Source organism: Salmo salar, chromosome 17, assembly GCF_965601325.2.
Source record: "Salmo salar chromosome 17, fSalSal1, whole genome shotgun sequence".
NCBI lineage: Eukaryota > Metazoa > Chordata > Actinopteri > Salmoniformes > Salmonidae > Salmo > Salmo salar.
Window position 1 is genome coordinate 80,434,503 of NC_138307.1, and position 144,179 is coordinate 80,578,681.

The 144,179-nt window shown below is 44.1% G+C and overlaps 6 protein-coding genes and 6 non-coding genes across 14 annotated transcripts in view; all 12 read left to right on the forward strand.

Annotated features, from left to right (window-relative positions):
- The first annotated feature begins 1,116 nt into the window (after nt 1–1,116).
- LOC123728337 (U7 small nuclear RNA) lies at nt 1,117–1,169 on the forward strand. Its single transcript, XR_006760223.1, has one exon. It is a non-coding gene; the product is annotated as a U7 small nuclear RNA (small nuclear RNA).
- Nucleotides 1,170–27,246: 26,077 nt separating this feature from the next.
- On the forward strand, nt 27,247–45,139 carry LOC106597190 (transmembrane protein 19). Its single transcript, XM_082964244.1, has 8 exons — nt 27,247–27,619; nt 27,997–28,147; nt 28,969–29,082; nt 36,267–36,404; nt 36,694–36,770; nt 36,894–37,071; nt 42,325–42,534; nt 44,251–45,139. The coding sequence occupies exons 2-8, from the start codon at nt 28,018–28,020 to the stop codon at nt 44,409–44,411; spliced, it is 1,008 nt and encodes a 335-aa protein (XP_082820370.1). The 5' UTR covers nt 27,247–27,619; nt 27,997–28,017; the 3' UTR covers nt 44,412–45,139.
- Nucleotides 29,090–34,331, forward strand: LOC106597364 (12-(S)-hydroxy-5,8,10,14-eicosatetraenoic acid receptor). Its single transcript, XM_045722414.2, has one exon. It carries the CDS (start codon nt 29,903–29,905, stop codon nt 30,860–30,862), a length of 960 nt encoding a protein of 319 aa, XP_045578370.1. The 5' UTR covers nt 29,090–29,902; the 3' UTR covers nt 30,863–34,331.
- On the forward strand, nt 39,185–39,257 carry trnak-cuu (transfer RNA lysine (anticodon CUU)). Its single transcript has one exon. It is a non-coding gene; the product is annotated as a tRNA-Lys (tRNA).
- On the forward strand, nt 40,120–40,192 carry trnak-cuu (transfer RNA lysine (anticodon CUU)). Its single transcript has one exon. It is a non-coding gene; the product is annotated as a tRNA-Lys (tRNA).
- Nucleotides 41,490–41,562, forward strand: trnak-cuu (transfer RNA lysine (anticodon CUU)). The gene has a single exon. It is a non-coding gene; the product is annotated as a tRNA-Lys (tRNA).
- On the forward strand, nt 42,067–42,139 carry trnak-cuu (transfer RNA lysine (anticodon CUU)). Its single transcript has one exon. It is a non-coding gene; the product is annotated as a tRNA-Lys (tRNA).
- Nucleotides 45,140–45,532: 393 nt separating the features above from the next.
- trnak-cuu (transfer RNA lysine (anticodon CUU)) lies at nt 45,533–45,605 on the forward strand. The gene has a single exon. It is a non-coding gene; the product is annotated as a tRNA-Lys (tRNA).
- Nucleotides 45,606–46,207: 602 nt separating this feature from the next.
- Nucleotides 46,208–51,537, forward strand: LOC123728281 (uncharacterized). Of its 3 annotated transcripts, none has more exons than XR_014381242.1 (5): nt 46,208–46,325; nt 46,535–46,634; nt 48,186–48,344; nt 51,229–51,306; nt 51,471–51,537. XR_014381242.1 is itself a non-coding variant. In XM_082964245.1 (5 exons), the coding sequence occupies exons 1-5, from the start codon at nt 46,437–46,439 to the stop codon at nt 51,519–51,521; spliced, it is 405 nt and encodes a 134-aa protein (XP_082820371.1). In that variant the 5' UTR covers nt 46,332–46,436; the 3' UTR covers nt 51,522–51,537. The 3 variants fall into 3 exon arrangements, 1 of the variants encoding a protein (XP_082820371.1); XM_082964245.1 differs by lacking the exon at nt 46,208–46,325 and adding an exon at nt 46,332–46,453; XR_006760197.2 differs by lacking the exon at nt 48,186–48,344 and having other exon boundaries at nt 46,209–46,325.
- Nucleotides 51,538–53,636: 2,099 nt separating this feature from the next.
- LOC106609839 (ras-related protein Rab-21) lies at nt 53,637–81,725 on the forward strand. Its single transcript, XM_082964246.1, has 7 exons — nt 53,637–54,018; nt 75,161–75,220; nt 76,083–76,190; nt 76,504–76,567; nt 78,768–78,822; nt 79,133–79,221; nt 79,487–81,725. Exons 1-7 carry the CDS (start codon nt 53,878–53,880, stop codon nt 79,627–79,629), a joined length of 660 nt encoding a protein of 219 aa, XP_082820372.1. The 5' UTR covers nt 53,637–53,877; the 3' UTR covers nt 79,630–81,725.
- Nucleotides 81,726–87,913: 6,188 nt separating this feature from the next.
- Nucleotides 87,914–89,189, forward strand: LOC106597902 (uncharacterized). The gene has a single exon (XM_082964247.1). It carries the CDS (start codon nt 87,984–87,986, stop codon nt 88,788–88,790), a length of 807 nt encoding a protein of 268 aa, XP_082820373.1. The 5' UTR covers nt 87,914–87,983; the 3' UTR covers nt 88,791–89,189.
- Nucleotides 89,190–99,264: 10,075 nt separating this feature from the next.
- Nucleotides 99,265–144,179, forward strand: part of LOC106594572 (TBC1 domain family member 15) — a 68,787-nt gene continuing 23,872 nt past the window's right edge. Inside the window, exons 1-10 of the mRNA XM_082964248.1 lie at nt 99,265–99,795; nt 100,435–100,533; nt 100,625–100,696; nt 104,580–104,742; nt 106,320–106,545; nt 121,359–121,461; nt 125,370–125,570; nt 134,557–134,685; nt 138,679–138,782; nt 141,243–141,337. Coding sequence (XP_082820374.1) covers nt 99,772–99,795; nt 100,435–100,533; nt 100,625–100,696; nt 104,580–104,742; nt 106,320–106,545; nt 121,359–121,461; nt 125,370–125,570; nt 134,557–134,685; nt 138,679–138,782; nt 141,243–141,337 — 1,216 coding nt within the window. The 5' untranslated portion in view covers nt 99,265–99,771. The remainder of the gene's footprint in view (nt 99,796–100,434; nt 100,534–100,624; nt 100,697–104,579; nt 104,743–106,319; nt 106,546–121,358; nt 121,462–125,369; nt 125,571–134,556; nt 134,686–138,678; nt 138,783–141,242; nt 141,338–144,179) is intronic.

Below are 144,179 nucleotides of genomic sequence, written 5' to 3' on the forward strand. Positions count from 1 at the left end.
CCTCCTCAGACATTATCACTCAGTGTGACCTCCCTTCATCTCCTCCCTCCTCAGACATTATCACTCAGTGTGACCTCCCCTCATCTCCTCCCTCCTCAGACATTATGACTCGGTGTGACCTCCCCTCATCTCCTCCCTCCTCAGACATTATGACTCAGTGTGACCTCCCCTCATCTCCTCCCTCCTCAGACATTATGACTCAGTGTGACCTCCCCTCATCTCCTCCCTCCTCAGACATTATGACTCAGTGTGACCTCCCCTCATCTCCTCCCTCCTCAGACGTTATCACTCGGCATCTCCTCTTGCCTCAGGTCGCCATCTGTCAGACTGTTCAGCCATCATTTATCTTCCTTCAGAGAGCTTACACCGCCTCACCGCTCCGCTGCTCACCGCTGTGTGTATGCGTGCGTGTGTGCGTGCGTGAGTGTGGTGTCAATGCCCCACTGCTGAGGCCTCTCTGATAAACATCCATACTGTATCATCTGAACCAGACAGGCCCTACCCACATGAAAATATACTACAGTTTACTATAGAATACTACAGTATTACAATAGAATTCTTTAGTAAACTATAGTATACTTTAGAATAATATACTACACACTGTAGAATCCCTCGATCATGTGGGCGGCAGGTAGCCTAGTGGTTAGAGCGTTGGGCCAGAAACCGAAAGGTTGCTAGATTGAATCTCTCAGCTGACAAGGTAAAAATCAATCGTTCTGCCCCTGAACAAGGCAGTTAACCCACTGTTCCTAGGCTGTTTGTTCTTAATTGACTTGCCTAGTTAAATAAAGGTTCAATTAAAAATTATAATGTGTAGAATACTACAGTAAATAGTACAATATTATCCCCCCAAAAACACTGTAGTAAATACTACAGTAATGTCAGCAAAAACACCACAGTCCACACCACAGTTTTTTAACTATAGTAAATACTACCGTATTTAATTTGCATATATCCTCTCTATTCCCCTCTCCATATCTCAATTTGTGCCACCCTTAAATGAGAAACCTATATGCCAAGTATAGTGCATATTGTGTTACCTACAGTTTATAGAAAAGAGCAGAAGCTCTGAATTATTTGTTCAGACTGCAGTCCTATCTACCTACAGGTTATGGAAAATGTGCTCTTTTAGTATTTCTCCAGTAGGTTTCCTGAAGTAGAAAGCCTCCACTTCTATGTTCAAGATAGGAAATACTACAGTCTGCAAAACACTACAGTAAATACTACAGTATGCTACAGTCTGCAAAAACACTACAGTAAATACTACAGTATACTACAGTCTGCAAAACAATACAGTAAATACTACAGTATACTACAGTCCGCAAAAACACTACAGTAAATACTACCGTATTCCTTCAGTTTGCAAAAACACTACAGTAAATACTGCAGTATTCTACAGTCTGCAAAAACACTACAGTAAATACTACAGTATACTACAGTCCGCAAAAACACTACAGTAAATACTACAGTATACTACAATCTGCAAAACAATACAGTAAATACTACAGTATACTACAGTCCGCAAAAACACCGCAGTAAATACTACCGTATTCCTTCAGTATGCAAAAACACTACAGTAAATACTGCAGTATTCTACAGTCTGCAAAAACACTACAGTAAATACTACAATATACTACAGTGCGCAAAAACACTACATTAAATACTACGTATACTACAATCTGCAAAAACACTACATTAATTACTATAGTATATACTACAGTTTTATTTTACTACAGTATTTATGCTATAGTTAACTGTAAATACTACAGTATAATATAGTAAATACTACAGTAAATACTACAGTATAATACAGTAAATACTACAATAAATACTATAGTATTCACTGTAGTGTTTTTACAGACCTTAGTCATTAAAGTCTGCATAAACACTAAAGTGAATACTATACTATTTATACCATAGTACACAATAGTATGTTTTCATGTGGGTATTCAGCCCCACTCACACAAATCCCCTGTGGACGCCTCATGAAGGACCTTAGACAGATTATCATTAGTCTGTTTACCATGACAACTGTTGGAGCTGCCTTCAAGTGGCCCGTCTGATCCATCACTAGAAAAGTCAGCTCAGTTGATAAATGCTCTTTGTTTCCAAAGCTAGATGGTTTTGTATCTACGTCTCTGCGTTTCTGCGTGATTTAAATATCTAATTGATTCCAAGGATTCCTTCCTGGCGAACAACAGCTCACAGGAGAAAAGAGTTTATTTAAGGAGGTGGACGTTAACGTGGTTCACTCTGTAAGTGTCATCTAATGGTTGGAATAACGTTTTAACAAGCCTGTTTTCCCGAAGCATTCATTCCTCCATGTTTTCCCCTCAACTGATTCAGCCTGACTTCACCTGACGAGTCAACGCTATGACTAATGCTATAATGATCCATACATACAGCCATGACTAATGGGTTTCTTTCATCTTTCATTCCTCTAATCTAGGTAATGTTCCATTGCCAGAGAACGGGCTGTCTCCTCGGCAACCATCACTGATGGAACTCTCAACCATCTCTCAACACTCCATGAGGAGGGCGAGCGTAAAGTTAGGAATTAGAAAACAGTAATTTAATAGGACCTCTATGAGAGAAGAGAACATTCTACAATACAATAATGCCATTCTTCTTCATTATTGCTCAACTGCTTTTTACATTACATGATGCTTTGATTGAGCGAGAAGAAAAAAAAACAATTTCCAGAAAAGCCAAGTAACAAACATCCTGGTCCTGTAGCCTTGATGTCTAATGTGCGTGTGTGTGTGTGTGTGTGTGTGTGTGTGAATGGAGTCATAGATTAGATACTAGGTTCAAGTGGTCAGAGGGCATCTGGGGTTTGAGTTGGTCACTACTCTGACGTAATGGCTCAGTTTCATGCCGGGAAGTATAAACCTGACCACAGTTACACACACAACAGAAACAGTTTTATCCCTCCCATGAAATCAACAGTCAATATCATGGATGTGATTTATGCACTCAATACCTTCTTTGTTTGAATCCAAAAAAATCTAATGACCTAATATAGGTCAATAAAATATATTTATAGGTGGATATGTTATAATACCTTTGGGTGGTCATAAAAGAGGGGGATGGTTAGGGGATGACCTGGGGTTTGTCTCTCTGAACTCCTCGAGTCTAGACATTCTACGGTGACTGCTGAGGATTGAAGAGCATCAGAAACATACGGTACCTATAGAATCCAGGACATCTGTTGAGATGAGGTGATCCTCATGTTCATAACCAGCTGTTATAGCGTAACCACTGACTGAACACTGCACAGTGGAAACCAAGCAGGTATGATGCCTTGAGGGTGTGTTCACCATACTGTGGCAGAGGGAAAGTCTTAACACCATGTCACATCATTAATAACTCACCCACAGATCTGAGTTATGAAATAACATTAGGGGAGAGTGGGGTAAGTTGAGCCAAAGGGATAAATTGAGCCAAAGGGGTAAATTGAGCCAAAGGGGTAAATTGAGCCACACTTGTTTCTAGGAAACCAGACACAAAATGTATAATTTGACCAAATATTTAAGAAAAGGTGATAGTTTCATGGAGTCTGGGAAGGAAGAAACCACATGGTAAAAAGTGGTTAGTAAGATAGGTCCAGAAAACTGATTTATCCCAAGTCAAATAAATGTATTGTGATAGAGGTTTCATGATGCTTGTTTCCAAACCAAAGTAGACCATTTTAAGATTGTTCTATACATCAGTTGAGGTCTCCAAAAGCTTCAATATGAGGACGTAAACCTGGCATGAAAGGTCATCCCTGTGGGCTAATATAGTCAAAATGTTTGCCTTGGGGTAAGTTGAGCCAATGGCCATGGGGTAAGTTGAGCCAATGGCATTTTGAGCAAATTGAAGGGTTTTCTTCCCAAGCGTAATGCAAGGTATTATCACCGTTTTATGAGGTAACAACAGGGCTTGGCCTGTGTTAAAATTACAAAGTGTTTGTTAGATGTTAAACCTGTGTTAAAAGATGCTTAAAATGAAAAAAAGTGATTGTGATGAATTGTGTTTAAGAAATAAAGATAGACATGATTTTAAAGTCGTAGCGGTAATATTTCATTCACTACAGACATTTGTAGGTGGCTTAACTTACCCTGTCCTGCAGACAAGCTACGTTTTCAAAGCTGTTATGTTTACATGAATTCAGATTATTTCCAGGGATACAGAACATCCTGGAATACATGTAGAGATCTTTGTTAGATAGAATATTATATTTCTCTTGACAGCGTGATGCTGATTGTAAAAAAGGGCTCAACTTACCCCACTCTCCCCTACCTCAACAAGGGGGGAGATTCTAAAGATAGCCCAGTGACTGAATATATCCATGATCATTTCTTTGTCCCCATGGTAGGTCATAAAGACAGACATTGTTGTTTCTGCTTTGAGGTTGAATGGGCATATAATATATCCCTATCCTCCCTATCCGCTATCCTATTGGCCTACATTCACTCATTCATTCTGCAGAAGAAAAACAAACTGTGGTAACCGCATCCTCGGAAGGCCATGTTAACCTGATGACCTCATCCTGTGACCTCATAGCTTAGCTCAGAGTTCTAAGGTCCTCTGAAGTCCTTGAATCCCAGGCATCACATCCCAAATGGCACCCTATTCCCTATATAGTGCACTACTTTTGAACAGAGCCCTATGGGATTCTGTATGGGCCATGGTCAAAAGTAGTGCACTATGTAGGGAATAGGGTGCCTTTTGGGATGCAACCTGGATTTCCTTTCCTTTCTGAAAGTAATGTGGCTCATTGCTACGTTTGATAAATCCCCCAGAGATCAGAGGACAGCTAATTGGGAGGTTTTCTGTGCCTGAGGTGGTGATTCTATTAGGCCAGTTTTGAAGGAACGATCCTTAGTTCTTCCATGTTGATATATTGCTCATCTGTGTGTGTGTGTGTGTGTGTGTGTGTGTGTGTGTGTGTGTGTGTGTGTGTGTGTGTGTGTGTGTGTGTGTATGTGTGTGTGTGTGTGTGTGTGTGTGTGTGTGTGTGTGTGTGTGTGTGTGTGTGTGTGTGTGTGTGTGTGTGTGTGTGTGTGTGTGTGTGATCTCCGAGAGAGAGCAACGCACCACCCTTCACCTCCACCCTTTGAACCTCTTCCCTGGCCTGGGTTGGGTTGCCTCTAAGTCAGGGCTCTGCTTCCGGGCCCCAGGGTGAAACTGAGGGATAAAGGGATAGATTGGGTTAACAAGGCCAGGGAATGTTTGTGTTTCTGTGTTCTATTCACCATTGTGATTTCTGACTGAATGGACCAGACGACCTGGACTTAAGTGGTGTGGTTGGGTAGTCTATCTCTTTCTCCTGGAGGGGTAGAGTTACCTTGCTGAAATTGGAGGCCATTCAGAGTGTGAGACAGGAAGTGGTAGTGATATGCTTGTGTCATTCCTGCCCTGACAAACCTGTTCAAATGCCCCGGTGACCTTCTATCCTTCCAGTTGTGGAGAAGAGAGCTGGGAACTGGGACAGCTAGAAGCTGTAGAAATGTCTACAGCTAGCCTTCAGTCCTCCTACTGGACACATTAAGTACTGTAGCCTTCAGTCCTCCTACTGGACACATGAAGTACTGTAGCCTTCAGTCCTCCTACTGGACACATGAAGAACTGTAGCCTTCAGTCCTCCTACTGGACACAGGAAGTACTGTAGCCTTCAGTCCTCCCACTGGAATACTTGAAGTACTGTAGCTTTCAGTCCTCCTACTGGACACATTAAGTACTGTAGCCTTCAGTCTTCCTACTGGACACATGAAGTACTGTAGCCTTCAGTCCTCCTACTGGACACATGAAGTACTGTAGCCTTCAGTCCTCCTACTGGACACATGAAGTACTGTAGCCTTCAGTCCTCCTACTGGACACATGAAGTACTGTAGCCTTCAGTCCTCCTACTGGACACATGAAGTACTGTAGCCTTCAGTCCTCCTACTGGACACACGAAGTACTGTAGCCTTCAGTCCTCCTACTGGACACATGAAGTACTGTAGCCTTCAGTCCTCCTACTGGACACACGAAGTACTGTAGCCTTCAGTCCTCCTACTGGACACATGAAGTACTGTAGCCTTCAGTCCTCCTACTGGACACATGAAGTACTGTAGCCTTCAGTCCTCCTACTGGACACATGAAGTACTGTAGCCTTCAGTCCTCCTACTGGACACATGAAGTACTGTAGCCTTCAGTCCTCCTACTGGACACACGAAGTACTGTAGCCTTCAGTCCTCCTACTGGGCACATGAAGTACTGTAGCCTTCAGTCCTCCTACTGGACACACGAAGTACTGTAGCCTTCAGTCCTCCTACTGGACACATGAAGTACTGTAGCCTTCAGTCCTCCTACTGGACACATGAAGTACTGTAGCCTTCAGTCCTCCTACTGGACACATGAAGTACTGTAGCCTTAAGTCCTCCTACTGGACACATGAAGTACTGTAGCCTTCAGTCCTCCTACTGGACACACGAAGTACTGTAGCCTTCAGTCCTCCTACTGGACACATGAAGTACTGTAGCCTTCAGTCCTCCTACTGGACACATGAAGTACTGTAGCCTTCAGTCCTCCTACTGGACACATGAAGTACTGTAGCCTTCAGTCCTCCTACTGGACATATGAAGTACTGTAGCCTTCAGTCCTCCTACTGGACACAGGAAGTACTGTCTGGATTCTCAGGGTTTCTTCTTCCTCCAACTCAATCCCTTTACTCTACCTTTATCTCCTGCTCCCTATTTCTATCACACACGCACACGCACACGCACACGCACACACACACGCAAACACACACGCACACGCACACGCAAACACACACGCAAACACACACGCAAACACACACGTAAACACACACGTAAACACACACGTAAACACACAAACTGAAAGGTTACGATTTGGTTACAAACTGAAAGCCTCTCGCTCATAAATCAGAGAGAGGCTCTTTAAACCAAGCTGACAGAGAAGAGCTAAAGTTCTTGGGAAATCAAAAGGCCAATACAATCACTGAGTCCCAAATGGTACTGTGTTCCCTATATAGTCCATAAGGTTCTGGTCAAAAGTAGTGCACTATATAGGGAATAGGGTGTCATTTGGGGCATAGACAGTCACTCCATACATCACACAGATACCTGCTGTTTTGGCACAGTGAACACACAACCATTGTCTTTAACTATCTGGCACAGAGACAACAGATCGCTTCGGCAAAATATAAATCAATAAAAGAAAGAGAGAGAAACCTTTAAGTTAATCCATTCATCCTGGATTCAGATATAGAGTTGTCTCTCTCTATTTGGTGGAAGAAACCGTGGACAAGCTAAAACATGTAGCATCTGAATGATCTTAACTATCCTCCTCCTGGAAGAACAGGAGTCACTGATCTGATCTGTCCTCCTCCTGGAAGAACAGGAGTTACTGATCTGATCTGTCCTCCTCCTGGAAGAACAGGACTCACTGATCTGATCTGTCCTCCTCCTGGAAGAGCAGGGGTCACTGATCTGATCTGTCCTCCTCCTGGAAGAGCAGGGGTCACTGATCTGATCTGTCCTCCTCCTGGAAGAACAGAAGTCACTGATCTGATCTGTCCTCCTCCTGGAAGAACAGAAGTCACTGATCTGATCTGATCTGTCCTCCTCCTGGAAGAACAGGAGTTACTGATCTGATCTGTCCTCCTCCTGGAAGAACAGGACTCACTGATCTGGTCTGTCCTCCTCCTGGAAGAACAGAAGTCACTGATCTGATCTGTCCTCCTCCTGGAAGAACAGGAGTTACTGATCTGATCTGATCTGTCCCCCTCCTGGAAGAACAGGAGTCACTGATCTGATCTGTCCTCCTCCTGGAAGAACAGAAGTCACTGATCTGATCTGTCCTCCTCCTGGAAGAACAGAAGTCACTGATCTGATCTGTCCTCCTCCTGGAAGAACAGAAGTCACTGATCTGATCTGTCCTCCTCCTGGAAGAACAGGACTCACTGATCTGATCTGTCCTCCTCCTGAAAGAACAGGAGTTACTGATCTGATCTGATCTGTCCCCCTCCTGGAAGAACAGGAGTTACTGATCTGATCTGTCCTCCTCCTGGAAGAGCAGGGGTCACTGATCTGATCTGTCCTCCTCCAGGAAGAACAGGAGTCACTGATCTGATCTGATCTGTTCTCCTCCTGGAAGAACAGGAGTCACTGATCTGATCTTTCCTCCTCCTGGAAGAACAGGAGTCACTGATCTGATCTGTCCTCCTCCAGGAAGAACAGGAGTCACTGATCTGATCTGATCTGTCCTCCTCCTGGAAGAACAGGAGTCACTGATCTGATCTGTCCTCCTCCTGGAAGAACAGGAGTCACTGAGCAGACACACACACACACACACACACACACACACACACACACACACACACACACACACACACACACACACACACACACACACACACACACACACCACTGGAGAAGAGCCTTTAGATGATCCAATCACAGTCTCACAGGGGAACTGTTCAAGAAATATGTCTTTCTCTGGAGTTACAGTAAGCCGTAAGGCATGCTACAGTATATGAATTGTCAGTAAGCATCCACACACACACACCTCCCTGGACCATCTCCCCTCACTCAAGTCTCTCAGCACAATGTCAGGTAAGGGTTTTGATAGAAGAATGTCAAGGGGCTAGGCCATAACATATATCAGGTCAAAGTGGACTGTTTACTGTATACTATAATTCTATATAAAGTAGGGCTGTCAGACTTAACCAGTTAACTCAAGTTAACTTTTTGTAATTTCAGTGCACAATAAAAAAAATTAGTTTCATGTAGGAGTGATTGTGGGCCAGGCAGTGTCAACAGCACGACAGACAGACAGACAGACAGACAGACAGACAGACAGACAGACAGACAGACAGACAGACAGACAGACAGACAGACAGACAGACAGACAGACAGACAGACAGACAGACAGACAGACAGACAGACAGACAGACAGACAGACAGACAGACAGACAGACAGACAGACAGACAGACAGGATTCATGTAGAAGTGTTTATGGGCCAGGCAGTGTCAACAGCAGACAGATAGACAGGGAAACATTGTGGGCTGTACACCACAAGAGCTTCTGCCACATTTGGTTTTGCATTCTGAAATGTACAGTGTTAGAAATGACAGCCTTTGCTGGTGAAGAGCTGACAGACAGCTGAGCCACGTGTCAGACCACAGGGAGACCAGTCTTTTTCTCTCTCTTTCTCTCTCTGACTCTCTCTCTTTTCCTTTCTGTCTCTCCCTCTCACAGACTTGCTCTTTTCTCTCACTCTCTCTCCTTATCTTCTACCTCCCTCTCTGAAAACAGGAACAGGAGAGTGGGAGTTTCCATGCTTCCAATGTCTTTCCATGACTAACGTTCCAAATGGCACCCTATTCCCTATATAGAGCCCTATGGGACCCTGGTCAAAAGTAGTGCACTGTATAGTGAATAGGGTGCAATTTGGGACGTATGCCCATGTTTTCATGGAATTACTACAGTATCAGTCAACTGGCACGGTTCTTATGCAATTTCTATCAAGGGCATAGCGCCTCCCTTTACCCTTGTGTGTTGTGTACACTGGGGCTGCGTCCAAACTGAACTCTATTCCCTTTACCCCGGTGTGTTGTGTACACTGGGGCTGCGTCCAAACTGAACTCTATTCCCTTTACCCTGGTGTGTTGTGTACACTGGGGCTGCATCCAAACTGAACTCTATTCCCTTGACCCTGGTGTGTTGTGTACACTGGGGCTGCGTCCAAATGGAACTCTATTCCCTTGACCCCGGTGTGTTGTGTACACTGGGGCTGCGTCCAAATGGAACTCTATTCCCTTGGCCCTGGTGTGTTGTGTACACTGGGGCTGCGTCCAAATGGAACTCTATTCCCTTGGCCCTGGTGTGTTGTGTACACTGGGGCTGCGTCCAAACCGAACTCTATTGCCTTTACCCCGGTGTGTTGTGTACACTGGGGCTGCGTCCAAACTGAACTCTATTCCCTTGGCCCTGGTGTGTTGTGTACACTGGGGCTGCGTCCAAATGGAACTCTATTCCCTTGGCCCTGGTGTGTTGTGTACACTGGGGCTGCGTCCAAACTGACTCTATTCCCTTGGCCCTGGTGTGTTGTGTACACTGGGGCTGCGCCAAACTGAACTCTATTCCCTTGGCCCTGGTGTGTTGTGTACACTGGGGCTGCGTCCAAACTGAACTCTATTCCCTGGCCCTGGTGTGTTGTGTACACTGGGGCTGCGTCCAAATGGAACTCTATTCCCTTGGCCCTGGTGTGTTGTGTACACTGGGGCTGCGTCCAAACTGAACTCTATTCCCTTTACCCTGGTGTGTTGTGTACACTGGGGCTGCGTCCAATGGAACTCTATTCCCTGGCCCTGGTGTGTTGTGTACACTGGGGCTGCGTCCAAACTGAACTCTATTCCCTTGGCCCTGGTGTGTTGTGTACACGGGGCTGCGTCCAAATGGAACTCTATTCCCTTGGCCCTGGTGTGTTGTGTACACTGGGGCTGCGTCCAAACTGAACTCTATTCCCTTTACCCTGGTGTGTTGTGTACACTGGGGCTGCGTCCAAACTGAACTCTGTTCCCTTTACCCCGGTGTGTTGTGTACACTGGGGCTGCGTCCAAATGGAACTCTATCCCTTGGCCCTGGTGTGTTGTGTACACTGGGGCTGCGTCCAAACTGAACTCTATTCCCTTGGCCCTGGTGTGTTGTGTACACTGGGGCTGCGTCCAAATGGAACTCTATTCCCTTTACCCCGGTGTGTTGTGTACACTGGGGCTGCGTCCAAACTGAACTCTATTCCCTTGACCCCGGTGTGTTGTGTACACTGGGGCTGCGTCCAAACGGAACTCTATTCCCTATGTGGTGCACTACATTTGACCAGGGCCCACATGACTCTGGTCAAAAGCAGTTCACTAAATAGGGAAAAGGGTGTCATTTGGGATGCAGTCAGGCTCTTTCTTTTTTTGTTGATGTGCCTCTTCTACTCAAGTCAAAACGGCGCGCTTCAGCTCAACTTGACTACTGGGTGAGCAGCATGCCACAACTTTCAGACAGACCACATCCAAGGAGTGTTTGGAAATAACATCTCACTTTCCCTTGCCCTTCACAGTGCTGAGAGTAGCATCCTTAGTTTATATAAGGCAGCCATTGGTGAAATAACTCTCTATGGAAGTGTTCCAAATGGCACCCTATTCCCTATATAGTGTAGCACATTAGTCTGGATTAAGCCTTGGTCAAATGTAGTCAGCAACATAGAGAATAGGGCGCCTTTATTTCACCAACCCCTCTCTGTCTGTGGTCATCAATAGGGTGCCTTTATTTCACCAACCCCTCTCTGTCTGTGGTCATCAGTAGGGTGCCTTTATTTCACCAACCCCTCTCTGTCTGTGGTCATCAGTAGGGCGCCTTTATTTCACCAACCCCTCTCTGTCTGTGGTCATCAGTAGGGCGCCTTTATTTCACCAACCCGTCTCTGTCTGTGGTCATCAGTAGGGCGCCTTTATTTCACCAACCCCTCTCTGTCTGTGGTCATCAATAGGGCGCCTTTATTTCACCAACCCCTCTCTGTCTGTGGTCATCAGTAGGGCGCCTTTATTTCACCAACCCCTCTCTGTCTGTGGTCATCAGTAGGGCGCCTTTATTTCACCAACCCCTCTCTGTCTGTGGTCATCAGTAGGGTGCCTTTATTTCACCAACCCCTCTCTGTCTGTGGTCATCAATAGGGCGCCTTTATTTCACCAACCCCTCTCTGTCTGTGGTCATCAGTAGGGCGCCTTTATTTCACCAACCCCTCTCTGTCTGTGGTCATCAGTAGGGTGCCTTTATTTCACTAACCATCTCTGCCTGTGGTAATGGAGACACTAACCATCTCTGTCTGTGGTAATGGAGACACTAACCATCTCTGTCTGTGGTAATGGAGACACTAACCATCTCTGTCTGTGGTAATGGAGACATTAACCATCTCTGTCTGTGGTAATGGAGACACTAACCATCTCTGTCTGTGGTAATCAATATATTGAATATGGAGATACTAACCATCTCTGTCTGTTGTCATGACGTTGGCCTCTTTTGGTACAGGGAGGACAGTTGATCCCTCCCTTTTGCACACAATCCACCCTGTGTGTAAAGGGTCGTAAAAACTCTAAAATTCCAGGAGAGTCTCTGGTCACATGGCCCATAGAGAGACACAGGAAATTCTTCCAACTCATAGAATTGGAGAGCCAAGCGACATTTTGTGTTGTGGAGAAGGTATGGAAGATTGGTGAAGAATCCAGCTACGAACTGATCCGCTTGGTACAATTTGGTGATACTCAGAAGAGACAATATAGCCATATTACCATAAAACTGTTTATATAATAGACTCAGTTTAAGACTTGCATCATATGGGTGTATGGAATGTATTAATAAGGATAAAGCTTTTGTAAGACATTGAGATGCTATGTACTGATGTAATGTGATAGAATTGTATTTCTGTAACCAAATCTAACTCAGTCATAGGCACGCCCCCAGGGACCCATACAGGACCAGGCGTCATTTGACAAGCTGTTCTATGGGCACTATAAAACACCCCCTGATTTACATTTCTTCAGACCAGGCCTACACTCTATGGCCAGAGGTTTGACCATCCAAGTACTCTACTGAAAGTAAACCATACCACGTGGTTAACTTTTAGACTATCGAGACCGACAGAATAAGAACAAGTCTTTGATATTAATTATTAGTCTGCAGCTAAGTAAATTATATCATCGAACGCGAAGACCAACGAAACAACCATTCTATGACGACATTAATGAATGTCGCTCTGAAAGATCCATTCTAACCGAGAGAGAGAGAGAGAGAACGCGGACAAAACTCCCCAACAGAACTACTCTCCAACAAGAATCAGAACGACACACTGAGCGTAAATATATATTGATTGCAATTGTTCCCGAATGAGTGAGCCTTCAATTGTCAATTGTTAATATTAATGAACTCTGTGTAACTGCCACAGCTGACCTTTTATGATCCATTGTTCAACAGGCCGACCTGCCTGTTTAGCCCACAAGGGCACATTCCGATACCAATCATTTGTGACGATAATTACTGTTTGTATGTTTTTCTGTTAATTACTTAGTGTAGTAAATAAATGATTTTAAGACAATTGATGTATGGATGATTTTAGTAAAGACTGGGTTCGTGCAGATACAACAATTTACGACGTTTGGGATGAGACTGGACTAGAGGTAAATACACCATTGAAACTAGAAGATAATCGGCCTATACTATAATAGAATATAATATTATAGTACAGGAAAGTTATATTAGGAAAATTATAGCTTTGTAATCTGAATATTCTCCTTGGTGCCCCGATCTCCTAGTTAATTACAATTAAACGATTAATCAGTTTAATCGCGTGATAATAATTACAGGGAGCTAATTGATAAACATATCTTCCGTTTAATGGTACCCCCAAAGACACGACACTGTGGTAATCAATATGTTGACATGGACACACTAACCATCTCTGGATGGATGCTTCTGTAAAAGTAACTAAACTCAGCAAAAAAAGAAACATCCTCTCACTGTCAACTGCATTTATTTTCAGCAAACTTAATGTGTAAATATTTGTATGTACATAACAAGATTCAACAACTGAGACATAAACTGAACAAGTTCCACAGACATGTGACTAATAGGGGAGGCAAGTAGCCTAGTGGTTAGAGTGTTGGACTAGTAACTGAAAGGTTGCAAGATCGAATCCCTGAGCTGACAAGGTAAAAATCTGTTGTTCTGCCCCTGAACAAGGCAGTTAACCCACTGTTCCTAGGCCATCATTGAAAATAAGAATTTGTTCTTAACTGACTTGCCTATAGAAATAGAAATTGAATAATGTGTCCCTGACCAAAGGGGGGGGGTAATCTGGTAACAGTCAGTATCTGGTGTGGCCACCAGCTGCATTAAGTACTGCAGTGCATCTCCTCCTCATGGACTGTACCAGATTTGCCAGTTCTTCCACCAAGGCTCCTGCACATTTCTGGGGGGGAATGGCCCTAGCCCTCTGATCCAACAGTTCCCAGATGTGCTCAATGGGATTGAGATCTGGGCTGTTTGCTGGCCATGACAGAACACTGACATTCCTGTCTTGCAGGAAATCACTCACCAAATGAGCAGTATGGCTGGTGGCATTGTCATGCTGGAGGGTCATGTCAGGATGTGCCTGCAGGAAGGGTACCACATGAGGGAGGAGGATGTCTTCCCTCTAACGCACAGCTCAGTCTGATGATGCTGTGACACACTGCCCCAGACCATGATGGACCCTCCACCTCCAAATTGATCCCGCTCCAGAGTACAGGCCTCGGTGTAATGCTTCCTTCGACGATAAACGTGACTCTGACCATCACCCCTGGTGAGACAAAACCAGTGAAGAGCACTTTTTGCCAGTCCTGTCTGGTCCAGTGACGGCGGGTTTGTGCCCATAGGCAACGGTGATGTCTGGTGAGGACCTGCCATACAACAGGCCTACAAGCCCTCAGTCCAGCCTCTCTCAGCCTATTGCAGTCTGAGCACTGATGGAGGGATTGTGCGTTCCTGGTGTAACTCGGGCAGTTGTTGTTGCTATCCTGTACCTGTCCCGCAGGTGTGATGTTCGGACGTACCGATCCTGTGCAGGTGTTGTTACACGTGGTCTGCCACTGCGAGGATAATCAGCTGTCCATCCTGTCTCCCTGTAGCGTTGTCTTAGGCATCTCACAGTACGGGCATTGCAATTCATTGCCGTGGCCACATCTGCTGTCCTCATGCCTCCTTGCAGCATGCCTAAGGCACATTCATGCAGATGAACAGGGACCCTGGGCATCTTTCTTTTGGTGTTTTTCAGAGTCAGTGGAAAGGCCTCTTTAGTGTCCTAAGTTTTCATAACTGTGACCTTAATTGCCTACCGTCTGTAAGCTGTTAGTGTCTTAACGACCGTTCCACAGGTGCATGTTCATTAATTGTTTATGTTTCATTGAACAAGCATGGGAAACAGTGGTTAAACTCTTCACATATCTGTGAAGTTATTTGGATTTTTACGAATTATCTTTAAAAGACAGGGTCCTGAAAAGGGACGTTTCTATTTTGCTGAGTTGATGTGGCTCTTCTGAGTGGTTCTGTTCTCTTCTGGGTATTGGAAACACACCAATACCCATTGGGTTGATTGGTTGACTGGTTGATTCTGTTATTGTTCCAAGAACTGCCATAGGCTAAGCACAGGACCAAATCTTTACTGACCATAAATCCAAAAGATCCATCTCATGGTTGGTAAATGATGTCCTAGTTTTTCTGTGTATTTCATCTCTCTCTCCTTCTCTCTGTCTCTCTTTTAAGTATGCATGCACACGCGCACATGCACACACAAACACAAACACACACACACATACACTACACATACACACACCAACACACACACATACACTACACATACACACACATAAACAAGCACTGCCGCCCCACCGTCCACACACAACCACTAGGAAGCAACAAAGAAAACTTCCTCCCTAAGGGAGTGCATTCTGAGCATGATGGCCTGGGACAGTAAAGGGAATACAGGCCATTCTTTCCCCAACCAGACTGAACATCATGACAGTCTGGGGACAGAGGTCTATGTGTCCACCCATAGAGATACAACTGTGTTCTATGTTCTAGAATCTAACTAGTGTTCTATGTGTCCCCCCATAGAGATACAACTGTGTTCTATGTTCTAGAATCTAACTAGTGTTCTGTGTCCACCCATAGAGATACAACTGTGTTCTATGTTCTAGAATCTAACTAGTGTTCTGTGTCCACCCATAGACATACAACTGTGTTCTATGTTCTAGAATCTAACTAGTGTTCTGTGTCCACCCATAGAGATACAACTGTGTTCTATGTTCTAGAATCTAACTAGTGTTCTGTGTCCACCCATAGAGATACAACTGTGTTGTATGTTCTAGAATCTAACTAGTGTTCTGTGTCCCCCCATAGAGATACAACTGTGTTCTATGTTCTAGAATCTAACTAGTGTTCTGTGTCCACCCATAGAGATACAACTGTGTTCTATGTTCTAGAATCTAACTAGTGTTCTGTGTCCACCCTTAGAGATACAACTGTGTTCTATGTTCTAGAATCTAACTAGTGTTCTGTGTCCACCCTTAGAGATACAACTGTGTTCTATGTTCTCTAACTAGTGTTCTATGTTCTAACTAGTGTTCTATGTTCTAACTAGCGTTCTATGTGTCCACCCGTAGAGATACAACTGTGTTCTATGTTCTCTAACTAGTGTTCCATGTTCTATCTCTGTGTGTCCACCAGAGTAGATTGAGAGGTTTTCAGATTCTTCTTGCTTTGATAGCCCACCACTATATTATGTAATTTGTACATACTTGGGTAACTTAACAAATTGTCAAGTTTTACATTTTATTAGTCGTATGTATGGGATACGCGTGGTATACATCTTCCAATGAAATGCTTACTGGTAGGTTCCTTCTAGAACAATGCAACAACAATAAGAAATAATACAAGATAAGAATTTGAACATAAAATAAATGGCTCAGTAGAATAGAATAAACCCTTTAGCATCAATATAATACAGAAGACACAATTTATAGAACAATATTCACTTGTATTGAGGAAGGGGGATGGGGGCAGTGTATAAACTGAGCAGTATTTAGTCATCATAATAAGGGAGTCTTATTGATGTACTGGGCCGTCTTCACCACCCGCTGGAGGGTCTCGTTCTAGTGATGTACTGGGCCGTCTTCACCACCCGCTGGAGGGCCTTGTTCTAGTGATGTACTGGGCCGTCTTCACCACCCGCTGGAGGGCCTTGTTCTAGTGATGTACTGGGCCGTCTTCACCACCCGCTGGAGGGCCTTGTTCTAGTGATGTACTGGGCCGTCTACACAACCCGCTGGAGGGCCTTGTTCTAGTGATGTACTGGGCCGTCTTCACCACCCGCTGGAGGGCCTTGTTCTAGTGATGTACTGGGCCGTCTTCACCACCCGCTGGAGGGCCTTGTTCTAGTGATGTACTGGGCCGTCTTCACCACCCGCTGGAGGGCCTTGTTCTAGTGATGTACTGGGCCGTCTTCACCACCCGCTGGAGGGCCTTGTTCTAGTGATGTACTGGGCCGTCTTCACCACCCGCTGGAGGGCCATGTTCGAGTGATGTACTGGGCCGTCTACACAACCCGCTGGAGGGCCTTGTTCTAGTGATGTACTGGGCCGTCTTCACCACCCGCTGGAGGGCCTTGTTCGAGTGATGTACTGGGCCGTCTTCACCACCCGCTGGAGGGTCTCGTTCTAGTGATGTACTGGGCCGTCTTCACCACCCGCTGGAGGGCCTTGTTCTAGTGATGTACTGGGCCGTCTTCACCACCCGCTGGAGGGCCATGTTCGAGTGATGTACTGGGCCGTCTACACAACCCGCTGGAGGGCCTTGTTCTAGTGATGTACTGGGCCGTCTTCACCACCCGCTGGAGGGCCTTGTTCGAGTGATGTACTGGGCCGTCTTCACCACCCGCTGGAGGGTCTCGTTCTAGTGATGTACTGGGCCGTCTTCACCACCCGCTGGAGGGCCTTGTTCTAGTGATGTACTGGGCCGTCTTCACCACCCGCTGGAGGGCCTTGTTCTAGTGATGTACTGGGCCGTCTTCACCACCCGCTGGAGGGCCTTGTTCGAGTGATGTACTGGGCCGTCTACACAACCCGCTGGAGGGCCTTGTTCTAGTGATGTACTGGGCCGTCTTCACCAACCGCTGGAGGGCTTTGTGGCCGTGGACAGAGCAATTTCCATAACAAGCCGTGATGCATCCGGTCAGGACGCTCTCGAAGGTGCAGCAGTAGTTTTATGGAGGAGGACTCTTGACAAGAGTGGTGGTGTTATTGGTTCATGTCAAGTCCTTGGTGATGTGGACGACAAGGAACTTAAAACGTCTGACTCTCTCTACTGGCTAAATCCATTTTGAATTCAATCACTTCTTGACAGCATCCCTTTTGATTTAAACCGATCTTTCCATACAGGTTTTCCCATTAAAGAAGTGGTCAGAAAATGACTCAGGAGATCAAGGTGCTCAGAGTTGACCCATTTAGCATACCCCACTATACCATGAGAGACATGTCTTCATCCCTTCATACCCCACTATACCATGAGAGACATGTCTTCATCCCAACATACCCCACTATACCATGAGAGACATGTCTTTATCCCTTCATACCCCACTATACCATGGAGACATGTCTTCATCCCTTCATACCCCACTATACCATGAGAGACATGTCTTTATCCCTTCATACCCCACTATACCATGAGAGACATGTCTTCATCCCTTCATACCCCACTATACCATGAGAGACATGTCTTTATCCCTTCATACCCCACTATACCATGGAGACATGTCTTCATCCCTTCATACCCCACTATACCATGAGAGACATGTCTTCATCCCTTCATACCCCACTATACCATGGAGACATGTCTTCATCCCATCAAACCCCACTATAACATGAGAGACATGTCTTCATCCCTTCATACCCCACTATACCATGAGAGACATGTCTTCATCCCTTCATACCCCACTATACCATGAGAGACATGTCTTCATCCCTTCATACCCCACTATACCATGAGAGACATGTCTTCATCCCTTCATACCCCACTATACCATGAGAGACATGTCTTCATCCCTTCATACCCCACTATACCATGAGAGACATGTCTTCATCCCTTCATACCCCACTATACCATGAGAGACATGTCTTTATCCCTTCATACCCCACTATACCATGAGACATACATGTCTTCATCCCTTCATACCCCACTATACCATGAGACATACATGTCTTTATCATTTCATACCCCACTATACCATGAGACATACATGTCTTCATCACTGGAAAAGAGAAACGGTTGAGTTTGATATCATTTAAAATCTTACAAACAGGGTTGTCAAACGTTTTTTAAATCATTTGTTGAGATACATTTTTTTTTATACATTAAACATGAATTATCTAAAACGTGTAAACTCCGATTTTTTTTCATATTCACATATGTTGTAACTTAGTCACTATTTTACATCATCTTAGGTTTTGTGTTGGGCCCACCATCAGTTGAGACACAAAATGCTCTTGAATACAGGGTGGGTGTCATGTTTTGGAGGATAAATGTACTGACATAGGGATAAAATTGAAATGTAAACTTTCAAATGGTACCACGAAGATGGTTGGAGGTCCACACATAAGAGAATGTTTTCTCAGTGTCCACATCACTAACGAATTATCATGGTCCACACACACCAACACAGTCGTGAAGAAGGCACAACAATATCTCTTCTCCCTCAGGAGGCTGCTAAGATTCGGCATGGGGCCCTCAGATCCTCAAAAAGTTATACTTCTGTACCATTGAGAGCATACCTCTTGGTATGGCAACTGCTTGGCGTCCGACTGCAAGACGTTACAGAGGGTAGTGTGTATGGCCCAGTACATCACTGGGGCCGAGCTCCCTGCCATCCAGGACTTCTATACCAGACAAGGTGTCAGAGGAAGACCCTAAAAATTGTCAGACTCCAGCCACCCAAGTCATAGACTGTTCTCTCTGCTACCTCACAGCAAGTGGTACCGATGCACCAAGTCTGGCACCAACAGGACTCTGAACAGCTTCTACCCCCAAACCACAAGACTGATAAATATCTAGTTAAATAGTTAACCAAATAGCTACCTGGACTATCTGCATTGACCTCTTTTCACATATGCTGCTGTAATCATTTATTATCTATCCTGTTGCCTAGTCACTTTACCCCTACCTATATGTACATATCTACCTCAATTACCTTGTACCCCTGCACATTGACTTGGTACTGGTACCCTGTGTATACAGCGAAGTTATCATTACTCACTGTGTATTTATTCCTTGTGTTATAATGTTGCAATTATTTTTCCTCTCTGCATTGGACCCCATACAGGTCCCGTGTGGCTCAGTTGGTAGAGCATGGTGTTTGCAACGCCAGGGTTGTGGGTTCGATTCCCATGGGGGACCAGTATGGGGGGGGGGAAATTATGGAATGTGTGCATTCACTACTGTAAGTCGCTCTGGATAAGAGCGTTTGCTAAATGACTAAAATGTCAAATGTAAATGCTTTGTTGAGAATGGGCCTGTTAGTAAGCATTTCACTGTTTACACCTGTTGTTTACAAAGCATGTGACAAATAACATTTGATTTGACTTGGTAATGGACAAATGTATTCAAATGGATTTACCTTACTGCAGTCCCTTTGATGTGGATCGGGCATGTTCCCTCCTATGCTTCCTGAAGTCAACAACCAAGAACTTTGTTTTGCTGACATTGAGGGAGAGGTTGTTGTCCTGGCAACACAATGCCAGTTCACTTATCTCCTCCCTATAGGCTGACTCGTCATTGTTGGTTATCAGGCCTACAACCGCGGTGTCGTCAGAACTTAATGATGGAGTTGGTGTTGTGCAAAGCCACACAGTCGGTGGGTGAACAGGAAGTACAGCAGAGGACTGATGACACACCCCTGGGGGGCCTTGTGTTGAGTCAGTGTGGAGAAGGTGTTGTTGCCAATCCTCACAGCCTGTGGTCTGCCCGTCAGGAAGTCCAGGATCCAGTTGCAGAGGGTATTGTCCTGACCCAGGGCTCTGAGCTTGGTGTCGAGCTTGGAGGAACAATAGTGTTGAATGCTGATTGGTTAAAACCGCATTCCAGACGGTGTCTGTTCCACAAGTTACCACCGGCTAAATCTATGGCGTTAAAATGACTATTTACTCTGTTCCATCTGACTGCGCAATCCAGTGTCTCATCAGACCAGCCAGGCAATTTATCAACTTAATCTCCACTATAAAAAGCATCTACACATTATCTCACATTTCTTTTAGACTAGCATTTAGTTTTCAACAGCGTAGATTTGAATAAATCTCTCTGACATTTGCAAAAAAATGTCAATATTCAAATTCGATCTCCACCAGTCCCATTGTAATGAACGTGTCGGGGACGAGAGACAGGCAGCGTTTCTTAGCCAGTCAAAATCATGAATCAGCTGGCATCATTTTGATGGATATATGCAAAAAAATGTAAATTGAAAAAAGGTCAAACAAAACGAAGTGCAGCTAGTTTGCAGACTTTCCAGCTTCAGTTTGAAGTGATTGTGTTAGCTGTGTTGTTGGCTAGCTCCTCTGAACAACAGTGTCCTGACAAGAGAGCACATTTTCTATGCCAGGCGAAATCGCACCTCATTAGCTCATTGTTATTGATGTATCCAAATAAATGTCACTAGAAAACAGCTTAAACAAATGCAAATGCAGCTACTGTTGTTATTCTGGCTGCACTGTTTGACGTGACTGTAAGTTAGCCATAGTTGGCTAGCTAGCTAGCAGGTACGGGATAAGAACGTTGCCAGCCAGTATGGAATGGAACATTTAGAACGAACGACTGGGTAACGTCCATAGATACAGACATAAAGACTTAACGACTGGGTAACGTCCATAGATACAGACATAAAGACTTAACGACTGGGTCGCGTCCATAGATACAGACATAAAGACTTAACGACTGGGTAACGTCCATAGATACAGACATAAAGACTTAACGACTGGGTAAAGTCCATAGATACAGACATAAAGGCTTAACGACTGAGTAACGTCCATAGATACAGACATAAAGACTTAACGACTGGGTAAAGTCCATAGATACAGACATAAAGGCTTAACGACTGGGTAACGTCCATAGATACAGACATAAAGACTTAACGACTGGGTAACGTCCATAGATACAGACATAAAGACTTAACGACTGGGTAACGTCCATAGATACAGACATAAAGACTTAACGACTGGGTAACGTCCATAGATACAGACATAAAGACTTAACGACTGGGTCGCGTCCATAGATACAGACATAAAGACTTAACGACTGGGTAACGTCCATAGATACAGACATAAAGACTTAACGACTGGGTAACGTCCATAGATACAGACATAAAGCCTTAACGACTGGGTAACGTCCATAGATACAGACATAAAGACTTAACGACTGGGTAACGTCCATAGATACAGACATAAAGACTTAACGACTGGGTAACGTCCATAGATACAGACATAAAGGCTTAACGACTGGGTAACGTCCATAGATACAGACATAAAGACCTAACGACTGGGTAACGTCCATAGATACAGACATAAAGGCTTAACGACTGGGTAACGTCCATAGATACAGACATAAAGACTTAACGACTGGGTAACGTCCATAGATACAGACATAAAGGCTTAACGACTGGGTAACGTCCATAGATACAGACATAAAGACTTAACGACTGGGTAACGTCCATAGATACAGACATAAAGACTTAACGACTGGGTAACGTCCATAGATACAGACATAAAGACTTAACGACTGGGTAACGTCCATAGATACAGACATAAAGGCTTAACGACTGGGTAACGTCCATAGATACAGACATAAAGGCTTAACGACTGGGTAACGTCCATAGATACAGACAGAAAGGCTTAACGACTGGGTAACGTCCATAGATACAGACATAAAGACTTAACGACTGGGTAACGTCCATAGATACAGACATAAAGACTTAACGACTGGGTAACGTCCATAGATACAGACATAAAGACTTAACGACTGGGTCGCGTCCATAGATACAGACATAAAGACTTAACGACTGGGTAACGTCCATAGATACAGACATAAAGACTTAACAACTGGGTAACGTCCATAGATACAGACATAAAGGCTTAACGACTGGGTAACGTCCATAGATACAGACATAAAGACTTAACGACTGGGTAACGTCCATAGATACAGACATGAAGGCTTAACGACTGGGTAACGTCCATAGATACAGACATAAAGACTTAACGACTGGGTAACGTCCATAGATACAGACATAAAGACTTAACGACTGGGTAACGTCCATAGATACAGACATAAAGACTTAACGACTGGGTAACGTCCATAGATACAGACATAAAGGCTTAACGACTGGGTAACGTCCATAGATACAGACATAAAGACTTAACAACTGGGTAACGTCCATAGATACAGACATAAAGACTTAACGACTGGGTAACGTCCATAGATACAGACATAAAGACTTAAAGACTGGGTAACGTCCATAGATACAGACATAAAGACTTAACGACTGGGTAACGTCCATAGATACAGACATAAAGGCTTAACGACTGGGTAACGTCCATAGATACAGACATAAAGGCTTAACGACTGGGTAACGTCCATAGATACAGACATAAAGACTTAACGACTGGGTAACGTCCATAGATACAGACATAAAGACTTAACGACTGGGTAACGTCCATAGATACAGACATAAAGACTTAACGACTGGGTAACGTCCATAGATACAGACATAAAGACTTAACGACTGGGTAACGTCCATAGATACAGACATAAAGACTTAACGACTGGGTAACGTCCATAGATACAGACATAAAGCCTTAACGACTGGGTAACGTCCATAGATACAGACATAAAGGCTTAACGACTGGGTAACGTCCATAGATACAGACATAAAGGCTTAACGACTGGGTAACGTCCATAGATACAGACATAAAGGCTTAACGACTGGGTAACGTCCATAGATACAGACATAAAGACTTAACGACTGGGTAACGTCCATAGATACAGACATAAAGACTTAACGACTGGGTAACGTCCATAGATACAGACATAAAGACCTAACGACTGGGTAACGTCCATAGATACAGACATAAAGGCTTAACGACTGGGTAACGTCCATAGATACAGACATAAAAACTTAACGACTGGGTAACGTCCATAGATACAGACCTAAAGACTTAACGACTGGGTAACGTCCATAGATACAGACATAAAGACTTAACGACTGGGTAACGTCCATAGATACAGACATAAAGACTTAACGACTGGGTAACGTCCATAGATACAGACATAAAGACTTAACGACTGGGTAACGTCCATAGATACAGACATAAAGACTTAACGACGGGGTAACGTCCATAGATACAGACATGAAGGCTTAACGACTGGGTAACGTCCATAGATACAGACATAAAGACTTAACGACTGGGTAACGTCCATAGATACAGACATAAAGACTTAACGACTGGGTAACGTCCATAGATACAGACATAAAGGCTTAACGACTGGGTAACGTCCATAGATACAGACATAAAGACTTAACGACTGGGTAACGTCCATAGATACAGACATAAAGACTTAACGACTGGGTAACGTCCATAGATACAGACATAAAGACTTAACGATTGGGTAACGTCCATAGATACAGACATAAAGACTTAACGACTGGGTAACGTCCATAGATACAGACATAAAGACTTAACGACTGGGTAAAGTCCATAGATACAGACATAAAGACTTAACGACTGGGTAACGTCCATAGATACAGACATAAAGACTTAACGACTGGGTAACGTCCATAGATACAGACATAAAGACTTAACGACTGGGTAACGTCCATAGATACAGACATAAAGACTTAACGACTGGGTAACGTCCATAGATACAGACATAAAGACTTAACGACTGGGTCGCGTCTCTAGATACAGACATAAAGACTTAACGACTGGGTCATGTCTCTAGCAACCCTAGATTTGTGTCGGAACTATATCTTGTGGAAGGATGAAATAGTATGAATAAATTAATAAAAATACTGTTTTTAATGAAAATATGTCAATCATTATTTGAATATGTTGCTAACCCATTGTATAAAAGTGATAATGCCGTCGAAGCCGGTGTTTGGAGGATATATTGGCGCAGTTTGCCGGCCCTCAACGAACAACACCCGTGTCAATATATCCTCCAAACACCAGCTTCTCGGGCATTATCACTTAAATGCCAACTGCTTGAGAGTGCTTATTCATTATGAGTATAATGTGTGTCTGTCATATCCTTTATATTGATGTTCTAGACCGAGCAGAATACATGGGTTGAAATCTGGATGGAAATCTGGATTGAGTGGATTCATTGATCATGGATTTGATGTGATTTAAAGTGGGCTGAGGTCCCCCTCTACTGGGCGGATATTGTAACTACAGGTATCCTGTTCTACTCCTGAAATAGTCCACCACTGTCTAGGCCCAGCCTGGGGTTTTATTGGGTGTTTTGTAACTCTGATAGGCCTATTCATTAATTAGTCTCGGTCCAGCCTTGGGGTTTATCGAGGGTTTTGAAACTTTGATAGGCCTATAACTTAATTAATATGTCCAGCCTGGGGCTTTATCAGGGGGATTTGCAAACCTGATAGGCCTATTCATTAATTCATGCTGGGGGATTCTGCAAGAATTTCCCCCACAGATGTCCCACAGAACAGACGTGGTTATTACTCTGACGTCGATACGGTCTAAACCCTCTATGAATGTATAAAAATATAATGTATGTCTTTCAGTTCGTCTTTCCAACACACCACTGTGAAGCCGTTTTCCTGGTATTACAGGAAAACAGCTATGGAGTTTCCTGGTATTACAGGGCTCAATCAAAGAGTCCTCAGTCAGTGGCGGGGGCTTCTTGATATCACGTCATACTACAAATTATTTGACATGCTTTTTGATTCATGGTGAATCCAAGTCCGCTCTAAAAAGTCATCATGACTGTTTGATTTCAGAAGGTAGTGATAGAGGATTTTCGACCAGCAGACAATTTCGTTACAATTGGGTAGGTAACAAGGGCTTTTAACCATAATGCTTTATAGTGTACACACTAGTGTACTTTGATGGTAAACTATTGGTGGTGAGTTTGTTTGTAAAGAAAGAGTGTTATGTTTAGCTTTTATTTTAACAGAAGACCACTCTACTCCCTGGAACTGAAAGTTGATAGCTTTATGAGATTGCAGTAATAGCCAATGCCTGCTTATGACTACTTTTATATTGACACACGGGTTAATTCATTGTATGTAAGTATATTAAACATTTAAATAGGCTAGTGTAAAACGTGTTAGCTAGTACCCCTTCCTCCCGATTCGGTCCATGCCTGCCGCGAACTCGGCACGTCAGCCCTTATAGCACACACATGACTGTCTTCCATTAAACGTGTTGAGGTAAAGCTAGCTAATGACGCGATGCAAGCGAGACACCTAGGCTAAGGAGTAAGTTCCACACATCTGCGTGTGCTACGCTAGCCACAATATTAAAACATGCCTGGCTTACACTCTATAAAATGTCAGGGGCCTCATTTATCAATATTGCTAGAAACTATTCTAAAATACTACTTATGAACCGAATGTAGAATGTTCCTACGCATAGAAAAAGTGTGATTTGTTTATATATATAAGTTAACCTTTATTTAATTAGGCAAGTCAGTTAAGAACAAATTCTTTGGGGAACGATATCTGATAAACCAATTTGTACTTTCTGGAAAACAGTACCATCGGTCTCTAAAAACGCGCTCTGCGAAATGAAGCGTGTGCCAGATCTTCTAACAGCGCATGATCAGCCATCTCTCATTTGATTTCCATTATCTCAGTCTTTTATAGTATTTCTACAATGGTTTAACTTTAACACTTGCCTCTATTTTAACAAATTACTGTACAGTATATGGATTATTATCATAACAAATGCACTGATGTGGTCAAATTATTGTAACGACCCTGGGTTTATAAGAGCGGAAATCGACTCTGCCGCTTGAGCATGCTTCTGCGGCACAGTCGATAGCGCGCCGGTCGAGGGTTCGAGACCTGCTCCCTGCCTGCTGTTTCATTACAATATATGTAGCCTGTCAATATGTGTTGCATGAATATACAATTCAATCGAAAATTCATGGAAGTATTACTCGGAATAATTTCACACATTATCAACATATATTTTCCACAGGCTTGACAAGCAGTTCCCTTATTCCACCACTTGGCACTGTGCCTACGCATGTTTATGGCTGTGCGTAAATTTACTGTCACACTCAAGCAAACGTTCATATTCATAAATCTCACACTTTGCGTGGAAATGATCCCACGCATGGTTTATGCACAGATTTGTGCCTGCACATGGTTGATACATGAGGCCCCTGAAATTCATGATGTTTAAATATATGTAAGTAATACATGGATATCCTAATAGTGAAAAAAATCACATAAACGCTGAATAATATATTTGATTTTGTATTTATTACTCAAACGTATTGATAGATTTGTGTTTGGTGAATAATACTTTTTTTGTGAAATATGAGCACTGAAGCTTTAATCTGACAGATTAGCGGAAATACGCATGTATTTCTTTAAATCCACATCCGGTTCTCAGTCAACAATGACAGTGAACTGCTGGGGAAATCATAAGGGAATGTGGTATTTCATTATGCATTCCGTTTTCTTAAGGAGTTGAGAAAATTGGGTAGGATTTAGACGTTCCCTGTCTCTGGTCCACACTCCAGTCCAGTTAGAGGCGGTAATGCACCTTAAAGTTGGTTCCCAACCGCCATAAAACATCCACAGAAGATGAACAACGAATCCTGTGTTTTGAAATCTGACGACGCTTCAGTACTGTGACAGCTGTGAATCGTCTCATCTCGCTAAGTTATCTTATAGGGACAAGTTACATTAGCTAGTTGTTTTGGCACTTCCCCACAATGAAGAAGCAGGATACACAAGCCATGGCTTCGGCTACTTCAGGTGCAACCTTTACCCTATTTTCTTTAGCCCACTTTCCGACTTATTAGCTTGCTAGCTAGCTGCTAGTTCCACACCAGTAGACATCTAACGTTAGCTAGCGACATATGGCGCTGTCCGGTCAGCCTTACGTTTTTAGGAGTAATGGCCTGGTCCTACCTAGCCTGGGAAGCTGTTAGTGGGTTTATGATGGAGATCCATAAAGCCCACCAGCGTCTGCCCAGACTAGCCTGGTCCCAGACCTGCCTGGTGTTTCAATGTGCCCACAGGAGTTGGCAAGACAGTACAAACAGACCTTGGACCAGGCTACTAACTGTCCCCTGTAAGCCATGTCATATAACTAAACAAGTGCCTGAGGTAATGTTCGATGACTTCCACAGGTTCTATTCCCTTCTTCCACAATGCGTTTTGAGGATGAGATGCCAATGAAAGAATATCTCAAGATGATGACTGATATGATCGTGTTGTGTGCCACCCTGGCCATCTCCCTCTTCTTCTGGATCATTTCCATCACAGCCAGCACATATTATGGTAAGACACACTTGCGTTTGTGTGTGCACATGCTCACACACACCTTGTCAGTTATGTCCAGTGTTTTCCCTACCATTGTTGGTTTATAAAAAGTTTGTTAACCCTTTAAAATATTATTTTTTCTGCATAAATGTTACCTAAACTGTCATCAGATCATCTAAATCCTACTCCTAATAATAGATCAAGTTAATCTGATTAAACAAATAACACAAAAACAATTGTACTTTTGAATTTCTTTATTGAGAAAATTGATCCAACATTACATTTCTTTGTGGGACAAAGTATGTGAATCTCTAGATTAATGAGCTCAAAGTGGATTAAAGTAGTGAAAAGTTTAGTATTTGGTCCCATATATAAGTAAGAATAGATGTTTCAGAACACTTCTAAATGAATCCTGATAGTTCCATGATTAAGAAAAAAAACATGAATGAGTCATGAATACGGATGAGTGAGAAGTTTAGAGGCTGCAGAACATGCTCACATGCTCTCACCGTTACCCATAAGAGGGGAGAACATGTTTTGTTGCAGAAATAAAGACAATGCTAAAGGGTGCAAACTTTCTCTCAACACTATATAAGCAAGATGGGCCCCCCTTCCTAGCTCTGTTGCTCCCCCCCGCCTAGTTCTGTTGCCCCCCTGCCTAAAAGAGAGAGGCTTCTATTCACCTCATTCCAGAATATAGACAAGGAGAGATGGTTTCAGTAGTAGATGTTTGTTAGAGGATGAAGCACTGCTTGATGAAACACTGAATATTATCTAGAGCTATAACCTAATTCAATGCGTGTGTGTATTACTGAGTCCTGGACCTTCTGTCATTCCAGGCACTCTCCAGCCGGTGTCTCCATGGCGATGGTTTTTCTCCATCCTGGTTCCTCTGACTCTCACCACACGGGCCCTGAAGAAGAGGAGTCTGGACCACAGCGGAGCCCTGGGAGGTAAACAAACATTAGAACATAAATCAATGAATCAAAATAAAAGATTCCTGCTCATGATGTATTCTATGACTTCCAGCTAAGAACTGCCTGTGTCTTCACCTTGTAGTTTTGTGTGTTTAATCAATCAAAACGTGTTATGACAGCCTCAACTACATTTGAATTCCCACGGATGTGTTGTGCAACCAGAAGCACGCCCCTGCACTTACTTCGGCCTACTTCATATAGGAATTCAGCAGGGAGTTACAAGGAAATATGTCGCAAAGGAAAAAGGTCACTGAGTCAGTTAAGAACAAATTCTAATTTACAATGACGGCCTAGGAACAGTGGGTTAACACATTTTACGCCTCTTGTTCAGGGGTAGAACGACAGATTTTGTACTTTGTCAGCTTGGGGATTCGATCCAGCAACCTTTCGGTTACTGGCCCAACGCTCTAACCACTAGGCTACCTGCCGCCCCAATATGATAAATATGGGGGAAAATTGTTGTTGTGTGTTGATGCAATGTCTTCCACTATATCCTCAATCCCTCATGGGACCAGCTGCTTATTTATTGGTCCTGTGGTGACTCGCCTACTCAGGAATGGAAGGTGCTCAACCAACAAGACTGAACAATTTACAACTGCTGCCTGGGGGGAATTACTTCCAGACTGAAGTACAGTCCTTCAGTTTCACCAAGTCTGCACACGGAATAGGAGCTTGCTTCCCTTCCCTTAAACAGACTCACTTGGCTTTGAGGACTCTAGAGGACTGCTTTTCCTTCTTAAGGATTCGGACAGGATCAGACTGACTGTAAAAGGGACAGGTTTTGACAGTTCATATTATGGAAGAGGATCTTCTGAATGATAACTGCACAGCAGATAATCTGCCCTTGTACACATTTTACGCCTCTGTGATGATTGTGGAGTTCACCCTGGCTGTGCCTCTTAACCTCTCAGTGCTTTACCTCTTCATCTTCAAGCTGGAGTTCTGGAAACGGAACTCCAACAACCTTTTCCTGTTCAATCTCGTGTTGGCTGACCTTCTTCTGCTGGGCTGTTTGCCAGTGAACGCGTACAATTTTCTTCACGGAGAGCGGCAGAGTATGGACGGAAGGATCTGCAAAGTCATGCTCTTCATGCTGTTTCTGAACCGAGGTGCCAGTATCGGCTTCCTGGCTGTGATTTCACTTGATCGCTACTTCAACGTGGTTCATCCTGGGAACAAGGACTTTGTCCTCAAAAAGTCTCCTCATATATCTGTCATCATCTGGCTAGTACTGCTCCCTTTGACGATCCCCACCATGCTGAAGACTGGTTGCTGTGGCAGTCATGGGGACATCACTGACACTCTGAGAGAGGTTGTGTTTTTCACCCAGATTCTCATCCCTTTCTTTGTGTTGGTGTACTGCACGGTCCGCATTGTCAACAGACTCAAAAAGAAGACAGTAGGTGACAGGACCAAGCTGCGTCGAGCAGTGTTTCTGGTCACCTCTGTCATGCTGGTCTTTTCTTTCTGTTTCCTGCCTTGCACCATAGCTAGAATTGTTCTGTTGATTGTCAGAGCCATGGATTTACAGAATGCTGAGAATATAGCTATTCAGGTCTATGATGGTTTCATAGTTTTTTCCCACATGGATTGTCTAGTGGACCCAATTGTGTACTGCTTAAGCAGCACTAAGTTCAAAACCCTGTACCTGACAACTTATTGCCCCTGTCTACTGAGAAACAACGCAGAAACGGCTAAAAGAACAAACCCAATACGAATTAACTTAAATCTAAAACGCAACAACAATACACTGTAGCTAGTAGGTAATAATACTTCTGGGTGTGGTAGTGGGCGTGGCCACAGTTTTAAAGAGTTTCTTGCAATTATACACTTTCATGGGGCTGAGAATGTTTTGTATTTTTTTTTAAAGATAATTTTCTGCAATTCTACACATTTTGCCATGGCTTATGCCGTATAACTAAAACGTTCTTAAAACAAATCTATTGGGGCCCCATGCCATGCCATTTTTTACATTTTAGATTCTCTGACTGTCTAGTTTTTATTTTGGTGATGGTTAGTTCTCAAAGATTATCTTTTTTTAAAAGATATAGCTCCATTATCTTTTCTACATACTTTATATATGGTTTTAGTCGTTTTTAAGTTCACACTGAAAACGTTTTTGCCATATTAATATTTTTTGGTGTGGCGGCCCGCCGCTGCTAAATGAATATAGGGGAAGCACTGGCATGTTCAGCTTTTGTTTGCCAAATCAGACTGTGATTCAATACTGGTTTCTGTTATGATCAGTCATCGGTTTCTTTCACCTGTGATGTCATCATGTTAAACAGATCATCATGATGCTGTTACTAATTGTCTGGGTCAAATAAATATTCTCCTCAAATGATGCTCCCATAAAAATGATTGTTACTACTACTACCACCACGACAACAACAGCTGATAGGAGCTACCCCCTCCTCCCTTGGAGAGGTAAGACCACATTATATACTATTACTACTAGTACTACAACAGCTGATAGGAGCTACCCCCTCCTCCATTGGAGAGGTAAGACCACATTATATACTATTACTACTAGTACTACAACAGCTGATAGGAGCTACCCTCTCCTCCATTGGAGAGGTAAGACCACATTATATACTATTACTACTAGTACTACAACAGCTGATAGGAGCTACCCTCTCCTCCATTGGAGAGGTAAGACCACATGATCTACTACTACTGCTACTCTTGATTAGGTCAATTAATAAATACTTTTTATATAGTGTGAGAGTATTTGTATATAATTCCAATTATACATACTGTACCTCTCATTTTATGATATCTATATCCACTGTATAATACTATTCAGTATCTATATGTACTGTATGATAATATTCAATATCTATATCTACTGTATAATACTATTCAGTATCTACAGTGCATTCAGAAAGTATTCAGACCCCTTGATTTTCCACATTTTGTTACTTTAAAAAACATTAATAAACATATCATATTTACATAGTTATTCAGACCTTTTATTGAGTACTTTGTTAAAGCTTTGGCAGCGATTACAGCCTAAAGTCTTCTTGGGTATGACACTCCAAGCTTGGCCCACCTGTATTTGGGGAGTTTATCCCATTCTTCTCTGCAGATCCTCTCAAGCTCTTTCAAGTTGGATGGGGAGTGTCGCTGCACAGCTATTTTCAGGCCTCTCCAGAGATGTTCGATCAGGTTAAAGTCCGGACTTTGGATGGGCCACTCAAGGACATTCAGAGACTTGTCCCAAAGCCACTCCTGCGTTGTCCTGTTGGAAGGTGAACCTTCACCTCAGTCTGAGGTTGTAAGCACTCCAGAGCGGTTTTCTTCAAGGATCTCTCTGTACTTTGCGCCATTCATCTTTCCCTCAATCCTGACTAGTCTCCCAGTCCCTGATGCTAAAAAACATCCCCACAGCATGATGCTGCCACCACTGTGCTTCACTGTAGGGATGGTGCCAGGTTTCCTCCAGACGTGACGCTTGACATTCAGGCCAAAGGGTTCAATCATGGTTCCATCAGACCAGAGAATCTTGTTTTTCATGGTCTGAGAGTCTTTAGGTGCCTTTTGGCAAACTCATGTACTTTTTACTGTGGTCTGAATATGTAAATAAGGTATTATTCAAAATAAATACCTAAATTATTAATTTGCAAAAATTCTAAACCTGTTTTCGATTTGTGATTATGGGGTAATGTGTGTAGATTTAAAATGTTTAATCCATTTTAGGATAATGTGGAAGAAGTCAAGGGGTCTGAATACTTTCCGAATGCACTATATAATACTATTAAGTATACAGTACTAGTCAAAAGTTTGGACACCTCATTCCAGGGTTTTTCTTTATTTTGACTATTTTCTACATCGTAGAATAATAGTGAATACATCAAAACTATAAAATAACACATATGGAATCATGTAGTAACCAAAAAAGTGTTAAACAAATTTAAATATATTTTAGATTCTTCAAAGTAGCCACCCTGTGTCTTGATGACAGCTTTGCACACTCTTGGCATTCTCTCAACCAGCTTCACCTAGAATGCTTTTCCAGCAGTCTTGAAAGAGTTCCCACATACGCTGAGCACTTGTTGGCTGCTTTTCCTTCACTCTGCGGTTCAACTCATCCCAAACCATCTCAATTGGATTGAGTTCGGGTGATTGTGGAGGCCAGGTCATCTGATGCAATACTCCATCACTCCTTGGTCAAATAGCCCTTACACAGCCTGGAAGTGTGTTGGGTCATTGTCCTGTTGAAAAACAAATGATAGTCCCACTAAGCCCAAACCAGATGGGATGGCGTATCGCTGTATAATGCTGTGGTAGCCATGCTGGTTAAGTGTGCCTTGAATTCTAAATAAATCACCAACAGTGTCACCAGCAAAGCACCATCACACCTCCTCCTCCATGCATCACGTGGGAACCACACATGCGGAGATCATCTGTTCACCTACTCTGCGTCTCATAAAGACACGGAGGTTGGAACCAAAAATCTCAAATTTGGACTGATCAGACGAAAGGACAGATTTCCACCGGTCTAATGTCCATTGCTCGTGTTTCTTGGCCCAAGCTAGTCTCTTCTTCTTATTGGTGTCCTTTAGTACTGGTTTCTTTGCAGCAATTAGACCAAGAAGGCCTGAATCAACATCAACTGTGTGAAGTCTCTTTTTACTTAAACTCTGAAGCATTTATTTGGGAAGCCATTTCTGAGGCTGGTAACTCTCTAATGAACTTATCCTCTGCAGCAGAGGTAACTCTGGGTCTTCCTTTCCTGTGGCGGTCCTCATGAGAGCCAGTTTCATCATAGCGCTTAATGGTTTTTCGACTGCGCTTGAAGAAACTTTCAAAGTTCTTGACATTTTCCAGATTGACTGACCTTCATGTCTTAAAGTAATGATGGACTGTCATTTGATTGGCTCAAAGGCATTAAGAAGAAAATTAATTCCAAATATTAACTTTTAACAAGGTACACCTGTTAATTGAAATGGATTCCAGTGACTACCTCATGAAGCTGGTTGAGAGAATCCCAAGAATGTGCAAAGCTGTCATCAAGGCAAAGGGTGGCTACTTTGAAGAATCTCAAATAAAATACATTTTGATTTAACACTTGTTTGGTTACTACATGATTCCATATGTATTATTTCATAGTCAAAAACTTTTGACTGGTACTGTATATAAGTACTGCATAATACTATTTTGTACATGCTTTGTTGATGAAACAAACAGGGGATGAACATGATTAAAGATAGGACAATGTTCAAGGTTTCCACATTATTTTGAATATGAAATGCCAACCAGATAAAGATTGGCATTTCAAAAGCAAAGACTGATTTGATAAAGTGAATGATTTGCAGCAGGCAGCATGGAAACAAAGAAACATCAAGCAGAAATTGAGCATAATTTTTTTTTAAACAGCCTTAAAAATATCATTAATGTTTTCTTCCAAAAAAATATATTTATATTAATTAATATTGATCCATCAAGTCTCAAACTCACCCAACAAATTATTAGGGGGAAAAACTATTAAAGAGGTACTTTGGGATTTTGGCAATGAGGCTCTTTGATCTACTTCCCCAGAGTCAGATGAACCATTTTTATGTCTCCGTGTCCAGTATAAAGGAAGTTACATGTAGTTTCGTGAGCCAACGCTAACTAGCATCACCCATATACTTCCAGGCAATGTACTGTCTACATCTAACTTCCTTTATACTGGACACAGAGACATAATAATGTTATCCAGGAGTTCATCGGACTCTGGGGAGGTAGATAAAGGGCCTCATTGCCAAAATCCCAAGTATCACTTTAACCTTAGGAGTCTCTGTTGGGTGTTTAATGCTATTATTCATTCTAAGATGCATTCCACACAGTTCCAGCAGCCCCAGGCGTACGTGTGTGAGAAGAGTGGTTGCCCCTGACGTCAGTCACATATTAGCCAGGCCATCAGCAGTCCTCGTGATGTAGTGATCTGGATCTGAGAGAAATTATTTAGTCACCATTCTTTTAATCGGGGTCTGTGCTGAGTCACATTATTCAACTGACTAAAGCAGTTTATTCATGTGCTAATTGGTACATTCCACAGCAGAATAGCCCAGAAATATCTTTGGTTTAGCGGATTGTTCTGGCAATTCTCACATAGAAACTGTGAGGAAGGTTCTTTTGACATTTGTATCACAAACTATTTTTGAGAAAATCATGAGGGAAGTGGTCATTTTAGGCTCTTTTTAAACCTATACATGCCTTCTGTAAGACCCCATGATCCTTGAACCGTACATGATACAGACCATCTTGGAGTCAATATACTCATTATAGTGTGCTCTCAAATATGGAGTACAGCTAGATTCAGAAATAAATGTTATCACATTTACTTTACCCAACATAAAAAAATATGAATATTAATTCAACAATATAATCTTCAAAGATGTCAAATTTCAAAGTGGGTTCTCTGGTACTTTAAGATATAACACATTTTATACATAGAAATGTACATTATAGGTCATTAACCAATCACATGATTGCACATTCAGCAAATCAGCAGCAGAGGGAGTTCTTTTTGAATCCATTTTCCCATTCACTGTGTTAGTGGTGTTCATAAAATGTATCATAACTTAAATTAGCAGAGAGCCCACTCTGGTAATGTGATGTATTTGTAGAGTATATTGTTCCAAACAATATGTCTTAAAATGAACGAAATCAAAAAAGTTACTATTCAGATATTCATATGAATATTTAATGTTGAATAAATTAATGTAAAAAAAAGAATGTATTTCATAATCAAGACATACTCCATATGGCACACTATAAGGAGTATATTGACAACAAGATGTCTGTATCGTGTACAGTTCACAGATCATAGGGTCATATATATATATATATATATATATATATATATATATATATATATATATATATATATATATATAGTAGGTCTAAAAAGGGCCTAAAATGGCCACTTCCATCATGATTTTCTCAAACATCATACGGAGAGAGTAGATGTTCTGATAAGGTAGTTAGACCTAGTTTGTAACCTGGTCCCAGATCTGTTAGAGCCAGCTCCTGTGGCTGTTGTTATGTTAAACAAACACGTGGTCATAACAATGGCCAAAAGAGTTGGCAATAAACAAGTACAAACAGATCTGGGATCAGGCAAGTGTGTTTGAGTTGCATTGTTTTCATGCTTTTGTTCCCTGTCCCTACAGCCCTGCTGGTCGGCTTCATCCTCACCATGGCCAACATGAGTTTCTTCTCTGCCCTGCTGGCTTTCTTCATCACTTCCTCCAAGCTGACACGCTGGAAAGAAGAAGTCAAGAAGAAGCTAGACTCTGACTATAAAGAAGGTAACGAGCTACAGCAGCTAAGCTAGCAGCTAGGCCAAATGACTCTCTAGAGACAGTCAGTCCACACCCCAGTCAGGCCACTCTCCAGTAAGCAACAGCCTGCTACTGGATTGCTTAGTCTGCCTTTTTTTAAAACAAACCTGCGTAAGTCATTTGACCTTAAAGGGATAGTTCACCTTTTTGAAGTGTAGCTTATTTAACAAGGAAACCCACCCCCAGTGAAGTCAAAAGGAAGTGAAACATTTGGAGGTGAACTATCATTTTAATGTGTGTCCTCTTTGCCCTCCAGGTGGTCAGAGGAACTGGGTGCAGGTGTTCTGTAACGGTGGTGTCCCCACAGAGCTGGCCCTGCTATATATGATCGAGGTCAATCAGTCAATTTAATTATATATTTGAATACATATAACAGCTGCCTCAGCCAAGTGAGCCAACCATACATCTGTCACTCATCTGAGGTTATTTCCATTGTGTGGTCCTGGTTATAATCAGGTGGGTCCAGGGGAGATGCCGGTGGACTTTGGGAAGCAGTACTCGGCCTCCTGGATGTGTCTGTCTCTGCTGGGGGCCTTGGCCTGCTCTACGGGGGACACCTGGGCATCAGAGGTGGGGCCCGTCTTCAGTCAGACCAAACCCAGGCTCATCACCTCCTGGAGAGAGGTCCCTACAGGTACACACACACCTGGGCATCAGAGGTGGGGCCCGTCCTCAGTCAGACCAAACCCAGGCTCATCACCTACGTAAGGGGCCGTTGTGTGTGTGTTGTGGTGGATGAATCAGAATTAGTTGGGTAACATAGATAATTAAGTTGTCTTATCTGCATAATATGCTTATGTGATATACTTGTTATTAGAATGTATCCCTTTGGACTCTGGTGTTGGCAGTTGCACTTCTTCCCTCAGCTGGGGCTCTGTCACCTGGGGCCCAGAGAGGGGAGAGGTCAGGCTTGTCTTTCACATGTCCCTGGTGCTATGCAGAATATCAGAAAGGGAAGAGGACAGGAGGGAACATTGTCTTCATATGTGAATGTATCTGCTAAACCATGTGAAGGGATGGTGTGATTAATGGGGAACCAATTACTGGTTTCCATAATGTCTGTGTGCCAGTCACTCTCATTTGGCCTTGGGGAGGTGTGTGGTAGTGTCTAGAGTTTACAATTGATTTATGCCATTGGTTGAGTTGGTGTTTTTGTGCTAGGAGTAATAGGAACAAGATAGCAACCTCGTCTTAGGGGCAAAACTGAATGATAATTTGTAGTGAATGCTCTCTGGCTACGGGATACTCCTTTCTCATTTATAAAGTCTCACTTTGTGAACTGTTCCTAAGATCTGTGGTTTGTTATGTGGTGGATCTTTGCTATAAAAGATCTCAGTAGCCATTGTGTTGCCACTCAACGGATCATTAGAAAATGGTGAATCGTTAAGTCATTGCTATTGCAAAGCTCTTATTATTAAAGATGTAGTTTAAGTATAACTCTGACTGGTGTGATAAGTTTGTCTCTCCTAATTTGATAATACAGAAATAAACCGTGTGTGTGTACACTACCGTTCAAAAGTTTGGGGTCACTTAGAATGTTCTTGTTTTTTTAAATAATTTTTTTGATCCATTTAAAATAACATCAAATTGATCCGAAATACAGTGTAGACATTGTTAATGTTGTAAATTACTATTGTAGCTGGAAACAGCTGTTTTTTAAATTTTTATTATGGAATATCTACATAGGCGTACAGAGGCCATTATCAGCAACAATCTCTCCTGTGTTCCAATGGCACGTTGTGTTAGCGAATCCAAGTTTATAATTTTAAAAGGCTAATTGATTATTAGAAAATTACAAAATAGTTATGTTAGCACAGCTGAAAACTGTTGTGCTGATTTAAAGAAGCAAAAGAACTGGCCTTCTTTAGACTAGGCTCAAAATGGCCAGAAACAAAGACCTTTCTTCTGAAACTCTTCAGTCTATTCTTGTTCTGAGAAATGAAGGCTATTGCATGCAAGAAATTTCCAAGAAACTGAAGATCTCGTACAACGCTGTGTACTCCTCCCTTCACAGAACAGAGCAAACTGGCTCTAACCAGAATAGAAAGAGGAGTGGGAGGCCCCGGTGCACAACTGAGCAAGAGGACAAGTACATTAGTGTGTCTAGTTTGAGAAACAGATGCCTCACAAGTCCTCAACTGGCAGCGTCATGAAATAGTACCCGCAAAACACTGGCCAAAGAAGTAAAAGATTAAGCTTGGCAAAAGAACACAATCTTAATCTTTTATTTCTTTAGCCAGTCTGAGATATGGCTTTTTCTTTGCAACTCTGCCTAGAAGGCCAGCATCCTGGAGTCGCCTCTTCACTGGCCTCCACAATCATCTGACCTCAACCCAAATGAGATGGTTTGGGATGAGTTGGACCGCAGAGTGAAGGAAAAGCAGCCAACAAGTGCTCAGCATATGTGGGAACTCCTTCAAAACTGTTGTAAAATCATTCCTCATGAAGCTGGTTGAGAGAATGCCAAGAGTGTGTAAAGCTGTCATCAAGGGAAATGGTGGCTACTTTGAAGAATATAAAATATATACTACATGATTCCATATGTGTTATATCATAGTTGGTCTTTACTATTGTTTTACAATGTAGAAAATAGTAAAACTTAAGAAAAACCCTGGAATGAGTAGGTGTCAACTTTCGACTGGTACTGATATAGAGAGATAGTTCAGACCCTGTAAGGTCTGTCAATGGGCAGGGTTGGTTCAGACCCTGTGAGGTCTGTATGTGGGTGGTGTTATATAGTGATGCAAGCCCGGCTAGCTCAGTCGGTAGAGCATGAGACTCTTAATCTCAGGGTCGTGGGTTCGAGCCCCACGTTGGGCGCTACCTTTTGATTTGAAAGCCTTTCTTCTGACAAATGTGTGAGCATTACATTTACATTACATTTAAGTCATTTAGCAGACGCTCTTATCCAGAGCGACTTACAAATTGGTGCATTCACCTTATGATATCCAGTGGAACAACCACTTTACAAATCAAATTTTATTTGTCTATATATATATATATATGATACACAGTACCAGTCAAAAGTTATGGGGTATTATGTGTAGATTGCTGAGGATTTTTTATTTAATTCATATTAGAATAATGCTGTAATGTAACAAAATGTATAAAAAAACCAAGGGGTCTGAATACTTTTTGAAGGCACTTGTATATAAGTAACGAGTAATGACTAAACTAATGTTTATAATGGTGTTATTATGCTCTAATGGTGCTTTATCCTATCACAAGTGGAGGATTAGGGTATAGGACAGGATCAAAGGTCATGTCATGCTGCCATGAGGCTTGTTAACAGGAAGTTAAAGGATTTATGCATATTCGGGCTACGTCTGGCAGACTCTGTTTCTCTACAGGGGGGATCATGAGACCTTTTGGACCATGGTTTTCAGCCCCACACTATGTCTAAGTCCAAATGGCACAAATACCCTGGTCAAAAGTAGTGCACTATATAGGGAATAGGGTGCCATTTGAGTTGCAGACTGTATGTAGAAAGAGGGTAATTATGTTTGAGAGTTGTTACTGTCTCTAGACTAGTCATTTCCCAACCTGGTCAAACAGTTGTTACATGCTGGGCTGGTGTGTTATTTACCAACCTGGTCAAACAGTTGTTACATGCTGGGCTGGTGTGTTATTTACCAACCTGGTCAAACAGTTGTGTTATTTTGGGATGTTGTGGATTGTGCAAGCCCGGCTAGCTCAGTCGGTAGAGCATGAGACTCTTAATCTCAGGGTCGTGGGTTCGAGCCCCACGTTGGGCGCTGACCTTTTGATTTGGATACCATTGAGCTTCAGAGGCTTGGGGCTAGTTTCCTGGACACAGATTATAGTCCTCCACTGAAAAGCACTACCTATGAACAATATCAAATGGGCATGCTTTTTAGACTAGGACTTAATGGGTGCCTGGGAAAGCAGCCTTAGAGGTATAGTGGTTAATACACATGCAACATAAATGACCAGTATTTGTTGACTGTGTAGCTTCATCACCCTAGGGATAAGTACTAGGGTGATGAAATAGAGGACTGGTGAAATTGAAGAGGCAGGGTTGATTCACACCCTGAGGTCTGTCAATAGGCAGGGTTGGTTCACGCCCTGTGAGGTCTGTCAATGGGCAGGGTTGGTTCAGACCCTGTGAGGTCTGTCAGTGGGCAGGGTTGGTTCAGACCCTGTGAGGTCTGTCAGTGGGCAGGGTTGGGTCACGCCCTGTGAGGTCTGTCAGTGGGCGGGGTTGGTTCACGCCCTGTGAGGTCTGTCAGTGGGCGGGGTTGGTTCACGCCCTGTGAGGTCTGTCAGTGGGCAGGGTTGGTTCACGCCCTGTGAGGTCTGTCAGTGGGCGGGGTTGGTTCAGACCCTGTGAGGTCTGTCAGTGGGCAGGGTTGGTTCAGACCCTGTGAGGTCTGTCAGTGGGCAGGGTTGGTTCAGACCCTGTGAGGTCTGTCAGTGGGCAGGGTTGGTTCAGACCCTGTGAGGTCTGTCAGTGGGCAGGGTTGGTTCACGCCCTGTGAGGTCTGTCAGTGGGCAGGGTTGGTTCAGACCCTGTGAGGTCTGTCAGTGGGCAGGGTTGGTTCAGACCCTGTGAGGTCTGTCAGTGGGCGGGGTTGGTTCAGACCCTGTGAGGTCTGTCAGTGGGCAGGGTTGGTTCACGCCCTGTGAGGTCTGTCAGTGGGCAGGGTTGGTTCAGACCCTGTGAGGTCTGTCAGTGGGCAGGGTTGGTTCAGACCCTGTGAGGTCTGTCAGTGGGCAGGGTTGGTTCAGACCCTGTGAGGTCTGTCAGTGGGCAGGGTTGGTTCAGACCCTGTGAGGTCTGTCAGTGGGCAGGGTTGGTTCAGACCCTGTGAGGTCTGTCAGTGGGCAGGGTTGGTTCAGACCCTGTGAGGTCTGTCAGTGGGCAGGGTTGGTTCAGACCCTGTGAGGTCTGTCAGTGGGCAGGGTTGGTTCAGACCCTGTGAGGTCTGTCAGTGGGCAGGGTTGGTTCAGACCCTGTGAGGTCTGTCAGTGGGCAGGGTTGGTTCAGACCCTGTGAGGTCTGTATGTGGGTGGTGTTGTGTAGTGATGCAAGCCCTGCTAGCTCAGTCGGTAGAGCATGAGACTCTTAATCTCAGGGTTGTGGGTTTGAGCCCCACGTTGGGCTTTTGATTTTGAAAGCCTTTCTTCTGATGAATGTGTGATCAAATCAAATTTTATTCGTCACATGCTCCGAGTACAACAGGTACATTGAAATGCTAAATGACAAGGTCTTAACCAACAATGTAGTTCAAGAAATAGAGTTAAGAAAATATGAAGTAAATAAAACTAAAGTAAAAACTAAAGTAAAAAGTAACCTTAAAGAACAATAAGGAGGCTATATACAGGGGCACCGGTTAGTCAGACACGAGAGGCTTGGTTGGAAAGAAAGTCAATAATCTGTTGACTGACTGTTCAGTCAACAACTTTTCACATTGAGTAAGAGGATAAAAGACTGGGTTGGAGGCAGTTCATTGAAATGTAATGTAAATAATGTCTATCTATTGACAGTGTTGTGTAAGAAGAGCCTAACAGTAACTGACTGTGGCAGGTGATGTGAAACTAGGAGGGGGGCGGGGTTCCTGACTCATTTTCACATTCCTATATGCGGGGGAATTCCAGTTACCCTCAGGCCCGGCTAGCTCAGTCGGTAGAGCATGAGACTCTTAATCTCAGGGTCGTGGGTTCGAGCCCCACGTTGGGCGGCAGTGTTTTGTGTTGAGTGCTAACCTCTGAGACAGACTTTGACACAGTTTCAAAGTAGATACGTTGACAATAATCACTTACTGTAAATAGTGTAGTCTTGCTGCATCCTGTTCCTAACAATGCTCCTCCCCAGGAGACTAGTAAAACAACATGTTGTAAAGGGTGTTAACTGTTCTTTTCACAGGGACCAATGGAGGAGTGACCCCAGTGGGTCTACTGGCTAGCTTCCTGGGGGGCCTGGCAGTGGGCGTGGCTTACTATATATCTCAGATCCTATTGGTCCGTGACCTGCACCTGGCTGATCCCCAGTGGCCAATCATAGTCTATGGAGCCATGGCTGGCCTATTGGGGTCCATGTTGGACTCTGTCCTGGGAGCACACTGGCAGTACTCAGGTGGGTCTGACAACAATGAGTTATTAATGTGTTATTATCAGGGATTAGTTGTGTTATTATCAGGGATTAGTTGTGTTATTATCAGGGATTAGTTGTGTTATTATCAGGGACTAGTTGTGTTATTATCAGGGATTAGTTGTGTTATTATCAGGGATTAGATATTCACGTTATCATCAGGGATTAGATATTCACGTTATCATCAGGGAAAAGTATACATAACTAACTACAGATATAGAATATATACAGTGCATTCAGACCCCTTGTCTTTTTTCACATTTTGTTATGTTACAGCCTTATTCTAAAATTGTTTTTTTTTAAGTCAATCTACACACAATGCCCCATAATGACAAAGCAAAAACTGTTTTGTAGAAATTTGAGCAAATATATATAAAAAATATATATATCTAATTTACATAAGTATTCAGACCCTTTACTCAGTACTTTGTTGAAGCATCTTTGGCAGCGATTACAGCCTTGAGTCTTCTGGGGTATGATGCTACAAGCTTGGCACACCTGTATTTGGGGAGTTTCTCCCATTCTTCTCTGCAGATCCTCTCAAGCTCTGCCAGGTTGGATGGGGAGTGTTGCTGCACAGCTATTTTTTAGGTCTCCAGAGATGTTCGATCAGGTTCAAGTCCGGGCTCTGGCTGGGCCACTAAAGGACATTCAGAGACTTTTCCCGAAGCCACTCCTGCGTTGTCTTGGCTGTGTGCTTAGGGTTGTTCTCCTGTTGGAAGGTGAACGTTCGCCCCAGTCTGAGGTCCTGAGCGCTCTAGAGCAGGTTTTCATCAAGGATCTCTCTGTACTTTGCTCTGTTCATCTTTCCCTCGATCCGGACTAGTCTCCCAGTCCCTGCCACTGAAACATATCCCAACATCATCATGATGCTGCCGCCACCATGCTTCACTGTAGGGATGGTGCCAGGTTTCCTCCAGATGTGACGCTTTGCATTCAGGCCAAAGAGTTCAATCTTGGTTTCATCAGACCAGAGAATCTGGTTTCTCATGGTCTGAGAGTCCTTTAGGTGCCTTTTGGCAAACTCCAAACTCTTGGGGACCTTCAATGCTGCAGACATTTTTTGGTACCCTTCCCCAGATCTGTGCCTTGACACAATCCTGTCTCTGAGCTCTACGGACAATTCCTATGACCTTGTGGCTTGGTTTTTGCTCTGACATGCATTGTTAACTGTGGAACCTTTTATATAGACAGGTGTGTTCCTTTCCAAATCATGTCCAATCAATTGAATTTACCAGATGTGGACTCCAATCAAGTTGTAGAAACATGTCAAGGATGATTCATGGAAACAGGATTAATCTGAGCTCAATTTCAAGTTTCATAGCAAATAAGGTATCTGTTTATTTTTTTATACATTTTGCAAAAATGTCTAAACCTGTTTTCACTGTCGTTTTGGGGTATTGTGTGTAGATAGATTATATTTTTTCTTCTTCATTTAATACATTTTAGAATAAGGCTGTAACAAAATGTGGAAAAAGTCAAGGGGTCTGAATAATTTCTGTAAGGACTTTGTTATTCGTTTATTTTGATTTTTTCATGTTGAATTGACCCATTAAAAAAATATATATATATATTTATAGATGTTTGATATCCATGTATTAGCAGGTTCTTGAAGTGTCTTTCTTGAATTTAAAACATTGCAGGCATTAAAAAAAATGTCTGCTCCACTCTTACACATGTATGATGTCCCTTCTTCCCCAGGTTATGACGAAAGCCTTGGAAAGGTGGTTAACTATGCGTCTGTGACAACTAAGCGGATATGTGGGAAGCCTATCCTGGACAACAATGGCGTTAACCTCTTCTCTTCCATCATAGTAGCTCTGGTTCTTCCTGGTGTTGCATGGAGCTTCTGGCCTCACTAGGGAAGGAACTCTTTACGCTTCCCTGATTTGTGTTTTGTCCAAAAAAAATTGCAAACATGTTTTGCTTGTTGTATTGAAGTCGTGCCACTAATGTTTTATACTTTACCTAGTATGGTGTAGCTTGCTGTCTAAGGAAATAGAGTTACCATGCTACAACTCACAACTCTGGGTTTGTCTTTATGGTAATACATTTGTTGGTCTTAGTTTAATCATATAGATTTCAGTTGTTTACTAAAATGCATTAAGTGCATGGACTATAGGAGAGTAATTTTTTTTTGTTTGATTGAATGAATCTTTTGCTAAACTTTTTGTAATACTCTTGAGGAGGCCTACACCCTACACTAGAGAAGGGGTGAGAGAAGCCTACACTCTACACTAGAGAAGGGAAGGGGTGAGAGAAGCCTACACTAGAGAAGGGATGGGGTAGGGTTGAGAGAAGGGAAGGGGTGAGAGAAGCCTACACTAGAGAAGGGATGGGGTAGGGTTGAGAGAAGGGAAGGGGTGAGAGAAGCCTACACTAGAGAAGGGATGGGGTAGGGGTGAGAGAAAGAAGGGAAAGTGTTATGTCACCAGCCCCCCAAACATAACACTGTCCTATAATATCACTAGATGAACTCCTTTATGAATGTGCTTTGTAATGGTTGCTTTGATAAAGTGTCGGCAATCCTGTGGTAAGTGATTCACTGATGCTGTAAAGCAATTAGCATTGGAATAAATACTTGATGGATTTTTTGCCTTATTGCATCATATGAATGTTGAGAGGGTAACATTACCAGTGATGATTACCCTTTCTAGGACCATGACCTGAGTACATATTACACCAGCAGCTGATCTAGAATCAGGGCCTGCATTCACAAAACCACTTAGAGTAACAGTGCTGATCTATGATCAGTTTTACGTTTAGATTTATATTGAATAAGATGACATGGACAGGAGGAACCTCATTCGAGATCACCTCTCCTACTCTCAGAAGCTTTGTGAATGCAGTGGTGAACACGCCGTGTAATTACATCAGTCTCGGATCGAGCTCCCTCTGTGTGAATTCTAAGAAAAGAGAGCAGGAAGGAGGCAGCGTTCGCGCCTCATGGTTTGTAAAGGGCGAGTTTCCTGATGTTATGCAAGCCCGGCTAGCTCAGTCGGTAGAGCATGAGACTCTTAATCTCAGGGTCGTGGGTTCGAGCCCCACGTTGGGCGAATATCTTTTGAAAGATCGCTTTAAACCTTCTCAATAAATAATATACGAAGTTCTTAGTTTGAGAATAAAATGTAGATATTCTCTGTACGCATGAAGTCTGGTGCTCTGGGTTTGAAATATAGAAAAAGTGCGTGTTCCTCCTGCACATAAAATGTATGAATGTAAATTAATTTAAATAAACGTCCTACACATTCTTGTGAACTCAATGCACTCACAAGCAGACTAGGGATTGTGGGTGGGGGGGTGTATTGTTTTTACCAGTCATCACCAATCCTTCCACCATCACAATCACCAACAAATACCCTTTTCAAAGTCACAAATGTAGTTTATTCATCAGTAACTGAATCCAAAAAGTGAATGTCCCACAGTCACAATGCTGAAGAATAGGGCTACCTACTTTTGAAAAGGGCTTTTATGTGTTTGACAATAATTAAAAGTATTCGACTTGGAGTTTATTTCCCCCCCAAAAAAATCAGAACGTACACTGAGAAAATAAGTTATGAGGTATGTCAACAACAAAACTATTCTGAGAGGGTGGGGTTTGTTATGCTTGTGCCGTGGCAACTACCAATGAGAGGAGCGTATTTGAAATACGTCATGGAGCGCCACCTTCGAAATGTCCTATTTGACTTGAACTCAGCTGATCGTTACTGAACTACCTGGATCTCAAGCCTTGCCTACTTTTTACACGACTGTGGCTAATAAGATTTAAAGAAAAGGTGGGTTCTTAACTGCTACAATGAAGATGTACTTGGTATAATCAATTACATGATTTCAACAATTAACAGTTCGTATTAGTAACAATATTACATGCAGCAACGCTAGAGCGTATGTTATTGTATGCAAGGTACAACGTTTACATTATTAGCTATGGATACAATGTATCAAAACACTAAACTATCGCTAATGTCATGGTGGCTTTCTGCAGAGAAAATGAGCTCTGGAAAAGCACTGCAGTCGGTGTCTCCTCACTACAACCAACAGCCACCGACACCAAGCCTGGCGAAAAGAAAGACAATTCAAGAGAAGTAAGTTGTGAAAGTATGATTGTTAGATTAATGCACGTTAAACCTACAGTTGTTTTTATACAGTATAATTTATGCAATGTGTATTACAATAGTGGCTTGTCACCTTCCTTCCCGCCTGAGCCCTCAGTGGAGGATTCATAATGCCCATAAAACCTAGCGGTCAAGCAGGGAAATGGTTCCAATCGTTTTTCCCATAAGGGATTTGAGAAACACTTAAAATAAGGGCTGCAAGCTCCTGGACATTATCTCCAGCTGGAACCTTTGCAAACAGGTACATTTAAAGAAATTTTGCCAATACATTAGATGGTTAATCCAGAGATTCTTACCTTTGCATCGATTCGGCAGTCTCGTCCAGAACATGGCATTTGTAGTTCTTTATGATAGCCACATTAGCAGCTATCTAGCATTTCATTTGTTGGGGGTAAATACAGGCAAATGTATTGATAAAAGTCACCATGTCCCGAGAGACTTGTTATCTAAACGTCAAGCCAGGGTAAGCCCACATGAAACACAGCCCTTATTGTAAGTGTTTCTAAAATCCCCTATAAGGAGAAATGAATGGAGAAAAACCATTTAGAACCATTTCCCTGTTTGACCGCTAGGTATTATGACTCATACTGTGGTACTCTATTTTTGGGGTGGAGACATGAGCATCTCATTGTATACAGATTTGTCTCCTCTCCTCAATTCAATTTCGAGAGGAAGAGAGGCCCAACTCAGTGGAAAATCTGTCTTCCTCCAGTAGGTGGTGTTTTTTTTCACCCACCAAGTAAGGAGTTTGTATGGAGTGTTGAATTTGTTCAACCAAAAAATATATCCACCAATCCAAAGAAAGTATAGGCGGGAGCTAGACAGTCCGCCGTGCCGCTTTGTGGACAACAACTCCCGTTTAGAGCGGCGAGACGTATCTTGCCAGTATATCCATTATCTTTGATTCAATTCACTCACTGAGGTATAATAAGCTGTCACCTTTGCAAATAGTTCTAGTTACCATGTGAGAGATGACTTATAACCCACGGGAGAGTGCACCTAGTCAGAGCCAGAGGGTCGTTTTTTTTTTTTAAATCTTCACATTTTCAAACAGTCCATTTATATTTGGGTGAGGTTTTTTTCCTCGACTGAGTAGCCTCGTTTCACTTCCAAAAATAAAATTAAACCTAATGTTTAGCGAAATAACAACACAATGTCATACATGTAGCCTAGTCAAATAATTAACATCCAATCACATTAACCGTTACTCTCTGGCGGGAATTCCACTAACGGTCTGTATCTAGCCAAACGTAGTTGCTGCTCATTCGATTTGCTCGAAAAATGGTTAGAGCAAAGGGTTATAAATTTTTTTTAAAAGTAAGGCCCTATGGAACTCCCAATTACAGCCGGTTGTGATACAGCCCGGGATCGAACCAGGGTCTGTAGTGACACCTCTAGCACTGAGATGCAGTGCCTCAGACCGCTGCGCCACTCGGGAGGCCATTTATATACACACACAGCCTAAGTTCAAATACACCCAAGCTGCGTTAATTGTATGGTAATGTATATATTCTCTCATAGGTAATACACTATACCTATGCGAGAATGCTGATCATCGACTACAACTCAGCGTTCAACACCATAGTGCCCACGAATCTCATCACTAAGCAAATTACTCTGGGACTAAACACCTCCCTCTGCAACTGGATCCTGGACTCCCTGACAGGCCGCCCCCAGCTGGTAAGAGTAGGCAACAACACGTCTGCCACGCTGATCCTTAACACTGGATCCTCTGAGGCTGTGGAGGGATCCAAATTGTGGATTTAAAAGAACATGAATCAGCGTACAATGAAACCTTTGTTTTTAAGCCCTTGTCACAAACCGGTCATAACAAAAAGGGAGACAACATGGAGATCAAGGAATAACAAAAATATATTTAACCAAAGTAAACTATATACATGTATGTGTGGTTGTGTACATAGATGTGATAATGAGGGGTGTTGAAAGGCTCCAAAACCCAACAGTTTGCCTATGTAGAGAGTCTCCTCAATGAATGGGGGGAAAGGTGTATTTATCTCCGGGACGCACCCGAGCCCAGGTGTGTCCCTTTTCGCTGACGACCCTCCCGACTCCGCCCACCGACATCCTATTAAGGAAAACATGAGCAGAGATAATTCAGCAGACCGAGTGAGAGGGTGGTCACACCCTGGATTTCTAAACCATTAATGTTATTGTTGGATCTGATTTTTAACAACTAACATTTCAATAGCAATAATAAATAGATATGCTGATAGCGGACAACCTTGTTTTACTTCTCTTGACAGTTAAAACTTTCTGAGAAATAGCCATTATTTACTATTTTACACCTAGGGTTACTATACATAACTTTAACCCATTTTATAAAAGATTCTCAAATTTAAATATTCCAGGCATTTGTATATAAACTTCAGTCGTACTTTATTAAAGGCCTTTTCAAAGTCGGCTATGAAAACTAGGCCTGGTTTCCCAGATTTGTCATAGTGTTCTATTGTTTCCAGTACTTGTCTTATATTATATTATCTCTAATGTATCGTCCATGTAAAAAAAAAAAAAGTCTGATTAGGCTGAATAATATCCGACAATACCTTTTTTAATTCTATGCGCTAAGCATTTTGCTTGAGTTTTTGCATCACAACACTGAAGTGTAAGAGGCCTCCAATTATTTTTAAATGGAATGGATCTTTATACACTGCTCAAAAAAATAAAGGGAACACTAAAATAACACATCCTAGATCTGAATGAAATAATCTTATTAAATACTTTTTTCTTTACATAGTTGAATGTGCTGACAACAAAATCACACAAATAATCAATGGAAATCCAATTTATCAACCCATGGAGGTCTGGATTTGGAGTCACTTAAAATTAAAGTGGAAAACCACACTACAGGCTGATTCAACTTTGATGTAATGTCCTTAAAACAAGTCAAAATGAGGCTCGGTAGTGTGTGTGGCCTCCACGTGCCTGTATGACCTCCCTACAAGGCCTGGGCATGCTCCTGATGAGGTGGCGGATGGTCTCCTGAGGGATCTCCTCCCAGACCTGGACTAAAGCATCTGCCAACTCCTGGACAGTCTGTGGTGCAACGTGGCGTTGGTGGATGGAGCGAGACATGATGTCCCAGATGTGCTCAATTGGATTCAGGTCTGGGGAACGGGCGGGCCAGTCCATAGCATCAATGCCTTCCTCTTGCAGGAACTGCTGACACACTCCAGCCACATGAGGTCTAGCATTGTCTTGCATTAGGAGGAACCCAGGGCCAACTGCAGCAGCATATGGTCTCACAAGGGGTCTGAGGATCTCATCTCGGTACCTAATGGCAGTCAGGCTACCTCTGGCGAGCACATGGAGGGCTGTGCGGCACCCCCAAAGAAATGCCACCCCACACCATGACTGACCCACCGCCAAACCGGTCATGCTGGAGGATGTTGCAGGCAGCAGAACATTCTCCACGGCGTCTCCAGACTGTCACGTCTGTCACATGTGCTCAGTGTGAACCTGCTTTCATCTGTGAAGAGCACAGGGCGCCAGTGGCGAATTTGCCAATCTTGGTGTTCTCTGACAAATGCCAAACGTCCTGCACGGTGTTGGGCTGTAAGCACAACCCCCACCTGTGGACGTTGGGCCCTCATACCACCATCATGGAGTCTGTTTCTGACCGTTTGAGCAGACACATGCACATTTGTGGCCTGCTGGAGGTCATTTTGCAGGGCTCTGGCAGTGCTCCTCCTTGCACAAAGGCGGAGGTAGCGGTCCTGCTGCTGGGTTGTTGCCCTCCTACGGCCTCCCCACGTCTCCTGATGTACTGGCATGGCTCCTGGTAGCGCCTCCATACTCTGGACACTACGCTGACAGACACAGCAAACCTTCTTGCCACAGCTTGCATTGATGTGCCATCCTGGATGAGCTGCACTACCTGAGCCACTTGTGTGGGTTGTAGACTCCGTCTCATGCTACCACTAGAGTGAAAACACCGCCAGCATTCAAAAGTGACCAAAACATCAGCCAGGAAGCATAGGAACTGAGAAGTGGTCTGTGGTTACCACCTGCAGAACCACTCCTTTATTGGGGGTGTCTTGCTAATTGCCTATAATTTCCACCTGTTGTCTATTCCATTTGCACAACAGCATGTGAAATGTATTGTCAATCAGTGTTGCTTCCTAAGTGGACAGTTTGATTTCACAACAGGTGTGATTGACTTGGAGTTACATTGTGTTGTTTAAGTGTTCCCTTTATTTTTTTTAGCAGTATATTTACCACATGGCTCCTGTTTCAGTAATAATGAAATCAGACGTAGTTGAGTATCTGATACCGTGTGTGTGTGTATAGAAGTGGTTAAAACATGCTAATAATGGTCCTCTGAGTATATCAAAAAAGGTTTGGTTTACCTCCACTGGTATGCCATCCCGCCCTTGAGTTTTCCCGTACTTAAAGGCTTTAATTGCATCAAGAAGTACCTCCTCTGTAATTTGTCATTCACTAGTTGGATGATTGCTTGGTATATTCTCTTGCTCCACTTTCACTTTCTCTCTTTCTCACTCTACTCTCTCTCTCTTTCTCTCTACTGCCTTGTGTGGCGATGTAGGTCTGCAATAAGGAGTCCAACAGACAATGTGATGTCCCCATGTACAAGACAGCTCATGAAGAAAGCTATCAAGGACATGTAAGTATAATTAAAATCTCTGTCAGACAAATGTTATTTGTTTTTGTCATTTGACTGACATTTGGAGTGTGGATTTGACTAAATTAAGTTTACCCCCTTTCTGTAACTGGAGCAGGCTGTGTAGTCTAAATGCCATTTTTACATTTGTTTATTCTTGATTCCAGACCGTCATCTCCCAGACCCAGACGGGAAGCAAAAGAGAACACTGCAAATAAATGAATTACCTTTTTATGTACAGTGTGATGTCTTTACGGTATTCCTCTCTCTGCTAAGATGGGCAGATAAATTAATCATTGACATTTTCCTGACATTCTACCGTCTTTTTAATATGTTCTTACTAACCAAGCTGCTCACACTTTATTGATCCATTATGCAATGTGGTGTATATGGGGGGGGGGGGGGGTTATATTCTTCATTTATATGGGGGGGTTATATTCTTCATTAATATGGGGCTGTTATATTCTTCATTAATATGGTGTATACGGGGGGGGGTTATTCGTCATTAATATGGTGTATACGGGGGGGGTTATTCTTCATTAATATGGTGTATACGGGGGGTTGTTCTTCATTAATATGGGGGGGGGGTTATATTCTTCATTTATATGGGGGGGTTATATTCTTCATTAATATGGTGTATACGGGGGGTTATATTCTTCATTAATATGGTGTATACGGGGGGTTATATTCTTCATTAATATGGTGTATACGGGGGGTTATATTCTTCATTAATATGGTGTATACGGGGGGTTATATTCTTCATTAATATGGTGTATACGGGGGGGGTTGTTATATTCTTCATTAATATGGTGTATGCGGGGGGGGGGTGTTATATTCTTCATCTAAATCGCACTGTTTGTGTTAATCATTGGTTTTCTTGTGAATGTATAATGCTATTTGCACTTTAGAGGACATGTGCTGTTCATTGTACACTGCTTTAAGTGGTGGGGGTGTTATAATCTCAAACAAGTGTTCTGTATATATGCCCTTTGCACAGGTAGACTTCCATGGTTTAAAAAAAGTAGACTACTTTATATTCTGTTTGTACATTGGCTTTATGTTGCTCAGTTTTCAATATGTAACTAGCAAAAAAGGACTTGGCTCACTGCTTTCAATAAACATATTTGAAATGGAAGAGATCACTTGTGTGACTGAGTCATCAGGAATGTATGAAAATTCCTGTCTTAACGTTTGTTTGTTTTTTCAATTTGAAGGTGATATTCAAGAGGTTTGTTGTGACCGTAACTAGTGTTGGATAAGGCTAGTGACGCTCTGTGTTTGGTTTGATATGTCCAAGAGATCATTTCAATACCAATTTTACCAGAAGTCCCACCAGTGCGTTGCGACTCACAGGCCACCCTGAAGAAGGCCAGTGAGCCGCTCGTCGTTGGAGCACTTACATTTTTTTGCTATGGGATAGCCGCTAAAATAAAGGCTTTAACTTTTTCACAATAGTGCCTTGGATTTTTTGGAAGTATGATCGTTATCTAGTTAAGATTAGGGTAGACATTCAGAAAATTACCCCTTACGTCTCTAGTAGAAACAGAAATGGGTCAAGTTTGAACAAAACAAGCATACTTCTTTCTGAAACGAAGATTCAAGGCAATCACTTAGTCTTCGCTCACTGTGTGTATGTACAGCATGGGGGATTTCCGCCTCTTGTTCTGGGAGCCTTAAAAGAATTATGATATTTTGATGTGAATATAAGCAGATTTGTCAGAAATGCATAAATAAAATAGCACTGCCATATGGCTGAGGCACTAGCGGTTCTGGGTGGGGGGGGGGGGGGCAGTGCCCCTGTGACAACAATTTTGGACCCCCTTGTGGCCCCCCTAAATGTGGAGTATGAATTAATTTTTACATAACCAATTTTTGCTATCTTTTTTAAAATATCTGTTATTAATGTAACTGGCCCCTCTAACAGTACAACTGGCCCCAGCTTGGCCCCCCCAGTTGAAATGGTCTAGAACCGCCACTGCTCAGAGGAGAAATAGATTCCTCATGATTTATGTGTGACAAATTATTCTCACTTGGGAGGGTCTTGCAGTGATAATGATCCTGGTAAACCAACCAACCACAATAATGATAACCTATCATAACACAGTCAAAACAATATTCTGTTTTTAGGAGTTATTATACTGACTACTGGGCTTCTTACTTTTCGTCTTTCAAACTGTCTTATTTTGTTTACAGTTTTTATAAATGTCCTAATTTCTGTATTCTTTGCTCTAACATATATTATGATTGATGATCCATTGGGAAAATAGACTGAGCCTCTGTTCAGCACCAGCACTTTGGATTGTTGCTGTCCAGTTCATCATATGATCCCGGTGCATGACGTAGAAAGAGACGCCATTAGTAGGGGTTGAGAGGGGAGAGCAGAGCGAACCAGCGAGCTGAGGGTGGGGGAAATCACTTTGGTCTACAACAGCTGGGCGAGTGACATTTCTGCCTATTCTGATTCGCAGGGGATTCGTGTCCTCGACTTCTTGATTTCGATTTGAGACATCTAATGTGATTAGAGGGAGATACTTCAACTGAGCTACTTATATACCTAATCATATTTATTTCACCATGGCGGCTGGCGGCGGAGCAGGCAACAAAACCTACTCTTTCAAGGTGGTTTTGTTGGGAGAGGGCTGTGTCGGCAAGACCTCGCTCGTGTTGCGGTATTGTGAAAATAAATTCAACGACAAACACATCACCACACTTCAGGTACGTTGATTACGTGGCTAACTGGATGTGTGATTCAATCTTGTCCAGACTACAAAGGGTTAAATATGCGATGTAGAAAACAGAAAAGGCGAGCTAGCTAACGTTAGCCTAGCTGCTAGTGATAGACTGTCACTAACTCACACCAACAGCCATTCATCTGTGTCGCAGCTAGCTAGCTAGTTTTCGGCAGTCCACTACAAGTCACTGTAACCTGTTCAACATGGTTATTTAGGGTGTTTACCAAGATGGCTAGCTAGCTAACAATTCTGGTAACGATAATGTATTATAATAACGATAAGCTAGCCAACTAAATTAACTAACGCCTGCTAGCGATTGTAGTTAGCTAGCTTTCCTAGTAGCCACCTGTCACAGCTTTAAAAATAAACGATCTAAAAGCTTTATCTCAACTATACATTGGTGCTATTCGACATGAAACAAGTGTTCTTCAACGTGAATGTGGTAGAGGTGAATTTGCCCCAATGAACAGGAAGTAGCCCACTCAGAGTAACCACAACAACAACCACCACCCAGGTTTAACTTCCTGTCCAGTGGTCAGAAAGCTTCGCCAGCTGCCCCAAACGTCGCCCTGCAGGACACTTGACTGAACTGAACAAGAAATTAACTACTATGACATAGCATTTATGTAGAGAAAGGTCACGTTTACTCCACACCAGAAATCGCATTGAGTTGGACAACACAGACTAGATCTGTCAGTAAGCTCAGGGCTTCTCATAGCAGTAGGTTGCACAATATGTGGTTTTGAATTGCCGGACGTCATAAGGGTTCTAGGTGTTTGTAGTAGGCCTTTACAGTGCTGTTACCAAGCGTATCTTCTATGAATCAATAGGATTGTGCTGCCACATAATCACACATTACCAGGGTATCAAATTCAATCCTCTACTATCACAGTTGCTGTCAAGCAGTCTAACTAGTGTACTAAGCAATGTCTTTGTACTTTGCATTACTGCAAACAGTTAAACCTGTTGCTGACTCTCTGGAAAGTGTTCAGCTGTAGTGAAGTTGGCTTACCAGTAGGTTAGTTATGAACTTAGAATGGCCTGTGTTTATTGCTCTCCTGAAAGAAGAGGCAGCATAAGTCCTTGTCATTTCCTACCAGGACATCACAAGAGGGTGTTTATTACTCAAGGCAATGATGAGAGGAGCTGAATGGGAAGGTGGTTCACTGCTGCACTGCCAGTGGGCCTCGAGTCTTAGAGACTAGAGAAGCGGTCTTCTCGGATGCTGAAAATGAGCTCCAAACTGAATTGGATCTGTGAGATTCCCATCCGAGAAAGACAGGACTGTCTTCTTCTTCTTCAAAATCAATATTGGATCTGAGATGGACCAGGGTCTGTATCAGAGCCAAAAGATAAAAAATGCAGCTTTATTTACACAAAAGCAAGCAAAATATACTGAAAAATTTAAATGCAACAATTTCAAAGATTTTAACGAGTTAAAGTTAATATAAATAATTTATTAGGACCTTATCTATGGATTTCACATGACTGGGAATGAAATAATGCAACATCTCTGGTGGACATTCCTCCATGCCAGTTGCACATAACCTCAACTTGAAACATCTGTGGCATTGTGTGACATAACTACATATTTTAGTGGCCTTTTATTGTCCACAGCACAAGGTGAACTTGTGTAATGATCATGTTTAATCAGCTTCTTGATATGCCACACCTGTTAGGTGGATTGATTATTTTGGCAAAGAAGAAATGCTCACTAACAGGGATGGAAACAAATTTGAGACGCTTTTTGTGTCTGTGGACATTTTCAGGGATCTTTTATTTCAACACTTTACATATTTTAGTTGTGTAGTTTTGACTTGTCTGGCAGTGAATGTTAATGTTGCACATGTGTTTTTAGATGTATTTAAAATAGTTGAATTGTTGTTTAGTATTTTCATAAATGACATCCAGAATGTAAAATGTTGAGAAGGGATAGGGTGTGTGGTGGAGATGCATCAGCATGTCTCTACAGAATGCTCTCTGTCTCCTGCTAATTCGTGCACATTCATTATTTAATTGTTTGAGTTTACACTTTTTAATGTTTTTTTGTTTTAATATATTTTGCTTGAGCATGCATAAAGTAGCTGGCCTGCGTGCAGTTGTAGGCCTATAGGTCTAAAAGTTTCCATTTGGTGATGTCTGATAGTATTTCTCATTAACTCACCATAACTTGAGCTGCGCAGCTTCTGAGCATTTTTTGCGTCACATTACGTCAATGCATCCATTGCAAATAGTTCCTTACTGTATTCAAAAAATCTTTTCAACACTCCTTCTTGATAGGCCTAACCATCGTGCCTCGGTGTGAATTAGCATCATATTTCTGAAACCCATATCTCCACTGGAAACTGGTCATAAAATCGGCTACCTTAACACTTATCCTTTGCGCAAATACAACAGTCTGTCATCATTGGCATGGGAGACAGTGAGGGCCCAAGCGGCCCAGTTGAAACAATGTCTCAAGTTCCCTGTAGGGAGAGCTCAAGCCAGACAGAGACAGGTGGAGGATAGAGATTAACATATTGAAAGAACCTGAACCAACTCTGCCATGCGCAGCAAAAGTGACTTTAATCTGGATATTTTCTTCAAATATAATTTCAGATTTAGTCGGCATTTCACATATTTTCACACAGATCCGAGTTCCTTCTCGGGGTAATAGGTTTCGGGTGTATTTGTGAAGACCTCTAGACTAGAGTTTGCGATCTACTGCACTGTCAGTGAGCTTTGAGTCTTCAAGCTCAGACACCCCGGTAGGATTGTCAAATGTTTCCTGGAGACCGTACTTGACACCTCTGACTGTCGACACTCAATCTCTTTTGTGTTCACACAGCAAAGACCTTGGAAGTCATCAGCCACTCAGCCTTGTTAAAATACTCCAAACCAGAAGGTGGCAGTAGCATTGTTTGGCAATGCATATCCGTGCGTATTGCTTGTGGTCTAGATTCCAAGTTGTCTGCGCTAATGTTGCCATTTTTTGTAGAAAGCCCATGTTTATGCTAGCCAGATGGACACAGCTAGATAACTACCTAGCAAGATGACAAATAAACATTTTAATTCACTCTCCATAGCATACTCCATAGCATATTCGCTAGCTGGCACAACATTGCTAGCAAGCTAAGGACACTGCACTAACTCGGCAGCTGTTTCATAGAAACCAGCTAGTCCATTGTGATTTAATTATGTCAACTAGCTACAGTGGTTAGCTGGCTTGGAGGAAGTATTTAGTGTTGTGTGCACTTAAGCTGTGTGATGGTAGCTAGCTATGTAGCATATGAAGTGTGATTGGCTCATCCGTGGATGTACGGAGAAAATGGCCTCTTTTTAGTTAACTTTTACATTTTACATGCTCTCTGATTGGCTCAAAGTCAACTTGTTGGCCGCTGACGAGCATTGCGATAGGTTGGTCGCCACCGGGTCGGCACGCCGCAGGTACCGCTTTTGTTCTAGCAGGAGAAGGAACAGCCTCCCACTGTGATAAGTACGGCAGTTCCGGTGTATCAAGCAGTTGTTTCAAGTCCTATTGCAATAGGCCTAGTTGTCATGTGACCATTTTCTCTTGTCAGTAGTACTGTTATTGTTTTGTTTACAGTAGTAGGCCTACATTATTATTGTGTGATGCCTAAGTAAGCCAGCTCATACACTGGATAGTAGTTAGTGAATACTGACTAGGGCCTACATTGACAGCAGTAAGGTAGGCTACAGTCAGTCTCCTCATGATGATGGTGCTCTAATCTCACGCCCACTAAGCAAGGTAATTGTGGTTAAAAGGGCAGCTGTGATACCAACAAGCTGGTATCACAGCCGTATTACTAATACCAATATAATCTCTCCGGGAGCTTGCCCTTGCTTGTGGACTCTCTCTCAGGTGACTGGTAGGTCTCTCTCGTCAGTGAATATTAGGCTTTCTTTGCTGTCAGTCCTTTGGGGTCAAAGTAAAAATGTGGTAAACCTGTCTTGAATGGCCAACTTGAAACTGCTATTTCCCAGCAAACATCGTTTTGAATATTTGGAAAGCCCCCCCCCTTTGAAACTACACGCTCAGGCAGAAAACAGTTGTGAAACTGCTTGTGTGTGAACCAACTACAATTTCCACCTTGGTCCTACTTTATTTCCTGTTCACTGTGTGGTCATTGCACAGTTTCCTGAGATACAATAGGCAGCAAGAGACTGTTATTCATTTATTAGACATTTTGCAGGATTAAAATCTCTTCATTTTCAAGAGTCCACATTCTCATTTACAGGGCAATAGTTACAGGGCAGAGGAGGGGATGAATGAGCCAATTGGGAGTTGGGGATGAGTAGGTGCCCGTGATGGTATGAGGGTCAGATTATGAATTTAGCCAGGACACTGGGGGTTAACACCCCTAATCTTACGATAAGTGCCATGGGATCTTTAGTGACCACATAGTCAGGACACCCGTTTAACGTCCCATCTGAAAGACGATGCCCTTCACGGGGCAATGTCCCCAATCACTGCCCTGGGGCATTGGGATATCTTTTGTTTTTTTACACCAGAGGAATAGTGCCTCCTACTGGCCCTCCAACACTACTTCCAGCAGCATCTGGTCTCCCATCCATGGACCGACCAGGACCAACCCTGCTTAGCTCCAGAGGTGGGATGCAGGGTGGGGTGCTGCTGGCTTTTTATACACAAAAAACCCCTCAAACAATACTTACAAACAAGAATAATATGGCAACTACTGTCTAATTACAAACAACTTACTATAGCTCCCGCCTAGGGCCAATCAGTGTCATTTAATGAATGCTGGATCTCTATGGCAAGACTCATCATTTCACCCAAGTTTTGTCAAAATCGTGCCAGTGCTGTCTGAGATTGCGTGTGACTAATGTACTAACGGAAGGAGACAGATCCACAGTTCCCTCCCCGATTTCAGCGTGGGAGACAATGACTTGTTGCACAACTACTGAACAGGTTATTAGGTAATGGTTTGTTTGAGAAATACAATGTGTGATCAGTGTAAAACAAACAGTTTAATGGATAGATAGTGATGGGCTATTATGACCGGTGTTGTGGATAACGGGTTACAGTCAAACAACGGTGAGATTTTTATTTTCATGAAAGTAACAGTAATATAACACATTACTTTCCACACAAAGTAATGCGTTTAAATTTAAATGTAATATTACTTTTTCAAGTAACTAATCCCAACACTGATTATGACGATGTCATAAACTGTTGCTTACAATCTATTTACCTAGTTTAGTGGGCCACTTCAGTGTCCAAATAATACGGTAGCCTAAACAGGCCGGTAAACACCCAGGTCTTTTACTAATGATCATGATCTGTCTGGATGTTGACCTACCCCAGGCTAGCCTAAATGTCAACATCCATTGATGCCATGGAAACATCAGCCGAAATGACAGCACAAGATTTGCCTGTACGCCTGTACAGCCCCTAGCAGATGTTATGCCATGTTTGCTCTTCCCTCTGAAATGAGCCATGAAATGAGCCACTTAGAGACCACTACAGGCAGTCAGACTAGACTATGAGTGAACTTTGGCACAGGCCCATAATTCGACTGTCTTGTAAGCTAGTTGTAGTGTAGTAGTCTTGCCAACCACAAGCTGCCCTGTCTTCAGGTCATCCTAGGCCTCACACCCTTTTCACACTACTGAGCCAAGCTGTTCTGAATCCTGTCTTCAGGTCATCCTAGGCCTCACACCCTTTTCACACTACTGAGCCAAGCTGTTCTGAATCCTGTCTTCAGGTCATCCTAGGCCTCACACCCTTTTCACACTACTGAGCCAAGCTGTTCTGAATCCTGTCTTCAGGTCATCCTAGGCCTCAGAACCTTTTCACACTACTGAGCCAAGCTGTTCTGAATCCTGTCTTCAAGTCATCCTAGGCCTCAGACCCTTTTCACACTACTGAGCCAAGCTGTTCTGAATCCTGTCTTCAGGTCATCCTAGGCCTCACACCCTTTTCACACTACTGAGCCAAGCTGTTCTGAATCCTGTCTTCAGGTCATCCTAGGCCTCAGACCCTTTTCACACTACTGAGCCAAGCTGTTCTGAATCCTGTCTTCAGGTCATCCTAGGCCTCAGACCCTTTTCACACTACTGAGCCAAGCTGTTCTGAATCCTGTCTTCAGGTCATCCTAGGCCTCAGACCCTTTTCACACTACTGAGCCAAGCTGTTCTGAATCCTGTCTTCAGGTCATCCTAGGCCTCACACCCTTTTCACACTACTGAGCCAAGCTGTTCTGAATCCTGTCTTCAGGTCATCCTAGGCCTCACACCCTTTTCACACTACTGAGCCAAGCTGTTCTGAATCCTGTCTTCAGGTCATCCTAGGCCTCAGACCCTTTTCACACTACTGAGCCAAGCTGTTCTGAATCCTGTCTTCAGGTCATCCTAGGCCTCACACCCTTTTCACACTACTGAGCCAAGCTGTTCTGAATCCTGTCTTCAGGTCATCCTAGGCCTCAGACCCTTTTCACACTACTGAGCCAAGCTGTTCTGAATCCTGTCTTCAGGTCATCCTAGGCCTCACACCCTTTTCACACTACTGAGCCAAGCTGTTCTGAATCCTGTCTTCAGGTCATCCTAGGCCTCACACCCTTTTCACACTACTGAGCCAAGCTGTTCTGAATCCTGTCTTCAGGTCATCCTAGGCCTCAGACCCTTTTCACACTACTGAGCCAAGCTGTTCTGAATCCTGTCTTCAGGTCATCCTAGGCCTCACACCCTTTTCACACTACTGAGCCAAGCTGTTCTGAATCCTGTCTTCAGGTCATCCTAGGCCTCACACCCTTTTCACACTACTGAGCCAAGCTGTTCTGAATCCTGTCTTCAGGTCATCCTAGGCCTCAGACCCTTTTCACACTACTGAGCCAAGCTGTTCTGTTCAGGCCTGGTTAGGCATCCACCATAGTTGCTGGAACAGTTCTGGAAAGGACGATATGAAAATAAATGATCTGAGCCAGCACAGTCCGGTTAGGGTTGGCTTTATGCTGTCTGTCAGTTATTACAGGCTTCTCAAACCACTACCAGAGTACAGGCTACAATTTCATGTTCATTCCATTTATTTAGTATTTTGCTCTTTGGCTACTGTCTGTCATTCTTGCCTCTACTTCATGACGTGTAGCCTAACAGGTATGCAATTATGTGCCAAATCGTGATTTATAGGGTAAGCATTAGAATAAGCCGCTTCAATATTTGCAGCCACAGGTGGCAATATTTCTCTAGGAGCTGATCCATTGTCAGTATTGTGGAATGGTTATCATGTTCAGGTCAAATTTAAATGGAGGAAGCTGATCCGAGAGCAGCACTGCCTTTTCTTCCCATCCTATCAGTATCGACAACGCCTCAATAACGCACTTAATGACCGTTCTCTCTGCGTGCTGTTTTGGGAAACATGTTACATCTTCGGCCATTTTAGGAAAGATGCATTGATAAAACACTCAGAAGCCTAAATTCCATCGCTATCTGGAAACTGGGCTCAGGTTGTTAGCTTAGCCTCGACGCGCTCAGGTTGTTAGCTTAGCCTCGACGCGCTCAGGTTGTTAGCTTAGCCTCGACGCGCTCAGGTTGGTAGCGTGGCCAACACGCGCTCAGGTTGGTGGCGTAGCCTAGACGCGCTCAGGTTGTTAGCTTAGCCTCGACACGCTCAGGTTGTTAGCTTAGCCTCGACGAGCTCAGGTTGTTAGCTTAGCCTCGACGCGCTCAGGTTGTTAGCTTAGCCTCGACGCGCTCAGGTTGTTGGCGGGGCCTCGACGCGCTCAGGTTGGTGGCGGGGCCTAGACGCGCTCTGGTTGGTGGCGGGGCCTAGACGCGCTCTGGTAGGTGGCGGGGCCTAGACGCGCTCTGGTTGGTGGCGGGGCCCAGACGCGCTCTGGTTGGTGGCGGGGCCCAGACGCGCTCTGGTTGGTGGCGGGGCCCAGACGCGCTCTGGTTGGTGGCGGGGCCCAGACGCGCTCTGGTTGGTGGCGGGGCCCAGACGCGCTCTGGTTGGTGGCGGGGCCCAGACGCGCTCTGGTTGGTGGCGGGGCCCAGACGCGCTCTGGTTGGTGGCGGGGCCCAGACGCGCTCTGGTTGGTGGCGGGGCCCAGACGCGCTGCCGTTGTCCAGAGGTCAGCACGGGTCAGGTTAAGAGAAAGTGTCCTGAACTGACTTAGTCTACTATATTGTTTTCTTCTTGCATGTAAACAGTTAGGCCTAGATATCACACATGTTTACGTATGGTTAACCTAATCAACCGTCCATTTTTAAAAGGCACCAAAGGTTTGGTCTACTAACTCTGAATTGTAATCAATAGCTCTTCACTGGCTTTGTGCTGTCAGTGTTCTAAACGCTTTAACCAATCCTCCCACACAGGCTAGCTCCTTGTTTCTACATGTCAGAAAAGAAAAGGAAAGTGGCTGTTTTCTAGCACAGCTACCTCAGAGCCAAGTTGCTTTTGTTTCTAGTGAAAACGCTGCCTTGGCTGTAACCTGACCCTCCCACAAGCAGAGAGGAAGGAAGGAAGGAGTACGAACTGGGGTCGTATTCATTAGGACACACAAATGTGAGTGTTTCTTATTGGACTCCATGTAGTAGTCCGTCCCCTCGTTTCCATCCTGTTTCTTCCGTTTGTTGCCTAATGAACACAACCCAGGCCTATTGTTTTGGGTAACTGTCTTTTAGGTTCACACACTCCTCAGCTGAACAGTAAAGGAGAAACGGGGGGATGAGAATAACTTGCAGTTCGTTAGCTGGAGAGAATTCAGGTTTAGTTAATCATGACTGACTCTTAACTCTCATTTAAATACTCGTCCAAACTGTCAGCTCGATTAGGCAATGTTTGGACATAGTCCCATGATGACTAAGAAGTATCCCAAATGGCACCCTATTCGCTATTTAGTGCACTACTTTTGACCAGGGCCCTATGGTCGACGGTAGTACACTATATAGGGAATAGTGTGCCATTTGGGACGTAGATCTGTAATCCAGATTTGTTTCATCACACTCAAATATGAATATAAGTTTTAGCCTATTAATCTTTTAAGCTACAGAAGCCGGTAATATAATTCAATCATCGTTGGTGCTTTGTGTGGATACCAGTCTGTCCCTCTGGTCTAGTAGGCTACAGGCTGGGCTGGAGCTTCTGAAGTGTTACAAACCCAAACACGCATAACAATCATCCTTTTGTTGGGTGTCCAGTTAACAATGAATCTATAATGATCTCATGGGCATTGTTTTGAGGGAATATTCTTATTAGGTCACTTTTATATAATACACATTTTTCTACTTTGAATTGAGCCGTTTTAGAATATTGTTCCTTTCAAGAGATTCAATCATTCACATGCAAATGAGGCCTAACTGCCATGTGTAATGACATCACCATGTAAGATTTGATACAGAAGCAGGTGTTTTGCTCCGCTTGAGTGATAAGCCCTCATTGAAAGCCAACACCCCCACCCCACAGTGCCTGAGAGCCATAACCAACACTTCCACCCCACAGTGCCTGAGAGCCATAACCAACACTTCCACCCCACAGTGCCTGAGAGCCATAACCAACACCCCCACCCCACAGTGCCTGAGAGCCATAACCAACACTTCCACCCCACAGTGCCTGAGAGCCATAACCAACACCCCCACCCCACAGTGCCTGAGAGCCATAACCAACACCCCCACCCCACAGTGCCTGAGAGCCATAACCAACACTTCCACCCCACAGTGCCTGAGAGCCATAACCAACACTTCCACCCCACAGTGCCTGAGAGCCATAACCAACACTTCCACCCCACAGTGCCTGAGAGCCATAACCAACACCCCCACCCCACAGTGCCTGAGAGCCATAACCAACACTTCCACCCCACAGTGCCTGAGAGCCATAACCAACACTTCCACCCCACAGTGCCTGAGAGCCATAACCAACACCCCCACCCCACAGTGCCTGAGAGCCATAACCAACACTTCCACCCCACAGTGCCTGAGAGCCATAACCAACACTTCCACCCCACAGTGCCTGAGAGCCATAACCAACACTTCCACCCCACAGTGCCTGAGAGCCATAACCAACACCCCCACCCCACAGTGCCTGAGAGCCATAACCAACACCCCCACCCCACAGTGCCTGAGAGCCATAACCAACACTTCCACCCCACAGTGCCTGAGAGCCATAACCAACACCCCCACCCCACAGTGCCTGAGAGCCATAACCAACACTTCCACCCCACAGTGCCTGAGAGCCATAACCAACACCCCCACCCCACAGTGCCTGAGAGCCATAACCAACACTTCCACCCCACAGTGCCTGAGAGCCATAACCAACACCCCCACCCCACAGTGCCTGAGAGCCATAACCTCTCCAGCGCCCAGCATTTTCCCTGGGCTGTCCCGGGGGGGGGGGAGGGAGGGAGCCACGCCCTGGGCTGTCCTCCTCTCCTGGGTCATATTCATTAGGCACCAAACTGGAGAAAATTGATAGAAATTGGGAAGGACTCCGTAAGTTTGTCCAATAAGAAATGCATCTTTTTCTGTTGCGAAACGTGTGTCCTAATGAATTCAAAAAAAATATTTTACCTTTATTTAACTAGGCAAGTCAGTTAAGAACAAATTCTCAATGACAGCCTAGGAACAGTGGATTAACTGCCTTGTTCAGGGGCAGAACAACAGATTTTTACCTTGTCAGCTCGGGGTTTCGAACTTGCAACCTTTCGGTTACTAGTCCAAAGCTCGCCCCAATAGGAAACAGCTCCCAGCGATCCAGTTTCACTGACATCCTACTGCTGCTACCATCACCCACCTTTGTCTGCCCACTAAACTGGAAGGTCTGGTAGGAAGCCCACTGTAGACTTGGTAAGTGGATTGATCAGTTGAACGATGGGTAGGTCATGGTGAAATATAACAGATCAAACTGCTTTCCCTCTTCTTTACACAAAGGCCTAGTTCTCACACACACACACATTACACACAACCACGTGACGTATTGCAGATCAGGCATGGTCAGTGGAAAGGCCTTAGCAGCCAGCCAGAGATTTGTAATGATGTAAGTCTGGGTCAAAGGATCGTCATCTAGCCCAGCTCACGTGAGAGGGGTACGTTTCTGTGCTGCTGATAATCTGCCTGTTTCACATCCCTCAATGTTAAGCGTTATGGATCAGGATTAGAGGTGGATGCTGTAGGCCTATTTTAGTTTATTTTTCCATGCAGGTTGCAGTTAACCTTGTTCCTGGATCTGTTTGTGCTGTTTTGCCAACTCTTATGGTTGAAATTAACAAAGGGTTGGCCTGGCAAGACGGCACAAACAGATCCAGGGTCAGGCTGACCAGGACCAGTAAATCTGAATAGTGGGTTATTTTGGCTGGCAATTAGAGGTTCTGGGCCCAGCCCCTGGTCTTCTGCTGTACTGTAGTATCTGGGCCCAGCCCCAAGCAGAGGGACCTAGCCTAATTATAGTGTCATGTTTATTGGACAACCTGTTGATATGACAACTTAACAGAACCATACCAAGACAGTGTTGATGACCAACATAGATAGTATCCTGATACTCTATGTGTTGATGGTAAGCAGAAAGTGTCAGTTGAGGCAGCTGTAGGGTATAATAGGCTAGCACTGCAGAGATAAGGCTTTGCACCAAATGGCACCCTCTTCCAGGTGTCTAGGTCCAAAAGGTTTCTGAACAGCTTCTACCCCCCAAGCCATAAGACTTCTGAACAGCTAATTAAATGGCTACCCAGACCCCTCTTTTACGCTGCTGCTACTCCCTGTTTATTATCTATGCATAGTCTCTTTACCTCTACCTACATGTACATATTACCTCAATTACCTCAACTAACCAGTGCCCCCACACGTTGACTCTGTACCGGTACCCCCTGTATATAGCCTCACTATTGTTATTTCACTGCTGCTGTTGAATTATTTGTTACTTTTATTTTCTATTTTTTACTTAACACTTAAACTACAAGACCATGGTGCTTGCCTACGGAGCTGTGAGGGGAACGGCACCTCCGTACCTTCAGGCTCTGATCAGGTCCTACACCCAAACAAGGGCACTGCGTTCATCCACCTCTGGCCTGCTGGCCCCCCTACCTCTGAGGAAGCACAGTTCCCGCTCAGCCCAGTCAAAACTGTTCGCTGCTCTGGCACCCCAATGGTGGAACAAGCTCCCTCACGACGCCAGGACAGCGGAGTCAATCACCACCTTCCGGAGACACCTGAAACCCCACCTCTTCAAGGAATACCTGGGATAGGATAAAGTAATCCTTCTAACCCCCCCTAAAAGATTTAGATGCACTATTGTAAAGTGGTTGTTCCACTGGATATCATAAGGTGAATGCACCAATTTGTAAGTCGCTCTGGATAAGAGCGTCTGCTAAATGACTTAAATGTAAATGTAAACTCAGGCCCTCATGATGTAATGGGAGGTAGTAATGTCAGGTTGACAGGCCCTCATGATGTAATGGGAGGTATTAATGTCAGGTTGACAGGCCCTCGTGATGTAATGGGAGGTAGTAATGTCAGGTTGACAGGCCCTCGTGATGTAATGGGAGGTAGTAATGTCAGGTTGACAGGCCCTCATGATGTAATGGGAGGTATTAATGTCAGGTTGACAGGCCCTCGTGATGTAATGGGAGGTAGTAATGTCAGGTTGACAGGCCCTCATGATGTAATGGGAGGTATTAATGTCAGGTTGACAGGCCCTCATGATGTAATGGGAGGTAGTAATGTCAGGTTGACAGGCCCTCGTGATGTAATGGGAGGTAGTAATGTCAGGTTGACAGGCCCTCGTGATGTAATGGGAGGTATTAATGTCAGGTTGACAGGCCCTCATGATGTAATGGGAGGTATTAAATGTCAGGTTGACAGGCCCTCGTGATGTAATGGGAGGTAGTAATGTCAGGTTGACAGGTCCTCGTGATGTAATGGGAGGTAGTAATGTCAGGTTGACAGGCCCTCATGATGTAATGGGAGGTATTAAATGTCAGGTTGACAGGCCCTCATGATGTAATGGGAGGTATTAATGTCAGGTTGACAGGCCCTCGTGATGTAATGGGAGGTATTAATGTCAGGTTGACAGGCCCTCATGATGTAATGGGAGGTATTAATGTCAGGTTGACAGGCCCTCGTGATGTAATGGGAGGTAGTAATGTCAGGTTGACAGGTCCTCGTGATGTAATGGGAGGTAGTAATGTCAGGTTGACAGGTCCTCGTGATGTAATGGGAGGTAGTAATGTCAGGTTGACAGGATGTAATGGGAGGTTTAGGTGTCTGTTTACAGGCCTTCTACTTGGTGACTTCAAGGTGCAGTCAGTCAATAATGACCTCCATAGAGAATGGATGCTAAGTGTGTTTTATTGATCAGATCTAATAATAACATATGACAGAGAGGCTGTGCCTTGGTACTGTACAGCGTATAGGTCTAATGGGCAGGGAAATGAAGATCAGTCCTGACTGGAAAGGAAGCTTTCATGTCCTGCTTTTCCATAAGCTTCTATGTTTTCCATTCCATCACTTGTTACATGAGGAACAAAGCCATAAGCAATATCCATCTGATGAGGAAGAGATATGGTAAGGAAACAGTTCAAGGGGATTGGAGCAGATTGTTGTAGGGGGCTAAACATCGCTGTAGGAAGCTTGGACGTTGAGCTGACCCTGGGGATTGGATCAGATTGTTGTAGGGGGCTAAACATCGCTGTAGGAAGCTTGGACGTTGAGCTGACCCTGGGGATTGGATCAGATTGTTGTAGGGGGCTAAACATCGCTGTAGGAAGCTTGGACGTTGAGCTGACCCTGGGGATTGGAGCAGATTGTTGTAGGGGGCTAAACATCGCTGTAGGAAGCTTGGACGTTGAGCTGACCCTGGGGATTGGATCAGATTGTTGTAGGGGGCTAAACATCGCTGTAGGAAGCTTGGACGTTGAGCTGACCCTGGGGATTGGATCAGATTGTTGTAGGGGGCTAAACATCGCTGTAGGAAGCTTGGACGTTGAGCTGACCCTGGGGATTGGAGCAGATTGTTGTAGGGGGCTAAACATCGCTGTAGGAAGCTTGGACGTTGAGCTGACCCTGGGGATTGGATCAGATTGTTGTAAGGGGCTAAACATCGCTGTAGGAAGCTTGGACGTTGAGCTGACCCTGGGGATTGGATCAGATTGTTGTAGGGGGCTAAACATCGCTGTAGGAAGCTTGGACGTTGAGCTGACCCTGGGGATTGGATCAGATTGTTGTAGGGGGCTAAACATCGCTGTAGGAAGCTTGGACGTTGAGCTGACCCTGGGGATTGGAGCAGATTGTTGTAGGGGGCTAAACATCGCTGTAGGAAGCTTGGACGTTGAGCTGACCCTGGGGATTGGAGCAGATTGTTGTAGGGGGCTAAACATCGCTGTAGGAAGCTTGGACGTTGAGCTGACCCTGGGGATTGGATCAGATTGTTGTAGGGGGCTAAACATCGCTGTAGGAAGCTTGGACGTTGAGCTGACCCTGGGGATTGGATCAGATTGTTGTAAGGGGCTAAACATCGCTGTAGGAAGCTTGGACGTTGAGCTGACCCTGGGGATTGGAGCAGATTGTTGTAGGGGGCTAAACATCGCTGTAGGAAGCTTGGACGTTGAGCTGACCCTGGGGATTGGAGCAGATTGTTGTAGGGGGCTAAACATCGCTGTAGGAAGCTTGGACGTTGAGCTGACCCTGGGGATTGGAGCAGATTGTTGTAGGGGGCTAAACATCGCTGTAGGGAGCTTGGACGTTGAGCTGACCCTGGGGATTGGAGCAGATTGTTGTAGGGGGCTAAACATCGCTGTAGGAAGCTTGGACGTTGAGCTGACCCTGGGGATTGGATCAGATTGTTGTAGGGGGCTAAACATCGCTGTAGGGAGCTTGGACGTTGAGCTGACCCTGGGGATTGGAGCAGATTGTTGTAGGGGGCTAAACATCGCTGTAGGGAGCTTGGACGTTGAGCTGACCCTGGGGATTGGATCAGATTGTTGTAGGGGGCTAAACATCGCTGTAGGGAGCTTGGACGTTGAGCTGACCCTGGGGATTGGATCAGATTGTTGTAGGGGGCTAAACATCGCTGTAGGAAGCTTGGACGTTGAGCTGACCCTGGGGATTGGAGCAGATTGTTGTAGGGGGCTAAACATCGCTGTAGGAAGCTTGGACGTTGAGCTGACCCTGGGGATTGGAGCAGATTGTTGTAGGGGGCTAAACATCGCTGTAGGAAGCTTGGACGTTGAGCTGACCCTGGGGATTGGAGCAGATTGTTGTAGGGGGCTAAACATCGCTGTAGGAAGCTTGGACGTTGAGCTGACCCTGGGGATTGGAGCAGATTGTTGTAGGGGGCTAAACATCGCTGTAGGAAGCTTGGACGTTGAGCTGACCCTGGGGATTGGAGCAGATTGTTGTAGGGGGCTAAACATCGCTGTAGGAAGCTTGGACGTTGACCTGAGCTGACCCTGTAGACTCCAGCTGCTGCATGTCCAGTAAAATAAGCAGACAGAGTTGGAGGCCCACAGCCTGGCCATCTGCCAACAGATCCACAGATTCATCATAATGTTAAACCATCCATTTGGCAGCGAGTTGAGCTGTGGTTTTCTTCCTTGGAGACAAACTGTTTCTTTGGGTTGCTGTAGTCATTATATCTGCTGTCTGAAAGGTCTCTGACTCACTTCTTCACCTTCCCCCTCTCCTTGCCTAGTTGGCTACAGGACACCAATGCAAATTAAAGTCTGCCTGGAAGTTTATTTATTTTATATATAGTTTTTATTTATTTAACTAGGTAAATCAGTTAAGAACAAATTCTTATTTCCAATGACTGCCTACAACGGCTGTAATCGCTGCCAAAGGTGCTTCAACAAAGTACTGAGTAAAGGGTCTGAATACTTATGGAAATGTCATATTTCCAGGTTTTTTTTTTAATATAAATTAGCAAAACGTTTTTGCTTTGTCATTATGGGGTATTGTGTGTAGATTGATGAGGGGAAAAAACAATTTCATCAATTTTAGAATAAGGCTGTAACCTAAATGTGGGAAAAGTCAAGAGGACTGAATACTTTCTGAAAGCGCTGTATGTGATACGTCTACCGTTTGTAAAACACAACAAAAAGACTGTGGTCCCGGACAGCACAAAAAAAAGACCTGTGCTTACTGGGGTGTTGCCTACCATGTCGATGTAACCGATGTGAAATGGCTAGCTAGTTAGTGGGGTGTAGCCTACCATGTCGATGTAATCGATGTGAAATGGCTAGCTAGTTAGTGGGGTGTAGCCTACCATGTCGGTGTAACCAATGTGAAATGGCTAGCTAGTTAGTGGGGTGTTGCCTACCATGTCGGTGTAACCGATGTGAAATGGCTAGCTAGTTAGTGGGGTGTAGCCTACCATGTCGATGTAACCGATGTGAAATGGCTAGCTAGTTAGTGGGGTGTAGCCTACAATGTCGATGTAACCGATGTGAAATGGCTAGCTAGTTAGTGGGGTGTAGCCTACCATGTCGGTGTAACCGATGTGAAATGGCTAGCTAGTTAGTGGGGTGTAGCCTACCATGTCGATGTAACCGATGTGAAATGGCTAGCTAGTTAGCGGGGTGTAGCCTACCATGTCGATGTAACCGATGTGAAATGGCTAGCTAGTTAGTGGGGTGTAGCCTACCATGTCGATGTAACCGATGTGAAATGGCTAGATAGTTTGTGGGATGTTGTCTACCATGTCGATGTAACCGATGTGAAATGGCTAGCTAGTTAGTGGGGTGTAGGCTACCATGTCGATGTGAAATGGCTAGCTAGTTAGCGGGTTGTAGCCTACCATGTCGATGTAACCGATGTGAAATGGCTAGCTAGTTAGTGGGGTGTAGCCTACCATGTCGGTGTAACCGATGTGAAATGGCTAGCTAGTTAGTGGGGTGTAGCCTACCATGTCGGTGTAACCGATGTGAAATGGCTAGCTAGTTAGTGGGGTGTAGCCTACCATGTCGGTGTAACCGATGTGAAATGGCTAGCTAGTTAGTGGGGTGTAGCCTACCATGTCGGTGTAACCGATGTGAAATGGCTAGCTAGTTAGTGGGGTGTAGCCTACCATGTCGGTGTAACCGATGTGAAATGGCTAGCTAGTTAGTGGGGTGTAGCCTACCATGTCGGTGTAACCGATGTGAAATGGCTAGCTAGTTAGTGGGGTGTAGCCTACCATGTCGGTGTAACCGATGTGAAATGGCTAGCTAGTTAGTGGGGTGTAGGCTACCATGTCGGTGTAACCGATGTGAAATGGCTAGCTAGTTAGTGGGGTGTAGCCTACCATGTCGATGTAACCGATGTGAAATGGCTAGCTAGTTAGTGGGGTGTAGCCTACCATGTCGGTGTAACCGATGTGAAATGGCTAGCTAGTTAGTGGGGTGTAGCCTACCATGTCGATGTAACCGATGTGAAATGGCTAGCTAGTTAGCGGGGTGTAGGCTACCATGTCGATGTGAAATGGCTAGCTAGTTAGCGGGGTGTAGCCTACCATGTCGATGTAACCGATGTGAAATGGCTGGCTAGTTAGTGGGGTGTAGCCTACCATGTCGATGTAATCGATGTGAAATGGCTAGCTAGTTAGTGGGGTGTAGCCTACCATGTCGGTGTAACCGATGTGAAATGGCTAGCTAGTTAGTGGGGTGTAGCCTACCATGTCGGTGTAACCGATGTGAAATGGCTGGCTAGTTAGTGGGGTGTAGCCTACCATGTCGGTGTAACCGATGTGAAATGGCTAGCTAGTTAGTGGGGTGTAGCCTACCATGTCGGTGTAACCGATGTGAAATGGCTAGCTAGTTAGTGGGGTGTAGCCTACCATGTCGGTGTAACCGATGTGAAATGGCTAGCTAGTTAGCGGGGTGCGCGTTAATAGCTTTTCAATCGGTGACGTCACTCGCTCTGAGACCTTGAAGTAGTTGTTCCCCTTGCTCTGCAAGGGCCGCGGCTTTTGTGGACGATGCTTCGAAGGTGGCTGTTGTCTGTGTTTAGAGGGTCCCTGGTTCGAGCCCAGGTAGGGGCGAGGAGTGGGACAGAAGCTATACTGCTACATCGGCCCTCAATGGAATGTTATGAATTCCCATTCGTGTGTTACGCCCACCGTCTGTAAAACAGGTCGTTGCATTGGCTTTATTAGTCCTGATTCCTGTGACTAATCAATCTGGCTATTTAAACTCTGAATATCAGCTACCTGACTTTATCAGGAGGAGATATCCTGAGCCTATTTGCCATGTTGTTTACACAGCGGGAAATGCAGAAGTATTTTCTTTTTCGTTATGATCAGCTCGTAAAAAAATTTAAGGATACAAACTTGAAACCACTGATTATAAAAGTTTGTCTCATTACTTTGTCATCCATTTTATCTCCAGCCTGAAGGCTACAGAAAATGCCACATACTCTTTCTACCTTATCCTATATCTGCTACATGATTTATGTTAGATTAGTTTTTGTCGTAATGTTGGTGGAGCGCTGCAGCGACCAATCTCTCCAACAGCACCCTGGAGAGGAGCGCTGGTAATGGACTAGATAAATATTTTGTGTCCCTGCCTTTGACAAAGTGGGCACTTCTTATCACAGGGCGGCATCGGCACTCACCTAAAAAGCCAATATGCCACTGGTTGAGAGAAATTGTCATTGTTTTTGGGCAGAATTATGTGAGGTTTTATGTGTTGTTGGTGGTGCGTCTTGGTCAGTTGAGCTCAGAAAATGTCGCCCTTGTCAATCTGCCTAATCTTGCCTAATGAGAGGTCTAGTCTCACCTCATCCCCATCTCTCTCTCTCTGTCAGAGCTCTTTGTCTCTCTCCCTCAGACCCCAATTCTCCTCAGGGCACTTTATTTATTCCTCTGTTAGTCTCCACCTCTTCAGAGCAGCCAAAAGCTTTTTATTGGTCAGTCAGTCATCACTGGGCTGGTCCTGGCTGAGAGACAGAGGCTCCAGGCAGACAGCCAGGCCATTAGCTCTGCCCAGAGCCGACTACAGATACTGGCCAGCTCTAGAAGCTAAAGAGAGGATGCTGGGTAAAAATATCCTCCTGCTGGAGAAAGGTTGTCTGTGATTGTGATGCGGTATGTTGTCTGAGTTCACCCCTTTTTACTTTCATTGTTAGCTTCTGTCTTGGAGAAAACGAGATGCTTTGGAGGTAACTGGTTTAGTTGTGGGGCAGAGAGTCAGGAACCAATATGCAGTCTTTATGCCATCCTCCACCAAGGCACATGTTGAACATGTCTCTACCCTAACTGGGCATCTGGATGCCTGGGTGAAACGTGTGGAAATGGCCTGGCCTGTGTTGTCTTGTCTTATAGCTGCAGAAAGAAAGACCATAACGACAGGACAACATTTGAGAGGTGTTGCATCATGTATGAACTGAACACTGATTGTCAATACTTTACCCTAGCTATAATACCTCACACAGTAGGCTTTGTCTTCAGATTACTTTCCCTGACATTCATTAGTTCTGAATCTGTATCCAAATAAAAACTACATCTAAATGCTGCCCAATGTATTTTTATTTATTTTCTACCCCTTTTTCTCCCCAATTTCGGGGTATCCAATTGGTAGTTACAGTCTTGTCCCATTGCTGCAACTCCTGTACGGACTCTGGAGAGGTGAAGGTCGAGAGCCATGCGTCCTCCGAAACACGACCCCGCCAAGCCACACTGCTTCTTGACACACAGCTCGCTTAACCCCGAAGCCAGCCGCACCAATGTGTCAGAGGAAACACTGTACACCTGGCGACCGTGCATGCGCTCGGCCCGCCACAAGGAGCATGATGGGACGAGGACATCCCAGGTGGCCAAACTATCCCCTAATCCAGATGACGCTGGGCCAATTGTGCGCCGCCTCATGGGGCTCCCGGTCGTGGTCGGCTGCGACACAGCCTGGAATCGAACCAGGATCTGTAGTGACGCAGCTAGCACTGCTGCTCCCCAGTGTTTTAACGAGGCCTAGTAATCCCATCAGTATCCTCAGGTTTTCCTGGATTAGCCTACGTGACTGAGCTATTCCACTGTACTATCTGGATGGCGTGTTACCGTGGATACAGGGGACTGACTGGAGTTCTAGAACCCTGCTGAGCAACACGTGATTGTGATCATATGCTGGTGGACTGAGAGCTGAGCTGCGTTGTCCTCAGCTAGCCTAGTAAATCTGTCTGGGCCTTAATGACATTAACAGATGTTGTTGTATCTTCATGCTGTTTTGAGCTATTTTAAAACTCATCTGTTTCTCACTGTTTCTCTCACTCTCTCAAACTGTCAGTTCCTTTAAAAATCTAAAGCTCAGAGGCAGGCAGATGCTGAAATGTCAGTCTGAGAAAGAAATGAAGATCTTCTTTCTGGTAATCTTTCCTCTGACAGTCAGGTGAATTAGAAAGTTACTGACACCCTTTCCTGAGTAGAATACCCATTCAACTAAATGTCTTCCTATTCCACTTTCATTTCTCAACAGAGCTCTTTTCATTATGGAATCCCTTTGTGTCTTAATGAGGAAGAGAATGTAGAGATGATGATGATACCTCAACAGAGATACTTAGAACCAGGTCATTACTGTGGATGGGAAAAGAATGACTTAACTTACTAAAGTTGTCAAAGTATATAGTGTAGTTCTTCCATACTAAGAAGGAACGTGTTCCATGAATGGTGAATGGTGTTGCAGGTAGATGACTGGGCTAAAAGGGGATAGTTTTCCAAATGACACACATCCACTGCCAGGCAAGACTTGGCAAGGGGAGACTGTCCCTGTTCACCAGGGCCCGTGTCACAGCTGATGTCTGTCCCTGTTCACCAGGGCCCGTGTCACAGCTGATGTCTGTCCCTGTTCACCAGGGCCCGTGTCACAGCTGATGTCTGTCCCTGTTCACCAGGGCCCGTGTCACAGCTGATGTCTGTCCCTGTTCACCAGGGCCCGTGTCACAGCTGATGTCTGTCCCTGTTCACCAGGGCCCGTGTCACAGCTGATGTCTGTCCCTGTTCACCAGGGCCCGTGTCACAGCTGATGTCTGTCCCTGTTCACCAGGGCCCGTGTCACAGCTGATGTCTGTCCCTGTTCCTCCCTGTGTATCTTACGTGTTTCTTCACAGCAGCTTGTTGATAGGAGCTGAATGTAGTTAATACTGTCAGTTAAACCAGGGCCTGTTACTGTGTGTGTTTCTCCAGACACATGACTAATGTGTTTTGTCTCTTCCAGGCCTCCTTCCTCACCAAGAAGCTCAACATCACAGGGAAGAGGGTGAACCTGGCCATATGGGTAAGGCCTGCTCTCTCTCAGCGTGTTGGACACTCCTCTGGGTCCCATATGGCATCCTGTTCCCTACATGGTGCACTGCTTTTGACCAGGGCTCATATGGGGAACAGGATGTAGATCCCTTCATCTGCTTTGACTTCCTGTTCCTCCTCGAAGAAATGATATGGTCCTGCAGTGATCTCTCTCTTTCCTGTAACATATGGTCCTGCAGTGATCTCTCTCTGTCCTGTAACATATGGTTCTGCAGTGATCTCTCTCTGTCCTGTAACATATGGTCCTGCAGTGATCTCTCTCTGTCCTGTAACATACGGTCCTGCAGTGATCTCTCTCTGTCCTGTAACATACGGTCCTGCAGTGATCTCTCTCTGTCCTGTAACATATGGTTCTGCAGTGATCTCTCTCTGTCCTGTAACATATGGTCCTGCAGTGATCTCTCTCTGTCCTGTAACATATGGTTCTGCAGTGATCTCTCTCTGTCCTGTAACATATGGTTCTGCAGTGATCTCTCTCTGTCCTGTAACATATGGTTCTGCAGTGATCTCTCTCTGTCCTGTAACACATGGTTCTGCAGTGATCTCTCTCTGCCCTGTAACATATGGTTCTGCAGTGATCTCTCTCTGCCCTGTAACATATGGTCCTGCCTCATTTGATGCAATAGGAACAGGAATTTGGCGTCCATTTTGATTTGAGTCAGTCTGTTGCAGGCAGGGAGAGATGCATAGTTTACATTATTTGGCTGAGTCAGTCTGGCTTGCAGGTGTTTCTTCCTTATTGTGTGTAATGTTGTTCTTGTAGCCAGTCAGTGTCCATGTCAAACAGTGTTTTTCCAGAGGCTTGAACAGTGGACTCTCTCTCTCCACCCCAGGATACAGCAGGTCAGGAGCGGTTCCACGCGTTAGGTCCCATCTACTACAGAGACTCCAATGGAGCGATATTGGTCTATGACATCACAGATGAGGACTCTTTCCAGAAGGTAGCTATGATCTCCTCAGGGAGAACAGCAGGGCTGTGTCCCAAAGGGCACCCTATTCCCTATACAGTGCACTACATTTGACCAGGGCCCATAGGGAAACAGGGTGCTATTAGGAACACAGCCTATGAAGAGAAGAACATCATTTAAAAAATGAGCTACATAGAAATGTCCAGATAAATTACTGAAAATGTTTTCTTTTGATTTACATATTAATATTTAATTTGCATCAGTGTCTCGTGTTCTAATGTTGAAGTTTGTTTTCTTGAACTGTAAATCGATATGAAATGTGAAATGTAATGTTTTTGCTTTGTAGGTGAAAAACTGGGTCAAAGAATTGAGGAAAATGTTGGGGAATGAGATTTGTTTATGTATAGTAGGTAAGTTATTGCAGACCATAGCTAACTTTTCAACACTTCTTTTATTGTTTGTCACATTTCACCCTGTAACTGGATCGATCTTGAAGTGGTGCGGAGAATTTAGCTTAGTTATGGGCCCTGCAATTAAATAGAAATCCGAATAATTTCATTACAATGTTGCCAGGATGGAGGGTGTCTAGAATATATTTTGTTTGTCTCGGATATTCTGTTGCCTCCAAATTTCAGTCACATAAGACAGCTGTCAGACAGCTAAATTTGCTTCAAACACATGCCATTGCTCTCTCCCTCTGAAATGCTACAACTAAAGCCTAGAACTTTCAACCCTGACTTTCACAAAGTTCTCTCCAACCAGCAGCTAGGGAACCTTTCAAATGCAGGACGAGTTGCACGGAGGAAATAATTGTTGACATTGTTGTGGTTACATCCTCCTCAATATTTATGTGATGTCTTAACTAGAGCCCTTTATGTGATGTCTTAACGAGAGCCCTTTATGTGATGTCTTAACGAGAGCCCTTTATGTGATGTCTTAACTAGAGCCCTTTATGTGATGTCTTAACTAGAGCCCTTTATGTGATGTCTTAACTAGAGCCCTTTATGTGATGTCTTAACTAGAGCCCTTTAGGTGATGTCTTAACTAGAGCCCTTTAGGTGATGTCTTAACTAGAGCCCTTTAGGTGATGTCTTAACTAGAGCCCTTTAGGTGATGTCTTAACTAGAGCCCTTTAGGTGATGTCTTAACGAGAGCCCTTTAGGTGATGTCTTAACTAGAGCCCTTTATGTGATGTCTTAACTAGAGCCCTTTAGGTGATGTCTTAACTAGAGCCCTTTATGTGATGTCTTAACTAGAGCCCTTTATGTGATGTCTTAACTAGAGCCCTTTAGGTGATGTCTTAACTAGAGCCCTTTAGGTGATGTCTTAACTAGAGCCCTTTAGGTGATGTCTTAACTAGAGCCCTTTAGGTGATGTCTTAACTAGAGCCCTTTAGGTGATGTCTTAACGAGAGCCCTTTAGGTGATGTCTTAACTAGAGCCCTTTAGGTGATGTCTTAACTAGAGCCCTTTAGGTGATGTCTTAACTAGAGCCCTTTATGTGATGTCTTAACGAGAGCCCTTTAGGTGATGTCTTAACGAGAGCCCTTTAGGTGATGTCTTAACTAGAGCCCTTTATGTGATGTCTTAACTAGAGCCCTTTATGTGATGTCTTAACTAGAGCCCTTTAGGTGATGTCTTAACTAGAGCCCTTTAGGTGATGTCTTAACTAGAGCCCTTTATGTGATGTCTTAACTAGAGCCCTTTATGTGATGTCTTAACTAGAGCCCTTTATGTGATGTCTTAACTAGAGCCCTTTAGGTGATGTCTTAACGAGAGCCCAACCCATATGGGATTTCTGGGTCCAATACCGATTTTAGGGAGGCAAAAGTCACCGATTTCGATATATTGTTTTTTAGAGGTGGCATGAAAAACACACTTTTTCTCACAAATTGTGTTCTAAAGGTTTAACAGATACTCCAAATGATGAATTCTTAACTAAATATTAAAAATAACGCATAATTTAAGAACATTTTATTTGTTGTTTACAAGATAACCACCAAAAAGCTACTATATCCTAAATAAATATGAAAGTAAATACAAAACCGTTGTTCAGTTTACCTTCTTAGACAAATATTTAAGTTGTACCCATCTATGGCAGTGTATACGAATACAGAGGTTTCCGCTGAAACACCACAAGCACACTAATGAACAACAAGGTCTCAAAGTCAATCTGAAACGGCACTGTTCACAACCGAGGCAGTGAGATGCAGTTCGTAATATCACCACTAGATGTCAGGTCATGTAAAACGCTTCATGGTAACCTCCCAATGAGAGCTTGTTATGACAAGCACACGCTAGCTGTTAATTATGAAAAATGTTTTCTTACTGAAACCATCATGTAATTTACACACTTATTCAATACAACATTTATTATTTCAACTGTGTGGTGGTCAATGACTTCTGCATTGTAAATCATGAGTTAAACTAACGCTGTCAAGATAAACATAACTGTTGCAGTCACTCCCCCATCACATGAGAGGGTTCTAACCTCAATGGTCTCTTCCTGGTTAAATAGTGTGCCTTCAGTCTACTAGACGTACAGTTGGTGGCGCTAATGTTAAATATACAGTATGTGATCTCTAAACTAATACATCCTCTTTGTTCTTAGGTAATAAAGTAGATCTGGAGAAGGAGAGACATGTATCAGTTGAAGAGGCAGAAGGGTTTGTTTTATCACTCTTCTCCTGTAACTTTACCATAGAGACCTTGTACAGCAGGGGTGTTCAGTCTTATCAGCTTATGGTGCTGTACTGCTTTTGGAGTACCCTTTCATAACGTTGTCTAAACGTCAAGTCGACAGCCTTCTTTTGTTTGTGAATGTTGATGTAATTAAATGGTCATTGGTCTGAATGTTAACTAAACGTGATTGGTCGGAATATTGATAACTAAACGCACATTTGTCTGAGTTGACAACTGAATGGTGATTGGCCTACCTGATTGTTCTGTTTTCTCTGTCCATTCCTCTCCTCACAGGTATGCAGAGTCAGTGGGGGCGAAACACTATCACACATCAGCCAAATTAAACAAGGGAATAGAAGAACTGTTCCTTGACCTGTGTAAAAGTAAACAGCCATTCTCACATGTTATGGAATAGTGATGATGAATGTAATGGCTCAGGTTGAGGCAAAAAGAAAATACTTGAAACGATTATATTATGATGGACCAACTGGTAGGACTTTGATTTCTGTTGGTAGTACTTCTGAATTTTGTAGATTGGACTTAAAGCTTTTGTTTGTAGAATGTTTGGCTTTTCTTGGTTGTAGGACTTTCAGCTTTTGTTGGTAGGACTTTGTCTCCCACAGTACTGACTCTCCCTTTTGTTGACAGGAATGATGGAGACGGCCCAAGCAGAGGAGAGGGCGAAGGGTAACGGAGCCAGCCAGTCAACGACATCACGAAGGGGGGTACAGATCGTGGACGATGACCCTCAAGCCGCCACGGCCGCAGGGGGCTGCTGCTCATCCGCTTAACCCCCAACCCCCACGTCCCAACTTACCCCCCACGTCCCAACTTACCCCATCCTCCCCCTTTCCCCCCCTTAAGCAACCAGGACTGTTGCCTCTGCCCTCAGCCTCCCCTCTCATCTCCCTCCTTATGACATGAAGACTGCTGTTCTCCCTCTGAGTCATCATACACTTTACTCACTACACTTCTCCCTCTATGGAACAATGTGCTGGCTTATATACTATTCTTTATACTGTAATATTCATTCATTGGCACCCCCTCCTGACCCATCCATATGAGACTGACGACACCCCCTCCTGACCCATCCATATGAGACTGACGACACCCCCTCCTGACCCATCCATATGAGACTGACGACACCCCCTCCTGACCCATCCGTATGAGACTGACGACACCCCCTCCTGACCCATCCATATGAGACTGACGACACCCCCTCCTGACCCATCCGTATGAGACTGACGACACCCCCTCCTGACCCATCCGTATGAGACTGACGACACCCCCTCCTGACCCATCCGTATGAGACTGACGACACCCCCTCCTGACCCATCCGTATGAGACTGACGACACCCCCTCCTGACCCATCCGTATGAGACTGACGACACCCCCCTCCTGACCCATCCATATGAGACTGACGACACCCCCTCCTGACCCATCCATATGAGACTGACGACACCCCCTCCTGACCCATCCATATGAGACTGACGACACCCCCTCCTGACCCATCCATATGAGACTGACGACACCCCCTCCTGACCCATCCATATGAGACTGACGACACCCCCTCCTGACCCATCCGTATGAGACTGACGACACCCCCTCCTGACCCATCCGTATGAGACTGACGACACCCCCTCCTGACCCATCCGTATGAGACTGACGACACCCCCTCCTGACCCATCCGTATGAGACTGACGACACCCCCTCCTGACCCATCCGTATGAGACTGACGACACCCCCTCCTGACCCATCCGTATGAGACTGACGACACCCCCTCCTGACCCATCCGTATGAGACTGACGACACCCCCTCCTGACCCATCCGTATGAGACTGACGACACCCCCTCCTGACCCATCCGTATGAGACTGACGACACCCCCTCCTGACCCATCCATATGAGACCTCTGAGTGATGAAGAGGTGAAGAGAACATGATAGGAAGGAATCTGCCTCTGTCTTTCTACAACCTAGCAGATGGACTTCTAACACACTAGTGTGAAATACACACTCACACACTGTTGTGAAATACACACACACACACTGTCCCCACCTCTCTCAAATGAACACAAACCAACAGACCGTACTAAATTAGAAATCATAAAGACTCATACCCCAGATTTGTAGGCCTTTTTTGGGGGGCGAGGATAATGTGCATGATGGAGTCATCCGTCTCTGAAGGCTTCATTTTGTTTCACTTTAGAGAAAGAAGAAAAAACCCTGATCTTTATTGTTGATAAACTGAAGTACATGTTGTATGGAAATGTGTCCAAGCCCTTGGTACTGCTTCTTCTTCTGTGGTGGTGAAGTGGTGAAAGCCCTCTGATTCTGTCATCCAGCTCTTTTCTTGGCCTGTGTTCATAAAGCTTCTCGGTAGGAGTCCCACCCGTCTCTGTAACCTTATTGATTTAAGTTCTAAAAGACTGAACTGATCCTAGATCAGCGTTTCTGCTCTGAGACCCTTTATGAATACAGGCATTGTGCTTTTTCAATAACAACAAAAAAAATGGCAGATCTCGATCTTTCTCTCTGATTTAAAATGCAGATTTTTTGCACTGACCCGTCACTATCAATGCTTTTGTTATACTACGTTTTCTTCCTGTTTGCCGAGTTGCTCTGTGAAAAATGTAAATGACAAAAAAAATACATTGTTAAAAAAACAACCCAAAAAACGTATGAAGAGTATGAATAACGTTGGATGTTTTATCTGCTTTTTACAAGCTTTGGGGAAACGATACGCAGGTGTAGAAAAGTGTACAATAGTCTTGTTAATGATTGTAAAATGAAATAACAATTGTGGATGAAAGCACACTTTCTGGAATTGTAATTTTTTAACTGCTAGTGTCGTGTTTTGTAATAGAACAATTATAACTATTTACAACGCATAGGTGTCAAATACATTGTCATTCTTTTTAATGAAACAATTGAAGCTTCACTACACATCCTCCAACCGTTTTGAACTTAGACTCAAACATATTCAGCATACATAGTGTTAGGTAGTCACGTACTGCTTCTGATTGGAGGAGAACATGTTCTACTGCTTCTGATTGGAGGAGGACATGTTCTAAAAGTGTAACTTCCTGAGACGATACCAACGGACTGTGATCACCAACACCATGTATAGAAGTTCTTCTGGCGCCGGCTAAACCAAGAGGAGACCTACAGGGAGGGAGACTTCATTCCAGATCTCATGTTATTTAATGACATGTCTGGTGGATTTCTGCAGGGAAACAGGGAGAGATTCATGATTGGTCTCTACTCTACAGACCTGGGTTCAAAGACTATTCAACAATGTTTGTTTGAGCCAGATAGGCAGGGTTTTCACTTTTAGTTCAACGCTCAGTCACAGCTAAAGTATTGGTAATGTTATGGAACAGTGTTGGTAATGATATGGAATAGTGTTTGAACCCAGATGTGCTACTCTGCCCTGGTTTATTCTGCACCAGGATGAAAAGCATTTCATTTGCTGACTGGTTAAACCCAGTCACTACAGCCTCCGGCCTACATAAGACGTAACCATATGGTGACCAGGTAGACCCCTACACCAGGGCTCTCCAACCCTGTTCCTGGAGATCTACTATCCTGTAGGTTTTCTCTCCAACCCTGTTCCTGGAGATCTACTGTCCTGTAGGTTTTCTCTCCAACCCTGTTCCTGGAGATCTACTGTCCTGTAGGTTTTCACTCCAACCCTGTTCCTGGAGATCTACTGTCCTGTACGTTTTCTCTCCAACCCTGTTCCTGGAGATCTACTGTCCTGTAGGTTTTCACTCCAACCCTGTTCCTGGAGATCTACTATCCTGTAGGTTCTCTCTCCAACCCTGTTCCTGGAGATCTACCATCCTGTAGGTTCTCTCTCCAACCCTGTTCCTGGAGATCTACCGTCCTGTAGGTTTTCTCTCCAACCCTGTTCCTGGAGATCTACCGTCCTGTAGGTTTTCTATCCAACCCTGTTCCTGGAGATCTACTGTCCTGTAGGTTTTCTCTCCAACCCTGTTCCTGGAGATCTACCGTCCTGTAGGTTTTCTCTCCAACCCTGTTCCTGGAGATCTACTGTCCTGTAGGTTTTCACTCCAACCCTGTTCCTGGAGAGTTATGGTCCTGCAGGTTTTCGCTCCAACCCTAATCTAGCGCACCTGATTCTAATAATTAGCTGGTTGATGAACTGAATCGGGTTAGTTACAACTGGGGTTGAAAGGAAAACCTACAGGAGGGTAGTACTCCAGGAACATGGTTGGGCAGCCCTGCCCTACACATTTGAAGCAGTCTTCATGGTTTGGGTTGTTATAGAGGCTGGCAGCATGTAAATGATGTGAGGGTATTTGGTGTCTTTGGTCTTTCACTACTGTTGATGTGGCTCTAAACACCAGTTCCATGAAAATATGTTCTTGGACTGGTGTAAGAGAGATGGTGGAAACTCCCTCTAGCCCATGCACAGTCCTACACCAATTCAATGTTTTTAAATGTGTGGGTTGGAGAGCATGAGTATTGGTATTCATGTACATTGCAAACCCTGTCTGTCCCTGTGGTTAGCTCCTCTCACTCCGGTGACTACAACCAACCATGTCTGAAGCCTGGCTGGTTGGTTCCACATGAGGCAGGCAGCCATCAGAGCTGCGTCATTCTCTGGGGCTGGAGCTTCCTGCTTCAGATCAGCTGATTTAAACATTCAGTGAGGTGAAATGTTCAGATTGTAGCATATAGAAATGTAATGTATAGCTGACGCGTTCAATTCACTGTTCTACATGACGGAAGATATCTGTCCTACACAACAGACGATGTCTGTTCTACACACAATCTATGTATATTCTGTATATAATGCACCCTCCTGAACAGACCCTTACTTACTCTACCAATCTGATCAGTCTTATCACCATGTGGAGGTCTACCTGGTCAGTCTATCGCCGTGTGGAGGTCTACCTGGTCAGTCTATCGCCATGTGGAGGTCTACCTGGTCAGTCTATCGCCATGTGGAGGTCTACCTGGTCAGTTTATAGCCGTGTGGAGGTCTACCTGGTCAGTCTATCGCCGTGTGGAGGTCTACCTGGTCAGTCTATCGCCATGTGGAGGTCTACCTGGTCAGTCTATCGCCATGTGGAGGTCTATTGCCGTGTGGAGGTCTACCTGGTCAGTTTATAGCCGTGTGGAGGTCTACCTGGTCAGTCTATCGCCATGTGGGGTCCCGAGGGGCTCCCGAGTAGCACAGCGGTCTAAAGCACTGCATCTCCGTGCAAGAGGCGTCACTACAGTCCCTGGTTCGTATCCAGGCTGTATCACATCCGGCCATGATTGGGACTCCCATAGGGCGGCGCACAATTGGCCCAGCGTCGTCCGGGTTTGGCCGGGGTAGGCCGTCATTGTAAATAAGAATTTGTTCTTAACTGAATAGCCTAGTTAAATAAAGGTTAAATTAAAAAAATATATAAATAAATGTGTAAGTCTACCTATATATCCATTTACACTACTCAGATATTACCCATCTCATTTCAACCATACGAATGGGTGATTCTGCTGACTGATACTTTTGTGTGCAGTCGTGCCCAAAAGTTTTGAGAATGACACAAATATTAATTTTTACAAAGTCTGTTGCCTCAGTTTGTATGATGGCAATTTGCATGTAATCCAGAATGTTATGAAGAGTGATCAGATGAATTGCAATGAATTGCAAAGTCCCTCTTTGCCATGCAAATGAACTGAATCCCCCCAAAACATTTCCACTGCATTTCAGCCCTGCCGCAAACGGACCAGCTGACATCATGTCAGTGATTCTCTCGTTAACACAGGTGTGAGTGTTGAAGAGGACAAGGCTGGAGATCACTCTGTCATGCTGATTGAGTTCGAATAACAGACTGGAAGCTTCAAAAGGAGGGTGGTACTTGGAATCATTGTTCTTCCTCTGTCAACCATGGTTACCTGCAAGGAAACACGTGCCATCATCATTGCTTTGCACAAAAAGGGCTTCACGGGCAAGGATATTGCTGCCAGTAAGATTGCACCTAAATCAACCATTTATCGGATCATCAAGAACTTCAAGGAGAGTGGTTCAGTTGTTGTCAAGAAGGCTTTAGGGCACCCAAGAAAGTCCAGCAAGCGCCAGGACCGTCTCCTAAAGTTGATTCAGCTGCGGGATCGGGGCACCACCAGTACAGAGCTTGCTGAGGAATGGCAGCAGGCAGGTGTGAGTGCATCTGCACGCACAGTGAGGCAAAGACTTTTGGACGATGGCCTGGTGCCAAGAAGGGCAGCAAAGAAGCCACTTCTCTCCAGGAAAAACATCAGGGACAGACTGATATTCTGCAAAAGGTACAGGGATTGGACTGCTGAGGACTGGGGTAAAGTCATTTTCTCTGATGGATCCCCTTTCCAATTGTTTGAGGCATCCGGAAAAAAGCTTGTCCGGAGAAGACCAGGTGAGCGCTACCATCAGTCCTGTTTCATGCCAACAGTAAAGCATCCTGAGACCATTCATGTGTGGGGTTGCTTCTCAGCCAAGGGAGTGGGCTCACTCACAATTCTGCCTAAGAACACAGCCATGAATAAAGAATGGTACCAACACATCCTCCGAGAGCAACTTCTCCCAAACATCCAGGAACAGTTTGGTGACGAACAATGCCCTTTCTAGCATGATGGAGCACCTTGTGATAACTAAGTGGCTCGGAACAAAACATCGATATTTTGGGTCCATGGCCAGGAAACTCCCCAGGCCTTAATCCCATTGAGAACTTGTGGTCAATCCTCAAGAGGCGGGTGGACAAACAAAACCCCACATATTCTGACAAACTCCAAGCACTGATTATGCAAGAATGGGCTGCCATCAGTCAGGATGTGGCCCAGAAGTTAATTGACAGCATGCCAGGGCGGATTGCAGAGGTCTTGAAAAAGAAGGGTCAACACTGCAAATATTGACTCTTTGCATCAACTTCATGTAATTGTCGATAAAAGCCTTTGGTACTTATGAAATGCTTGTAGTTATATTTCAGTATTCCATAGTAACATCTGACAAAAATATCTAAAGACACTGAAGCGGCAAACTTTGTGGAAATAAATATTTGTGTCATTCTCAAAACTTTTGGCCACGACTGTATATAGTGAATCCCCTTAAAATTAGTGGATTCGGCTATTTCAGCCCCACCCGTTGCTGACAGGTGTATAACACCGAGCACACAGCCATGCAATCTCATTGGCAGTAGAATGGACTTACTGAAGAGCTCAGTGACTTTCAACGTGGCACCGTCATAGGATGTCACTTTTCCAACAAGTCAGTTCGTCAAATGTATGCCCTGCTAGAGCTGCCCCGGTCAAATGTAAGTGCTGTTATTGTGAAGTGGAAATGTCTAGGAGCAACAACGGCTCAGCCGTGAAGTGGTAGGCCACACAAGCTCACAGAATGGGACCGCTGAGTGCTGAAGCGCGTAATGCGTAAACATTGTCAGTCCTCAGTTGCAACACTCACTACCGAGTTCCAAACTGCTTCTGGAAGCAATGTCAGGACAATAACTGTTCGTCGGGAGCTTCATGAAATGGGTTTCCATGGCCAAGTAGCCGGACACAAGCCTAAGATCACCATGCTCAATGCCAAGCGTTGGCCTGAGTGGTGTAAAGCTTGCCGCCATTGGACTCTGGAGCAGTTGAAATATGTTCTCTGGAGCGATGAATCACGCTTCACCATCTGGCAGTCCAATGGACGAATCTGTGTTTGGTGGATGCCAGGAGGACGCTACTTGCCTCTATGAATAGTGCCAACTGTAAAATTTGGTGGTCTGGTGCAGTTTTTGATGGTTCGGGCTAGGCCCCTTAGTTCCAGTATAGGGAAATCTTTATTCTACAGCATACAATAACATTCTAGATTATTCTGTGCTTCCAACTTTGTGGCAACCTGTTTCAGCATAACAATGCCCCCATGCACAAAGCGAGGTCCATACAGAAATGGCTTGTTGAGATCGGTGTGTAAGAACTTGACTGGCCTGCACAAAGCCCTGACCTCAACCCCATTGAACACCTTTGGGATGAATTGGAACGCCGACTGCGAGCCAGGTCTAGTCACCCAACATCAGTGCCCGACCTCACTAATGATCTTGTGGCTAAATGGAAGCAAGTCCCCGCAGCAATGTTCCAACATCTAGTTGAAAGCCTTCCCAGAAGAGTGGAGGCTGTTGTAGCAGCAATGGGGGGACCAACTCCATATTAATGCTCATGATTTTGGAATGAGATGTTGGACGAGCAGGTGTCCACATACTTTTGGTCATGTAGTGTATTTGACCCTGAATGTCTGTTCTCAATGATGAGTGCAATTGCTGTAATGATGTGGTCCCACATCCACAGACTTAGATCAGATAAAAATGGACTGTATCATTACAATACACTAGTATGAAGTCAGGACATCATGTCTATGATGACATTAATCACCACCTTAAAGAGATACTCCGGTACTTTTCTATACTTTTTAGCCAGTTGTTCTGAAAGTAGCACTCACAAGCCCACTCACAAGCCCACTCACAAGCCCGGAAATGGCATACTACGTCGCATATGTGCATTACGTCATTGATCTCTCTCTCTGCTGTGTCCACTGACTGGATAACGCTGGGCAGGCCTCTTGCTAGCTGTCACTCAAATGCAAGAGGCTGACGCTCATTGGCTAGAACTTGAATTGCTAGGGGGCTGGCCCACGTTGGGGGAAATGTAGAGAAAATGTCTTTAAAAAAACAGTTGCTTTTAAACTAGGGATTTGATGGTTAATTGAGGTAAAATAATTCTGCTCATAGATTAAGCATGTATGACCTATACACCCTATACATATCCAGCCCAAAGCGGGAGGTTTAAAAAAGTACTTTGTTAGTTGCCAAAGTCCCGGAGCATATCTGTAACTGACTTTCTGCACTCTACATCGTACATCTTTTTATATGACATATGTTCCTTTTCATTCTATTAATATAAAGAATTCTGTTAACACAGCAGAGAGTGTTTACTGTCTGCCATTGGATAAATAAAAACTTTGAACTTAAACAGCAGAAGACGCAACATCGGCACCTATCCAAGGACAGTTAAGTATTAACAATAAATGGCTGAGTAAATGTTAACTATTCATCTGTGTAGAATTCTTGACTTTAGGTGTTTGATACCAAAGGATCCCAGAGTTGATCTGAAAGATGAGGACCTTCGTTGTTCTGCTGTTTGTTCTCTGCAGCTGTCTCTCTGAGCTGCAGGTTTTTCAAAGTAGAGACAATGACAAGAAGCCAATCTTTATGGAAACCACACAGAGGGTCAGCGAGAGCCAGGTGGAGGAACAGAGAGACCTACTCCAGGAGCTGAGAGCCATTGTGGCTCAACAGAGCACCAAACTGAATGAGATGGGAGCCACCGTGGAGGAACAGAGAGTCCTACTCCAGGAGCTGAGAGCCATTGTGGCTCAACAGAGCACCAAACTGAATGAGATGGGAGCCACCGTGGAGGAACAGAGAGACCTACTCCAGGAGCTGAGAGCCATTGTGGCTCAACAGAGCACCAAACTGAATGAGATGGGAGCCACCGTGGAGGAACTGAAGAGAGAGAACAGAGAGAGACCGAAGGTGGCCTTCTCAGCCTCGCTGTCTGAATCCAAAGGACCAAATAGTGATGATGGCATCCTGGTCTACAAACATGTCTTCAACAATATTGGTGAGGCTTACAGTCCAGTGACAGGTATCTTCAGAGCAGCGGTTAATGGAGTCTACTACTTCACATACACTGCCTTTACAACCTCCAGCAAGAAGAGAAGAGTGTCGCTGTATAAAAATGGACTTCTAATGGTGACTGTGACCGATGATGTTTCAGACTCAGAGGACGGTGGATCCAATGGTGTCACACTGAAGTTGGATGCAGGAGATGAAGTCTACACTCGTCTGATGGCAGGCTATTACATCTTTGATGACAATAATCACCACAGCACCTTTACTGGCTTTCTGCTCTTCACTTAGAAAACACTTAATTCTATACCTGAATCGTACTGCTTTTTAATGATTTTATGACATATGACCAGTGTGAACTAAGCGTTGATAACAAGGTGAAAAACAAACAATCTTGTGTCTTCATCATTTAACCCAACACATCTGGATCAGAACCAACCAGTCCAGGGGGATATATTAAGCTTGAGGTATTTTTCAGTTATTTCTGTACGGACTGGTCGGGTGATGCAATCTTTGTGCTGCTTTGTGTAAGAATGAAAGTGTAGACCTGATTCTCTTTTCAATAACTGACTACTGAATCATTTTATAAATAATTTGTTTGATCTATGAGACAGAATGGGAAGTTGGGTAGTGTCCTCCATGTTTTGTCTAATGAATAAAGAAATGTTCTTCTCCAATTAACAAAGACAACGACTAAATAATATTTCAGTTAAATGATTTATTTTTTGGGAGGTAAAGTAGTACATAAATAACTGGTAATCATTTACAGCGTATTGGTTTCACTTCCAGAACTCTCTTAGAAGCCAGATGGTACATTGAGAAACAACTGATCTAATATTAAATAAATTCAACTAAACAATAAGTAAAGAACATCTATCGGTAAGTAATAATATAATGATGTCCTCTTCTTCTTTTCAAATATCATAAACCAAACATGACACATTTTTTAAAATAAAATTACAAACAGAAAAAAAGGCAATTTACATAATTTGAGAAATAAATCTGACTTCAACATCCATTATGTAGTAAGAAACATAACATGTTACAGGCATGATCCTTAAATGTTTTTATATATATATATATATATACTGAACAAAAGTAGAAATGCAACATGCAACAATTTCAACTATTTTACTGAGCTACTGCTCATTTAAGGAAATCAGTCAATTGAAATAAATTCATTAGGCCTTAATCTATGGATTTCACATGACTGGGCAGGGGCACAGATGGGGAGCCAGGCCCAGCCAATCAGAATGAGTTTTTCCCCACAAAAGGGCTTTCTTACAGACATAAATACTCCTCAGTTTCATCAGCTGTCCAGGTGGCTGGTCTCAGATGATCCCAGAGGTGAAGATGGCGGATGTGGAGGTCCTGGGTTAGGCAGAAAGCACTGAGCCAGGCTGAAACACCTACATTTTGGAGCTGCCTTACTCAACAAAACAAAAAGAGACCATGTTTGTATGCGGCTTCATTACCTCAATTATGTTTTTTTTGCAAACTGATATGTGACACGTATTAATGATAAAATAACATTTTTATTTTATTTATTTCACCTTTATTTAAACAGGTAGGCTAGTTGAGAACAAGTTCTCATTTACGACTGCGACCTGGCCAAGATAAAGCATAGCATTTCGACACATACAACAACACAGAGTTACACATGGAATAAACAAAACATACAGTCAATAATACAGTAGAACAAAAGAAAACAAAATGTCTATATAGAGTGAGTGCAAATGAGGTAAGATAAGGCAATAAATAGGCCATGGTGGCCTATTTATAGCAATTAAACACTGGAATGGTAGATGTGCAGAAGATGAATGTGCAAGTAGAGATACTGGGGTGCAAAGGAGCACGATAAATAAATACAGTATGGGGATGAGGTAGGTAGATATATGGGCTGTTTACAGATGGGCTATGTACAGGTGCAGTGATCTGTGAGCTGCTCTGACAGCTGGTGCTTAAAGCTAGTGAGGGAGATATGAGTCTCCAGCTTCAGAGATTTTTTCAGTTCATTCCAGTCATTGGCAGCAGAGAACTGGAAGGAAAGACGACCAAAGGAGGAATTGTCTTTGGGGGTGACCAGTGAGATATACCAGCTGGAGCGCGTGCTACAAGTGGGTGCTGCTATGATGACCAGTGAGCTGAGATAAGGCGGGGCTTTCCCTAGCAGAGACTTGTAGATAACCTGTAGCCAGTGGGTTTGGCGACGAGTATGAAGCGAGGGCCAACCAACGAGAGCGTACAGGTCGCAATGGTGGGTTGTGTATGGGGCTTTGGTGACAAAACGGATGGCACTCTGATAGACTGCATCCAGTTTGTTGAGTAGAGTGTTGGAGGCTATTTTATAGATGACATCACTGAAATCGAGGATCGGTAGGATGGTCAGTTTTACGAGGGTATGTTTGGCAGCATTAGTGAAGGGTGCTTTGTTGCGATATAGGAAGCCGATTCTAGATTTAATTTTGGATTGGAGATGCTTAATGTGAGTCTGGAAGGAGAGTTTACAGTCTAACCAGACACGTAGGCATTTGTAGTTGTCCACGTATTCTAAGTCAGAGCCGTCCAGAGTAGTGATGCTGGACGGGTTAGTAGGTGCGGGCAGTGATCGATTGAATAGCATGCATTTAGTTTTTCTTGCGTTTAAGAGCAGTTGGAGGCCATGGAAGGAGAGTTGTATGGCATTGAAGCTCGTCTGGAGGTTAGTTAACACAGTGTCCAAAGAAGGGCCAGAAGTATACAGAATGGTGTCCTCTGCGTAGAGGTGGATCAGAGAATCACCAGCAGCAAGAGCAACATCATTGATGTATACAGAGAAGAGTCGGCCCAAGAATTGAACCCTGTGGCACCCCCATAGAGACTGCCAGAGGTCCAGACAACAGGCCCTCCGATTTGACACACTGAACTCTATCAGAGAAGTAATTGGTAAACCAGGCGAGGCAATCATTTGAGAAACCAAGGCTGTCGAGTCTGCCAATAAGAATGTGGTGATTGACAGAGTCGAAAGCCTTGGCCAGGTCGATGAATACGGCTGCACAGTAATGTCTCTTATTGATGGCAGTTATGATGTCGTTTAGGACCTTGAGTGTGGCTGAGGTGCACCCATGACCAGCTCTGAAACCAGATTGCATAGCAGAGAAGGTACGGTGGGATTCGAAATGGTCGGTAATCTGTTTGTTAACTTGGCTTTCGAAGACCTTAGAAAGGCAGGGTAGGATGGATATAGGTCTGTAACAGTTTGGGTCTAGAGTGTCACCCCCTTTGAAGAGGGGGATGACCACAGCAGCTTTCCAATCTTTGGCAATCTCAGATGATATGGAAGAGAGGTTGAACAAGCTAGTAATAGGGGTTGCAACAATTTCGGCAGATCATTTTAGAAAGAGAGGGTCCAGATTGTCTAGCCCGGCTGATTTGTATGGGTCCAAATTTTGCAGCTCTTTCAGAACATCAGCTATCTGGATTTGGGTGAAGGAGAAATGGTGGGGACTTTGGCGGGTTGCTGTGGAGGGTGCCGGGCAGTTGACCGGGGTAGGGGTAGCCAGGTGGAAAGCATGGCCAGCCGTAGAGAAATGCTTATTGAAATTCTCAATTATAGTGGATTTAGCAGTGGTAACAGTGTTTCCTAGCCTCAGAGCAGTGGGCAGCTGGGAGGAGGTGCTCTTATTCTCCATGGACTTTACAGTGTCCCAGAACATTTTTGAGTTAGTACTACAGGATGCAAATTTCTGTTTGAAAAAGCTAGCCTTGGCTCTTCTAACTGCCTGTGTATATTTGTTCCTAACTTCCCTGAAAAGTTGCATATCACGGGGGCTATTCTATGCTAATGCAGTACGCCACAGGATGTTTTTGTGCTGGTCAAGGGCAGACAGGTCTGGAGTGAACCAAGGACTATATCTATTCCAAGTTCTACATTTTTTGAGTGGGGCATGCTTATTTAAGATGCTGAGGAGGGCACAACATGCAAAGCAGGTGGGGCTATTTTTTTTTGTATACAGAGATTGGGTTAGAGGCAGCCCTATATATACAGAGATTGGGTTAGAGGCAGCCCTATATATACAGAGATTGGGTTAGAGGCAGCCCTATATATACAGAGATTGGGTTAGAGGCAGCCCTATATATACAGAGATTGGGTTAGAGGCAGCCCTATATATACAGAGATTGGGTTAGAGGCAGCCCTATATATACAGAGATTGGGTTAGAGGCAGCCCTATATATACAGAGATTGGGTTACAAATCAAATTCCATCCATAAATCCCTTTCTATATCATCAGTCACAAAGTGCTTTTACCGTAAGCCGGCCTAGATCCCTATGCAAGCAGCAGTATAGTGACAAGTAAACATCTCCTTAGAAGGAAGAAACCTTGAGAGGAACAAGTGTCAGGGAGAAACTTAATTTCTCCTCGGCGCCTTCTCAAAACCCATTGGAGGAGAAGATCAGAGGGGAAGGACCTCTAGCTTTTTCGCAATGTGTTTTGAGAAGGAGAGGAGGAGAGAGAGGACGTTTGAGATTCTCCCTCAGACGGGAGGAGGCCCATTCTCCTCGCAGGTTGACGTTTATTGTCATTAATCTTGCCCTGGAGGCAGAACTGCGTGATTTTCATTCGATGGGCCAGCTGCAAAGTAAAAATAGGCTATATTGTAAAAATTCATGAAAACAAACATTTGCTTTTTGGTCTTCTTTTAAGTTTGGGATTAGTCATTAGGGTTAGCAGTGTGGTTAAGGTTAGGTTAAAATTGATATTTTATGACTTTGTGGTTGTGCCAGCTAGCGACCACTCTGCAGGCTGCCTCTAGGGCAAGATTCATGACAATAAAATACATCCTCCTCTTGCTGTACATGTTAGAAGCCAATAATACATAAGACCACTAGGTGGTGACATCACACCAGGAAAACTAATGGTAACCGTGAACAGACCAAGGTTGTGACATCCCACCAGGAAAACTAATGGTAACCGTGAACACAGACCAAGGTGGTGACATCACACCAGGAAAACTAATGGTAACCGTGAACACAGACCAAGGTGGTGACATCACACCAGGAAAACTAATGGTAACCGTGAACACAGACAAAGGTTGTGACATCCCACCAGGAAAACTAATGGTAACCGTGAACACAGACCAAGGTGGTGACATCACACCAGGAAAACTAATGGTAACCGTGAACAGACAAAGGTTGTGACATCCCACCAGGAAAACTAATGGTAACCGTGAACAGACCAAGGTGGTGACATCACACCAGGAAAACTAATGGTAACCGTGACACAGACAAAGGTGGTGACATCACACCAGGAAAACTAATGGTAACCGTGAACACAGACCAAGGTGGTGACATCACACCAGGAAAACTAATGGGAACCGTGAACACAGACCAAGGTGGTGACATCACACCAGGAAAACTAATGGGAACCGTGAACACAGACCAAGGTGGTGACATCACACCAGGAAAACTAATGGGAACCGTGAACACAGACCAAGGTGGTGACATCACACCAGGAAAACTAATGGGAACCGTGAACACAGACCAAGGTGGTGACATCACACCAGGAAAACTAATGGGAACCGTGAACACAGACCAAGGTGGTGACATCCCACCAGGAAAACTAATGGGAACCGTGAACACAGACCAAGGTGGTGACATCACACCAGGAAAACTAATGGGAACCGTGAACACAGACCAAGGTGGTGACATCACACCAGGAAAACTAATGGGAACCGTGAACACAGACCAAGGTGGTGACATCACACCAGGAAAACTAATGGGAACCGTGAACACAGACCAAGGTGGTGACATCACACCAGGAAAACTAATGGGAACCGTGAACACAGACCAAGGTGGTGACATCAAACCAGGAAAACTACTTGCCAGGTTTCCTGGAGAAGTTCACTGACACTTTTTACAGAATGACATCAATAACCTCATGAAAACAGTGACCTGTGTTTTTAAAGACGTTAGTCGGTGTGTGTGTATATATTTGTGCTCGTGCGTGTCCGTGCGTGAGTAGGAGGGCACCATGGAGAGAGTATTCATTTTTAGTCATATACCAAACTGCACTCATACTCTGTCTAACTGTGGGAGTCATCATCATGTTTGTGGTTGAGTGAACCAGAGACCAAGCAGTTCTTCACGGAGTGTGTGTACTTGAACTTTGAGCATTATTACTGACTGCTATAGCCTCCAGTGGGAACAGACTGAGTGGTGAGTTTGAACAGTTTATGAGAAAGTGATACACACTTCCCTTCAGACTCATCCAGGGGCCATCCCAGAGACTCCTTCTCCTTCTGTCTCTCCTGAAATATTAGCCTCATCCATCCCAGAGACTCCTTCTCCTTCTGTCTCTCCTGAAATATTAGCCTCATCCATCCCAGAGACTCCTTCTCCTTCTGTCTCTCCTGAAATATTAGCCTCATCCATCCCAGAGACTCCTTCTCCTTCTGTCTCTCCTGAAATATTAGCCTCATCCATCCCAGAGACTCCTTCTCCTTCCGTCTGTCCTGAAATATTAGCCTCATCCATCCCAGAGATTCCTTCTCCTTCCGTCTGTCCTGAAATATTAGCCTCATCCATCCCAGAGACTCCTTCTCCTTCCGTCTCTCCTGAAATATTAGCCTCATCCATCCCAGAGACTCCTTCTCTCTCTCTCTCTCTCTCTCTCTCTCTCTCTCTCTCTCTCTCTCTCTTCTGTGAAGACAAAGAGGTCTTACAGGAGCCAGAAGAGGTAAATGTGTGAGCTGGTCTGTAAATGGAGCAATTCCAGCTTTAATTTGCTATTAAGTGAGAACAAGATGCACTAAATTCTACATTAGAAAGGGAGAGGAGAGAGAACCCACTGACACCCCTATCAGATCACAGCAAAATCACATTCTACTTTAACAGAGCAATATTTAATCATGAGGCATCCAAGCTGAACAAACGGCATACTATTAAGAAATGCTATAGATGGAAGGAAAGTAGTGTAGAAACCTACCAGAAAGCAATTAATCAACAACAAATTCAATTCCTTTTAGACAACTTCCTGGACAAAACGTTTCACTGCAATAGCGAAGGTGTAAACTTGGCAGTAGAAAGCCTAAATAGCTTCACTATCAAATCTAAACATTTCAACCAGACAACCTAAGAAAATGAACAACAATGACAAATGGTTTGATGAAAAGTGCAAAATCCCAAGAAAGGAATTGAGGAACATATCTAACCAAAAACACAGAGACCCAGAAAACCTGAGACTACGCCTTCACTATGGTGAATCACTAAAACAATACAGAAATACACTACGGAAAAACAAGGAACAGCACGTCAGAAATCAGCTTAATGTAATTGAAGAATCCATAGACTCTAAACACTTCTGGGAAAATTGGAAAACACAAATAGTTATCTATCCAAAATGGAGATGTATGGGTAAACCACTTCGAAAAATACTTTTTTTATAACAAAGAACAAACAGCAAAAACACATACATGAACAATAGAACATTTTAATCAGCTATTAAAGACTACCAGAACCCACTGAATTCTCCAATGACATTGAATGAACTACAGGACAAAATACAAACCCTCTAACCCAAAAAGGCCTGTGGTGTTGATGGTATCCTAAATGAAATGATAAATTATACAGACCACAAATTTCACTTGGCTATACTTAAACTCTTTAACATCATCCTCAGCTCTGGCATCTTTCCTAAAACTTGGAACCGAGGACTGATCACCCCAATCCACAAAAGTGGAGACAAATCCGACCCCAATAACTACAGTGAGATATGTGTCAACAGCAACTTTGGGAAAATTCTCTGCATTATCACTAACAGCAGACTCCTACATTTCCTCAGTGAAAACAATGTATTGAGCAAATGTCAAATTGGCTTTTTACCAAATTACCGTACGACAGGCCACATATTCACCATGCACCCCCTTATTGACAAACAAAACACAACAAAAGCAAAGTCTTCTCATGCTTTGTTGATTTCAAAAAAGCTTTTGACTCAATTTGGCTTGATGGTCAGCTATGGACATTTATGGAAAGTGGTGTTGGGGAAAAACATAACATTATAAAATCCATGTACATAAACAACAAGTGTGCGGTTAAAATTGGCAGAAAACACACCCATTTCTTTCCACAGGGCCGTGGAGTGAGACAGGGATGCAGCTTGAGCCCCACCCTCTACAACATATATATCAATGAACTGGCGAGGGCACTAGAACATTCTGCAGCACCCTCTACAACATATATATCAATGAACTGGTGAGGGCACTAGAACATTCTGCAGCACCCGGCCTCACCCTCTTCAACATATATATCAATGAACTGGTGAGGGCACTAGAACATTCTGCAGCACCCGGCCTCACCCTCTTCAACATATATATCAATGAACTGGTGAGGGCACTAGAACAGTCTGCAGCACCCGGGCCTCACCCTCTTCAACATATATATCAATGAACTGGTGAGGGCACTAGAACAGTCTGCAGCACCCGGCCTCGCCCTACTAGAATCTGAAGTCAAATGTCTACTGTTTGCTGATGATCTGGTGCTTCTGTCCCCAACCAAGGAGGGCCTACAGCAGCACCTAGATATTCTGCACAGATTCTGTCAGACCTGGGCCCTGACAGTAAATCAATCAATCAAATGTATTTATTAAGCTCTTCTTACATCAGCTGATGTCACAAAGTGCTGTACAGAAACCCAGCCTAAAACCCCAAACAGGAAGCAATGCAGGTGTAGAAGCACGGTGGCAAGGAAAAACTCCCTAGAAAGGCCAGAACCTAGGAAGAAACCTAGAGAGGAACCAGGCTATGAGGGGTGGCCAGTCCTCTTCTGGCTGCCGGGTGGAGATTATAACAGAACACGGCCAAGATGTTCAAATGTTCATAGATGACCAGCAGGGTCAAATAATAATAATCACAGTGGTTGTCGAGGGTGCAACAGGTCAGCACCTCAGGAGTAAATGTCAGTTGGCTTTTCATAGCTGATCATTCAGAGTATCTCTACCACTCCTGCTGTCTCTAGAGAGTTGAAAACAGCAGGTCTGGGACAGGTAGCACGTCCGGTGAACAGGTCAGGGTTCCATAGCTGCAGGCAGAACAGTTGAAACTGGAGCAGCAGCACGACCAGGTGGACTGGGGACAGCAAGGAGTCATCAGGCCAGGTAGTCCTGAGGCATGGTCCTAGGGCTCAGGTCCTCCGAGAAAGAAAGAAAGAAAGAAAGAAAGAAAGAAAGAAAGAAAGAAAGAAAGAAAGAAAGAAAGAAAGAAGAGAAAGATAGAGAGAATTAGAGAGAGCATGCTTAAATTCACACAGGACAGGAGAAATACTCCAGAAAAAACAGACCGACCCTAGCCCCGACACATAAACTATTGCAGCATAAATAATACAAAAATAATGGTGTTCTAAAAAAGGTCCAGTCGCCAGGACCACAAATACAAATTCCATCTACAAACCTTGGCATAAACATCAGCACCACAGGTAACTTCCTCAAAACTGTGAACGATCTGAGAGACAAGGCAAGAAGGACCTTCTATGCCATCAAAAGGAACATAAAATTCGACATACCAATTACGATCTGGATAAAAATACTGGAATCAGTTATAGAACACATTGCCCTTTATGGTTGTGAGGTCTGGGGTCCGCTCATCAACCAAGAAAAAACGGAGAAAACTATAACGCTATTTGGCCCTAAACAGAGAGTACACAGTGGCAGAATACCTGACCACTGTGACTGACCCAAGATGAAGGAAGGCTTTGACTATGCACAGACTCAGTGAGCATAGCCTTGCTATTGAGAGAGGCCGCCATCAGCAGACCAGCCTCTCAAGAGAAGACAGGCTATGTGCACACTGCCCACAAAATGAGGTGGAAACCGAACTGCACTTCCTAACCTCCTGCCAAATGTATGACCATATTAGACACACATATTTCCCTCAGATTCACAGACCCACAAAGAATTTGAAAACAATCCAATCTTGAAAAACTCCCATATTTATTGGTTGAAATACAGTACCACAGTTGTGCCATCACAGCAACAAGATTTGTGACCTGTTGCCACAAGAAAAAGGCAACCGGTGAAGAACAAACACCATTGTAAATACAACCCATATTTATGCTTATTTATTTTCCTTTTTTACTTTAACTATTTGCACATTGTTACAACACTGCACATAGCCATAATATGACATTTGAAATGTCTCTATTCCTTTTAAACTTTTGTTGTTTATTATTGTCTATTTCACTTTTGATTATTATCTATTTCACTTGCTTCTGCAATGTAAACATGTTTCCCATGCCAATAAAGCCCTTTGAATTGAAGAGAGAGAGTTGATTTAAACACCTGCTCACTTACGGTATAACACCAGTCTTTGACCGGTACCCCCTGTGTATAGCCTCGCTACAGTTATTTTATTGTTGCTCTTTAATTATTTGTTATTTTTCTATTTTCTTCTTTTTTTATTTTTAATTTTTTACTACAGTTTATTTTAGTAAGTAATTCTTAACACTTATTTTTTCATAAAACTGCATTGTTTGTTAAGGGCTTGTAAGTAAGCATTTCACTGTAAGGTGAACCTGTTATATTCGATACATGTGACAATACAATTTGATTTGATGATTTGTCTGAATATGTACAGGGTTTTTCACCCTTTGTCTGGAATAATAGCCCCAAATTAAACGTTAAACAACATCCTATGACAAAGTCCAAAGGTGCCACCACTTCTTACGGCTGGGTGTAATCATTAGTCCAAACAGTTTGAAAAAAGCAAGAGATTCTATGTGACAGATTAACGTAGGTCCCTCCCCGTTTCGTTCTGTTTACGAAACGTTTTGCAACAAAATCGGGATAATGACTACACCCCTGTTAAGGCTAATGTTCCCTGGCGGATGTTTACGGAAGTGGAAGCTTGAACAATAAACAGTTCAATTAATAATCTCTGTTGTATGCGAGATATACTCAACTATGTCAATGATCTCGTAAATTGAGTCGTTGGTTTACAATGAATGTGTATAATATCATATATACTTTTTTCCCCTACTGTATTATTGACTGTATGTTTGTTTTACTCCATGTGTAACTCTGTGTTGTTGTATGTTGTCGAACTGCTTTGCTTTATCTTGACCAGGTCGCAGTTGTAAATGAGAACTTGTTCTCAACTAGCCTACCTGGTTAAATAAAGGTGAAATAAAACAGAATGTAAAAAGGGATTCAGCAACACCCATTGGTGAGTATTTAGTTACGTATTCTAGTGGAAACACGTGACCTGTCCTACTACGTCGTCGTCAGCTGAGACAGGCGACATGGCGACTTCAGCGGGATTTAAGGTGCTGAGAAAACACATTTGTGGCATTTAAAAAAAATGTTTTATATACTTTGTTTTGTTCGCATTGTAAACGGATCATGTTGTCTGTGAGGTTTTGTAAATAGTTTAGTTGGCTAGAAGTTGAAAAAGCCCTGGGCGACACTTGACAACCAACGTTAGCCAGTAGAAGTTGCCTGTCCACTTAACAGATACAGGTCGAAGTGGTTGGCGGTCATAAGAAGTTACTTGTGAAACTGTCGACTTCCAGAATACCAACAGGCTCGTGTTGTTAACTTTCATAGTGACAAGTTGAGCTAACTTGTAACGTTACTAGCAACCACCAAAACAAACATGCAAAACAGTTTAAAAGTTGTCAGGAAGTTGGTTGAGCCAGCTACCTAGCTAGCCACAACATCACATTCCTGAAAAGGTAGAACGGTGACAGAATGTTAAATTGGTCAATGTTCAAAGAGCCGCCAGCAAAATTGTAAACCATACAGCAAATGTATCCCATTACATTGTCACATGCAAACGGCACTTGATTTGGATGAAGTTAGCCAGCTAGCTAGGTACATTAGGCCTATTTGTTTACCAAGTCTCCAACAACAACATAACATGAGTTGTATTCATCTCTGAATGCGTTTCCCTCTTTCTCTCTCAGGTTCTATATGAGCATGATGGAGTTTTTATACACACCAACCCAGAAAGGAGTGAGGAGCAGGATTCTCTCACTTCAGGATTCCTGCGTGTCCTGGACCAGGTATGGCAATATGCAACACAATGAGATGTATCCTTTCCTCTTATAATGTCCACAGATCAGACTGAACATTCATTCTCGTCATTTCTACCAGGATGGAGACATAGTGCTGGAATATAAACCCATGGAAGATGTTGACCACTCTGCCATGCTGTGTGCTGCCAAGGTTAGACTTCATTTGCATATCTTTAGATTTAATATTCCATGTTTCAGGTCATCATAAACAAAGTGTACATATATTAAAATACTAACAAGATTAGACTCTTATCAATCTTACTGGTACGTTCATATAGAAACACTGCTAATTGGCTCGGCCACAACTGTTGGCTGGTGCTGATAATACAGACAGTGCAATTTGTTTAACATGGAAATAGCTGTTCTGTCATTCAGCCTACAGTAGCAGCCAATGTGTGGTGTTCAATGAGGCCTACATTCCATGAGACTTTTGAAAAAAATACACGCAGGTCTTGACATGAACCTGTTTTATCCACTTGTCCTTTAGACAAGGTGGTGACTGGAAATGGTGTTTGATGCAAGAAACCACTTTATTATTCTGACATTATTACAGAGAATCAGACAAATTATACTCCCCTCTGCCTATTGGATACTTAGCTTATTCAAGCCTGTCTCAAAATAAAAAAAACTGCCCCTTTAAGACAAAAAAAAGCTCTTTACCTGACTCATGTTTCAAAGATGTATAGAAATGTACATGGTTTGTGGTCTTGTAGGAAGCAATCACTCCCCTATTGCTGACTACAGATTATCTATAACTGGGCTAATACCAACGTAATTAGAACAGTAAAACTAAATGTTTTGTCATACCCGTGGTATACGGCCTGATATACCACGGCTGTCAGCCAATCAGCATTCACCCAGTTTATAATTGTGTGTTTATATAGGCCTACTGCAGCTCTGATTGGTTATGCCACCGGTTTGTGTAGAGTACGGGCTGAGTGGTGCCTGTCAACACAATAATCATACACCGATGTGTTCTGCCTACAAAAGAAAATCTCTTGCATAGTTTTGCCTACTAAGTCTTGCACAATTCGTTTTGTTTCGGTATGTTGTGTTGAAAGTGGCTAATAACGCATTGATTCGATCACAATTCCCACAGTAAAGGGACACGTTGATAGTGTTAACTAAAGGGGGGAAAACTCTATGAAGTTCAATCTCGTGCTTCTCTGCGCGGGCTGATATTTCTTCTGCGCGGTGTCCGCACAGCTTAATGGGAACATTAGTCAGAATTATGATGACAACACTCCACATTTTATATATTGGCTTGGCTGTATCCATGGTGACACATCAGTTGTCTTGAGAGCTCGATGATGACTGTCAAACCACAGTCTGGCTCCAATCACCTTGGTCATGTGACAGCAGCATCGCTTCATGTTTCCTATCTGTTTCTCTGCTGCACTAGAATAAAGATGTTCTAGTGATCTCTGACTGAAATAAAAACCCTGAGAGTAGAGATGCAACAGGAAACCAAAGCCCAGAAGTATATCCTGATTCCTGAATCTAATATGGTTCATCCCGGTCGTGATGAAAACACATAGCTAGCTCATCTCTTCATAGAAACTAACTCTCGTCTCTCTATCAGCCACTCAGGACAGATGTCTGTCAGTTAGGTTCTCTGTGGAGAAAAAAAATACATCCCATATTCTCTTTCTATGTCAAAACCGGTTTAATTTGAATAGCCTCTCTCATAGTATTTCCAGCCTTTGCTGTAATTATCTGTACCACTACCTACCCAGCCAGCCAGCCAGAACTATGTACTGTATATAGATAGTACTGTATATAGGGGGTGGTGTGTGTGTGTGTGTGTGTGTGTGGACTGTATATAGATAGTACAACATTTTGGGGTCACTTAGACATTTTAAAAAACTGCTGATTTTTTAAAATGGAATATCTACATGGCCGTACAGAGGCCCATTATCAGCAACCATCACTCCTGGGTTCCAATGGCACGTTGTGTTAGCTAATCCAAGTTTATCGTTTTAAAAGGCTAATTGATCATTAGAAAACCCTTTTCACAGAACAGCACATACTGGTTCTAACCAGAATAGAAAGAGGAGTGGGAGGCCCCGGTGCACACAACTGAGCTAAAGGGCAAGTACATTTGTGTCTAGTTTGTTTCTCAAACGCCTCACATGTCCTCAACTGGCAGCTTCATTAAATAGTACGTGCAAAACACCAGTCTCAGCGTCATCAGTGAAGAGGCGACTCCAGGATGCTGGCCTTCTAGGCAGAGTTGCAAAGAAAAAGCCATATCTCAGACTGGCCAATTCAAAAGGAAAGTTTGAGATGGGCAAAAGAACAGACACTGGCCAGAGGAAGATTTAGAAAAAAAGGGTTATGGATAGACGAATCTGAGTTTGAGGTGTTCAGTTCACAAAGAAGAACATTCATGAGACGCAGAAAACATGGAGGAGGAGTGCTTGACGCCATCTGTCAAGCATGGTGGAGGCAATCAAATCAAATTTTATTTGTCACATACACATGGTTAGCAGATGTTAATGCGAGTGTAGCTAAATGCTTCTAGTTCCAACCATGCAGTAATATCTAACAAGTAATATAACAATTTCACAACAACTACCTTATACACACACGTGTAAAGGAATGAATAAGAATATGTACATATAAATATATATGGATGAGCGATGGCCGAACGGCATAGGCAAGATGCAGTAGATGGTATAGAGTACAGTATATACATATGAGATGAGTAGTGTAGGGTATGTAAACATTATATAAAGTGACTAGTGATACATTTATTACATCCAATTTTTTTATTATTAAAGTGGCTAAAGATTGAGTCAGTATGTTGGCAGCAGCCAGTCAATGTTAGTGATGGCTGTTTAACAGTCTGATGGCCTTGAGATAGAAGCTGTTTTTCAGTCTCTCGGTCCCAGCTTTGATGCACCTGTACTGACCTCGCCTTCTGGATGGTAGCGAGAGGTGAACAGGCAGCGGCTCGGGTGGTTGTTGTCCTTGATGATCTTTTTGTTCTTCCTGTGACATCGGGTGGTGTAGGTGTCCTGGAGGGCAGGTAGTTTGCCCCCGGTGATGCGTTGTGCAGACCTCACTACCCTCTGGAGAGCCTTACGGTTGTGGGCGAAGCAGATGCCGTACCAGGCGGTGATACAGACCAACAGGATGCTCTTGATTGTGCATCTGTAAAAGTTTGAGTGTTTTTGGGGACAAGCCGAATTTCTTCAGCCTTCTGAGGTTGAAGAGGCGCTGTTGCGCCTTCTTCTCCATGCTGTCTGTGTGTGGACCATTTCAGTTTGTGATGGTCTGGGGGTGCTTTGGTGGTGGTAAAGTGGGAGATTTGTACAGGGTAAAAGGGATCTTGAAGAAGGAAGGATATCACTCCATTTTGCAAAGCCATGCCATACCCTGTGGACGACGCTTAATTGGAGCCAATTTCCTCCTACAACAGGACAATGACCCAAAGCACAGCTCCAAACTATGCAATAACTATTTAGGGAAGAAGCAGTCAGCTGGTGTTCTGTCTATAATGGAGTGGCCAGCACAGCCACCGGATCTCAACCCTATTGAGCTGTTGTGGGAGCAGCTTGACCAGTATGGTACGTAAGAAGTGCCCATCAAGCCAATCCAACTTGTGGGAGGTGCTTCAGGAAGCATGGGGTGAAATCTCTTCAGATTACCTCAACAAATTGACAACTAAAATGCCAAAGGTCTGCAAGGCTGTAATTGCTGCAAGTGGAGGATTCTATGACAAAAGCAAAGTTTGAAGGACACAATTATTATTTCAATTAAAAATCATTATTTATAACCTTGTCAATGTCTTGACTATATTTCCTATTCATTTTGCAACTAATTTCATGTATGTTTTCATGGAAAACAAGGACATTTCTAAGTGACCCCAAACTTTTGAACAGTAGTGTATATGGGTAGGTGTGTGTACTGTATATGGGTAGGTGTGTGTACTGTATATAGATAGTACTGTATATGGGTTGGTGTGTGTACTGTATATAGATGCTACCGTATTTGGGTGAGTCTGAGTATACCTGTATTCTCTCTCCCAGGAGTCTAGCTCCGTGTTTGAATGGGGCCAGCGGCACCAGGGTACAAACCAAAACCCAGGAGACAAGCCTCCCAGGCAGGTGGAGCACCAGCTGAGCTGTGAGACAGAGTGGGACATGGTTCACACTGTTCAGTTCAGGAAGAAACCCAGCAACAATGGAGAAGGTGAGTGGAAGAGAACACACTAGAACACAGCAGAACACACTAGAACAGAGCAGGACGCACTAGAACAGAGCAGGACGCACTAGAACAGAGCAGGACGCACTAGAACAGAGCAGGACACCCTAGAACAGAGCAGGACACCCTAGAACAGAGCAGGACACCCTAGAACAGAGCAGGACACCCTAGAACAGAGCAGGACACCCTAGAACAGAGCAGGACACCCTAGAACAGAGCAGGACACACTAGAACAGAGCAGGACACCCTAGAACAGAGCAGGACACCCTAGAACAGAGCAGGACACCCTAGAACAGAGCAGGACACACTAGAACAGAGCAGGACACACTAGAACAGAGCAGGACACCCTAGAACAGAGCAGGACGCACTAGAACAGAGCAGGACGCACTAGAACAGAGCAGGACGCACTAGAACAGAGCAGGACGCACTAGAACAGAGCAGGACGCACTAGAACAGAGCAGAACGCACTAGAACAGAGCAGAACACACTAGAACAGAGCAGGACGCACTAGAACAGAGCAGAACACCCTAGAACAGAGCAGGACACCCTAGAACAGAGCAGGACACCCTAGAACAGAGCAGGACACACTAGAACAGAGCAGGACACCCTAGAACAGAGCAGAACACACTAGAACAGAGCAGAACACACTAGAACAGAGCAGGACACCCTAGAACAGAGCAGGACACCCTAGAACAGAGCAGGACACAGTAGGCCCTGTTAGGCCCCGGTAAGTCCCGGTAGGCCACAGTAGAATGGCCATTTTATTTGACCTTTTATTTAGTCAGGGAAAGTAATGGAGAACATATCAATGATTTAGCATCATCATGCTTCCTCTATGGAGAGCCAAAATATCACTATTCATTACCTGTCCAGCTGATATATTGTCATTACCTGTAGCCTACTGCAATGAAAAATGTCTGGTTTCTTTCAACTGTCAAGTCTAGTACTGGAACCACAATGCAACATAATTGTTGTTCTTGGCCTTGCCGTTCTGTGGTTCTTCATGGCAAGACTAAACAAGGTTAAGCGTGCAGCGCTCTCTCATGTGTATATATATTTGTGTGTATGTATGTATGTATTTATTTATTTATTTATTTTCTCTCCCTCCTCTCTGGCTGGAATTCCAAATCACCTCTCCTCTTAACGTCCAGAAGCTGCTTTAGTGGAGCGACCCTGATTAAGTTGGTTGGAGGAGAGGAGACTAATTGCTTCTGTTTTCCCACAGTACGATCAATCTTCTCCAGCAGGCCGCTGGGGGATTAATCAGGCCTCCTGCTACTTCCTGCGCTGCAGACATTTAAATGTCAAGCGAGTCAAATTAAAAAGCATTACACATGGATCTATACAACTATAGATGAAGTGTGGCATGAACGTTGTGCTGCTTGTCTCTCTGCATTAGGAAATACCCTAGAGAGAGTACACACATACTCTAATTTGTGTGTGTGTCTCTTCTGTGTGGGAGTACATGCGTAGTGTTGTGTATCTAAACCCCCCCCCCCCATCTCTCTCTCCTCTCTCCTCATTGTGTTTCTATGTCTGTGTATATCCTGTATCTCTCTCTCCAGGTGCTCCTCCTAAACCCGCTCCCATCCCAGAGAAGAGTAAGGGTTCCCGGCTGTTCTTCCGTCTCAGTGACCTGGCCTCAGTCAGGGTGAAGGAGGAGGGCTGGTCCTACCTGGTGTTCACCCTAAGAGACCGCAACATGGGGGTTGAGCTGCCTGCCCTACACTTTCACCAGGGAGGTAGTGAAGGCTTCCTGGACTGTCTCAGGAAGTACATGCTGCTGACAGAGTACGTAGACCAGACAGTAAATATACATGCTGCTGACACAGTACGTAGACCAGACAGTAAATATACATGCTGCTGACACAGTACGTAGACCAGACAGTAAATATACATGCTGCTGACACAGTACGTAGACCAGACAGTAAATATACATGCTGCTGACACAGTACGTAGACCAGACAGTAAATATACATGCTGCTGACACAGTACGTAGACCAGACAGTAAATATACATGCTGCTGACACAGTACGTAGACCAGACAGTAAATATACATGCTGCTGACACAGTACGTAGACCAGACAGTAAATATACATGCTGCTGACACAGTACGTAGACCAGACAGTAAATATACATGCTGCTGACACAGTACGTAGACCAGACAGTAAATATACATGCTGCTGACACAGTACGTAGACCAGACAGTAAATATACATGCTGCTGACACAGTACGTAGACCAGACAGTAAATATACATGCTGCTGACACAGTACGTAGACCAGACAGTAAATATACATGCTGCTGACACAGTACGTAGACCAGACAGTAAATATACATGCTGCTGACACAGTACGTAGACCAGACAGTAAATATACATGCTGCTGACACAGTACGTAGACCAGACAGTAAATATACATGCTGCTGACACAGTACGTAGACCAGACAGTAAATATACATGCTGCTGACACAGTACGTAGACCAGACAGTAAATATACATGCTGCTGACACAGTACGTAGACCAGACAGTAAATATACATGCTGCTGACACAGTACGTAGACCAGACAGTAAATATACATGCTGCTGACACAGTACGTAGACCAGACAGTAAATATACATGCTGCTGACACAGTACGTAGACCAGACAGTAAATATACATGCTGCTGACACAGTACGTAGACCAGACAGTAAATATACATGCTGCTGACACAGTACGTAGACCAGACAGTAAATATACATGCTGCTGACACAGTACGTAGACCAGACAGTAAATATACATGCTGCTGACACAGTACGTAGACCAGACAGTAAATATACATGCTGCTGACACAGTACGTAGACCAGACAGTAAATATACATGCTGCTGACACAGTACGTAGACCAGACAGTAAATATACATGTTGAGATACATGCTGCTGACAGAAGACATAAACACACTCAACTTAGTCTCTCAAAGACAGAACTGAGGGAGTGGGGCTAGGCGAGGGAGTGGGGCTAGGCGAGGGAGTGGGGCTAGGCGAGGGAGTGGGGCTAGGCGAGGGAGTGGGGCTAGGCGAGGGAGTGGGGCTAGGCGAGGGAGTGGGGCTAGGCGAGGGAGTCTAATACAACTTATTCCATGCATTCCACTTCATTCAAATTTTCAATTATATATTTTTTTACTTTAGCAATGAAAAAGCCAGGGAATAGTGTTGTATGTATTGCCACTGGTAACACTGGGTATGTGGTGATCTTTGTGTTCCTCAAAGGGCCACTATCCTATGTCAGCCAAGGCCCAAGCCCAGTCCCACGGTGAACACAATTACAGGTTATACAGACAGTCACTAGTGGACAGAGCAGAGCTATCACGCCCTGGACAGACGCACTCCAGAACACACACCGCTCTAGAATTGAAAGTCAAGTCTTTCCCAGTGCTGGAGATGATTGCTTGTATGAAAGTATGACCCCCCCCCCCCCAGCCAGATGTAGCCTGTTCTGCTGTAAAAATACAGTGACCTGGCGCCCACACACCAGGTGGTCTGGTTAGTTCTGTGGCCGCATGTGAAGAGGCCTTGAAACTGATGTTGTGTCCCAAATGGTATATAGTGCACTACTTTTGACCAGAGTCCTATGAGCCTTGGTAGAAAGTAGTGCACTACATAGGGAATAGGGTGCCATTTGGTACACATCCTGAAAGTGGTTTCTGTTCCGCTTCCACTCTGCCAGGTTCAGTTAAAAACAGAAAAATTGAATGCATTTTTATTTGTCACATGCTTTCATAAACAACAGGCAGCTTTAGACTAGCATTGAAATGTTTACTTTAGGGCTTACCTTTTCCAGCAATGTAGAGAGAAAGATAAAGCTAAAAACACGCATGCTGTGTCCGGGGGAGAGGGGGAGAGGCTAGAGGGGGATCTCAAGTCTCATGTTTATCACGGACAGCCACACCAGGTACATGGTTAACTCTGAAGAAGGCAGAATACATTCATTGGAGAAGTAGCTGCTATCCCCCCTGTAGGTTCTTCTCTGCTGCTATCTCCCTGTAGGTTTATCTCTGCTGCTATCCCCCTGTAGGTTTCTCTCTGCTGCTATCCCCCCTGTAGGTTCTTCTCTGCTGCTATCCCCCTGTAGGTTCCTCTCTGCTGCTATCCCCCTGTAGGTTCCTCTCTGCTGCTATCCCCCCTGTAGGTTCCTCTCTGCTGCTATCCCCCCTGTAGGTTCCTCTCTGCTGCTATCCCCCCTGTAGGTTCCTCTCTGCTGCTATCCCCCCTGTAGGTTCCTCTCTGCTGCTATCTCCCTGTAGGTTCCTCTCTGCTGCTATCCCCCCTGTAGGTTCCTCTCTGCTGCTATCCCCCCTGTAGGTTCCTCTCTGCTGCTATCCCCCCTGTAGGTTCCTCTCTGCTGCTATCCCCCCTGTAGGTTCCTCTCTGCTGTTATCCCCCCTGTAGGTTCCTCTCTGCTGTTATCCCCTGTAGGTTCCTCTCTGCTGCTATCCCCCTGTAGGTTCCTCTCTGCTGCTATCCCCCCTGTAGGTTCCTCTCTGCTGCTATCCCCCTGTAGGTTCTTCTCTGCTGTTATCCCCCCGTAGGTTCCTCTCTGCTGTTATCCCCCTGTAGGTTCCTCTCTGCTGCTATCCCCCCTGTAGGTTCTTCTCTGCTGTTATCCCCCCTGTAGGTTCCTCTCTGCTGCTATCCCCCCTGTAGGTTCCTCTCTGCTGCTATCCCCCTGTAGGTTCCTCTCTGCTGCTATCCCCCTGTAGGTTCCTCTCTGCTGTTATCCCCCCTGTAGGTTCCTCTCTGCTGCTACCCCCCCTGTAGGTTCCTCTCTGCTGTTATCCCCCCTGTAGGTTCCCCTCTGCTGCTATCCCCCCTGTAGGTTCCTCTCTGCTGCTATCCCCCTGTAGGTTCCTCTCTGCTGTTATCCCCCCTGTAGGTTCCTCTCTGCTGTTATCCCCCCTGTAGGTTCCTCTCTGCTGCTACCCCCCCTGTAGGTTCCTCTCTGCACCTTTTGTTAGCAGATATAATGGCCAGAAAGAGAGGTTAAACTGTTTCCTTGCGTATGATGGTAAATTAAGTGTGTCAGTGTAATTCCTATAGTCACCGCTAGAGGGCTTCAGGGTCTATGGAAGTCAGTCCATTCAGTTGCAGTCAAATATATTAATATCATTACACAATTCACTATTACTTCTAACATATGTCAAAATTCACAAATCTAATGGTGTTCACACGTTTATTTGTTTGATTTACAACTGGCACAGGACCCCAAAAAATGTGAACTAAACTGAAATTCGGGGCTCCCGAACGGCGCAGTGGTTTAAGGTACTGCATCTCAGTGCAAGAGGCGTCACTACATTCCCTGGTTCGAAATCCAGGTTGTATAACATCCAGCTGTGATTTGGAGTCCCATAGGGTGGCACACAATTGGCCCAGTGTCGTCCGTGTTTGGCCGGGGTAGGCCGTCATTGTAAAAAAAAAAACTTGTTCTTAACTGACTTGCCTAGTTAAATAAAAAAATATCTGTATTTTATTTTAATTAAGATTTTTCACTTCCAACTAAAAAATGGGCCGGACCAAATTATTCAAAATTCAAATTCATTTGGTTGGAGGCAAGTAATTGTCGGCAAGTGTAATTTATCCTACTTGTTGCAGGTGCCTACAGGGTAAAAATGTCCGTTCAACCAGTTTTTTGAAAAGCATCTGTAGTACTTCATCACATCAAATGTTATTTGTCACATGCTTCGTAAACAACAGGTGTTGACTAACAGTGAAATGCTTCCTGACGGGCCCTTTACCAACAACACGGAGTTAAACATAAAACATTTAGAACGTGACACGAGGCATAAATACACAGTGAGTAAAAATAACATGGCTATATACAGGGAGTACCAGTACTGAGTCAATGTGCTGGGGTATGAGGTAATAACATGGCTATATACAGGGAGTACCAGTACTGAGTCAATGTGCTGGGGTATGAGGTAATAACATGACTATATACTGGAAGTACCAGTACTGAGTCAATGTGCTGGGGTATGAGGTAATAACATGGCTATATACAGGGAGTACCAGTACTGAGTCAATGTGCTGGGGTATGAGGTAATAACATGGCTATATACAGGAAGTACCAGTACTGAGTCAATGTGCTGGGGTATGAGGTAATAACATGGCTATATACAGGAAGTACCAGTACTGAGTTGATGTGCAGAGGTACGAGGTAATTGAGGTAGATATGTACATTTAGGTAGGGGTAAAGTGACTAGGCAACAGGATAGATAATAGACGGTAGCAGCATATGTGGTGAGGTGTGAGTGTGTGTGTGTGTGTGTGTCCATTGTGTGTGTGAGTCTTGTTTAGCAGTCTTATGGTTTGGGGATAGAAGCTGTTCAGTCCTGTTGCTTCCAGACATTGGTACCGTTTGCCGTGTGGTAGCAGAGAGAACAGTCTACGACTTGGGTGTTCTTCCTCTGACACCGCCTGGTATACAGGTCCTGGATGGCAGGAAGCGCCCTTGTTCTTCGTTGTCTGTAGGCTACTAGAAGATGTAGTATTGTTGTGTTTCACGTCATCAGCTCGGCACCCTGTATAAATAACTCATCAACTGTGACTGTATCCAGTTAGTATTGTGATAATATACGTACAGTGCATTCGGGAAAGTATTCAGACCCCTTGACTTTTTCCACATTTTGTTACATTACAGCCTTATTCTAATATGGATTAACTTTTTTTTCTCTCCCTCATCAATCTACACACAATACCCCATAATGACATCACAATACCCCATAATGACAAAGCAAAAACTCTTTTTAGACTTTTTTTTTCTTCAAATGTATTAAAAATTAAAAATATAATTTACATAAGTATTTAGACCCTTTGTTGAAGCACCTTTGGCAGCGATTACAGCCTTGAGTCTTCTGGGGTATGATGCTACAAGCTTGGCACACCTGTATTTGGGGAGTTCCTCCCATTCTTCTCTGCAGATCCTCTCAAGCTCTGTCAGGTTGGATGGGAAGCGTTGCTGCACAGCTATTTTCAGGTCTCTCCAGAGATGTTCGATCGGGTTCAAGTCCGGGCTCTGGCTGGGCCATTCAAGGACATTCAGAGACTTGTCCCAAAGCCCCTCCTGCGTTGTCTTGACTGTGTGCTTAGGGTCATTGTCCTGTTGGAAGGTGAACCTTCACCCCATTCTGAGGTCCTGAGTGCTCTGGAGCAGGTTTTCATGAAGGATCGCTCTGTACTTTGCCTCGATCCTGACTAGTCTCCCAGTCCCTGCCACTGAAAAACATCCCCACAGCATGATGCTGCCTCAACCATGCTTCACCGTAGGGATGGTGCCAGGTTTCCTCCAGACGTGACACTTGGCTTTCAGGCCAAAGAGTTCAATCTCGGTTTCATCAGACCAGAGAATCTTGTTTCTCATGGTCTGAGAGTTTTTAGGTGCCTTTTTGGCAAACTCCAAGCAGGCTGTCATGAGCCTTTTACTGAGGAGTGGCTTCTGTCTGGCCACTACCATAAAGGCCTGATTGGTGGAGTGCTGCAGAGTTGGTTGTCCTTCTGGAAGGTTCTCCCATCTCCACAGAGGAGCTCTGTCAGAGTGACCATTGGGTTCTTGGTCACCTCCCTGACCAAGGCCCTTCTCCCCTGATTGCTCAGTTTGGCTGGGCGGCCAGCTCTAGGAAGAGTCTTGGTGGTTAAAAAATGATTGGGAACCTTCAATACTGCAGAAATGTTTTGGTTTCCTTCCCCAGATCTGTGCCTCGACACAATCCTGTCTCGGAGCTCTACGGACAATTCCTTCGACCTCATGGCTTGGTTTTTGCTTAGACATGCACTGTGCCTTTCCAGATCATGTCCAATCAATAGAATTTACCACAGGTGGACTCCAAGTTGTAGAAACATCTCAAGGATGATCAATGGAAACAGGATTATTCTGAGCTCAATTTCGAGTCTCATAGCAAAGGGTCTGGTCTGTATACTTATGTAAATAAGTTATTTCTGTTTATTTATTTTTTAAGACATTTGCAAACATTTCTAAAAACCTGTTTTCCCTTTGTCATTATGGGGTATTGTGTGTAGATTGGTGAGTATTTTTGTTTCTTTAATCAATTTTAGAATAAGGCTGTAACATAACAGAATGTGGGGGGAAAAAATCAAGGAGTCTGAATACTTTCGGAATGCACTGTATGTCCCTTATGAGTACCGGTAGCCTAATTTAATTCATATGATTTATTATTGGCAATCTCATCAACTGGTGTTACTGCTGATATTGTTTACAAGGTATTATAATGTTTTATGAAGGCATGACTGTATCCATCACAATATTGATGTGAACGTGTCCTGTTGGCCAGCGTTCAGTGTACACTGTTTGGTACAGTAACCAGGACTGTGTTGACTCAGGAGTAGAGGTTTTAACACTGACTACAATACCTGACATCTATGAAAGGACACTACAGGACAACCATGGGTCTGTCTGTTTGGTTTTGTGTTTGTTTCATTATTTCCGTACACATTGATTACCTCTCCATGAGGAGTAGAAAGTAGTGTGGTCCCGTTTGTTTTACCATATACTGTGACATCAGCACGGTGCTGTGGGAACAGAGTCCCCCCCCGGCGGCGGTGCTGTGGGAACAGAGTCCCCCCCCGGCGGCGGTGCTGTGGGAACAGAGTCCCCCCCCGGCGGCGGTGCTGTGGGAACAGAGTCCCCCCCCCGGCGGCGGTGCTGTGGGAACAGAGTCCCCCCCCCGGCGGCGGTGCTGTGGGAACAGAGTCCCCCCCCCGGCGGCGGTGCTGTGGGAACAGAGTCCCCCCCCCGGCGGCGGTGCTGTGGGAACAGAGTCCCCCCCCCGGCGGCGGTGCTGTGGGAACAGAGTCCCCCCCCCGGCGGCGGTGCTGTGGGAACAGAGTCCCCCCCCCGGCGGCGGTGCTGTGGGAACAGAGTCCCCCCCCCGGCGGCGGTGCTGTGGGAACAGAGTCCCCCCCCCGGCGGCGGTGCTGTGGGAACAGAGTCCCCCCCCCCGGCGGCGGTGCTGTGGGAACAGAGTCCCCCCCCCGGCGGCGGTGCTGTGGGAACAGAGTCCCCCCCCCGGCGGCGGTGCTGTGGGAACAGAGTCCCCCCCCGGCTAAGCGGACCGGTGTTTGTACGGTCGTTGTTACTTAACATGAATGTCATTTACAGGAGGCTTCATTGCTCATCCAGAAGAGATTTATGGTGGTTCTGCTGCGCTGCTACAGAACCTGGGAGGAGAGACACTCACTCACTCACATGGGCTCTGGTCTAACGTAGTGCATTGAATAGGGCTCTGGTCTAACGTAGTGCAGTAAACAGGGCTCTGGTCTAATATAGTGTAGTAAACAGGGAATAGGGCTCTGGTCTAATGTAGTACAGTAAACAGGGAATAGGGCTCTGGTCTAATGTAGTACAGTAAACAGGGAATAGGGCTCTGGGCTAACGTAGTGCTGTAAACAGGGAATAGGGCTCTGGTCTAATGTAGTACAGTAAACAGGGAATAGGGCTCTGGTCTAATGTAGTGTAGTAAACAGGGAATAGGGCTCTGGTCTAATGTAGTACAGTAAATGGGGAATAGGGCTCTGGTCTAATGTAGTGCAGTAAACAGGGAATAGGGCTCTGGTCTAACGTAGTGCAGTAAACAGGGCTCTGGTCTAATGTAGTGCAGTAAACAGGGAATAGGGCTCTGGTCTAATATAGTGTAGTAAACAGGGAATAGGGCTCTGGTCTAATGTAGTACAGTAAACAGGGAATAGTGCTCTGGGCTAATGTAGTGTAGTAAACAGGGAATAGGGCTCTGGTCTAATGTAGTACAGTAAACAGGGAATAGGGCTCTGGTCTAATGTAGTACAGTAAACAGGGAATAGGGCTCTGGTCTAATGTAGTGTAGTAAACAGGGAATAGGTCTCTGGTCTAATGTAGTACAGTAAACAGGGAATAGGGCTCTGGTCTAATGTAGTGTAGTAAACAGGGAATAGGGCTCTGGTCTAATGTAGTGCAGTAAACAGGGAATAGGGCTCTGGTCTAATGTAGTGCAGTAAACAGGGCTCTGGTCTAATATAGTGTAGTAAACAGGGAATAGGGCTCTGGTCTAATGTAGTGCAGTAAACAGGGAATAGGGCTCTGGTCTAACGTAGTGCAGTAAACAGGGCTCTGGTCTAATGTAGTGCAGTAAACAGGGAATAGGGCTCTGGTCTAATGTAGTGTAGTAAACAGGGAATAGGGCTCTGGTCTAATGTAGTACAGTAAACAGGGCTCTGGTCTAATGTAGTGCAGTAAACAGGGAATAGGGCTCTGGTCTAATGTAGTGCAGTAAACAGGGCTCTGGTCTAATATAGTGTAGTAAACAGGGAATAGGGCTCTGGTCTAACGTAGTGTAGTAAACAGGGAATAGGGCTCTGGTCTAACGTAGTACAGGGAATAGGGCTCTGGTCTAACGTAGTACAGGGAATAGGGCTCTGGTCTAACGTAGTACAGGGAATAGGGCTCTGGTCTAACGTAGTGCAGTAAACTGGGTATAGGGCTCTGGTCTAAAGTAGTGTAGTAAACAGGGAATAGGGCTCTGGTCTAACGTAGTGTAGTAAACAGGGAATAGGGTGCCAGTCTCAGCCCTATATGTGTCCAACAGAATCACAGAACTGTCTGTTCATCTATCAGGTGTTTTGTTAGGCAGTTTCTCAGTGGCCTTTAGCAGCGGTTTCCCCTCTCTAGTAGTAATAATAACCGCCTTCACACCGTGGTGGCGTCCCACACACCACACTATCCTCTATATACAGGGGCTCTGGTAGGAGTTAGTGCTCTATATATGGGATTGGGTGCCATTTGGGACGAAGGCTGTGGGATTTATTTGCATGCGGGGAGCTGCTATTGCAGTTTATCTCTTTCTAGATGCTGCCATGCTGTGATGGGTTGTTAAAGGCTCCCCTTTACTTCAGTGGATTGGACGGTTTTAACGGTTGTGTTTCAACACCATTTCTATGCTAATGCTGTGGGTGGTGAGTTGCTGTGTGTTCTGTGTGTGGCTGGCTACATTGTGTTGGTGTAGCCTTCTCTTACCTTCCACCTGCTGTGTCAGGCTAACAGTCTACTGGTCTCTTAGGACCAATTGGGGGGGAGCGCGAGAGAGACTCTCAATTCCAATAACCCATCTTAGCCTCCCCTCGTTTTCGAGTGTCCCTCGGTGGGGGAGTGTCCCTCAAACGGAGCATTTAGTCGTAGGGAGAGATAAATAACCCTATGGAATGGGACATCACTCATGCACAGCAGAAGCCGCCAAAGGATTGCTTACCTCGCAATTCATTGAAGACGAGCCTTGTGTTTTTCACAATGCCAGTACTGACGGCAGTAATAGCTTTCCTTATACATTATTTCTCATGCAACAACACATACTTACCATATGAGAAACAAATGAGAACCGCAGAACAATAATGTGCCCTCTGGCTGTGGTTCAATGTGGAGTAGTAATGTAGCTGTCCTCTGGCTGTGGTTCAATGTGGAGTAGTAATGTATTCATCCTCTGGCTGTGGTTCAATGTGGAGTAGTAATGTATTCATCCTCTGGCTGTGGTTCAATGTGGAGTAGTAATGTAGTCATCTGGCTGTGGTTCAATGTGGAGTAGTCATCTGGCTGTGGTTCAATCTGGAGTAGTAATGTAGCTGTCCTCTGGCTGTGGTTCAATGTGGAGTAGTAATGTAGCCGTCCTCTGGCTGTGGTTCAATGTGGAGTAGTAATGTAGCCATCCTCTGGCTGTGGTTCAATGTGGAGTAGTAATGTACCCATCCTCTGGCTGTGGTTCAATGTGGAGTAGTAATGTAGCCGTCCTCTGGCTGTGGTTCAATGTGGAGTAGTAATGTAGTCATCCTCTGGCTGTGGTTCAATGTGGAGTAGTAATGTAGCCGTCCTCTGGCTGTGGTTCAATGTGCAGTCGTAATGTAGTCATCCTCTGGCTGTGGTTCAATGTGGAGTTGTACTGAAGCAGGACTTTTATTTCATAATAGTAGTTTGACAGTTGCATTTCCTTCACTCTGTAATTTTCTGCAATTTCTTGGGGATTAATGATTAACCAGTTGAAGCAATTAAAACCACTGTTCTGAACTATTATTTATACCAAACGTTTTAGGGTCCATACAGATGGGCCACACAGCTCCATAGGCATACAGCTCTTTTCATCATCAACTACACAATAAGCTAGAAAATAGTTGGCTACGTTACAAACCTCTTCAATCTCCAACGTTACTACAATGGTTACTTCAGCTACGTTACAAACATCTTCAATCTCCAACGTTACTGCAATAGTTACTTCAGCTACGTTACAAACATCTTCAATCTCCAACGTTACTACAATAGTTACTTCAGCTACGTTACAAACCTCTTCAATCTCCAACGTTACTACAATGGTTACTTCAGCTACGTTACAAACCTCTTCAATCTCCAACGTTACTACAATGGTTACTTCAGCTACGTTACAAACCTCTTCAATCTCCAACGTTACTACAATAGTTACTTCAGCTACGTTACAAACCTCTTCAATCTCCAACGTTACTACAATGGTTACTTCAGCTACGTTACAAACCTCTTCAATCTCCAACGTTACTACAATGGTTACTTCAGCTACGTTACAAACCTCTTCAATCTCCAACGTTACTACAATAGTTACTTCAGCTACGTTACAAACATCTTCAATCTCCAACGTTACTCCTATAGTTACTTCAGCTACGTTACAAACATCTTCAATCTCCAACGTTACTACAATGGTTACTTCAGCTACGTTACAAACATCTTCAATCTCCAACGTTACTACAATAGTTACTTCAGCTACGTTACAAACATCTTCAATCTCCAACGTTACTACAATAGTTACTTCAGCAACGTTACAAACATCTTCAATCTCCAACGTTACTACAATAGTTACTTCAGCTACGTTACAAACATCTTCAATCTCCAATGTTACTCCTATAGTTACTTCAGCTACGTTACAAACATCTTCAATCTCCGTTACCACAATAAAGAACAATGACTAGTGTTTGACTTTGAAACATGTTTTAATGAACAGCAAGGCAAGCTTACAACATTGTTCATTCAATTTGTAGTAAATGCTTTAGCTAAATTCTTTACATCCACTGGTTCACAAGATGACAGCTTGGTTTGCTGGTTTATTGAAGTACCATACTATAATAATTTCCATTAAAATTTACAAAAATGTAATTTCTCTGGCAAGAATTTTGCTAAGACTGTCTGGGAGGGATCTAAGTGAGGAGGGGAATATGGAAAACTAGCTTTTATTGGCAGAGAGGTTTGGAAATCTTTTTGTTATTGGTCTATTAACTAATTTACCGCATTGTGATGTCACCATGGGAAGCCGAAACTCCCGCCCATGCCAACCTGCTGATTAGTTTATTTCAACTAGAAACTATCAGGAAATAAAACTGATCAAATGTTTTCACTCTTTTACAGTGTTAGTTTCATCAGCTGTTGTACAATATGATATTTATTTATTTCACCTTTTATTTAACCAGGTAGGCTAGTTGAGAACAAGTTCTCATCTGCAACTGCGACCTGGCCAAGATAAAGCATAGCAAACACATCAGTTGTACATTATGATATGAAACACTGAATTTGGACCACACTGGGCCTTTAAACAACACAAATTACAGTTCATTCAAATGTCAACCTTCCATAGAGCAAGCTAAATGTATAGCTAGCTGGCTAATGTTAGCTAGTCGGATTTTCCTAAATTAACTTGATTAATGACAAATAAAAATGCATAACCGTTTGTCTATACATTAACATATTCCTGTTAAATGTACATCATTATTTGCATGATTTGTTATGAAGTTATAATTACTTATATTTGCTTCCATCCTAGTATAGGCATACTCCTCCACAGATAAAAGCCCATTACAATCAGCTTTCATTAGTAATCAACCTTTTCCCAAATATCAATTAGGAATGTTTCTGAATTGGCACCAGGAGTCTGGAGGAGTTGCAGAATGACCCTCCTTTTGTTCTTCACTTTTTAATCCTCGACCCGCCTGTCTCTTTTCTCATTTTCTCTCCTGGCCGGAGTGGCAATAGGCCACCCATTATACTCATATAAATGGCACCTTATTCCCTATGAAGTGCACTACTTTCTAAAGTACTTTATAGGGAAGGGGGTGTCGTTTGGGATGGAGCCTCACTCTCTCCTCTGCTTTAAATGAGCCAAACTGAGCACAGTTGAGTTTATTTGAAATAGCTCTGAATATTAAAATCCCAGAGTATATTACAGCTGGCAGAGGTTTTTAATGAGTTGCACGCCTTAACAACTGCTTTGTTGGTTTTCTGGGACTGCAGGACTATTCAAACAGGCAAATTAACTTCATCACACTACTGTCCCAAATGTGACCCTATTCCCTATATAGTGTACATCTTTTGGAGTAGTGCACTATAAAGGGAATAGGCTACCATTTTGCCAGATGGCGTTTTTTTATTTTTCATTAGCATCATCGCTAACGGCTACAGAAAGTGGTAGACAAACGGGCACACACAGACAGGGGCATTCCTGTGACCTGGCCTCTTCAGGAATTTGAAGGAATTTATTCATCACTGACTTATTTTGTTCATGTTTTATGATCATCTATGGAAAGTAATAGAATTTTCTAATAAGTTCAATACATTTAGTTGATGTCCTGCTAACTTCAATACGTTTAGGTGATGTCCTGCTAACTTCAATACATTTAGGTGATGTCCTGCTAACTTCAATACGTTTAGGTGATGTGCTACTTGCTTCAATACATTTAGGTGATGTCCTGCTAACTTCAATACATTTAGGTGATGTTCTACTTGCTTCAATACATTTAGGTGATGTGCTACTTGCTTCAATACATTTAGGTGATGTGCTACTTGCTTCAATACATTTAGGTGATGTGCTACTTGCTTCAATACATTTAGGTGATGTGCTACTTGCTTCAATACATTTAGGTGATGTGCTACTTGCTTCAATACATTTAGGTGATGTGCTACTTGCTTCAATACATTTAGGTGATGTTCTACTTGCTTCAATACATTTAGGTGATGTGCTACTTGCTTCAATACATTTAGGTGATGTGCTACTTGCTTCAATACATTTAGGTGATGTGCTACTTGCTTCAATACATTTAGGTGATGTGCTACTTGCTTCAATACATTTAGGTGATGTGCTACTTGCTTCAATACATTTAGGTGATGTCCTACTTGCTTCAATACATTTAGGTGATGTCCTACTTGCTTCAATGCATTTAGGTGATGTCCTACAAGCTTCAATAGTTAAATGTTTTAATGTTGAATTCCGTTGTAATGTTTGGATTCCGTAATTCCGTCCGCGTTCTCCGCAACGCAGATCTTTATAGGGCCCTACATTTGGGACACGACCCCTGTTTGAACCCACTGTATGATATGCATAACACTAGTCACTGAGCCTACCTACTCTAGTACAGGGATGTTACTGAACGAAGTGTGTTATGTTTCCGCAAGCAGCAGACAGTGTTTCCCCGTGCTACGTCCCGATGTGAAGCAACCATTGTCACACCTGGTGTTTTTTTTACGTGTTAAATGTTTAGTCTGTTAAGAGTCCCTATTCAATTTCCAGGAAAAATCAATAGAGCTCTTCAATAATTCACGGAGGGACAAGTCCTAGTGGGGATCATCTTAACCATAGCAAAGACTCTCCTCATGTCCCAAATGGCAGCCTGTTTCCTATTTAGTGCACTACTTTTGACCAGAGCCCTGTGGACTATAAAGGGAATAGGGTGCCATTTGGGACACTACCACTGGCTGTGGGGCTGTTAGCACTAGAAGTAGTCTACTCCACACATCAGCCAGACACTAACAACACACAGTTAAGTCCTGTGACTTGTAGTAGTCTACAGGCTGGATCTGAGTACAGCTTAGTGAAGGACTGTTAAGGGCTTCTGTAGAGGTCTACAGGCTGGATCTGAGTACAGCTTAGTGAAGGACTGTTAAGGGCTTCTGTAGAGGTCTACAGGCTGGATCTGAGTACAGCTTAGTGAAGGACTGTTAAGGGCTTCTGTAGAGGTCTACAGGCTGGATCTGAGTACAGCTTAGTGAAGGACTGTTAAGGGCTTCTGTCGAGGTCTACAGGCTGGATCTGAGTACAGCTTAGTGAAGGACTGTTAAGGGCTTCTGTAGAGGTCTACAGGCTGGATCTGAGCACAGCTTAGTGAAGGACTGTTAAGTGGTTGACACAATATTGGATTCTGTAATGGCAGAATCCAATACTGGACAAGCTTGTTCCCTGAGACCAGTGACTCTCTGAGCTTCTCTTCCAGACAAGCTTGTTCCCTGAGACCGGAGACGCCACTTTCACTGGGGGCGTGGGATTTTATCATTGGAATGTGATACAAAAAGAAGCAACGGTGTGCTTTAGGACCATGCGGAGGCCTCTGAGCGGTTGGGGAGGCTGTTTGGAGTGTTTATCCGACTGGATAAAAAAAATATATATAATAATTATGTCACCCCCCCACTTCTAAACCAAAGTTTCGGCCCTGAAACCACCAACTCTTGGAGCTTCTCTTCCAGACTAGTCTCATGATGAGTCATATCTCACTTATTGTAATTTCTCTCGCTCTTTCTCTTTCTGTCCTCCCCATTAGGTCGACCACAGATGCCTCCCTCCTCCAGGTCAGCCCCCACAGCAGAGCTATGTCCCAGTCCTTTGAGAACCTGCTAGATGATGCCACCTTCGGACTTATTACGGTACAACCTGCACATCCTAGTCTAGAACCTGCCTCCTCACGCCCTAGTCTACACCTGCCTCCTCAAACCCTAGTCTAGCACCTGCCTCCTCACACCCTAGTCTAGAACCTGCCTCCTCACACCCTAGTCTAGAACCTGCCTCCTCACACCCTAGTCTAGAACCTGCCGCCTCACACCCTAGTCTAGAACCTGCCGCCTCACACCCTAGTCTAGAACCTGCCGCCTCACACCCTAGTCTAGAACCTGCCGCCTCACACCCTAGTCTAGAACCTGCCGCCTCACACCCTAGTCTAGAACCTGCCGCCTCACACCCTAGTCTAGAACCTGCCGCCTCACACCCTAGTCTAGAACCTGCCGCCTCACACCCTAGTCTAGAACCTGCCGCCTCACACCCTAGTCTAGAACCTGCCGCCTCCCAGCCTCTATACGGGCCTCAGGATTCACAGAACAAACTGTTATTTTAATGAGTTTGTTCTGAGCAGGCCGGTGACTAAATGAGTTTGTTCTGAGCAGGCCGGTGACTAAATGAGTTTGTTCTGAGCAGGCCGGTGACTAAATGAGTTTGTTCTGAGCAGGCCGGTGACTAAATGAGTTTGTTCTGAGCAGGCCGGTGACTAAATGAGTTTGTTCTGAGCAGGCCGGTGACTAAATGAGTTTGTTCTGAGCAGGCCGGTGACTAAATGAGTTTGTTCTGAGCAGGCCGGTGACTTAATGAGTTTGTTCTGAGCAGGCCGGTGACTTAATGAGTTTGTTCTGAGCAGGCCGGTGACTAAATGAGTTTGTTCTGAGCAGGCCGGTGACTTAATGAGTTTGTTCTGAGCAGGACGGTGACTTAATGAGTTTGTTCTGAGCAGGCCGGTGACTTAATGAGAGCAGCACATTTTGTTGGTTTGTTTTGAGGCCTCTCTGAAAGCCAGGGTAGGAGATATTAACTCTGTCCCAAATGGCACCCTATTCCCTTTATAGTCCATAGGGCTCTGGTCAAAATTGGTGCACTATATAGGGAATAGGGCTCTGGTCTAAAGTAGTGCACTATATAGGGAAAGGGGCTCTGGTCTAAAGTAGTGCACTATATAGCGAATAGGGTGCCATTTGGGACGCAGACATGTTCTGAATAGGGGAGAAGACATGTTCTGAACAGGGGAGATCTGGGTAATAAAGGATGGGGGTTACAGGGGGGTACATGCTCTGAATAGGGGAGAACTGGGTAATAAAGGATGGGGGTTACAGGGGGGTACATGCTCTGAATAGGGGAGAACTGGGTAATAAATGATGGGGGTTACGGGGGGTACATGTTCTGAACAGGGGAGATCTGGGTAATAAAGGATGGGGGTTACAGGGGGGTACATGCTCTGAATAGGGGAGAACTGGGTAATAAATGATGGGGGTTACGGGGTGGGTACATGCTCTGAATAGGGGAGAACTGGGTAATAAAGGATGGGGGTTACGGGGTGGGTACATGCGCTGAACAGGGGAGAACTGGGTAATAAAGGATGGGGGTTACAGGGGGGTACGTGCTCTGAATAGGGGAGAACTGGGTAATAAAGGATGGGGGTTACAGGGGGGTACGTGCTCTGAACAGGGGAGATCTGGGTAATAAAGGATGGGGGTTACAGGGGGGTACATGCTCTGAACAGGGGAGATCTGGGTAATAAAGGATGGGGGTTACAGGGGGGGTACATGCTCTGAATAGGGGAGAACTGGGTAATAAAGGATGGGGGTTACGGGGGGTACGTGCTCTGAATAGGGGAGAACTGGGTAATAAAGGATGGGGGTTACAGGGGGGTACGTGCTCTGAACAGGGGGACGGGGGAGGGGTACGGGGGGTCGCCGCGGGGGCTGGGAATAAAGGAGGGGGTCGGGGGCGCTCTGCGGGGACGGGAGGGGGGGTACGGGGGACGTGCTCGTGGGGAGACGGGGGAGGGGGCGGGGGCAGCCGATGGGGGACTGGGTAATAAAGGATGGGGGTTACAGGGGGGGTACATGCTCTGAACAGGGGAGATCTGGGTAATAAAGGATGGGGGTTACAGGGGGGTACATGCTCTGAATAGGGGAGAACTGGGTAATAAAGGATGGGGGTTACAGGGGGGTACATGCTCTGAATAGGGGAGAACTGGGTAATAAAGGATGGGGGTTACAGGGGGGTACGTGCTCTGAACAGGGGAGAACTGGGTAATAAAGGATGGGGGTTACAGGGGGGGTACATGCTCTGAATAGGGGAGAACTGGGTAATAAAGGATGGGGGTTACAGGGGGGTACATGCTCTGAATAGGGGAGAACTGGGTAATAAAGGATGGGGGTTACAGGGGGGTACATGCTCTGAATAGGGGAGATCTGGGTAATAAAGGATGGGGGTTACAGGGGGGTACGTGCTCTGAACAGGGGAGAACTGGGTAATAAAGGATGGGGGTTACAGGGGGGGTACATGCTCTGAATAGGGGAGAACTGGGTAATAAAGGATGGGGGTTACAGGGGGGTACATGCTCTGAATAGGGGAGAACTGGGTAATAAAGGATGGGGGTTACAGGGGGGTACATGCTCTGAATAGGGGAGAACTGGGTAATAAAGGATGGGGGTTACAGGGGGATACATGCTCTGAACAGGGGAGATCTGGGTAATAAAGTTTGTATGCCATCAGCACCAGGCTACATGGCCAGCAGACAGAGGGAATAGTTGTCAGGAGTTGTTTTTAGGTCGCCTCAGGGACTTTTAATTGGATCATTAATCTATTGTCCTTCTCGTTGACATTTTGACTCTTGTAATAAAAATCTTTTTTCTGTTTGAAATAGAACCTCCGTCAGCGCAGGTCTTAGTGTTATCCTTTATAATTAAAAGTGGGCCGTGCCTCTGCTCTCTCCAAAGGAACCGGGGCATGTTGTTAACGACGTCTGGTAATGCGTAGTGGGCAGATAACAGGCCTAACTGTAGTTGCACATTGTTTTACATCCCGACTGCGTTATGGAATAGCAGCTACATCTCATAGACATTAGCTTGGCTGCTGAGGCTGCCTGGCTGAGTGAGAGTACTGTACTCATTATCATTAAGGTTCAGGGTGCCTCCCTCCCTCCCAGCCCAGCCTCCTCTCTCCTGCCCTAGATCAGTTTTACAGGAGCCATTTAGTAAAGCAGGGATTGTGGAGGAGAAGCTAATGAGCCTTGACTTGCTAATAACATTGGGTGGCCTCTCTTCACAAAGGGGTTAACGCTGCTGGAATATTGTTTTCTAATGCGACTCTAAAAAATCCAATTGCGAAGATGAATGAGCAGCGTCTCAGCCGGCCGGTAACCAACGGCAGGAGAAATAGATTGGCCTCTTTTCTGTAAAGTCTTTGATTCCTGTGGTACTTTTGTAGCGAGAGTATAAAAAAAAATGAGTCCTTGAAGCATTAGTTTTCTTGGTGATGTGATATTGTAGGCTTTTACTTCTTCATCGTAAGAGTACGCAGTCTGGAGAGTTGAAAGTGTTTCAGGCAGTGGGAGGCCGGGGGAGGGTACTAGGTTGGGAATCTGAGATGATAACCAATGCTGTTGTGCTCTTGAGATGCTTTCCCCGTTGCTTTTGATGAAAATCGAAAGTTTAAAATGTGCAGTAAATCATCTAGCTGTGGGTACTTCCAAATGTAACATTTCACACCTGTGATTAGGTGAAAATAGCACATAGCTAAAATAAGCCCTTGTCATCTTAGTGCTTATAATGAGACTGCAGCTAAACTACATCTGTCTGGTGCCACAGCGTTAACAATGACCTCCTTCATGACCCCTATCTTCCCTGTCATCCCTCTTCTCCTCTCTCCTCTCCCTCTCTCCCGCTCTACTCCTCTCTTGTCCCCGCAATCCTCTTCCTTTTTCCTCTTCTCTCTCTCTCCCCTGTTCTGCTTTACTCCCTCTCTCCTCCCTCTCCCCCAACAGAGGTTTTCTCAGGACCCAGTCACCACTACTCTGGGCGGTTTCTCCAGGGTGACCAACTACCTGTTTGATGCGCTCCGGGGTCCAGACACGGAGCTACTGCAGCAGAGGCCTGTCGGGGAGGTGGCTGACCTGCTGAATGAGGCCATACCTGGACTGGACATCAACCAGCAGGAGGAACCAGGCTTTGAGGTTATCACCAGGGTGAGTCAGAGTAGACACTGGGAATGAACGCACACACACACACACGCACACACACACACACACACTCTGGAACTGGAAAATGGCGGTGGAAGAAATGGCAGCAGTTTTACAGTCTCCTAACCAATTGGGCTACTATGTGTTTTTTTAAAAGCGTTATTTGTAACTTATTTTGTACATAAAGTTTCTGCCACCGTATCTTATGGCAAAAAAGAGCTTCTGGATATCAGGACAGCGATCACTCACCTCGGATTAGACCAAGATTTCTTTCTGCAACAAGCAGACAAACAGGACATTCTCCGAACACCCGACAAGGCCAACATCCCAGTTACTTGCAAGAGGAAGAGACGCGGGTACAGAGGACACAGAGCGGGATGCCTTGGGAGGATCCGCAGAAGGTGCGTGGCAAAGCTGCCGTTACCGTAAATATTACTCGCCAACGTGCAATCATTGGACAATAAATTAGACGAGGTACGATCACGAATATCCTACCAACGGGACATCAAAAACTGTAATATCCTATGTTTCCTGGAATCGTGGCTGAAAGATGACATGGATATTCAGCTAGTGGGATATACGCTGCATCGGCAAGATAGAACCGCATACTCCGGTAAAACGAGGGGGGGGCGGTCTGTGCATATTTGTAAACAACAGCTGGAGCATCGAAATCTAAGGAAGTCTCTAGATTTTGCTCGCCTGAAGTAGAGTATATTGTGATAAATTGCAGGCCACACTACTTGCCTAGAGAGTTTAAAGCTATACTTTTCATGGCTGTTTATTTACCGCCACAGACAGATGCTGGCACTAAGACTGCACTCAGTCAGCTGTATAAGGAAATAAGCAAACAGGAAACCACTCACCCAGAGGTGGCGCTCCTAGTGGCCAGAGACTTTAATGCAGGGAAACTTAAATCAGTTCTACCAAATTTCTATCAACATGTTAAATGTGCAACCAGAGGGAAAAAAATTCTAGATCACCTGTACTCCACACACAGAGACGTGTACAAAGCTCTCCCTCGCCCTCCATTTGGTAAATCCAACCACAACTCTATCCTCCTGATTTCCGCTTACAAGCAAAAATTAATGCAGGAAGCACCAGTGACTCGGTCTATAAAAAAAGTGGTCAGATGAAGCAGATGCTAAAATACAGGACTGTTTTGCTAGCACAGACTGGAACATGTTCCGGGATTCTTCCGATGGCATTGAGGAGTACACCACATCAGTCACTGGCTTTATCAATAAGTGCATCGAGGACGTCGTCCCCACAGTGACTGTACGTACATACCACAACCAGAAGCCATGGATTACAGGTAACATTCGCACTGAGCTAAAGGGTAGCACTGCCGTTTTCAAGGTGCGGGACTCTAACCCGGAAGCTTATAAGAAATCCTGCTATGCCCTGCGACGAACCATCAAACAGGCAAAGCGACAATACAGGGCTAAGATTGAATCATACTACACCGGCTCCGACGCTCGTCTTATGTGGCAGGGCTTGCGACACGAGCCTACCAGACGAGCTAAATCACTTCTATGCTCGCTTTGAGGCAAGCAACACTGAGGCATGTATGAGAGCATCAGCTGTTCCGGACGACTGTGTGATCACGCTCTTTGTAGCTGACGAGAGTAAGACCTTTAAACAGGTCAACATTCACAAGGCTGCGGGGCCAGACATATTACCAGGACGTGTGCTCTGGGCATGTGCTGGCCAACTGGCAGGTGTCTTCACTGACATTTTCAACATGTCACTGATTGAGTCTGTAATACCAACATGTTTCAAGCAGACCCCCATAGTCCCTGTGCCCAAGAACACAAAGGCAACCTGCCTAAATGACTACAGACCCGTAGCACTCACGTCCGTAGCCATGACGTGCTTTGAAAGGCTGGTAATGGCTCACATCAACACCATTATCCCAGAAACCCTAGACCCACTCCAATTTGCATACCGCCCAAACAGATCCACAGATGATGCAAACTCTATTGCACTCCACACTGCCCTTTCCCACCTGGACAAAAGGAACACCTATGTTAGAATGCTATTCATTGACTACAGCTCAGCGTTCAACACCATAGTACCCTCAAAGCTCATCAATAAGCTAAGGATCCTGGGACTAAACACCTCCCTCTGCAACTGGATCCTGGACTTCCTGATGGGCCACCCCCAGGTGGTGAGGGTATGTAGCAACACATCTGCCACACTGATCCTCAACACGGGGGCCCCTCAGAGGAGCGTGCTCAGTCCCCTCCTGTACTCCCTGTTCACCCACGACTGCATGGCCAGGCACGACTCCAACACCATCATTAAGTTTGCAGACGACACAGCAGTGGTAGGCCTGATCACCGACAACGACGAGACAGCCTATAGGGAGGAGGTCAGAGACCTGGTCGGGTGGTGCCAGAATAACAACCTATCCCTCAACGTAACCAAGACTAAGGAGATGATTGTGGACTTCAGGAAAAGGAGGACCAAGCATTTTTCAGTCTTTTTACTGTTGTTTTTTTCTTTACTTACCTATTGTTCACCTAATACCTTTTTTGCACTATTGGTTAGAGCCTGTAAGTAAGCATTTCACTGTAAGGTCTACACCTGTTGTATTCGGCACATGTGACAAATAAACTTTGATTTGAGTTGACCTGTCTTGGTGATAAACACAGGCTTAGGAAACACATACAGGTGATCAGATCTGACAGTGTTTAACGTCTCCAGAACCACATCAACATGACCTACTGTAGCAATCTTCTGAGATGTGAAGCACGGCTGCTTACTGCCTAGTGCCCACCAGTCTCACTGGCTAGATGGGACTCTCAGCCTGGACCCGAGCAGACTGGCTAGATGGGACTCTCAGCCTGGACCCGAGCAGACTGGCTAGATGGGACTCTCAGCCAGGACCCGAGCAGACTGGCTAGATGGGACTCTCAGCCAGGACAAGTGTAGACTGGCAAGACGAGACTCTCAGACTGGCTAGATGGGACTCTCAGCCAGGACCAGTGCAGACTGGCTAGATGGTACTCTGACAGAAGTTCCCTTTTTCCTCACACACACAGCTCTACCGTCTGTCTCCATTAAACCAGGAGGTTGTGGTAACAGCCACCCAGTTCCTCTCTAATTGCCTCTGTTTTAATTAGAAGTGACCCTCTGCTCTCAGCGTTGCCAAGGCAACCTGTGCTGCTAGCTAGCCTCCTCTCCTCTCCACAGGTGTGGTTGAGTGTGATGTTGGATGACATGTGCCTTGCTAAACATAGAAATAGTCACCACACACAACCCACTCAGTGGAATGGCACCCAGAGTGGAACGGCAAAATGTCACACTTGCTGTGCTTCTCAGAAATGTCTGGAAATGAGAAATCCACTTAAAAATGTTTGAACTTTGTTTCTCAGTAGGTCTGTAGGCCAGAGTGGGGACATGGGTAGACCTGTAGGCCAGAGTGGGGACATGGGTAGACCTGTAGGCCAGAGTGGGGACATGGGTAGACCTGTAGGCCAGAGTGGGGACATGGGTAGACCTGTAGGCCAGAGTGGGGACATGGGTAGACCTGTAGGCCAGAGTGGGGACATGGGTAGACCTGTAGGCCAGAGTGGGGACATGGGTAGACCTGTAGGCCAGAGTGGGGACATGGGTAGACCTGTAGGCCAGAGTGGGGACATGGGTAGACCTGTAGTCCAGAGTGGGGACATGGGTAGGTCTGTAGTCCAGAGTGGGGACATGGGTAGGTCTGTAGTCCAGAGTGGGGACATGGGTAGGTCTGTAGTCCAGAGTGGGGACTTGGGTAGGTCTGTAGGCCAGAGTGGGGACATGGGTAGGTCTGTAGGCCAGAGTGGGGACATTGTTTCTAGACACCAGCTATATGCCTCCATCGCCGCCTCCCCTGGTTCTAATAACCATCTTCACTACAGTGCACCATCGCCGCCTCCCCCTGGTTCTAATAACCATCTTCACTACAGTGCACCATCGCCGCCTCCCCCTGGTTCTAATAACCATCTTCACTACAGTGCACCATCGCTGCCTCCCCATGGTTCTAATAACTATCTTCACTACAGTGCACCATCGCCGCCTCCTCCTGGTTCTAATAACCATCTTCACTACAGTGCACCATCGCTGCCTCCCCCTGGTTCTAATAACTATCTTCACTACAGTGCACCATCGCCGCCTCCCCCTGGTTCTAATAACCATCTTCACTACAGTGCACCGTCGCCGCCTCCCCCTGGTTCTAATAACCATCTTCACTACAGTGCACCATCGCTGCCTCCCCCTGGTTCTAATAACCATCTTCACTACAGTGCACCATCGCCGCCTCCTCCTGGTTCTAATAACCATCTTCACTACAGTGCACCATCGCCGCCTCCCCCTGGTTCTAATAACCATCTAGGTGTTATTGTAATAGAGAACGTGTTCTCAGTAATCAATATATGAATAATAAATAAATATAGAGGCACTATCTTGGCCAGGCTGTAATAATATATGCCGTGAGGCAGCAGGTAGCCTAGCGGTTAAGAGTGTTGGACCAGTAACAGAAAGGTCGCTGGTTCGAATCCTCGAGCCGGCAAGGTGGACAAATCTGCCGTTCTGTCCTTATCCCCAACAACTGCTGCCCCCCCCCCCCCCGGCACCACTCTGATTCAGAGGGTTAAATGAGGAAGACACATTTCAGTTGTACAACTGACTAGGACTCCCCTTTCAATGTTAGGACTGTTTTCCTCAACTGACTAGGTCTCCCCTTTCAACGTTAGGACTGTTTTCCTCAACTGACTAGGTCTCCCCTTTCAACGTTAGGACTGTTTTCCTCAACTGACTAGGTCTCCCCTTTCAACGTTAGGACTGTTTTCCTCAACTGACTAGGTCTCCCCTTTCAACGTTAGGACTGTTTTCCTCAACTGACTAGGTCTCCCCTTTCAACGTTACGACTGTTTTCCTCAACTGACTACGTATCCCCTATCCCATTTAGCAGATGCTTTTATCAAACCAGACTTAGTCGTGTGCATACATTTTTACGTATGGGAGGCTCCAGCGAAAATCGAACCAACGACTCTTGGCTTTGCAAGCGCCATGTGTTTTCAATCTACCTGGTTTAAATAAAGGTTTATACATTATTTAAATAGATCTGTGGTGAGTAAATGGTAAATAAATTAGACCTCTTTCTCTCGCTCGCTCTCTCTCACTTCGATTGGCTGATGATGCAGAGTGTAACCTCTGAGTCGAGGAGGAATGCAACGCACGCCAGATTTTTTAATTAGATTTTGATTACATGAACCTCCTGGCTGGCCACTTTATTACCTTGTGGAAATCATTAGAAAAGAGGGAGAAAGATCAATAGTGTAAATATGCTACTTTACCTTTTAAAACAACCTCTGTATAAAGAGCCACACTATACGAAGTTGATCAGATATGCAGCTTTGAAGGTCCCCAAGAACACAGTGGCCTTCATCATTATTAAATGGAAGTAGTTTGGAACCACCAAGACTCTTCCAGGGGCTGGCCGCCCGGCCAAATTGAGCAAATGGGGTAGAAGGGCCTTGGTCAGGGAGGTGACCAAGAACCCGATGGTCACTCTGACAGAGCTCCACAGTTCCTGAAGGACAACCATCTCTGCAGCACTCCATCAATCAGGCCTTTATGGCGGAGTGGTCAGACAGAAGCCAATCCTCAGTAAAAGGCACATGACAGCCCGCTTGGAGTTTGCCAAAAGGTACCTAAAGGAATCTGACCATGAGAAACAAGATTCTCTGTTCTGATGAAACCAAGATTGAATTCTTTGGCCTGAATGCCAAGTGTCACATCTGAAGGAAACCTGGCACCATCCCTACGGTGAAACATGGTGGTGATAGCATCATGCTGTGGGGATGTTTTTCAGTGGCAGGGACCTCAGACTGGGGCGAAGGTTCACCTTCCAACAGGACGACCCATAAGCACACAGCCATGACAATGCAGGAGTGTCTTCGGGACAAGTCTCAATGTCTGAGTGGCCCAGCCAGAGCCCAGACATCTCTGGAGAGACCTGAAAATATCTGTGCAGCGACGCTCCCCATCGAACATGACAGAGCTTGAGAGGATCTGCAGAGAAGAATGGGAGGAACTCCCCAAATACAGGTGTGCCAAGCTTGTAGCTTCATACCCAAGAAGACTCAAGGCTGTAATTGCTGACAAAGATGCTTCAACAAAGTACGGAGTGAAGGGTCTGAATACTTATAGAAATGTCATATTTCAGTGTTTTATTTTTTATAATATTTTTTTCAAAAAATGTAAAGACTTGTTTTTGCTTTGTCATTATGGGGTATTGTGTATAGATTGATGACGGGGGGAAAAAATGATATGATCCATTTTAGAATAAGGCTGTAACGTAACAATGTGGAGAAAGTCAAGGGGTCTGAGTACTTTCTGAATCCACTGTATGTAGGAGCTTCGTGGACTCTCTCTTGTTCTGTTTATACAACCCACACCTTCAGCAAAATATTTTCACTGACATGAGAAAAGATATTCCTAAATCTCTTCCTAGTTATTTTCCAATGAAGGCGTAACAAAATAGCGCTATCTTGTGTATTGGCTGGCTGGATGTTGGATAGTTATGGTGCTGCACACACACACACACACACACACACACACACACATCCCTGCTTATCACAAAGCTCATGAATTATTGACTCCTATTTACAGTCCATCCTTCTCCCCCCCCCCCCCTTATCAGCCCTGTCCCCATGGAAACAGTTCTCCGCTTCGTAGCTTAGGCTTTAGTTAGTCTTTCTTCCTGGCTGGATCCGCTTCTTCTATCTCTATCTCTCTGAGCAGAACTGTTCAATTGACTTAAGTGGCTGAAATGAGGACAGAATGTAGTAGCTACGGTATTGTACCAGGTTGTTGGCCTGGCAAACAGACCATCACACAGCTGTCAATTGGACATGTGTGTAGGCTAGTACTGGACACAGAGTTATATGTGACATATACACACACACTTGAAATAGCTTTTTAAATGATTTCCATTTAAGCTTGGGTTTTTGTTGGATTTCAATGGGGGTCGTGACCCTCATGAGTTGGACTTGACACCCCTTATCCTGTCTGGTCTGTCTGGTCTCTCTGTTCAGTTTAAGGGCTTTATTGGCATGGGAAACATATGTTAACATTGCCAAAGCAAGTGAAATAGATAATTAACAATTTACAGTAAACATATGTCTATATACAGTGTTGTAATGATGTACAAATGGTTAAAATACAGAAGGGAAAATAAATAAACTTAAATATGGGTTGTATTTACAATGGTGTTTGTTCTTCACTGGTTGCCCTTTTCTTGTGGCAACAGGTCACAAATCTTGTTGCTGTGATGGCACACTGTGGTATTTCACCCAGTAGATATGGGACTTTATCAAAATTGGGTTTGTGGATTTGTGTGATCTGAGGGAAATATGTCTCTCTAGTATGGTCATACATTTGGCAGGAGGTTAGGAAGTGCACCTCAGTTTCCACCTCTTTTTCTGCAACTGTGTACTCACTGTTTAGGGCAAAATAGCATTCTAGTTTGCTCTGTTTTTTTGTTAATTACTTGACACATTGAAAATGATCATCTTTTTGTTTTCTCATGATTTGGTTGGGTCTAATTGTGTTGATGTCCTGGGGCTCTGTGGGGTCTGTTTGTGTAAAGAGCCCCAGGACCAGCTTGTTTTCTATGGTGTCTCTATGGCCAGGCTGTGGTCACTGAGTCTGACCTTCCATGTTTTCTATGGTGTCTCTATGGTCAGGCTGTGGTCACTGAGTCTGACCTTCCATGTTTTCTATGGTGTCTCTATGGCCAGGCTGTGGTCACTGAGTCTGACCTTCCATGTTTTCTATGGTGTCTCTATGGCCAGGCTGTGGTCACTGAGTCTGACCTTCCATGTTTTCTATGGTGTCTCTATGGTCAGGCTGTGGTCACTGAGTCTGACCTTCCATGTTTTCTATGGTGTCTCTATGGCCAGGCTGTGGTCACTGAGTCTGACCTTCCATGTTTTCTATGGTGTCTCTATGGCCAGGCTGTGGTCACTGAGTCTGACCTTCCATGTTTTCTATGGTGTCTCTATGGTCAGGCTGTGGTCACTGAGTCTGACCTTCCATGTTTTCTATGGTGTCTCTATGGTCAGGCTATAGTCACTGAGTCTGACCTTCCATGTTTTCTATGGTGTCTCTATGGTCAGGCTATAGTCACTGAGTCTGACCTTCCATGTTTTCTATGGTGTCTCTATGGTCAGGCTATAGTCACTGAGTCTGACCTTCCATGTTTTCTATGGTGTCCTGTTTCTATGGTCAGGCTATAGTCACTGAGTCTGACCTTCCATGTTTTCTATGGTGTCCTGTCTCTATGGCCAGGCTGTGGTCACTGAGTCTGACCTTCCATGTTTTTCTATGGCATCCTGTCTCTATGGCCAGGCTATAGTCACTGAGTCTGACCTTCCATGTTTTCTATGGCATCCTGTCTCTATGGCCAGGCTGCGGTCACTGAGTCTGACCTTCCATGTTTTCTATGGCATCCTGTCTCTATGGCCAGGCTGCGGTCACTGAGTCTGACCTTCCATGTTTTCTATGGCATCCTGTCTCTATGGCCAGGCTGCAGTCACTGAGTCTGACCTTCCATGTTTTCTATGGCATCCTGTCTCTATGGCCAGGCTGCGGTCACTGAGTCTGACCTTCCATGTTTTCTATGGCATCCTGTCTCGATAGCCAGGCTGCGGTCACTGAGTCTGACCTTCCATGTTTTTCTATGGCATCCTGTCTCTATGGTCAGGCTATAGTCACTGAGTCTGACCTTCCATGTTTTCTATGGCATCCTGTCTCGATAGCCAGGCTGTGGTCACTGAGTCTTTACATTGTTAATGTCTTTCTTTGTTTAAATTCTTAGATTTTGACAAGGTATTTTGCTAATTTGATATCAGTCCCCTCCCTCTCTCTCTCTATAGTGTGTTATTGGTGTAGCAGTACCATGCGTAGTTAATGCAGTATTTCCATACTCTCCCTATCTGTCCTGTCCTGGTAGATTGATCTTGGCGTGCGGCCAACGGTCCGGCGTAGGGAGCCTGTTGGGGCGGAGGAGTGGAACACCAACATGGACCCTGAGGGACGCATGAGGAACATCTCACACCTCAAACAGACCATATTCAAAGGGGTAAGGAACACGTCAAATGTGGTGCCAGGAACCAACTAACGACAGTATGATGTAACATACTGAAACACCAGGAACCAACAAAATACAGCACAATATAACACACAAACACCAGGAACCAACAAAATACAGCAGGATATAACACACTGAAACACCAGGAACCAACTAAATACAGCATGATATAACACACTGAAACACCAGGAACCAACTAAATACAGCAGGATATAACACACTGAAACACCAGGAACCAACTAAATACAGCAGGATATAACACACTGAAACACCAGGAACCAACTAAATACAGCAGGATTATAACACACTGAAACACCAGGATATAACACACTGAAACACCAGGATTATAACACACTGAAACACCAGGAACCAACTAACGACAGTATGATGTAAAATACTGAAACACCAGGAACCAACAAAATACAGCAGGATATAACACACTGAAACACCAGGATTATAACACACTGAAACACCAGGATTATAACACACTGAAACACCAGGATTATAACACACTGAAACACCAGGAACCAACTAAATACAGCAGGATATAACACACTGAAACACCAGGAACCAACTAACGACAGTATGATGTAACACACTGAAACACCAGGAACCAACTAAATACAGCAGGATATAACACACTGAAACACCAGGAACCAACTAAATACAGCAGGATATAACACACTGAAACACCAGGATATAACACACTGAAACACCAGGAACCAACTAAATACAGCAGGATTATAACACACTGAAACACCAGGATATAACACACTGAAACACCAGGATTATAACACACTGAAACACCAGGAACCAACTAACGACAGTATGATGTAAAATACTGAAACACCAGGAACCAACAAAATACAGCAGGATATAACACACTGAAACACCAGGATTATAACACACTGAAACACCAGGATTATAACACACTGAAACACCAGGATTATAACACACTGAAACACCAGGAACCAACTAAATACAGCAGGATATAACACACTGAAACACCAGGAACCAACTAACGACAGTATGATGTAACACACTGAAACACCAGGAACCAACTAAATACAGCAGGATATAACACACTGAAACACCAGGAACCAACTAAATACAGCAGGATATAACACACTGAAACACCAGGAACCAACAAAATACAGCAGGATATAACACACTGAAACACCAGGAACCAACTAAATACAGCAGGATATAACACACTGAAACACCAGGAACCAACTAAATACAGCAGGATATAACACACTGAAACACCAGGAACCAACTAAATACAGCAGGATTATAACACACTGAAACACCAGGATATAACACACTGAAACACCAGGAACCAACTAAATACAGCAGGATATAACACACTGAAACACCAGGAACCAACTAAATACAGCATGATATAACACACTGAAACACCAGGAACCAACTAAATACAGCACAATATAACACACTGAAACACCAGGATATAACACATTGAAACACCAGGAACCAACTAACGACAGTATGATGTAAAATACTGAAACACCAGGAACCAACAAAATACAGCAGGATATAACACACTGAAACACCAGGATTATAACACACTGAAACACCAGGATTATAACACACTGAAACACCAGGAACCAACTAACGACAGTATGATGTAAAATACTGAAACACCAGGAACCAACAAAATACAGCACAATATAACACACTGAAACACCAGGATATAACACATTGAAACACCAGGAACCAACTAACGACAGTATGATGTAAAATACTGAAACACCAGGAACCAACAAAATACAGCAGGATATAACACACTGAAACACCAGGAACCAACTAAATACAGCATGATTATAACACACTGAAACACCAGGATTATAACACACTGAAACACCAGGATTATAACACACTGAAACACCAGGATTATAACACACTGAAACACCAGGATATAACACACTGAAACACCAGGAACCAACTAACGACAGTATGATGTAACACACTGAAACACCAGGAACCAACTAAATACAGCAGGATATAACACACTGAAACACCAGGAACCAACTAAATACAGCAGGATTATAACACACTGAAACACCAGGAACCAACTAAATACAGCAGGATATAACACACTGAAACACCAGGAACCAACTAAATACAGCAGGATATAACACACTGAAACACCAGGAACCAACTAACGACAGTATGATGTAACACACTGAAACACCAGGAACCAACTAAATACAGCAGGATATAACACACTGAAACACCAGGAACCAACTAAATACAGCAGGATATAACACACTGAAACACCAGGAACCAACAAAATACAGCAGGATATAACACACTGAAACACCAGGAACCAACTAAATACAGCAGGATATAACACACTGAAACACCAGGATTATAACACACTGAAACACCAGGATTATAACACACTGAAACACCAGGAACCAACTAAATACAGCAGGATTATAACACACTGAAACACCAGGATTATAACACACTGAAACACCAGGATTATAACACACTGAAACACCAGGAACCAACTAAATACAGCAGGATATAACACACTGAAACACCAGGAACCAACTAACGACAGTATGATGTAAAATACTGAAACACCAGGAACCAACTAAATACAGCAGGATATAACACACTGAAACACCAGGAACCAACTAAATACAGCAGGATATAACACACTGAAACACCAGGAACCAACTAAATACAGCAGGATATAACACACTGAAACACCAGGATTATAACACACTGAAACACCAGGAACCAACTAAATACAGCATGATTATAACACACTGAAACACCAGGAACCAACTAAATACAGCAGGATATAACACACTGAAACACCAGGATTATAACACACTGAAACACCAGGATTATAACACACTGAAACACCAGGATTATAACACACTGAAACACCAGGAACCAACTAAATACAGCAGGATATAACACACTGAAACACCAGGAACCAACTAAATACAGCAGGATATAACACACTGAAACACCAGGAACCAACTAAATACAGCAGGATATAACACACTGAAACACCAGGAACCAACTAAATACAGCAGGATATAACACACTGAAACACCAGGATTATAACACACTGAAACACCAGGAACCAACTAACGACAGTATGATATAACACACTGAAACACCAGGAACCAACTAAATACAGCAGGATATAACACACTGAAACACCAGGAACCAACAAAATACAGCATGATGTAACACACTGAAACACCAGGAACCAACTAAATACAGCAGGATATAACACACTGAAACACCAGGAACCAACTAAATACAGCAGGATATAACACACTGAAACACCAGGAACCAACTAAATACAGCAGGATATAACACACTGAAACACCAGGAACCAACTAAATACAGCAGGATATAACACACTGAAACACCAGGATATAACACATTGAAACACCAGGATATAACACACTGAAACACCAGGAACCAACTAAATACAGCAGGATATAACACACTGAAACACATGATCAAACGGGACAGTCTCTGTGTCTCACACACACACCACACACACGCCCTCTGCTGTTAATTAAGAGAGTAGCAACAGCACAAACCCATCAGTGCTTTTAATTCCTACATATACTGTTCATCCTTGACAGAGCTAGCTACAGTAGCTCATCCATACTGCATTGTGAGTATGGCCTTGAGCAGTGAGGCAGAACACTCATTAAAGGCAGTATCTGATGCCTCTCTGTAGTCTCTACATGACGGATATAAAAGTGGGGGTCAGCCGCTTTTCAGAGATTGTTTTGTCTCCCGACATCGCTCTCTCTCTGACGCAACAGTTGGAAGTCGAAGGCTGAGTTGAAACTGAAATAGCTCTGTTAGGCCTGTTTTTGTTTGTTACTTACTGTAGGACTGTGGAAATAAAAGCTGTTCGTCTCTCCTCTCTTACTTTCTCTCTCTCCCCCATCCCTCTTTCTGTCTCTCCTTCCCTCCTAGGGTCTGTGTCATGTGTTGAGGAAGGAGGGATGGAAGTTTCTACTGGGCTACTTCCCCTGGGAGAGCACCCAGGAGGAGAGGAGTCGTCTGACCAGGAGGAAAACGTAAGACACACTCCTACTCATTAGGAGACTGGGAGGAAAACGTCAGAGACACTCCTACTCATTAGGAGACTGGGAGGAAAACGTCAGAGACACTCCTACTCATTAGGAGACTGGGAGGAAAACGTCAGAGACACTCCTACTCATTAGGAGACTGGGAGGAAAACGTCAGAGACACTCCTACTCATTAGGAGACTGGGAGGAAAACGTCAGAGACACTCCTACTCATTAGGAGACTGGGAGGAAAACGTCAGAGACACTCCTACTCATTAGGAGACTGGGAGGAAAACGTCAGAGACACTCCTACTCATTAGGAGACTGGGAGGAAAACGTCAGAGACACTCCTACTCATTAGGAGACTGGGAGGAAAACGTCAGAGACACTCCTACTCATTAGGAGACTGGGAGGAAAACGTCAGAGACACTCCTACTCATTAGGAGACTGGGAGGAAAACGTCAGAGAGACACTCCTACTCATTAGGAGACTGGGAGGAAAACGTCAGAGAGAGACTCCTACTCATTAGGAGACTGGGAGGAAAACGTCAGAGACACTCCTACTCATTAGGAGACTGGGAGGAAAACGTCAGAGACACTCCTACTCATTAGGAGACTGGGAGGAAAACGTCAGAGACACTCCTACTCATTAGGAGACTGGGAGGAAAACGTCAGAGACACTCCTACTCATTAGGAGACCGGGCGCTCCTCCATGGTTGACACATGCTCTCTGTCAGATCTGCATCATAACAGCTCTGTTGATATAATACTAGGATAGGAAAACCCAACAACTCTCACTTCATGTTGTCTTTATGCTCGTAGAGAGATCCTCACAACGTTTTATGAATCAGTAAGCTTTACATTTACAAGTAATGTAACTTGTATTTAAGAATGGCTAATACATTTCAGTTTGAAAACAAATGTTTCTGTTCAGATGGCGTTGTGAGCACAGTATGAAGAGAGTACTAGTTCTCATAGCTCAGCACCCGGTTATGTTGAAAACCAGTTCAAGGGAAGTAAAGTGGTCCATACTATTCTGTTTAAACGCCACACAGTCAACACACCCTAAATGAGATTAGGGCTGGGAATTGTCAGAGACCTCAATACGATATGATCAAGATACTTATGTGCTGATTCTATATGTATTACGATTCGATATTTGCGATTTGATGTTCCAAACATATTGCTAACTAATTGTCTGCTGTAGAAAGACGATGAGAAAATTAGTTTTGATCAGTTATGGAAATAAGTGCTGAAAACATGTTGGGTCACTATTTAAAAGGTCCAATGCAACTGTTTTTTTTAAGTAGTCTGAGTGGGGAGGGGAAAACTGAAAACTTGCTGTTATTGGCAGAGAGGTTTGGAACTCTCTTTCTTATTGGTCTATTAACTAATTTAAGGCCAAAACTCCATCCCACCAAAACAGACGGAAATTTCAGGCGGTCTTTTCAAACAGCTCTTACGCGAAAATGTCTATCATTTTCACAATATTATTCCAACTTCATAGTGTGGGAATATATTTAAAAGACAGAAATCAAGATTTTGACTGCACTGGGCTTTTAAAAATAAGATGGGAGAACAAGCTATAGGATGAAAAAGACCAGTGTTTTGGCACAGGTAAAGCGAACTAGCGCTACCTAGCAAAATCAAGGTATCTATAATATGGTCCAAAGTAATATTGCGATATGTAACTATCTATTTCCCCCCCCCCCTATCACTAATGTCATATGTGAAATATTCCCCGTCGTCTCACTCCTTTACTTTCCTCTCTTCCCTCAGGGATGAGTACCTATTCCCTCTCTTCTCAGGGATGAGTACCTATTCCCTATCTTCTCAGGGATGAGTACCTATTCCCTCTCTTCTCATCCTCTCTTCTCATCCTCTTCCCTCAGGGATGAGTACCTATTCCCTCTCTTCTCAGGGATGAGTACCTATTCCCTATCTTCTCAGGGATGAGTACCTATTCCCTCTCTTCTCATCCTCTCTTCTCATCCTCTTCCCTCAGGGATGAGTACCTATTCCCTATCTTCTCAGGGATGAGTACCTATTCCCTCTCTTCTCATCCTCTCTTCTCATCCTCTATTCTCAGGGATGAGTACCTATTCCCTCTCTTCTCATCCTCTCTTCTCATCCTCTATTCTCAGGGATGAGTACCTATTCCCTATCTTCTCAGGGATGAGTACCTATTCCCTCTCTTCTCATCCTCTCTTCTCATCCTCTCTTCTCAGGGATGAGTTCTTATTCCCCCTCTCTTCTCATCCTCTTTCCTCAGGGATGAGTACCTATTCCCTCTCTTCTCATCCTCTCTTCTCATCCTCTCTTCTCAGGGATGAGTTCTTATTCCCCCTCTCTTTTCATCCTCTTTCCTCAGGGATGAGTACCTATTCCCTCTCTTCTCATCCTCTCTTCTCATCCTCTCTTCTCAGGGATGAGTTCTTATTCCCCCTCTCTTCTCATCCTCTTTCCTCAGGGATGAGTACTTCCGTATGAAGCTCCAGTGGAAGTCAGTGAGTGAGGAGCAGGAGAAACACAACAGCATGTTTAGAGACCACAGGAGTCTAATAGGTAATCACCATCATCATCACTTCTAACAGAATGTTAGTCAAGAGTCTAATTGGTAATCATCATCATCATCACTTCTAACAGAATGTTAGTCAGGAGTCTAATAGGTAATCACCATCATCATCATCACTTCTAACAGAATGTTAGTCAGGAGTCTAATAGGTAATCATCATCACTTCTAACAGAATGTTAGTCAGGAGTCTAATAGGTAATCATCATCATCACTTCTAACAGAATGTTAGTCAGGAGTCTAATAGGTAATCATCATCATCACTTCTAACAGAATGTTAGTCAGGAGTCTAATAGGTAATCATCATCATCACTTCTAACAGAATGTTAGTCAGGAGTCTAATAGGTAATCATCATCATCACTTCTAACAGAATGTTAGTCAGGAGTCTAATAGGTAATCACCATCATCACTTCTAACAGAATGTTAGTCAGGAGTCTAATAGGTAATCATCATCATCATCACTTCTAACAGAATGTTAGTCAGGAGTCTAATAGGTAATCACCATCATCATCACTTCTAACAGAATGTTAGTCAGGAGTCTAATTGGTAATCATCATCATCATCACTTCTAACAGAATGTTAGTCAGGAGTCTAATAGGTAATCACCATCATCATCATCACTTCTAACAGAATGTTAGTCAGGAGTCTAATAGGTAATCACCATCACTTCTAACAGAATGTTAGTCAGGAGTCTAATAGGTAATCATCATCATCACTTCTAACAGAATGTTAGTCAGGAGTCTAATAGGTAATCATCATCATCACTTCTAACAGAATGTTAGTCAGGAGTCTAATTGGTAATCATCATCATCATCACTTCTAACAGAATGTTAGTCAGGAGTCTAATAGGTAATCACCATCATCATCACTTCTAACAGAATGTTAGTCAGGAGTCTAATAGGTAATCACCATCATCATCACTTCTAACAGAATGTTAGTCAGGAGTCTAATTGGTAATCATCATCATCATCACTTCTAACAGAATGTTAGTCACGAGTCTAATAGGTAATCATCATCACTTCTAACAGAATGTTAGTCAGGAGTCTAATAGGTAATCATCATCATCATCACTTCTAACAGAATGTTAGTCAGGAGTCTAATAGGTAATCACCATCATCATCACTTCTAACAGAATGTTAGTCAGGAGTCTAATTGGTAATCATCATCATCATCACTTCTAACAGAATGTTAGTCAGGAGTCTAATAGGTAATCACCATCATCATCACTTCTAACAGAATGTTAGTCAGGAGTCTAATAGGTAATCATCATCACTTCTAACAGAATGTTAGTCAGGAGTCTAATAGGTAATCATCATCATCATCACTTCTAACAGAATGTTAGTCAGGAGTCTAATAGGTAATCATCATCACTTCTAACAGAATGTTAGTCAGGAGTCTAATAGGTAATCATCATCACCATCACTTCTAACAGAATGTTAGTCAGGAGTCTAATAGGTAATCATCATCATCACTTCTAACAGAATGTTAGTCAGGAGTCTAATTGGTAATCACCACCATCATCACTTCTAACAGAATGTTAGTCAGGAGTCTAATAGGTAATCATCATCACTTCTAACAGAATGTTAGTCAGGAGTCTAATAGGTAATCACCATCATCATCATCACTTCTAACAGAATGTTAGTCAGGAGTCTAATAGGTAATCATCATCATCATCACTTCTAACAGAATGTTAGTCAGGAGTCTAATAGGTAATCACCATCATCATCATCACTTCTAACAGAATGTTAGTCAGGAGTCTAATAGGTAATCACCACCATCATCACTTCTAACAGAATGTTAGTCAGGAGTCTAATAGGTAATCACCATCATCATCACTTCTAACAGAATGTTAGTCAGGAGTCTAATAGGTAATCACCATCATCATCACTTCTAACAGAATGTTAGTCAGGAGTCTAATTGGTAATCATCATCATCATCACTTCTAACAGAATGTTAGTCACGAGTCTAATAGGTAATCATCATCACTTCTAACAGAATGTTAGTCAGGAGTCTAATAGGTAATCATCATCATCATCACTTCTAACAGAATGTTAGTCAGGAGTCTAATAGGTAATCATCATCATCATCACTTCTAACAGAATGTTAGTCAGGAGTCTAATAGGTAATCATCATCATCATCACTTCTAACAGAATGTTAGTCAGGAGTCTAATAGGTAATCACCATCATCACTTCTAACAGAATGTTAGTCAGGAGTCTAATAGGTAATCATCATCATCATCACTTCTAACAGAATGTTAGTCAGGAGTCTAATAGGTAATCATCATCATCACTTCTAACAGAATGTTAGTCAGGAGTCTAATAGGTAATCACCATCATCATCATCACTTCTAACAGAATGTTAGTCAGGAGTCTAATAGGTAATCATCATCATCACTTCTAACAGAATGTTAGTCAGGAGTCTAATAGGTAATCATCATCATCATCACTTCTAACAGAATGTTAGTCAGGAGTCTAATAGGTAATCACCATCATCATCACTTCTAACAGAATGTTAGTCAGGAGTCTAATAGGTAATCATCATCATCATCACTTCTAACAGAATGTTAGTCAGGAGTCTAATAGGTAATCATCATCATCACTTCTAACAGAATGTTAGTCAGGAGTCTAATAGGTAATCATCACCATCATCATCACTTCTAACAGAATGTTAGTCAGGAGTCTAATAGGTAATCATCATCATCATCACTTCTAACAGAATGTTAGTCAGGAGTCTAATAGGTAATCACCATCATCATCACTTCTAACAGAATGTTAGGAGTCTAATAGGTAATCACCATCATCATCACTTCTAACAGAATGTTAGTCAGGAGTC

Bases quoted from the DNA above. Each gene is read 5' to 3' on its own strand.
- LOC106597364 (XM_045722414.2), top strand. From the start codon at position 29,903: ATGGAAGAGGATCTTCTGAATGATAACTGCACAGCAGATAATCTGCCC.
- LOC106609839 (XM_082964246.1), top strand. From the start codon at position 53,878: ATGGCGGCTGGCGGCGGAGCAGGCAACAAAACCTACTCTTTCAAGGTG. The intron at 75,221-76,082 runs GTAAGGCCTGCT...TCTCCACCCCAG, and splicing joins GGGTGAACCTGGCCATATGG to GATACAGCAGGTCAGGAGCG. The intron at 78,823-79,132 runs GTTTGTTTTATC...CTCTCCTCACAG, and splicing joins TCAGTTGAAGAGGCAGAAGG to GTATGCAGAGTCAGTGGGGG.
- LOC106597190 (XM_082964244.1), top strand. From the start codon at position 28,018: ATGCGTTTTGAGGATGAGATGCCAATGAAAGAATATCTCAAGATGATG. The intron at 29,083-36,266 runs GTAAACAAACAT...CTGTCCCTACAG, and splicing joins CCACAGCGGAGCCCTGGGAG to CCCTGCTGGTCGGCTTCATC. The intron at 36,405-36,693 runs GTAACGAGCTAC...TTTGCCCTCCAG, and splicing joins AGACTCTGACTATAAAGAAG to GTGGTCAGAGGAACTGGGTG.
- LOC123728281 (XM_082964245.1), top strand. The intron at 46,635-48,185 runs GTAAGTTGTGAA...ATTCTCTCATAG, and splicing joins AGAAAGACAATTCAAGAGAA to GTAATACACTATACCTATGC. The intron at 48,345-51,228 runs GTAAGAGTAGGC...GTGGCGATGTAG, and splicing joins TGACAGGCCGCCCCCAGCTG to GTCTGCAATAAGGAGTCCAA.
- LOC106597902 (XM_082964247.1), top strand. From the start codon at position 87,984: ATGAGGACCTTCGTTGTTCTGCTGTTTGTTCTCTGCAGCTGTCTCTCT.